The sequence below is a fragment of the Calliopsis andreniformis genome, unplaced genomic scaffold (assembly GCF_051401765.1).
Source record: "Calliopsis andreniformis isolate RMS-2024a unplaced genomic scaffold, iyCalAndr_principal scaffold0027, whole genome shotgun sequence".
NCBI lineage: Eukaryota > Metazoa > Arthropoda > Insecta > Hymenoptera > Andrenidae > Calliopsis > Calliopsis andreniformis.
In genome coordinates this window covers 3,834,251-3,978,429 of record NW_027480436.1, presented here as the reverse complement: position 1 = coordinate 3,978,429, position 144,179 = coordinate 3,834,251, and positions in this window count along the sequence as shown.

Sequence of the window (144,179 nt, the reverse complement as noted above, 5' to 3'; positions counted from 1 at the left end):
AATAGTTAGGGCCTTAGAAGTCAATGCCCGAAGCATAAAATGCAATAAAAATACAACAGTTTTTCCATCATATAACAGGAAGAATTGCAACCAGTTTGAAAGTGATGGTCATTTCTACGTTCCGGGCAACATAGGCTTCACTCTCGGGCGTTGCTCCACTAGATCGAATAGTTAGTACCTTAGAAGTCAACGCCAGATGCATAAAATACAATATAAATACAACAGTTTTTCCATCGTATAAAACGAATAATTGCAACCAGTATGAAACTTATGGTCATTTCTACTTTCCGAGCAACCTGGGCTTCACCCTAGGCCGTTGCTCCAACAGGTTGAATAGTTAGGGCCTTAGAAGTCAACGCCCGAACCATAAAATGCAAAAAAAATACAACAGTGTTTCCATCATATATCAGGAATAATTGCAACCACTTTGAATGTGTTGGCCAATTCTACGTTCCAGGCAACCTAGGCTTCACTCTCGGGCGTTGTTCCACCAGATCGAATAGTAAGGGCCTAAGAAGTCAACGCCAGAAGCATAAAATACAATATAAATATAACAGTTTTTCCATCGTATAAAACGAATAATAGCAACCAGTGTGAAAGTTATGGTCATTTCTACGTTCCGGGCAACCTAGGTTTCACTCTAGGGCGTTGCTCCACCAGATCAAACAGTTAGGGCCTTAGAAGCCAACGGCCGAAGCATTAAATACAAAATAAATAGAACAGTTTTTCCATAGTATAAAACGAATAATTGCTACCAGTGTAAAAGTTATGGTTATTTCTACGTTCCGGGCAACCTAGGCTTCACCCTAGGCCGTTGTTCCACCAGATTGAATAGTTAGGGCCTTAGAAGTCAATGCCCGAAGCTTAAAATGCAATAAAAATACAACAGTTTTTCCATCATGTAACAGGAAGGATTGCAACCAGTTTGAAAGTGATGGCCAATTCTACGTTCCGGGCAACCTAGGCATCACTCTATTGCGTTGCTCCACCAGATCGAATAGTTAGTGCCTTAGAAGTCAACGCCAGAAGCATAAAATACGATATAAATACAACAGCTTTTCCATCGTATAAAACGAATAATTGCAACCAGTATGAAACTTATGGTCATTTCTACTTTCCGAGCAAGCCAGGCTTCACCCTAGGTCGTTGCTCCAACAGATTGAATAGTTAGGGCCTTAGAAGTCAACGCCCGAAGCATAAAATGCAATAAAAATACAACAGTGTATCCATCATATAACAGGTATAATTGCAACCAGTTTCAAATTGATGGCCAATTCTACGTTCCGGGCAACCTAGGCATCACTCTATTGCGTTGCTCCACCAGATCGAATAGTTAGTTCCTTGGAAGTCAACGCCAGAATCATAAAATACAATATAAATACAACAGTTTTTCCATCGTATAAAACGAATGATTGCATCCAGTATGAAACTTCTGGTCATTTCTACTTTCCGAGCAAGCTAGGCTTCACCCTAGGTCGTTGCTCCAACAGATTGAATAGTTAGGGCCTTAGAAGTCAACGCCCGAAGCAAAAAATTGCAATAAAAATACAACAGTGTATCCATCATATAACAGTAATAATTGCAACCAGTTTGAAAGTGATGGCCAATTCTACGTTCCGGGCAACCTAGGCTTCACTCTAAGGCGTTGCTCCACCAGATCGAATCGCTAGTGCCTTAGAAGTCAACGCCAGAAGCATAAAATACAATATAAATCCAACAGTTTTTCCATCGTATAAAACGAATAATTGCAACCAGTATGAGACTTATGGTCATTTCTACTTTCCGAACAACCTAGGCTTCACCCTAGGGCGTTGCTCCAACGGACTGAATAGTTAGGGCCTTAGAAGTCAACGCCCGAACCATAAAATGCATAAAAAATACAACAGTGTTTCCACCATATATCAGGAATAACTGCAACCAGTTTGAAAGTGATGGCCAATTCTACGTTCCGGGCAACCTAGGCTTCACTCTAGGGCGTTGCTCCACCAGATCGAGTCGCTAGTGCGTTAGAAGTCAACGCCAGAAGCATAAAATACAATATAAATCCAACAGTTTTTCCATAGTATAAAACGAATAATTGCTACCAGTGTAAAAGTTATGGTTATTTCTACGTTCCGGGCAACCTAGGCTTCACCCTAGGCCGTTGTTCCACCAGATTGAATAGTTAGGGCCTTAGAAGTCAATGCCCGAAGCATAAAATGCAATAAAAATACCACAGCTTTTCCATCATATAACAGGAAGGATTGCAACCAGTTTGAAAGTGATGGTCATTTCTACGTTCCGGGCAACATAGGCTTCACTCTAGGGAGTTGCTCCACTAGATCGAATAGTTAGTACCTTAGAAGTCAACGCCAGATGTATAAAATACAAAAGAAATACAACAGTTTTTCCATCGTATAAAACGAATAATTGCAACCAGTATGAAACTTATGGACATTTCTACTTTCCGAGCAACCTAGGCTTCACCCTAGGGCGTTGCTCCAACAGATTGAATAGTTAGGGCCTTAGAAGTCAACGCCCGAACCATAAAATGCAAAAAAAATACAACAGTGTTTCCATCATATATAAGGAATAATTGCAATCAGTTTGAAAGTGATGGCCAATTCTACGTTCCGGGCAACCTAGGCTTCACTCTAGGGCGTTGCTCCACCAGATCGAATAGTTAGTGACTTGGAAGTCAACGCCAGAAGCATAAAATACAATATAAATACAACAGTTTTTCCATCGTATAAGACGAATAATTGCAACCAGTAAGAAACTTATGGACATTTCTACTTTCCGAGCAACCTAGGCTTCACCCTAGGGCGTTGCTTGAACAGATTGAATAGTTAGGGCCTTAGAAGTCAACGCCCGAACCATAAAATGCAAAAAAAATACAACAGTGTTTCCATCATATATAAGGAATAATTGCAACCAGTTTGAAAGTGATGGCCAATTCTACGTTCCGGGCAACCTAGGTTTTACTCTAGGGCGTTGCTCCACCAGATCAAACAGTTAGGGCCTTAGAAGCCAACGCCCGAAGCATTAAATACAAAATAAATAGAACAGTTTTTCCATAGTATAAAACGAATAATTGCTACCAGTGTAAAAGTTATGGTTATTTCTACGTTCCGGGCAACCTAGGCTTCACCCTAGGCCGTTGTTCCACCAGATTGAATAGTTAGGGCCTTAGAAGTCAATGCCCGAAGCATAAAATGCAATAAAAATACAACAGTTTTTCCATCATATAACAGGAAGAATTGCAACCAGTTTGAAAGTGATGGTCATTTCTACGTTCCGGGCAACATAGGCTTCACTCTAGGGCGTTGCTCCACTAGATCGAATAGTTAGTACCTTAGAAGTCAACGCCAGATGCATAAAATACAATATAAATACAACAGTTTTTCCATCGTATAAAACGAATAATTGCAACCAGCATGAAACTTATGGTCATTTCTACTTTCCGAGCAACCTGGGCTTCACCCTAGGCCGTTGCTCCAACAGGTTGAATAGTTAGGGCCTTAGAAGTCAACGCCCGAACCATAAAATGCAAAAAAAATACAACAGTGTTTCCATCATATATCAGGAATAATTGCAACCACTTTGAATGTGTTGGCCAATTCTACGTTCCAGGCAACCTAGGCTTCACTCTCGGGCGTTGTTCCACCAGATCGAATAGTAAGGGCCTAAGAAGTCAACGACAGAAGCATAAAATACAATATAAATATAACAGTTTTTCCATCGTATAAAACGAATAATAGCAACCAGTGTGAAAGTTATGGTCATTTCTACGTTCCGGGCAACCTAGGTTTCACTCTAGGGCGTTGCTCCACCAGATCAAACAGTTAGGGCCTTAGAAGCCAACGGCCGAAGCATTAAATACAAAATAAATGGAACAGTTTTTCCATAGTATAAAACGAATAATTGCTACCAGTGTAAAAGTTATGGTTATTTCTACGTTCCGGGCAACCTAGGCTTCACCCTAGGCCGTTGTTCCACCAGATTGAATAGTTAGGGCCTTAGAAGTCAATGCCCGAAGCTTAAAATGCAATAAAAATACAACAGTTTTTCCATCATGTAACAGGAAGGATTGCAACCAGTTTGAAAGTGATGGCCAATTCTACGTTCCGGGCAACCTAGGCATCACTCTATTGCGTTGCTCCACCAGATCGAATAGTTAGTGCCTTAGAAGTCAACGCCAGAAGCATAAAATACGATATAAATACAACAGTTTTTCCATCGTATAAAATGAATAATTGCAAACAGTGTGAAATATATGTACATTTCTACGTTCCGGGCAACCTCGGGTTCACTATATGGCGTTCTTCCACAACATAGAATAGCTACGGCCTCAGAAGTCAACGCCTGAAGTATAAAATACGCTATAAATACAACAGCTTTTCCGTCGTATAAAACGAATAATTGCACCCAGTATGAAACTTATGGTCATTTCTACTTTCCGAGCAACCTAGGCTTCACCCTAGGGCGTAGCTCCAACAGATTGAATAGTTAGGGCCTTAGAAGTCAACGCCCGAACCATAAAATGCAAAAAAAATACAACAGTGTTTCCATCATATATCAGGAATAATTGCAACCAGTTTGAAAGTTATGGTCATTTCTACGTTCCGCGCAACCTGGGCTTTACCCTAGGGCGTTGTTCCGCCAGATGGACTAGCTAGGGACTTAGAATTCGGCGCCATAAGAATAAAATACAATATAAGTACAACAGCTTTTCCATCGTACAAAATGAATAATAGCAAACAGTGTGAAAGAAATTGTCATTTCTACGTTCCGGGCAACCTAGGTTTCACTCTAGGGCGTTGCTCCACCAGGTCGAACAGTTAGGCCCTAAGAAGTCAACGCCAGAAGCACAAAATACGATATAAATAAAACAGCTTTTACATCGTATAAAACGAATAATAGCAACAAGTGCGAATGATATGGTCATTTAAACGTTCCGAGCAAGCTAGGCGTCACTCTAGGGCGTTGCTCCACCAGATCGTATAGCTAGGGACTTAGAATTCATCGCTAACAGCATAAAATACAATTAAAATACAACAGTTTTTCTATCGTATAACAGGAATAATTGCAACCAGTGTGAATGTAATGGTCATTTCTACGTTTAGGGCAACCTAGGTTTCACTCTAGGGCGTTGCTCCACCAGGTCGAATAGTTAGGCCCTAAGAAGTCAACGCCAGAAGCACAAAACACGATATAAATAAAACAGCTTTTACATCGTATAAAACGAATAATAGCAACCAGTGTGAAAGTTATGGTCATTTCTACGTTCCGGGCAACCTAGGCGTCACTCTATGGTGTTGCTCCACCGCATCTAATAGCTACGGCCTTAGAAGTCAACGCCAGAGGCATAAAATACAATATAAATACAACAGCTTTTCCATCGTACAAAATGAATAATACCAAACAGTGTGAAAGTAATTGTCATTTCTACGTTCCGGGCAACCTAGACATCACTCTAGGTCGCTGCTCCACCAGATCAAATAGCTAGCGACTTAGAATTAAACGCCAGAAGCATAGAATACAATAAAAATACAACAGTTTTTCCATCGTATAGAACGAATAATTGCAACCAGTATGAAACTTATGGTCATTTCTACTTTCCGAGCAAGCTAGCCTTCACCCTAGGGCGTTGGTCCAACAGATTGAATAGTTAGGGCCTTAGAAGTCAACGCCCGAAGCATAAAATGCAATAAAAATACAACAGTGTATCCATCATATAACAGGAATAATTGCAACCAGTTTGAAAGTGATGGTCGTTTCTACGTTCCGGGCAACATAGGCTTCACTCTAGGGCGTTGATCCACCAGATCGAATAGTTAGTGCCTTAGAAGTCAACGCCAGAAGCATAAAATACAATATAAATACAACAGTTTTTCCATCGTATAAAACGAATAATTGCAACCAGTATGAAACTTACGGTCATTTCTACTTTCCGAGCAACCTAGGCTTCACCCTAGGGCGCTGCTCCAACGGATTGAATAGTTAGGGCGTTAGAAGTCAACGCCCGAAGCATAAAATGCAATAAAAATACAACAGTGTATCCATCATATAACAGGAATAATTGCAAGCAGTTTGAAAGAGATGGCCAATTCTACGTTCCGGGCAACCTAGGCTTCACTCTAGGGCGTTGTTCCACCAGATCGAATAGTTAGTGCCTTAGAAGTCAACGCCAGAAGCATAAAATACAATATAAATACAACAGTTTTTCCATCGTATAAAACGAATAATTGCAACCAGTATGAAACTTATGGTCATTTCTACTTTCCGAGCAACCTAGGCTTCACCCTAGGGCGTTGCTCCAACAGATTGAATAGTTAGGGCCTTTGAAGTCAACGCCCGAACCATAAAATGCAAAAAAAATACAACAGCGTTTCCATCATATATCAGGAATAATTGCAACCAGTTTGAAAGTGATGGCCAATTCCACGTTCCGGGCAAACTAGGTTTCACTCCAGGGCGTTGCTCCACCAGACCGAATAGTTACGGCCTAAGAAGTCAACGCCAGAAGCATAAAATACGATATAAATACAACAGCTTTTCCATCGTATAAAACGAATAATTGTAATCAGTCTGAGACTTATGGTCATTTCTACTTTCCGAGCAACCTAGGCTTCACCCTAGGCCGCTGCTCCAACAGATTGAATAGTTAGGGCCTTAGAAGTCAACGCCCGAAGCATAAAATGCAATGAAAATACAACAGTGTATCCATCATATAACAGGAATAATTGCAAGCAGTTTGAAAGTGATGGCCAATTCTACGTTCCGGGCAACCTAGGCTTCACTCTAGGGCGTTGTTCCACCAGATCGAATTGTTAGTGCCTTAGAAGTCAACGCCAGAAGCATAAAATACAATATAAATACAACAGTTTTTCCATCGTATAAAACGAATAATTGCACCCAGTATGAAACTTATGGTCATTTCTACTTTCCGAGCAACCTAGGCTTCACCCTAGGGCGTTGCTCCAACGGATTGAATAGTGAGGGCCTTAGAAGTCAACGCCCGAACCTTAAAATGCAAAAAAAATACAACAGTGTTTCCATCATATATCTGGAATAATTGCAACCAGTTTGAAAGTGATGGCCAATTCTACGTTCCGGGGAACCTAGGTTTCACTCCAGGGCGTTGCTCCACCATACCGAATAGTTACGGCCTAAAAAGTCAACGCCAGAAGCATAATACACGATATAAATACAACAGCTTGTCCATCGTATAAAACGAATAATTGCAACCAGTATGAAACTTATGGTCATTTCTGCTTTGCGAGCAAGCTAGTCTTCACCCTAGGTCGTTGCTCCAACAGATTGAATAGTTAGGGCCTTAGAAGTCAACGCCCGAAGCATAAAATGCAATAAAAATACAACAGTGTATCCATCATATAACAGGTATAATTGCAACCAGTTTCAAATTGATGGCCAATTCTACGTTCCGGGCAACCTAGGCATCACTCTATTGCGTTGCTCCACCAGATCGAATAGTTAGTTCCTTGGAAGTCAACGCCAGAATCATAAAATACAATATAAATACAACAGTTTTTCCATCGTATAAAACGAATGATTGCATCCAGTATGAAACTTATGGTCATTTCTACTTTCCGAGCAAGCTAGGCTTCACCCTAGGTCGTTGCTCCAACAGATTGAATAGTTAGGGCCTTAGAAGTCAACGCCCGAAGCAAAAAATTGCAATAAAAATACAACAGTGTATCCATCATATAACAGTAATAATTGCAACCAGTTTGAAAGTGATGGCCAATTCTACGTTCCGGGCAACCTAGGCTTCACTCTAAGGCGTTGCTCCACCAGATCGAATCGCTAGTGCCTTAGAAGTCAACGCCAGAAGCATAAAATACAATATAAATCCAACAGTTTTTCCATCGTATAAAACGAATAATTGCAACCAGTATGAGACTTATGGTCATTTCTACTTTCCGAACAACCTAGGCTTCACCCTAGGGCGTTGCTCCAACGGACTGAATAGTTAGGGCCTTAGAAGTCAACGCCCGAACCATAAAATGCATAAAAAATACAACAGTGTTTCCACCATATATCAGGAATAATTGCAACCAGTTTGAAAGTGATGGCCAATTCTACGTTCCGGGCAACCTAGGCTTCACTCTAGGGCGTTGCTCCACCAGATCGAGTCGCTAGTGCCTTAGAAGTCAACGCCAGAAGCATAAAATACAATATAAATCCAACAGTTTTTCCATAGTATAAAACGAATAATTGCTACCAGTGTAAAAGTTATGGTTATTTCTACGTTCCGGGCAACCTAGGCTTCACCCTAGGCCGTTGTTCCACCAGATTGAATAGTTAGGGCCTTAGAAGTCAATGCCCGAAGCATAAAATGCAATAAAAATACCACAGTTTTTCCATCATATAACAGGAAGGATTGCAACCAGTTTGAAAGTGATGGTCATTTCTACGTTCCGGGCAACATAGGCTTCACTCTAGGGAGTTGCTCCACTAGATCGAATAGTTAGTACCTTAGAAGTCAACGCCAGATGTATAAAATACAAAAGAAATACAACAGTTTTTCCATCGTATAAAACGAATAATTGCAACCAGTATGAAACTTATGGACATTTCTACTTTCCGAGCAACCTAGGCTTCACCCTAGGGCGTTGCTCCAACAGATTGAATAGTTAGGGCCTTAGAAGTCAACGCCCGAACCATAAAATGCAAAAAAAATACAACAGTGTTTCCATCATATATAAGGAATAATTGCAACCAGTTTGAAAGTGATGGCCAATTCTACGTTCCGGGCAACCTAGGCTTCACTCTAGGGCGTTGCTCCACCAGATCGAATAGTTAGTGACTTGGAAGTCAACGCCAGAAGCATAAAATACAATATAAATACAACAGTTTTTCCATCGTATAAGACGAATAATTGCAACCAGTAAGAAACTTATGGACATTTCTACCTTCCGAGCAACCTAGGTTTCACCCTAGGGCGTTGCTTGAGCAGATTGAATAGTTAGGGGCTTAGAAGTCAACGCCCGAACCATAAAATGCAAAAAAAATACAACAGTGTTTCCATCATATATAAGGAATAATTGCAACCAGTTTGAAAGTGATGGCCAATTCTACGTTCCGGGCAACCTAGGTTTCACTCTAGGGCGTTGCTCCACCAGATCAAACAGTTAGGGCCTTAGAAGCCAACGCCCGAAGCATTAAATACAAAATAAATAGAACAGTTTTTCCATAGTATAAAACGAATAATTGCTACCAGTGTAAAAGTTATGGTTATTTCTACGTTCCGGGCAACCTAGGCTTCACCCTAGGCCGTTGTTCCACCAGATTGAATAGTTAGGGCCTTAGAAGTCAATGCCCGAAGCATAAAATGCAATAAAAATACAACAGTTTTTCCATCATATAACAGGAAGAATTGCAACCAGTTTGAAAGTGATGGTCATTTCTACGTTCCGGGCAACATAGGCTTCACTCTAGGGCGTTGCTCCACTAGATCGAATAGTTAGTACCTTAGAAGTCAACGCCAGATGCATAAAATACAATATAAATACAACAGTTTTTCCATCGTATAAAACGAATAATTGCAACCAGTATGAAACTTATGGTCATTTCTACTTTCCGAGCAACCTGGGCTTCACCCTAGGCCGTTGCTCCAACAGGTTGAATAGTTAGGGCCTTAGAAGTCAACGCCCGAACCATAAAATGCAAAAAAAATACAACAGTGTTTCCATCATATATCAGGAATAATTGCAACCACTTTGAATGTGTTGGCCAATTCTACGTTCCAGGCAACCTAGGCTTCACTCTCGGGCGTTGTTCCACCAGATCGAATAGTAAGGGCCTAAGAAGTCAACGCCAGAAGCATAAAATACAATATAAATATAACAGTTTTTCCATCGTATAAAACGAATAATAGCAACCAGTGTGAAAGTTATGGTCATTTCTACGTTCCGGGCAACCTAGGTTTCACTCTAGGGCGTTGCTCCACCAGATCAAACAGTTAGGGCCTTAGAAGCCAACGGCCGAAGCATTAAATACAAAATAAATAGAACAGTTTTTCCATAGTATAAAACGAATAATTGCTACCAGTGTAAAAGTTATGGTTATTTCTACGTTCCGGGCAACCTAGGCTTCACCCTAGGCCGTTGTTCCACCAGATTGAATAGTTAGGGCCTTAGAAGTCAATGCCCGAAGCTTAAAATGCAATAAAAATACAACAGTTTTTCCATCATGTAACAGGAAGGATTGCAACCAGTTTGAAAGTGATGGCCAATTCTACGTTCCGGGCAACCTAGGCATCACTCTATTGCGTTGCTCCACCAGATCGAATAGTTAGTGCCTTAGAAGTCAACGCCAGAAGCATAAAATACGATATAAATACAACAGCTTTTCCATCGTATAAAACGAATAATTGCAACCAGTATGAAACTTATGGTCATTTCTACTTTCCGAGCAAGCCAGGCTTCACCCTAGGTCGTTGCTCCAACAGATTGAATAGTTAGGGCCTTAGAAGTCAGCGCCCGAAGCATAAAATGCAATAAGAATACAACAGTGTATCCATCATATAACAGGTATAATTGCAACCAGTTTCAAATTGATGGCCAATTCTACGTTCCGGGCAACCTAGGCATCACTCTATTGCGTTGCTCCACCAGATCGAATAGTTAGTTCCTTGGAAGTCAACGCCAGAATCATAAAATACAATATAAATACAACAGTTTTTCCATCGTATAAAACGAATGATTGCATCCAGTATGAAACTTATGGTCATTTCTACTTTCCGAGCAAGCTAGGCTTCACCCTAGGTCGTTGCTCCAACAGATTGAATAGTTAGGGCCTTAGAAGTCAACGCCCGAAGCAAAAAATTGCAATAAAAATACAACAGTGTATCCATCATATAACAGTAATAATTGCAACCAGTTTGAAAGTGATGGCCAATTCTACGTTCCGGGCAACCTAGGCTTCACTCTAAGGCGTTGCTCCACCAGATCGAATCGCTAGTGCCTTAGAAGTCAACGCCAGAAGCATAAAATACAATATAAATCCAACAGTTTTTCCATCGTATAAAACGAATAATTGCAACCAGTATGAGACTTATGGTCATTTCTACTTTCCGAACAACCTAGGCTTCACCCTAGGGCGTTGCTCCAACGGACTGAATAGTTAGGGCCTTAGAAGTCAACGCCCGAACCATAAAATGCATAAAAAATACAACAGTGTTTCCACCATATATCAGGAATAACTGCAACCAGTTTGAAAGTGATGGCCAATTCTACGTTCCGGGCAACCTAGGCTTCACTCTAGGGCGTTGCTCCACCAGATCGAGTCGCTAGTGCGTTAGAAGTCAACGCCAGAAGCATAAAATACAATATAAATCCAACAGTTTTTCCATAGTATAAAACGAATAATTGCTACCAGTGTAAAAGTTATGGTTATTTCTACGTTCCGGGCAACCTAGGCTTCACCCTAGGCCGTTGTTCCACCAGATTGAATAGTTAGAGCCTTAGAAGTCAATGCCCGAAGCATAAAATGCAATAAAAATACCACAGCTTTTCCATCATATAACAGGAAGGATTGCAACCAGTTTGAAAGTGATGGTCATTTCTACGTTCCGGGCAACATAGGCTTCACTCTAGGGAGTTGCTCCACTAGATCGAATAGTTAGTACCTTAGAAGTCAACGCCAGATGTATAAAATACAAAAGAAATACAACAGTTTTTCCATCGTATAAAACGAATAATTGCAACCAGTATGAAACTTATGGACATTTCTACTTTCCGAGCAACCTAGGCTTCACCCTAGGGCGTTGCTCCAACAGATTGAATAGTTAGGGCCTTAGAAGTCAACGCCCGAACCATAAAATGCAAAAAAAATACAACAGTGTTTCCATCATATATAAGGAATAATTGCAATCAGTTTGAAAGTGATGGCCAATTCTACGTTCCGGGCAACCTAGGCTTCACTCTAGGGCGTTGCTCCACCAGATCGAATAGTTAGTGACTTGGAAGTCAACGCCAGAAGCATAAAATACAATATAAATACAACAGTTTTTCCATCGTATAAGACGAATAATTGCAACCAGTAAGAAACTTATGGACATTTCTACTTTCCGAGCAACCTAGGCTTCACCCTAGGGCGTTGCTTGAACAGATTGAATAGTTAGGGCCTTAGAAGTCAACGCCCGAACCATAAAATGCAAAAAAAATACAACAGTGTTTCCATCATATATAAGGAATAATTGCAACCAGTTTGAAAGTGATGGCCAATTCTACGTTCCGGGCAACCTAGGTTTTACTCTAGGGCGTTGCTCCACCAGATCAAACAGTTAGGGCCTTAGAAGCCAACGCCCGAAGCATTAAATACAAAATAAATAGAACAGTTTTTCCATAGTATAAAACGAATAATTGCTACCAGTGTAAAAGTTATGGTTATTTCTACGTTCCGGGCAACCTAGGCTTCACCCTAGGCCGTTGTTCCACCAGATTGAATAGTTAGGGCCTTAGAAGTCAATGCCCGAAGCATAAAATGCAATAAAAATACAACAGTTTTTCCATCATATAACAGGAAGAATTGCAACCAGTTTGAAAGTGATGGTCATTTCTACGTTCCGGGCAACATAGGCTTCACTCTAGGGCGTTGCTCCACTAGATCGAATAGTTAGTACCTTAGAAGTCAACGCCAGATGCATAAAATACAATATAAATACAACAGTTTTTCCATCGTATAAAACGAATAATTGCAACCAGCATGAAGCTTATGGTCATTTCTACTTTCCGAGCAACCTGGGCTTCACCCTAGGCCGTTGCTCCAACAGGTTGAATAGTTAGGGCCTTAGAAGTCAACGCCCGAACCATAAAATGCAAAAAAAATACAACAGTGTTTCCATCATATATCAGGAATAATTGCAACCACTTTCAATGTGTTGGCCAATTCTACGTTCCAGGCAACCTAGACTTCACTCTCGGGCGTTGTTCCACCAGATCGAATAGTAAGGGCCTAAGAAGTCAACGACAGAAGCATAAAATACAATATAAATATAACAGTTTTTCCATCGTATAAAACGAATAATAGCAACCAGTGTGAAAGTTATGGTCATTTCTACGTTCCGGGCAACCTAGGTTTCACTCTAGGGCGTTGCTCCACCAGATCAAACAGTTAGGGCCTTAGAAGCCAACGGCCGAAGCATTAAATACAAAATAAATGGAACAGTTTTTCCATAGTATAAAACGAATAATTGCTACCAGTGTAAAAGTTATGGTTATTTCTACGTTCCGGGCAACCTAGGCTTCACCCTAGGCCGTTGTTCCACCAGATTGAATAGTTAGGGCCTTAGAAGTCAATGCCCGAAGCTTAAAATGCAATAAAAATACAACAGTTTTTCCATCATGTAACAGGAAGGATTGCAACCAGTTTGAAAGTGATGGCCAATTCTACGTTCCGGGCAACCTAGGCATCACTCTATTGCGTTGCTCCACCAGATCGAATAGTTAGTGCCTTAGAAGTCAACGCCAGAAGCATAAAATACGATATAAATACAACAGTTTTTCCATCGTATAAAATGAATAATTGCAAACAGTGTGAAATATATGTACATTTCTACGTTCCGGGCAACCTCGGGTTCACTATATGGCGTTCTTCCACAACATAGAATAGCTACGGCCTCAGAAGTCAACGCCTGAAGTATAAAATACGCTATAAATACAACAGCTTTTCCATCGTATAAAACGAATAATTGCACCCAGTATGAAACTTATGGTCATTTCTACTTTCCGAGCAACCTAGGCTTCACCCTAGGGCGTTGCTCCAACGGATTGAATAGTGAGGGCCTTAGAAGTCAACGCCCGAACCTTAAAATGCAAAAAAAATACAACAGTGTTTCCATCATATATCTGGAATAATTGCAACCAGTTTGAAAGTGATGGCCAATTCTACGTTCCGGGCAACCTAGGTTTCACTCCAGGGCGTTGCTCCACCATACCGAATAGTTACGGCCTAAAAAGTCAACGCCAGAAGCATAATATACGATATAAATGCAACAGCTTGTCCATCGTATAAAACGAATAATTGCAACCAGTATGAAACTTATGGTCATTTCTACTTTCCGAGCAAGCTAGGCTTCACCCTAGGTCGTTGCTCCAACAGATTGAATAGTTAGGGCCTTAGAAGTCAACGCCCGAAGCATAAAATGCAATAAAAATACAACAGTGTATCCATCATATAACAGGTATAATTGCAACCAGTTTCAAATTGATGGCCAATTCTACGTTCCGGGCAACCTAGGCATCACTCTATTGCGTTGGTCCACCAGATCGAATAGTTAGTGCCTTGGAAGTCAACGCCAGAAGCATAAAATACAATATAAATACAACAGTTTTTCCATCGTATAAAACGAATAATTGCATCCAGTATGAAACTTATGGTTATTTCTACTTTCCGAGCAAGCTAGGCTTCACCCTAGGGCGTTGCTCCAACAGATTGAATAGTTAGGGCCTTAGAAGTCAACGCCCGAAGCAAAAAATTGCAATAAAAATACAACAGTGTATCCACCATATAACAGTAATAATTGCAACCAGTTTGAAAGTGATGGCCAATTCTACGTTCCGGGCAACCTAGGCTTCACTCTAGGGCGTTGCTCCACCAGATCGAATAGTTAGTGACTTGGAAGTCAACGCCAGAAGCATAAAATACAATATAAATACAACAGTTTTTCCATCGTATAGAACGAATAATTGCAACCAGTAAGAAACTTATGGACATTTCTACTTTCCGAGCAACCTAGGCTTCACCCTAGGGCGTTGCTCGAACAGATTGAATAGTTAGGGCCTTAGAAGTCAACGCCCGAACCATAAAATGCAAAAAAAATACAACAGTGTTTCCATCATATATAAGGAATAATTGCAACCAGTTTGAAAGTGATGGCCAATTCTACGTTCCGGGCAACCTAGGTTTCACTCCAGGGCGTTGCTCCACCAGACCGAATAGTTACGGCCTAAGAAGTCAACGCCAGAAGCATAAAATACGATATAAATACAACAGCTTTTCCATCGTATAAAACGAATAATTGCAACCAGTATGAAACTTATGGTCATTTCTACTTTCCGAGCAAGCTAGGCATCACCCTAGGTCGTTGCTCCAACAGATTGAATAGTTAGGGCCTTAGAAGTCAACGCCCGAAGCATAAAATGCAATAAAAATACAACAGTGTATCCATCATATAACAGGTATAATTGCAACCAGTTTCAAATTGATGGCCAATTCTACGTTCCGGGCAACCTAGGCATCACTCTATTGCGTTGCTCCACCAGATCGAATAGTTAGTTCCTTGGAAGTCAACGCCAGAATCATAAAATACAATATAAATACAACAGTTTTTCCATCGTATAAAACGAATGATTGCATCCAGTATAAAACTTATGGTCATTTCTACTTTCCGAGCAAGCTAGGCTTCACCCTAGGGCGTTGCTCCAACAGATTGAATAGTTAGGGCCTTAGAAGTCAACGCCCGAAGCAAAAAATTGCAATAAAAATACAACAGTGTATCCATCATATAACAGTAATAATTGCAACCAGTTTGAAAGTGATGGCAAATTCTACGTTCCGGGCAACCTAGGCTTCACTCTAAGGCGTTGCTCCACCAGATCGAATCGCTAGTGCCTTAGAAGTCAACGCCAGAAGCATAAAATACAATATAAATCCAACAGTTTTTCCATCGTATAAAACGAATAATTGCAACCAGTATGAGACTTATGGTCATTTCTACTTTCCGAACAACCAAGGCTTCACCCTAGGGCGTGGCTCCAACGGATTGAATATTTAGGGCCTTAGAAGTCAACGCCCGAACCATAAAATGCAAAAAAAATACAACAGTGTTTCCATCATATATAAGGAATAATTGCAACCAGTTTGAAAGTGATGGCCAATTCTACGTTCCGGGCAACCTAGGTTTCACTCCAGGGCGTTGCTCCACCAGACCGAATAGTTACGGCCTAAGAAGTCAACGCCAGAAGCATAAAATACGATATAAATACAACAGCTTTTCCATCGTATAAAACGAATAATTGCAACCAGTATGAAACTTATGGTCATTTCTACTTTCCGAGCAAGATAGGCATCACCCTAGGTCGTTGCTCCAACAGATTGAATAGTTAGGGCCTTAGAAGTCAACGCCCGAAGCATAAAATGCAATAAAAATACAACAGTGTATCCATCATATAACAGGTATAATTGCAACCAGTTTCAAATTGATGGCCAATTCTACGTTCCGGGCAACCTAGGCATCACTCTATTGCGTTGCTCCACCAGATCGAATAGTTAGTTCCTTGGAAGTCAACGCCAGAATCATAAAATACAATATAAATACAACAGTTTTTCCATCGTATAAAACGAATGATTGCATCCAGTATAAAACTTGTGGTCATTTCTACTTTCCGAGCAAGCTAGGCTTCACCCTAGGGCGTTGCTCCAACAGATTGAATAGTTAGGGCCTTAGAAGTCAACGCCCGAAGCAAAAAATTGCAATAAAAATACAACAGTGTATCCATCATATAACAGTAATAATTGCAACCAGTTTGAAAGTGATGGCAAATTCTACGTTCCGGGCAACCTAGGCTTCACCCTAAGGCGTTGCTCCACCAGATCGAATCGCTAGTGCCTTAGAAGTCAACGCCAGAAGCATAAAATACAATATAAATCCAACAGTTTTTCCATCGTATAAAACGAATAATTGCAACCAGTATGAGACTTATGGTCATTTCTACTTTCCGAACAACCAAGGCTTCACCCTAGGGCGTGGCTCCAACGGATTGAATATTTAGGGCCTCAGAAGTCAACGCCCGAACCATAAGTTGCATAAAAAATACAACAGTGTTTCCATCATATATCAGGAATAATTGCAACCAGTTTGAAAGTGATGGCCAATTCTACGTTCCGGGCAACCTAGGCTTCACTCTAGGGCGTTGCTCCACCAGATCGAATCGCTAGTGCCTTAGAAGGCAACGCCAGAAGCATAAAATACAATATAAATCCAACAGTTTTTCCATCGTATAAAACGAATAATAGCAACCAGTGTGAAAGTTATGGTCATTTCTACGTTCCGGGCAACCTAGGTTTCACTCTAGGGCGTTGCTCCACCAGATCAAACAGTTAGGGCCTTAGAAGCCAACGCCCGAAGCATTAAATACAAAATAAATAGAACAGTCTTTCCATCGTATAAAACGAATAATTGCAACCAGTATGAAACTTATGGTCATTTCTACTTTCCGAGCAACCTGGGCTTCACCCTAGGCCGTTGCTCCAACAGATTGAATAGTTAGGGCCTTAGAAGTCAACGCCCGAACCATAAAATGCAAAAAAAATACAACAGTGTTTCCATCATATATCAGGAATAATTGCAACCACTTTGAATGTGATGGCCAATTCTACGTTCCAGGCAACCTAGGCTTCACTCTAGGGCGTTATTCCACCAGATCGAATAGTAAGGGCCTAAGAAGTCAACGCCAGAAGCATAAAATACAATATAAATATAACAGTTTTTCCATCGTATAAAACGAATAATAGCGACCAGTGTGAAAGTTATGGTTATTTCTACGTTCCGGGCAACCTAGGCTTCACCCTAGGCCGTTGTTCCACCGGATTGAATAGTTAGGGCCTTAGAATTCAATGCCCGAAGCATAAAATGCAATAAAAATATACCAGTTTTTCCATCATATAACAGGAATAATTGCAACCAGTTTAAAAGTGATGGTCATTTCTACGTTCCGGGCAACATAGGCTTCACTCTAGGGCGTTGCTCCACTAGATCGAATAGTTAGTACCTTAGAAGTCAACGCCAGATGTATAAAATACAATATAAATACAACAGTTTTTCCATCGTATAAAACGAATAATTGCAACCAGTATGAAACGTATGGTTATTTCTACTTTCCGAGCAAGCTAGGCTTCACCCTAGGGCGTTGCTCCAACAGATTGAATAGTTAGGGCCTTAGAAGTCAACGCCCGAAGCAAAAAATTGCAATAAAAATACAACAGTGTATCCACCATATAACAGTAATAATTGCAACCAGTTTGAAAGTGATGGCCAATTCTACGTTCCGGGCAACCTAGGCTTCACTCTAGGGCGTTGCTCCACCAGATCGAATAGTTAGTGACTTGGAAGTCAACGCCAGAAGCATAAAATACAATATAAATACAACAGTTTTTCCATCGTATAGAACGAATAATTGCAACCAGTAAGAAACTTATGAACATTTCTATTTTCTGAGCAACCTAGGCTTCACCCTAGGGCGTTGCTCGAACAGATTGAATAGTTAGGGCCTTAGAAGTCAACGCCCGAAGCATAAAATGCAGTAAAAATACAACAGTGTATCCATCATATAACAGGTATAATTGCAACCAGTTTCAAATTGATGGCCAATTCTACGTTCCGGGCAACCTAGGCATCACTCTATTGCGTTGCTCCACCAGATCGAATAGTTAATTCCTTGGAAGTCAACGCCAGAATCATAAAATACAATATAAATACAACAGTTTTTCCATCGTATAAAACGAATGATTGCATCCAGTATGAAACTTATGGTCATTTCTACTTTCCGAGCAAGCTAGGCTTCACCCTAGGGCGTTGCTCCAACAGATTGAATAGTTAGGGCCTTAGAAGTCAACGCCCGAAGCAAAAAATTGCAATAAAAATACAACAGTGTATCCATCATATAACAGTAATAATTGCAACCAGTTTGAAAGTGATGGCAAATTCTACGTTCCGGGCAACCTAGGCTTCACTCTAAGGCGTTGCTCCACCAGATCGAATCGCTAGTGCCTTAGAAGTCAACGCCAGAAGCATAAAATACAATATAAATCCAACAGTTTTTCCATCGTATAAAACGAATAATTGCAACCAGTATGAGACTTATGGTCATTTCTACTTTCCGAACAACCAAGGCTTCACCCTAGGGCGTTGCTCCAACGGATTGAATATTTAGGGCCTTAGAAGTCAACGCCCGAACCATAAATTGCATAAAAAATACAACAGTGTTTCCATCATATATCAGGAATAATTGCAACCAGTTTGAAAGTGATGGCCAATTCTACGTTCCGGGCAACCTAGGCTTCACTCTAGGGCGTTGCTCCACCAGATCGAATCGCTAGTGCCTTAGAAGTCAACGCCAGAAGCATAAAATACAATATAAATCCAACAGTTTTTCCATCGTATAAAACGAATAATAGCAACCAGTGTGAAAGTTATGGTCATTTCTACGTTCCGGGCAACCTAGGTTTCACTCTAGGGCGTTGCTCCACCAGATCAAACAGTTAGGGCCTTAGAAGCCAACGCCCGAAGCATTAAATACAAAATAAATAGAACAGTCTTTCCATCGTATAAAACGAATAATTGCAACCAGTATGAAACTTATGGTCATTTCTACTTTCCGAGCAACCTGGGCTTCACCCTAGGCCGTTGCTCCAACAGATTGAATAGTTAGGGCCTTAGAAGTCAACGCCCGAACCATAAAATGCAAAAAAAATACAACAGTGTTTCCATCATATATCAGGAATAATTGCAACCACTTTGAATGTGATGGCCAATTCTACGTTCCAGGCAACCTAGGCTTCACTCTAGGGCGTTATTCCACCAGATCGAATAGTAAGGGCCTAAGAAGTCAACGCCAGAAGCATAAAATACAATATAAATATAACAGTTTTTCCATCGTATAAAACGAATAATAGCGACCAGTGTGAAAGTTATGGTTATTTCTACGTTCCGGGCAACCTAGGCTTCACCCTAGGCCGTTGTTCCACCGGATTGAATAGTTAGGGCCTTAGAATTCAATGCCCGAAGCGTAAAATGCAATAAAAATATACCAGTTTTTCCATCATATAACAGGAATAATTGCAACCAGTTTAAAAGTGATGGTCATTTCTACGTTCCGGGCAACATAGGCTTCACTCTAGGGCGTTGCTCCACTAGATCGAATAGTTAGTACCTTAGAAGTCAACGCCAGATGTATAAAATACAATATAAATACAACAGTTTTTCCATCGTATAAAACGAATAATTGCAACCAGTATGAAACGAATGGTCATTTCTACTTTCCGAGCAACCTAGGCTCCACCCTAGGGCGTTACTCCAACGGATTGAATAGCTAGGGCCTTAGAAGTCAACGCCCGAACCATAAAATGCAAAAAAAATACAGCACTGTTTCCATCATATAACAGGTATAATTGCAACCAGTTTGAAATTGATGGCCAATTCTACGTTCCGGGCAACCTAGGCATCACTCTATGGCGTTGCTCCACCAGATCGAATAGTTAGTGCCTTAGAAGTCAACGCCAGAAGCATAAAATACATTATAAATACAACAGTTTTTCCATCGTATAAAACGAATAATTGCAACCAGTATGAAACTTATGGACATTTCTACTTTCCGAGCAACCTAGGCTTCACCCTAGGGCGTTGCTCCAACAGATTGAATAGTTAGGGCCTTAGAAGTCAACGCCCGAACAATAGAATGCAAAAAAAATACAACAGTGTTTCCATCATATATAAGGAATAATTGCAACCAGTTTGAAAGTGATGGCCAATTCTACGTTCCGGGCAACCTAGGCTTCACTCTAGGGCGTTGCTCCACCAGATCGAATAGTTAGTGACTTGGAAGTCAACGCCAGAAGCATAAAATACAATATAAATACAACAGTTTTTTCATCGTATAAAACGAATAATTGCAACCAGTATGAAACTTATGGTCATTTCTACTTTCCGAGCAACCTAGGCTTCACCCTAGGGCGTTGCCCCAACATATTGAATAGTTAGGGCCTTAGAAGTCAACGCACGAACCATAAAATGCAAAAAAAATACAGCAGTGTTTCCATCATATAGCAGGTGTAATTGCAACCAGTTTGAAATTGATGGCCAATTCTACGTTCCGGGCAACCTAGGCATCACTCTATTGCGTCGCTCCACCAGATCGAATAGTTAGTGCCTTAGAAGTCAACGCCAGAAGCATAAAATACAATATAAATACAACAGTTTTTCCATCGTATAAAACGAATAATTGCAACCACTATGAAACTTATGGTCATTTCTACTTTCCGAACAACCTAGGCTTCGCCCTAGGGCGTTGCTCCAACGGATTTAATAGTTAGGGCCTTAGAAGTCAACGCCCGATCCATAAAGTGCAAAAAAAATACAGCAGTGTTTCCATCATATAACAGGTATAATTGCAACCAGTTTGAAATTGATGGCCAATTCTACGTTCCGGGCAACCTAGGCATCACTCTATTGCGTTGCTCCACCAGATCGAATAGTTAGCGCCTTAGAAGTCAACGCCAGAAGCATAAAATACAATATAAATACAACAGTTCTTCCATCGTATAATACGAGTAATTGCAACCAGTATGAAACTTATGGATATTTCTACTTTCCGAGCAACCTAGGCTTCACCCTAGGGCGTAGCTCCAACAGATTGAATAGTTAGGGCCTTAGAAGTCAACGCCCGAACCATAAAATGCAAAAAAAATACAACAGTGTTTCCATCATATATCAGGAATAATTGCAACCAGTTTGAAAGTTATGGTCATTTCTACGTTCCGCGCAACCTGGGCTTTACCCTAGGGCGTTGTTCCGCCAGATGGACTAGCTAGGGACTTAGAATTCGGCGCCATAAGAATAAAATACAATATAAGTACAACAGCTTTTCCATCGTACAAAATGAATAATAGCAAACAGTGTGAAAGAAATTGTCATTTCTACGTTCCGGGCAACCTAGGTTTCACTCTAGGGCGTTGCTCCACCAGGTCGAACAGTTAGGCCCTAAGAAGTCAACGCCAGAAGCACAAAATACGATATAAATAAAACAGCTTTTACATCGTATAAAACGAATAATAGCAACAAGTGCGAATGATATGGTCATTTAAACGTTCCGAGCAAGCTAGGCGTCACTCTAGGGCGTTGCTCCACCAGATCGTATAGCTAGGGACTTAGAATTCATCGCTAACAGCATAAAATACAATTAAAATACAACAGTTTTTCTATCGTATAACAGGAATAATTGCAACCAGTGTGAATGTAATGGTCATTTCTACGTTTAGGGCAACCTAGGTTTCACTCTAGGGCGTTGCTCCACCAGGTCGAATAGTTAGGCCCTAAGAAGTCAACGCCAGAAGCACAAAACACGATATAAATAAAACAGCTTTTACATCGTATAAAACGAATAATAGCAACCAGTGTGAAAGTTATGGTCATTTCTACGTTCCGGGCAACCTAGGCGTCACTCTATGGTGTTGCTCCATCGCATCTAATAGCTACGGCCTTAGAAGTCAACGCCAGAGGCATAAAATACAATATAAATACAACAGCTTTTCCATCGTACAAAATGAATAATACCAAACAGTGTGAAAGTAATTGTCATTTCTACGTTCCGGGCAACCTAGACATCACTCTAGGTCGCTGCTCCACCATATCAAATAGCTAGCGACTTAGAATTAAACGCCAGAAGCATAGAATACAATAAAAATACAACAGTTTTTCCATCGTATAGAACGAATAATTGCAACCAGTATGAAACTTATGGTCATTTCTACTTTCCGAGCAAGCTAGCCTTCACCCTAGGGCGTTGGTCCAACAGATTGAATAGTTAGGGCCTTAGAAGTCAACGCCCGAAGCATAAAATGCAATAAAAATACAACAGTGTATCCATCATATAACAGGAATAATTGCAACCAGTTTGAAAGTGATGGTCGTTTCTACGTTCCGGGCAACATAGGCTTCACTCTAGGGCGTTGATCCACCAGATCGAATAGTTAGTGCCTTAGAAGTCAACGCCAGAAGCATAAAATACAATATAAATACAACAGTTTTTCCATCGTATAAAACGAATAATTGCAACCAGTATGAAACTTACGGTCATTTCTACTTTCCGAGCAACCTAGGCTTCACCCTAGGGCGCTGCTCCAACGGATTGAATAGTTAGGGCGTTAGAAGTCAACGCCCGAAGCATAAAATGCAATAAAAATACAACAGTGTATCCATCATATAACAGGAATAATTGCAAGCAGTTTGAAAGAGATGGCCAATTCTACGTTCCGGGCAACCTAGGCTTCACTCTAGGGCGTTGTTCCACCAGATCGAATAGTTAGTGCCTTAGAAGTCAACGCCAGAAGCATAAAATACAATATAAATACAACAGTTTTTCCATCGTATAAAACGAATAATTGCAACCAGTATGAAACTTATGGTCATTTCTACTTTCCGAGCAACCTAGGCTTCACCCTAGGGCGTTGCTCCAACAGATTGAATAGTTAGGGCCTTTGAAGTCAACGCCCGAACCATAAAATGCAAAAAAAATACAACAGCGTTTCCATCATATATCAGGAATAATTGCAACCAGTTTGAAAGTGATGGCCAATTCCACGTTCCGGGCAAACTAGGTTTCACTCCAGGGCGTTGCTCCACCAGACCGAATAGTTACGGCCTAAGAAGTCAACGCCAGAAGCATAAAATACGATATAAATACAACAGCTTTTCCATCGTATAAAACGAATAATTGTAATCAGTCTGAGACTTATGGTCATTTCTACTTTCCGAGCAACCTAGGCTTCACCCTAGGCCGCTGCTCCAACAGATTGAATAGTTAGGGCCTTAGAAGTCAACGCCCGAAGCATAAAATGCAATGAAAATACAACAGTGTATCCATCATATAACAGGAATAATTGCAAGCAGTTTGAAAGTGATGGCCAATTCTACGTTCCGGGCAACCTAGGCTTCACTCTAGGGCGTTGTTCCACCAGATCGAATTGTTAGTGCCTTAGAAGTCAACGCCAGAAGCATAAAATACAATATAAATACAACAGTTTTTCCATCGTATAAAACGAATAATTGCACCCAGTATGAAACTTATGGTCATTTCTACTTTCCGAGCAACCTAGGCTTCACCCTAGGGCGTTGCTCCAACGGATTGAATAGTGAGGGCCTTAGAAGTCAACGCCCGAACCTTAAAATGCAAAAAAAATACAACAGTGTTTCCATCATATATCTGGAATAATTGCAACCAGTTTGAAAGTGATGGCCAATTCTACGTTCCGGGGAACCTAGGTTTCACTCCAGGGCGTTGCTCCACCATACCGAATAGTTACGGCCTAAAAAGTCAACGCCAGAAGCATAATACACGATATAAATACAACTGCTTGTCCATCGTATAAAACGAATAATTGCAACCAGTATGAAACTTATGGTCATTTCTGCTTTGCGAGCAAGCTAGTCTTCACCCTAGGTCGTTGCTCCAACAGATTGAATGGTTAGGGCCTTAGAAGTCAACGCCCGAAGCATAAAATGCAATAAAAATACAACAGTGTATCCATCATATAACAGGTATAATTGCAACCAGTTTCAAATTGATGGCCAATTCTACGTTCCGGGCAACCTAGGCATCACTCTATTGCGTTGCTCCACCAGATCGAATAGTTAGTGCCTTGGAAGTCAACGCCAGAAGCATAAAATACAATATAAATACAACAGTTTTTCCATCGTATAAAACGAATAATTGCATCCAGTATGAAACATATGGTCATTTCTACTTTCCGAGCAAGCTAGGCTTCACCCTAGGGCGTTGCTCCAACAGATTGAATAGTTAGGGCCTTAGAAGTCAACGCCCGAAGCAAAAAATTGCAATAAAAATACAACAGTGTATCCATCATATAACAGTAATAATTGCAACCAGTTTGAAAGTGATGGCCAATTCTACGTTCCGGGCAACCTAGGCTTCACTCTAGGGCGTTGCTCCACCAGATCGAATAGTTAGTGACTTGGAAGTCAACGCCAGAAGCATAAAATACAATATAAATACAACAGTTTTTCCATCGTATAGAACGAATAATTGCAACCAGTAAGAAACTTATGGACATTTCTACTTTCCGAGCAACCTAGGCTTCACCCTAGGGCGTTGCTCGAACAGATTGAATAGTTAAGGCCTTAGAAGTCAACGCCCGAACCATAAAATGCAAAAAAAATACAACAGTGTTTCCATCACATATAAGGAATAATTGCAACCAGTTTGAAAGTGATGGCCAATTCTACGTTCCGGGCAACCTAGGTTTCACTCCAGGGCGTTGCTCCACCAGACCCAATAGTTACGGCCTAAGAAGTCAACGCCAGAAGCATAAAATACGATATAAATACAACAGCTTTTCCATCGTATAAAACGAATAATTGCAACCAGTATGAAACTTATGGTCATTTCTACTTTCCGAGCAAGCTAGGCTTCACCCTAGGTCGTTGCTCCAACAGATTGAATAGTTAGGGCCTTAGAAGTCAACGCCCGAAGCATAAAATGCAATAAAAATACAACAGTGTATCCATCATATAACAGGTATAATTGCAACCAGTTTCAAATTGATGGCCAATTCTACGTTCCGGGCAACCTAGGCATCACTCTATTGCGTTGCTCCACCAGATCGAATAGTTAGTTCCTTGGAAGTCAACGCCAGAATCATAAAATACAATATAAATACAACAGTTTTTCCATCGTATAAAACGAATGATTGCATCCAGTATGAAACTTATGGTCATTTCTACTTTCCGAGCAAGCTAGGCTTCACCCTAGGTCGTTGCTCCAACAGATTGAATAGTTAGGGCCTTAGAAGTCAACGCCCGAAGCAAAAAATTGCAATAAAAATACAACAGTGTATCCATCATATAACAGTAATAATTGCAACCAGTTTGAAAGTGATGGCAAATTCTAGGTTCCGGGCAACCTAGGCTTCACTCTAAGGCGTTGCTCCACCAGATCGAATCGCTAGTGCCTTAGAAGTCAACGCCAGAAGCATAAAATACAATATAAATCCAACAGTTTTTCCATCGTATAAAACGAATAATTGCAACCAGTATGAGACTTATGGTCATTTCTACTTTCCGAACAACCAAGGCTTCACCCTAGGGCGTTGCTCCAACGGATTGAATATTTAGGGCCTTAGAAGTCAACGCCCGAACCATAAATTGCATAAAAAATACAACAGTGTTTCCATCATATATCAGGAATAATTGCAACCAGTTTGAAAGTGATGGCCAATTCTACGTTCCGGGCAACCTAGGCTTCACTCTAGGGCGTTGCTCCACCAGATCGAATCGCTAGTGCCTTAGAAGTCAACGCCAGAAGCATAAAATACATTATAAATACAACAGTTTTTCCATCGTATAAAACGAATAATTGCAACCAGTATGAAACTTATGGACATTTCTACTTTCCGAGCAACCTAGGCTTCACCCTAGGGCGTTGCTCCAACAGATTGAATAGTTAGGGCCTTAGAAGTCAACGCCCGAACAATAGAATGCAAAAAAAATACAAAAGTGTTTCCATCATATATAAGGAATAATTGCAACCAGTTTGAAAGTGATGGCCAATTCTACGTTCCGGGCAACCTAGGCTTCACTCTAGGGCGTTGCTCCACCAGATCGAATAGTTAGTGACTTGGAAGTCAACGCCAGAAGCATAAAATACAATATAAATACAACAGTTTTTTCATCGTATAAAACGAATAATTGCAACCAGTTTGAAACTTATGGTCATTTCTACTTTCCGAGCAACCTAGGCTTCACCCTAGGGCGTTGCCCCAACATATTGAATAGTTAGGGCCTTAGAAGTCAACGCACGAACCATAAAATGCAAAAAAAATACAGCAGTGTTTCCATCATATAGCAGGTGTAATTGCAACCAGTTTGAAATTGATGGCCAATTCTACGTTCCGGGCAACCTAGGCATCACTCTATTGCGTCGCTCCACCAGATCGAATAGTTAGTGCCTTAGAAGTCAACGCCAGAAGCATAAAATACAATATAAATACAACAGTTTTTCCATCGTATAAAACGAATAATTGCAACCACTATGAAACTTATGGTCATTTCTACTTTCCGAACAACCTAGGCTTCGCCCTAGGGCGTTGCTCCAACGGATTTAATAGTTAGGGCCTTAGAAGTCAACGCCCGATCCATAAAGTGCAAAAAAAATACAGCAGTGTTTCCATCATATAACAGGTATAATTGCAACCAGTTTGAAATTGATGGCCAATTCTACGTTCCGGGCAACCTAGGCATCACTCTATTGCGTTGCTCCACCAGATCGAATAGTTAGCGCCTTAGAAGTCAACGCCAGAAGCATAAAATACAATATAAATACAACAGTTCTTCCATCGTATAATACGAGTAATTGCAACCAGTATGAAACTTATGGATATTTCTACTTTCCGAGCAACCTAGGCTTCACCCTAGGGCGTAGCTCCAACAGATTGAATAGTTAGGGCCTTAGAAGTCAACGCCCGAACCATAAAATGCAAAAAAAATACAACAGTGTTTCCATCATATATCAGGAATAATTGCAACCAGTTTGAAAGTTATGGTCATTTCTACGTTCCGCGCAACCTGGGCTTTACCCTAGGGCGTTGTTCCGCCAGATGGACTAGCTAGGGACTTAGAATTCGGCGCCATAAGAATAAAATACAATATAAGTACAACAGCTTTTCCATCGTACAAAATGAATAATAGCAAACAGTGTGAAAGAAATTGTCATTTCTACGTTCCGGGCAACCTAGGTTTCACTCTAGGGCGTTGCTCCACCAGGTCGAACAGTTAGGCCCTAAGAAGTCAACGCCAGAAGCACAAAATACGATATAAATAAAACAGCTTTTACATCGTATAAAACGAATAATAGCAACAAGTGCGAATGATATGGTCATTTAAACGTTCCGAGCAAGCTAGGCGTCACTCTAGGGCGTTGCTTCACCAGATCGTATAGCTAGGGACTTAGAATTCATCGCTAACAGCATAAAATACAATTAAAATACAACAGTTTTTCTATCGTATAACAGGAATAATTGCAACCAGTGTGAATGTAATGGTCATTTCTACGTTTAGGGCAACCTAGGTTTCACTCTAGGGCGTTGCTCCACCAGGTCGAATAGTTAGGCCCTAAGAAGTCAACGCCAGAAGCACAAAACACGATATAAATAAAACAGCTTTTACATCGTATAAAACGAATAATAGCAACCAGTGTGAAAGTTATGGTCATTTCTACGTTCCGGGCAACCTAGGCGTCACTCTATGGTGTTGCTCCACCGCATCTAATAGCTACGGCCTTAGAAGTCAACGCCAGAGGCATAAAATACAATATAAATACAACAGCTTTTCCATCGTACAAAATGAATAATACCAAACAGTGTGAAAGTAATTGTCATTTCTACGTTCCGGGCAACCTAGACATCACTCTAGGTCGCTGCTCCACCAGATCAAATAGCTAGCGACTTAGAATTAAACGCCAGAAGCATAGAATACAATAAAAATACAACAGTTTTTCCATCGTATAAAACGAATAATTGCAACCAGTATGAAACTTACGGTCATTTCTACTTTCCGAGCAACCTAGGCTTCACCCTAGGGCGCTGCTCCAACGGATTGAATAGTTAGGGCGTTAGAAGTCAACGCCCGAAGCATAAAATGCAATAAAAATACAACAGTGTATCCATCATATAACAGGAATAATTGCAAGCAGTTTGAAAGAGATGGCCAATTCTACGTTCCGGGCAACCTAGGCTTCACTCTAGGGCGTTGTTCCACCAGATCGAATAGTTAGTGCCTTAGAAGTCAACGCCAGAAGCATAAAATACAATATAAATACAACAGTTTTTCCATCGTATAAAACGAATAATTGCAACCAGTATGAAACTTATGGTCATTTCTACTTTCCGAGCAACCTAGGCTTCACCCTAGGGCGTTGCTCCAACAGATTGAATAGTTAGGGCCTTTGAAGTCAACGCCCGAACCATAAAATGCAAAAAAAATACAACAGCGTTTCCATCATATATCAGGAATAATTGCAACCAGTTTGAAAGTGATGGCCAATTCCACGTTCCGGGCAAACTAGGTTTCACTCCAGGGCGTTGCTCCACCAGACCGAATAGTTACGGCCTAAGAAGTCAACGCCAGAAGCATAAAATACAATATAAATACAACAGTTTTTCCATCGTATAAAACGAATAATTGTAATCAGTCTGAGACTTATGGTCATTTCTACTTTCCGAGCAACCTAGGCTTCACCCTAGGCCGCTGCTCCAACAGATTGAATAGTTAGGGCCTTAGAAGTCAACGCCCGAAGCATAAAATGCAATGAAAATACAACAGTGTATCCATCATATAACAGGAATAATTGCAAGCAGTTTGAAAGTGATGGCCAATTCTACGTTCCGGGCAACCTAGGCTTCACTCTAGGGCGTTGTTCCACCAGATCGAATTGTTAGTGCCTTAGAAGTCAACGCCAGAAGCATAAAATACAATATAAATACAACAGTTTTTCCATCGTATAAAACGAATAATTGCACCCAGTATGAAACTTATGGTCATTTCTACTTTCCGAGCAACCTAGGCTTCACCCTAGGGCGTTGCTCCAACGGATTGAATAGTGAGGGCCTTAGAAGTCAACGCCCGAACCTTAAAATGCAAAAAAAATACAACAGTGTTTCCATCATATATCTGGAATAATTGCAACCAGTTTGAAAGTGATGGCCAATTCTACGTTCCGGGGAACCTAGGTTTCACTCCAGGGCGTTGCTCCACCATACCGAATAGTTACGGCCTAAAAAGTCAACGCCAGAAGCATAATACACGATATAAATACAACAGCTTGTCCATCGTATAAAACGAATAATTGCAACCAGTATGAAACTTATGGTCATTTCTGCTTTGCGAGCAAGCTAGTCTTCACCCTAGGTCGTTGCTCCAACAGATTGAATAGTTAGGGCCTTAGAAGTCAACGCCCGAAGCATAAAATGCAATAAAAATACAACAGTGTATCCATCATATAACAGGTATAATTGCAACCAGTTTCAAATTGATGGCCAATTCTACGTTCCGGGCAACCTAGGCATCACTCTATTGCGTTGCTCCACCAGATCGAATAGTTAGTGCCTTGGAAGTCAACGCCAGAAGCATAAAATACAATATAAATACAACAGTTTTTCCATCGTATAAAACGAATAATTGCATCCAGTATGAAACATATGGTCATTTCTACTTTCCGAGCAAGCTAGGCTTCACCCTAGGGCGTTGCTCCAACAGATTGAATAGTTAGGGCCTTAGAAGTCAACGCCCGAAGCAAAAAATTGCAATAAAAATACAACAGTGTATCCATCATATAACAGTAATAATTGCAACCAGTTTGAAAGTGATGGCCAATTCTACGTTCCGGGCAACCTAGGCTTCACTCTAGGGCGTTGCTCCACCAGATCGAATAGTTAGTGACTTGGAAGTCAACGCCAGAAGCATAAAATACAATATAAATACAACAGTTTTTCCATCGTATAGAACGAATAATTGCAACCAGTAAGAAACTTATGGGCATTTCTACTTTCCGAGCAACCTAGGCTTCACCCTAGGGCGTTGCTCGAACAGATTGAATAGTTAAGGCCTTAGAAGTCAACGCCCGAACCATAAAATGCAAAAAAAATACAACAGTGTTTCCATCACATATAAGGAATAATTGCAACCAGTTTGAAAGTGATGGCCAATTCTACGTTCCGGGCAACCTAGGTTTCACTCCAGGGCGTTGCTCCACCAGACCCAATAGTTACGGCCTAAGAAGTCAACGCCAGAAGCATAAAATACGATATAAATACAACAGCTTTTCCATCGTATAAAACGAATAATTGCAACCAGTATGAAACTTATGGTCATTTCTACTTTCCGAGCAAGCTAGGCTTCACCCTAGGTCGTTGCTCCAACAGATTGAATAGTTAGGGCCTTAGAAGTCAACGCCCGAAGCATAAAATGCAATAAAAATACAACAGTGTATCCATCATATAACAGGTATAATTGCAACCAGTTTCAAATTGATGGCCAATTCTACGTTCCGGGCAACCTAGGCATCACTCTATTGCGTTGCTCCACCAGATCGAATAGTTAGTTCCTTGGAAGTCAACGCCAGAATCATAAAATACAATATAAATACAACAGTTTTTCCATCGTATAAAACGAATGATTGCATCCAGTATGAAACTTATGGTCATTTCTACTTTCCGAGCAAGCTAGGCTTCACCCTAGGTCGTTGCTCCAACAGATTGAATAGTTAGGGCCTTAGAAGTCAACGCCCGAAGCAAAAAATTGCAATAAAAATACAACAGTGTATCCATCATATAACAGTAATAATTGCAACCAGTTTGAAAGTGATGGCCAATTCTACGTTCCGGGCAACCTAGGCTTCACTCTAAGGCGTTGCTCCACCAGATCGAATCGCTAGTGCCTTAGAAGTCAACGCCAGAAGCATAAAATACAATATAAATCCAACAGTTTTTCCATCGTATAAAACGAATAATTGCAACCAGTATGAGACTTATGGTCATTTCTACTTTCCGAACAACCTAGGCTTCACCCTAGGGCGTTGCTCCAACGGACTGAATAGTTAGGGCCTTAGAAGTCAACGCCCGAACCATAAAATGCATAAAAAATACAACAGTGTTTCCACCATATATCAGGAATAATTGCAACCAGTTTGAAAGTGATGGCCAATTCTACGTTCCGGGCAACCTAGGCTTCACTCTAGGGCGTTGCTCCACCAGATCGAGTCGCTAGTGCCTTAGAAGTCAACGCCAGAAGCATAAAATACAATATAAATCCAACAGTTTTTCCATAGTATAAAACGAATAATTGCTACCAGTGTAAAAGTTATGGTTATTTCTACGTTCCGGGCAACCTAGGCTTCACCCTAGGCCGTTGTTCCACCAGATTGAATAGTTAGGGCCTTAGAAGTCAATGCCCGAAGCATAAAATGCAATAAAAATACCACAGTTTTTCCATCATATAACAGGAAGGATTGCAACCAGTTTGAAAGTGATGGTCATTTCTACGTTCCGGGCAACATAGGCTTCACTCTAGGGAGTTGCTCCACTAGATCGAATAGTTAGTACCTTAGAAGTCAACGCCAGATGTATAAAATACAAAAGAAATACAACAGTTTTTCCATCGTATAAAACGAATAATTGCAACCAGTATGAAACTTATGGACATTTCTACTTTCCGAGCAACCTAGGCTTCACCCTAGGGCGTTGCTCCAACAGATTGAATAGTTAGGGCCTTAGAAGTCAACGCCCGAACCATAAAATGCAAAAAAAATACAACAGTGTTTCCATCATATATAAGGAATAATTGCAACCAGTTTGAAAGTGATGGCCAATTCTTAGTTCCGGGCAACCTAGGCTTCACTCTAGGGCGTTGCTCCACCAGATCGAATAGTTAGTGACTTGGAAGTCAACGCCAGAAGCATAAAATACAATATAAATACAACAGTTTTTCCATCGTATAAGACGAATAATTGCAACCAGTAAGAAACTTATGGACATTTCTACTTTCCGAGCAACCTAGGCTTCACCCTAGGGCGTTGCTTGAACAGATTGAATAGTTAGGGCCTTAGAAGTCAACGCCCGAACCATAAAATGCAAAAAAAATACAACAGTGTTTCCATCATATATAAGGAATAATTGCAACCAGTTTGAAAGTGATGGCCAATTCTACGTTCCGGGCAACCTAGGTTTTACTCTAGGGCGTTGCTCCACCAGATCAAACAGTTAGGGCCTTAGAAGCCAACGCCCGAAGCATTAAATACAAAATAAATAGAACAGTTTTTCCATAGTATAAAACGAATAATTGCTACCAGTGTAAAAGTTATGGTTATTTCTACGTTCCGGGCAACCTAGGCTTCACCCTAGGCCGTTGTTCCACCAGATTGAATAGTTAGGGCCTTAGAAGTCAATGCCCGAAGCATAAAATGCAATAAAAATACAACAGTTTTTCCATCATATAACAGGAAGAATTGCAACCAGTTTGAAAGTGATGGTCATTTCTACGTTCCGGGCAACATAGGCTTCACTCTAGGGCGTTGCTCCACTAGATCGAATAGTTAGTACCTTAGAAGTCAACGCCAGATGCATAAAATACAATATAAATACAACAGTTTTTCCATCGTATAAAACGAATAATTGCAACCAGTATGAAACTTATGGTCATTTCTACTTTCCGAGCAACCTGGGCTTCACCCTAGGCCGTTGCTCCAACAGGTTGAATAGTTAGGGCCTTAGAAGTCAACGCCCGAACCATAAAATGCAAAAAAAATACAACAGTGTTTCCATCATATATCAGGAATAATTGCAACCACTTTGAATGTGTTGGCCAATTCTACGTTCCAGGCAACCTAGGCTTCACTCTCGGGCGTTGTTCCACCAGATCGAATAGTAAGGGCCTAAGAAGTCAACGACAGAAGCATAAAATACAATATAAATATAACAGTTTTTCCATCGTATAAAACGAATAATAGCAACCAGTGTGAAAGTTATGGTCATTTCTACGTTCCGGGCAACCTAGGTTTCACTCTAGGGCGTTGCTCCACCAGATCAAACAGTTAGGGCCTTAGAAGCCAACGGCCGAAGCATTAAATACAAAATAAATGGAACAGTTTTTCCATGGTATAAAACGAATAATTGCTACCAGTGTAAAAGTTATGGTTATTTCTACGTTCCGGGCAACCTAGGCTTCACCCTAGGCCGTTGTTCCACCAGATTGAATAGTTAGGGCCTTAGAAGTCAATGCCCGAAGCTTAAAATGCAATAAAAATACAACAGTTTTTCCATCATGTAACAGGAAGGATTGCAACCAGTTTGAAAGTGATGGCCAATTCTACGTTCCGGGCAACCTAGGCATCACTCTATTGCGTTGCTCCACCAGATCGAATAGTTAGTGCCTTAGAAGTCAACGCCAGAAGCATAAAATACGATATAAATACAACAGTTTTTCCATCGTATAAAATGAATAATTGCAAACAGTGTGAAATATATGTACATTTCTACGTTCCGGGCAACCTCGGGTTCACTATATGGCGTTCTTCCACAACATAGAATAGCTACGGCCTCAGAAGTCAACGCCTGAAGTATAAAATACGCTATAAATACAACAGCTTTTCCATCGTATAAAACGAATAATTGCACCCAGTATGAAACTTATGGTCATTTCTACTTTCCGAGCAACCTAGGCTTCACCCTAGGGCGTTGCTCCAACGGATTGAATAGTGAGGGCCTTAGAAGTCAACGCCCGAACCTTAAAATGCAAAAAAAATACAACAGTGTTTCCATCATATATCTGGAATAATTGCAACCAGTTTGAAAGTGATGGCCAATTCTACGTTCCGGGCAACCTAGGTTTCACTCCAGGGCGTTGCTCCACCATACCGAATAGTTACGGCCTAAAAAGTCAACGCCAGAAGCATAATATACGATATAAATGCAACAGCTTGTCCATCGTATAAAACGAATAATTGCAACCAGTATGAAACTTATGGTCATTTCTACTTTCCGAGCAAGCTAGGCTTCACCCTAGGTCGTTGCTCCAACAGATTGAATAGTTAGGGCCTTAGAAGTCAACGCCCGAAGCATAAAATGCAATAAAAATACAACAGTGTATCCATCATATAACAGGTATAATTGCAACCAGTTTCAAATTGATGGCCAATTCTACGTTCCGGGCAACCTAGGCATCACTCTATTGCGTTGGTCCACCAGATCGAATAGTTAGTGCCTTGGAAGTCAACGCCAGAAGCATAAAATACAATATAAATACAACAGTTTTTCCATCGTATAAAACGAATAATTGCATCCAGTATGAAACTTATGGTTATTTCTACTTTCCGAGCAAGCTAGGCTTCACCCTAGGGCGTTGCTCCAACAGATTGAATAGTTAGGGCCTTAGAAGTCAACGCCCGAAGCAAAAAATTGCAATAAAAATACAACAGTGTATCCACCATATAACAGTAATAATTGCAACCAGTTTGAAAGTGATGGCCAATTCTACGTTCCGGGCAACCTAGGCTTCACTCTAGGGCGTTGCTCCACCAGATCGAATAGTTAGTGACTTGGAAGTCAACGCCAGAAGCATAAAATACAATATAAATACAACAGTTTTTCCATCGTATAGAACGAATAATTGCAACCAGTAAGAAACTTATGGACATTTCTACTTTCCGAGCAACCTAGGCTTCACCCTAGGGCGTTGCTCCAACAGATTGAATAGTTAGGGCCTTAGAAGTCAACGCCCGAACCATAAAATGCAAAAAAAATACAACAGTGTTTCCATCATATATAAGGAATAATTGCAACCAGTTTGAAAGTGATGGCCAATTCTACGTTCCGGGCAACCTAGGTTTCACTCCAGGGCGTTGCTCCACCAGACCGAATAGTTACGGCCTAAGAAGTCAACGCCAGAAGCATAAAATACGATATAAATACAACAGCTTTTCCATCGTATAAAACGAATAATTGCAACCAGTATGAAACTTATGGTCATTTCTACTTTCCGAGCAAGCTAGGCATCACCCTAGGTCGTTGCTCCAACAGATTGAATAGTTAGGGCCTTAGAAGTCAACGCCCGAAGCATAAAATGCAATAAAAATACAACAGTGTATCCATCATATAACAGGTATAATTGCAACCAGTTTCAAATTGATGGCCAATTCTACGTTCCGGGCAACCTAGGCATCACTCTATTGCGTTGCTCCACCAGATCGAATAGTTAGTTCCTTGGAAGACAACGCCAGAATCATAAAATACAATATAAATACAACAGTTTTTCCATCGTATAAAACGAATGATTGCATCCAGTATGAAACTTATGGTCATTTCTACTTTCCGAGCAAGCTAGGCTTCACCCTAGGGCGTTGCTCCAACAGATTGAATAGTTAGGGCCTTAGAAGTCAACGCCCGAAGCAAAAAATTGCAATAAAAATACAACAGTGTATCCATCATATAACAGTAATAATTGCAACCAGTTTGAAAGTGATGGCAAATTCTACGTTCCGGGCAACCTAGGCTTCACTCTAAGGCGTTGCTCCACCAGATCGAATCGCTAGTGCCTTAGAAGTCAACGCCAGAAGCATAAAATACAATATAAATCCAACAGTTTTTCCATCGTATAAAACGAATAATTGCAACCAGTATGAGACTTATGGTCATTTCTACTTTCCGAACAACCAAGGCTTCACCCTAGGGCGTTGCTCCAACGGATTGAATATTTAGGGCCTTAGAAGTCAACGCCCGAACCATAAATTGCATAAAAAATACAACAGTGTTTCCATCATATATCAGGAATAATTGCAACCAGTTTGAAAGTGATGGCCAATTCTACGTTCCGGGCAACCTAGGCTTCACTCTAGGGCGTTGCTCCACCAGATCGAATCGCTAGTGCCTTAGAAGTCAACGCCAGAAGCATAAAATACAATATAAATCCAACAGTTTTTCCATCGTATAAAACGAATAATAGCAACCAGTGTGAAAGTTATGGTCATTTCTACGTTCCGGGCAACCTAGGTTTCACTCTAGGGCGTTGCTCCACCAGATCAAACAGTTAGGGCCTTAGAAGCCAACGCCCGAAGCATTAAATACAAAATAAATAGAACAGTCTTTCCATCGTATAAAACGAATAATTGCAACCAGTATGAAACTTATGGTCATTTCTACTTTCCGAGCAACCTGGGCTTCACCCTAGGCCGTTGCTCCAACAGATTGAATAGTTAGGGCCTTAGAAGTCAACGCCCGAACCATAAAATGCAAAAAAAATACAACAGTGTTTCCATCATATATCAGGAATAATTGCAACCACTTTGAATGTGATGGCCAATTCTACGTTCCAGGCAACCTAGGCTTCACTCTAGGGCGTTATTCCACCAGATCGAATAGTAAGGGCCTAAGAAGTCAACGCCAGAAGCATAAAATACAATATAAATATAACAGTTTTTCCATCGTATAAAACGAATAATAGCGACCAGTGTGAAAGTTATGGTTATTTCTACGTTCCGGGCAACCTAGGCTTCACCCTAGGCCGTTGTTCCACCGGATTGAATAGTTAGGGCCTTAGAATTCAATGCCCGAAGCATAAAATGCAATAAAAATATACCAGTTTTTCCATCATATAACAGGAATAATTGCAACCAGTTTAAAAGTGATGGTCATTTCTACGTTCCGGGCAACATAGGCTTCACTCTAGGGCGTTGCTCCACTAGATCGAATAGTTAGTACCTTAGAAGTCAACGCCAGATGTATAAAATACAATATAAATACAACAGTTTTTCCATCGTATAAAACGAATAATTGCAACCAGTATGAAACGTATGGTTATTTCTACTTTCCGAGCAAGCTAGGCTTCACCCTAGGGCGTTGCTCCAACAGATTGAATAGTTAGGGCCTTAGAAGTCAACGCCCGAAGCAAAAAATTGCAATAAAAATACAACAGTGTATCCACCATATAACAGTAATAATTGCAACCAGTTTGAAAGTGATGGCCAATTCTACGTTCCGGGCAACCTAGGCTTCACTCTAGGGCGTTGCTCCACCAGATCGAATAGTTAGTGACTTGGAAGTCAACGCCAGAAGCGTAAAATACAATATAAATACAACAGTTTTTCCATCGTACAGAACGAATAATTGCCACCAGTAAGAAACTTATGAACATTTCTATTTTCTGAGCAACCTAGGCTTCACCCTAGGGCGTTGCTCGAACAGATTGAATAGTTAGGGCCTTAGAAGTCAACGCCCGAACCATAAAATGCAAAAAAAATATAACAGTGTTTCCATCATATATAAGGAATAATTGCAACCAGTTTGAAAGTGATGGCCAATTCTACGTTCCGGGCAACCTAGGTTTCACTCCAGGGCGTTGCTCCACCAGACCGAATAGTTACGGCCTAAGAAGTCAACGCCAGAAGCATAAAATACGATATAAATACAACAGCTTTTCCATCGTATAAAACGAATAATTGCAACCAGTATGAAACTTATGGTCATTTCTACTTTCCGAGCAAGCTAGGCATCACCCTAGGTCGTTGCTCCAACAGATTGAATAGTTAGGGCCTTAGAAGTCAACGCCCGAAGCATAAAATGCAGTAAAAATACAACAGTGTATCCATCATATATCAGGAATAATTGCAACCACTTTGAATGTGATGGCCAATTCTACGTTCCAGGCAACCTAGGCTTCACTCTAGGGCGTTATTCCACCAGATCGAATAGTAAGGGCCTAAGAAGTCAACGCCAGAAGCATAAAATACAATATAAATATTACAGTTTTTCCATCGTATAAAACGAATAATAGCGACCAGTGTGAAAGTTATGGTTATTTCTACGTTCCGGGCAACCTATGCTTCACCCTAGGCCGTTGTTCCACCGGATTGAACAGTTAGGGCCTTAGAATTCAATGCCCGAAGCATAAAATGCAATAAAAATATACCAGTTTTTCCATCATATAACAGGAATAATTGCAACCAGTTTAAAAGTGATGGTCATTTCTACGTTCCGGGCAACATAGGCTTCACTCTAGGGCGTTGCTCCACTAGATCGAATAGTTAGTACCTTAGAAGTCAACGCCAGATGTATAAAATACAATATAAATACAACAGTTTTTCCATCGTATAAAACGAATAATTGCAACCAGTATGAAACGTATGGTTATTTCTACTTTCCGAGCAAGCTAGGCTTCACCCTAGGGCGTTGCTCCAACAGATTGAATAGTTAGGGCCTTAGAAGTCAACGCCCGAAGCAAAAAATTGCAATAAAAATACAACAGTGTATCCACCATATAACAGTAATAATTGCAACCAGTTTGAAAGTGATGGCCTATTCTACGTTCCGGGCAATCTAGGCTTCACTCTAGGGCGTTGCTCCACCAGATCGAATAGTTAGTGACTTGGAAGTCAACGCCAGAAGCATAAAATACAATATAAATACAACAGTTTTTCCATCGTATAGAACGAATAATTGCAACCAGTAAGAAACTTATGATCATTTCTATTTTCTGAGCAACCTAGGCTTCACCCTAGGGCGTTGCTCGAACAGATTGAATAGTTAGGGCCTTAGAAGTCAACGCCCGAACCATAAAATGCAAAAAAAATACAACAGTGTTTCCATCATATATAAGGAATAATTGCAACCAGTTTGAAAGTGATGGCCAATTCTACGTTCCGGGCAACCTAGGTTTCACTCCAGGGCGTTGCTCCACCAGACCGAATAGTTACGGCCTAAGAAGTCAACGCCAGAAGCATAAAATACGATATAAATACAACAGCTTTTCCATCGTATAAAACGAATAATTGCAACCAGTATGAAACTTATGGTCATTTCTACTTTCCGAGCAAGCTAGGCATCACCCTAGGTCGTTGCTCCAACAGATTGAATAGTTAGGGCCTTAGAAGTCAACGCCCGAAGCATAAAATGCAGTAAAAATACAACAGTGTATCCATCATATAACAGGTATAATTGCAACCAGTTTCAAATTGATGGCCAATTCTACGTTCCGGGCAACCTAGGCATCACTCTATTGCGTTGCTCCACCAGATCGAAAAGTTAGTTCCTTGGAAGTCAACGCCAGAATCATAAAATACAATATAAATACAACAGTTTTTCCATCGTATAAAACGAATGATTGCATCCAGTATGAAACTTATGGTCATTTCTACTTTCCGAGCAAGCTAGGCTTCACCCTAGGGCGTTGCTCCAACAGATTGAATAGTTAGGGCCTTAGAAGTCAACGCCCGAAGCAAAAAATTGCAATAAAAATACAACAGTGTATCCATCATATAACAGTAATAATTGCAACCAGTTTGAAAGTGATGGCAAATTCTACGTTCCGGGCAACCTAGGCTTCACTCTAAGGCGTTGCTCCACCAGATCGAATCGCTAGTGCCTTAGAAGTCAACGCCAGAAGCATAAAATACAATATAAATCCAACAGTTTTTCCATCGTATAAAACGAATAATTGCAACCAGTATGAGACTTATGGTCATTTCTACTTTCCGAACAACCAAGGCTTCACCCTAGGGCGTTGCTCCAACGGATTGAATATTTAGGGCCTTAGAAGTCAACGCCCGAACCATAAATTGCATAAAAAATACAACAGTGTTTCCATCATATATCAGGAATAATTGCAACCAGTTTGAAAGTGATGGCCAATTCTACGTTCCGGGCAACCTAGGCTTCACTCTAGGGCGTTGCTCCACCAGATCGAATCGCTAGTGCCTTAGAGGTCAACGCCAGAAGCATAAAATACAATATAAATCCAACAGTTTTTCCATCGTATAAAACGAATAATAGCAACCAGTGTGAAAGTTATGGTCATTTCTACGTTCCGGGCAACCTAGGTTTCACTCTAGGGCGTTGCTCCACCAGATCAAACAGTTAGGGCCTTAGAAGCCAACGCCCGAAGCATTAAATACAAAATAAATAGAACAGTCTTTCCATCGTATAAAACGAATAATTGCAACCAGTATGAAACTTATGGTCATTTCTACTTTCCGAGCAACCTGGGCTTCACCCTAGGCCGTTGCTGCAACAGATTGAATAGTTAGGGCCTTAGAAGTCAACGCCCGAACCATAAAATGCAAAAAAAATACAACAGTGTTTCCATCATATATCAGGAATAATTGCAACCACTTTGAATGTGATGGCCAATTCTACGTTCCAGGCAACCTAGGCTTCACTCTAGGGCGTTATTCCACCAGATCGAATAGTAAGGGCCTAAGAAGTCAACGCCAGAAGCATAAAATACAATATAAATATAACAGTTTTTCCATCGTATAAAACGAATAATAGCGACCAGTGTGAAAGTTATGGTTATTTCTACGTTCCGGGCAACCTAGGCTTCACCCTAGGCCGTTGTTCCACCGGATTGAATAGTTAGGGCCTTAGAATTCAATGCCCGAAGCGTAAAATGCAATAAAAATATACCAGTTTTTCCATCATATAACAGGAATAATTGCAACCAGTTTAAAAGTGATGGTCATTTCTACGTTCCGGGCAACATAGGCTTCACTCTAGGGCGTTGCTCCACTAGATCGAATAGTTAGTACCTTAGAAGTCAACGCCAGATGTATAAAATACAATATAAATACAACAGTTTTTCCATCGTATAAAACGAATAATTGCAACCAGTATGAAACGTATGGTCATTTCTACTTTCCGAGCAACCTAGGCTCCACCCTAGGGCGTTACTCCAACGGATTGAATAGTTAGGGCCTTAGAAGTCAACGCCCGAACCATAAAATGCAAAAAAAATACAGCACTGTTTCCATCATATAACAGGTATAATTGCAACCAGTTTGAAATTGATGGCCAATTCTACGTTCCGGGCAACCTAGGCATCACTCTATGGCGTTGCTCCACCAGATCGAATAGTTAGTGCCTTAGAAGTCAACGCCAGAAGCATAAAATACATTATAAATACAACAGTTTTTCCATAGTATAAAACGAATAATTGCAACCAGTATGAAACTTATGGACATTTCTACTTTCCGAGCAACCTAGGCTTCACCCTAGGTCGTTGCTCCAACAGATTGAATAGTTAGGGCCTTAGAAGTCAACGCCCGAACAATAGAATGCAAAAAAAATACAACAGTGTTTCCATCATATATAAGGAATAATTGCAACCAGTTTGAAAGTGATGGCCAATTCTACGTTCCGGGCAACCTAGGCTTCACTCTAGGGCGTTGCTCCACCAGATCGAATAGCTGGTGACTTGGAAGTCAACGCCAGAAGCATAAAATACAATATAAATACAACAGTTTTTCCATCGTATAAAACGAATAATTGCAACCTGTAAGAAACTTATGGACATTTCTACTTTCCGAGCAACCTAGGCTTCACCCTAGGGCGTTGCTCCAACAGATTGAATAGTTAGGGCCTTAGAAGTCAACGCCCGAACCATAAAATGCAAAAAAAATACAACAGTGTTTCCATCATATATAAGGAATAATTGCAACCAGTTTGAAAGTGATGGCCAATTCTACGTTCCGGGCAACCTAGCCTTCACTCTAGGGCGTTGCTCCACCAGATCGAATAGTTAGTGACTTGGAAGTCAACGCCAGAAGCATAAAATACAATATAAATACAACAGTTTTTCCATCGTATAAAACGAATAATTGCAACCAGTAAGAAACTTATGGACATTTCTACTTTCCGAGCAACCTAGGCTTCACCCTAGGGCGTTGCTCCAACAGATTGAATAGTTAGGGCCTTAGAAGTCAACGCCCGAACCATAAAATGCAAAAAAAATACAACAGTGTTTCCATCATATATAAGGAATAATTGCAACCAGTTTGAAAGTGATGGCCAATTCTACGTTCCGGGCAACCTAGGTTTCACTCCAGGGCGTTGCTCCACCAGACCGAATAGTTAGTGCCTTAGAAGTCAACGCCAGAAGCATAAAATACAATATAAATACAACAGTTTTTCCATCGTATAAAACGAATAATTGCAACCAGTATGAAACTTATGGTCATTTCTACTTTCCGAGCAACCTGGGCTTCACCCTAGGCCGTTGCTCCAACAGATTGAATTGTTAGGGCCTTAGAAGTCAACGCCCGAACCATAAAATGCAAAAAAAGTACCACAGTGTTTCCATAATATATCAGGAATAATTGCAACCACTTTGAACGTGATGGCCAATTCTACGTTCCAGGCAACCTAGGCTTCACTCTAGGGCGTTGTTCCACCAGATCGAATAGAAAGGGCCTAAGAAGTCAACGCCAGAAGCATAAAATACAATATAAATATAACAGTTTTTCCATAGTATAAAACGAATAATTGCTACCAGTGTAAAAGTTATGGTTATTTCTACGTTCCGGGCAACCTAGGCTTCACCCTAGGCCGTTGTTCCACCAGATTGAATAGTTAGGGCCTTAGAAGTCAATGCCCGAAGCATAAAATGCAATAAAAATACAACAGTTTTCCCATCATATAACAGGAAGAATTGCAACCAGTTTGAAAGTGATGGTCATTTCTACGTTCCGGGCAACCTAGGCTTCACTCTAGGGCGTTGCTCCACCAGATCGAATAGTTAGTGACTTGGAAGTCAACGCCAGAAGCATAAAATACAATATAAATACAACAGTTTTTCCATCGTATAAAACGAATAATTGCAACCAGTAAGAAACTTATGGACATTTCTACTTTCCGAGCAACCTAGGCTTCACCCTAGGGCGTTGCTCGAACAGATTGAAAAGTTAGGGCCTTAGAGGTCAACGCCCGAACCATAAAATGCAAAAAAAATACAACAGTGTTTCCATCATATATAAGGAATAATTGCAACCAGTTTGAAAGTGATGGCCACTTCTACGTTCCGGGCAACCTAGGTTTCACTCCAGGGCGTTGCTCCACCAGACCGAATAGTTACGGCCTAAGAAGTCAACGCCAGAAGCATAAAATACGATATAAATACAACAGCTTTTCCATCGTATAAAACGAATAATTGCAACCAGTATGAAACTTATGGTCATTTCTACTTTCCGAGCAACCTAGGCTTCACCCTAGGGCGTTGCTCCAATAGATTGAATAGTTAGGGCCTTAGAAGTCAACGCCCGAACCTTAAAATGCAAAAAAAATACAACAGTGTTTCCATCATATATCTGGAATAATTGCAACCAGTTTGAATGTGATGGCCAATTCTACGTTCCGGGCAACCTAGGTTTCACTCCAGGGCGTTGCTCCACCAGACCGAATAGTTACGGCCTAAAAAGTCAACGCCAGAAGCATAAAATACGATATAAATACAACTGCTTGTCCATCGTATAAAACGAATAATTGCAACCAGTATGAAACATATGGTCATTTCTACTTTCCGAGCAAGCTAGGCTTCACCCTAGGTCGTTGCTCCAACTGATTGAATAGTTAGGGCCTTAGAAGTCAACGCCCGAAGCATAAGATGCAATAAAAATACAACAGTGTATCCATCATATAACAGGAATAATTGCAACCAGTTTGAAAGTGATGGCCAATTCTACGTTCCGGGCAACCTAGGTTTCACTCCAGGGCGTTGCTCCACCAGACCGAATAGTTAGTGCCTTAGAAGTCAACGCCAGAAGCATAAAATACAATATAAATACAACAGTTTTTCCATCGTATAAAACGAATAATTGCAACCAGTATGAAACTTATGGTCATTTCTACTTTCCGAGCAACCTGGGCTTCACCCTAGGCCGTTGCTCCAACAGATTGAATTGTTAGGGCCTTAGAAGCCAACGCCCGAGCCATAAAATGCAAAAAAAGTACCACAGTGTTTCCATAATATATCAGGAATAATTGCAATCACTTTGAACGTGATGGCCAATTCTACGTTCCAGGCAACCTAGGCTTCACTCTAGGGCGTTGTTCCACCAGATCGAATAGTAAGGGCCTAAGAAGTCAACGCCAGAAGCATAAAATACAATATAAATATAACAGTTTTTCCATAGTATAAAACGAATAATTGCTACCAGTGTAAAAGTTATGGTTATTTCTACGTTTCGGGCAACCTAGGCTTCACCCTAGGCCGTTGTTCCACCAGATTGAATAGTTAGGGCCTTAGAAGTCAATGCCCGAAGCATAAAATGGAATAAAAATACAACAGTTTTTCCATCATATAACAGGAAGAATTGCAACCAGTTTGAAAGTGATGGTCATTTCTACGTTCCGGGCAACATAGGCTTCACTCTAGGGAGTTGCTCCACTAGATCGAATAGTTAGTACCTTAGAAGTCAACGCCAGATGTATAAAATACAAAAGAAATACAACAGTTTTTCCATCGTATAAAACGAATAATTGCAACCAGTATGAAACTTATGGACATTTCTACTTTCCGAGCAACCTAGGCTTCACCCTAGGGCGTTGCTCCAACAGATTGAATAGTTAGGGCCTTAGAAGTCAACGCCCGAACCATAAAATGCAAAAAAAATACAACAGTGTTTCCATTATATATAAGGAATAATTGCAACCAGTTTGAAAGTGATGGCCAATTCTACGTTCCGGGCAACATAGGCTTCACTCTAGGGCGTTGCTCCACCAGATCGAATAGTTAGTGACTTGGAAGTCAACGCCAGAAGCATAAAATACAATATAAATACAACAGTTTTTCCATCGTATAAAACGAATAATTGCAACCAGTAAGAAACTTATGGACATTTCTACTTTCCGAGCAACCTAGGCTTCACCCTAGGGCGTTGCTCGAACAGATTGAATAGTTAGGGCCTTAGAGGTCAACGCCCGAACCATAAAATGCAAAAAAAATACAACAGTGTTTCCATCATATATAAGGAATAATTGCAACCAGTTTGAAAGTGATGGCCAATTCTACGTTCCGGGCAACCTAGGTTTCACTCCAGGGCGTTGCTCCACCAGACCGAATAGTTACGGCCTAAGAAGTCAACGCCAGAAGCATAAAATACGATATAAATACAACAGCTTTTCCATCGTATAAAACGAATAATTGCAACCAGTATGAAACTTATGGTCATTTCTACTTTCCGAGCAACCTAGGCTTCACCCTAGGGCGTTGCTCCAATAGATTGAATAGTTAGGGCCTTAGAAGTCAACGCCCGAACCTTAAAATGCAAAAAAAATACAACAGTGTTTCCATCATATATCTGGAATAATTGCAACCAGTTTGAATGTGATGGCCAATTCTACGTTCCGGGCAGCCTAGGTTTCACTCCAGGGCGTTGCTCCACCAGACCGAATAGTTACGGCCTAAAAAGTCAACGCCAGAAGCATAAAATACGATATAAATACAACAGCTTGTCCATCGTATAAAACGAATAATTGCAACCAGTATGAAACATATGGTCATTTCTACTTTCCGAGCAAGCTAGGCTTCACCCTAGGTCGTTGCTCCAACTGATTGAATAGTTAGGGCCTTAGAAGTCAACGCCCGAAGCATAAGATGCAATAAAAATACAACAGTGTATCCATCATATATAAGGAATAATTGCAACCAGTTTGAAAGTGATGGCCACTTCTACGTTCCGGGCAACCTAGGTTTCACTCCAGGGCGTTGCTCCACCAGACCGAATAGTTACGGCCTAAGAAGTCAACGCCAGAAGCATAAAATACGATATAAATACAACAGCTTTTCCATCGTATAAAACGAATAATTGCAACCAGTATGAAACATATGGTCATTTCTACTTTCCGAGCAAGCTAGGCTTCACCCTAGGTCGTTGCTCCAACTGATTGAATAGTTAGGGCCTTAGAAGTCAACGCCCGAACCATAAAATGCAAAAAAAATACAACAGTGTTTCCATTATATATAAGGAATAATTGCAACCAGTTTGAAAGTGATGGCCAATTCTACGTTCCGGGCAACCTAGGCTTCACTCTAGGGCGTTGCTCCACCAGATCGAATAGTTAGTGACTTGGAAGTCAACGCCAGAAGCATAAAATACAATATAAATACAACAGTTTTTCCATCGTATAAAACGAATAATTGCAACCAGTAAGAAACTTATGGACATTTCTACTTTCCGAGCAACCTAGGCTTCACCCTAGGGCGTTGCTCGAACAGATTGAATAGTTAGGGCCTTAGAGGTCAACGCCCGAACCATAAAATGCAAAAAAAATACAACAGTGTTTCCATCATATATAAGGAATAATTGCAACCAGTTTGAAAGTGATGGCCAATTCTGCGTTCCGGGCAACCTAGGTTTCACTCCAGGGCGTTGCTCCACCAGACCGAATAGTTACGGCCTAAGAAGTCAACGCCAGAAGCATAAAATACGATATAAATACAACAGCTTTTCCATCGTATAAAACGAATAATTGCAACCAGTATGAAACTTATGGTCATTTCTACTTTCCGAGAACCTAGGCTTCACCCTAGGGCGTTGCTCCAATAGATTGAATAGTTAGGGCCTTAGAAGTCAACGCCCGAACCTTAAAATGCAAAAAAAATACAACAGTGTTTCCATCATATATCTGGAATAATTGCAACCAGTTTTGAATGTGATGGCCAATTCTACGTTCCGGGCAGCCTAGGTTTCACTCCAGGGCGTTGCTCCACCAGACCGAATAGTTACGGCCTAAAAAGTCAACGCCAGAAGCATAAAATACGATATAAATACAACAGCTTGTCCATCGTATAAAACGAATAATTGCAACCAGTATGAAACATATGGTCATTTCTACTTTCCGAGCAAGCTAGGCTTCACCCTAGGTCGTTGCTCCAACTGATTGAATAGTTAGGGCCTTAGAAGTCAACGCCCGAAGCATAAGATGCAATAAAAATACAACAGTGTATCCATCATATAACAGGAATAATTGCAACCAGTTTGAAAGTGATGGCCAGTTCTACGTTCCGGGCAACCTAGGCTTCACTCTAGGGCGTTGCTCCAACAGATCGAATAGTTAGTGCCTTAGAAGTCAACGCCAGAAGCATAAATTACAATATAAATACAACAGTTTTTCCATCGTATAAAACAAATAATTGCAACCAGTATGAAACTTATGGTCATTTCTACTTTCCGAGCAACCTGGGCTTCACCCTAGGCCGTTGCTCCAACAGATTGAATAGTTAGGGACATAGAAGTCAACGCCCGAACCATAAAATGCAAAAAAAGTACCACAGTGTTTCCATCATATATCAGGAATAATTGCAACCACTTTGAATGTGATGGCCAATTCTACGTTCCAGGCAACCTAGGCTTCACTCTCGGGCGTTGTTCCACCAGATCGAATAGTAAGGGCCTAAGAAGTCAACGCCCGAAGCATAAAATGTAATAAAAATACAACAGTTTTTCCATCATATAACAGGAAGGATTGCAACCAGTTTGAAAGTGATGGTCATTTCTACGTTCCGGGCAACATAGGCATCACTCTATTGCGTTGCTCCACCAGATCGAATAGTTAGTGCCTTAGAAGTCAACGCCAGAAGCATAAAATACGATATAAATACAACAGTTTTTCCATTGTATGAAACGAATAATTACAACCAGTATGAATCTTATGGACATTTCTACTTTCCGAGCAACCTGGGCTTCACCCTAGGGCGTTGCTGCAACAGATTGAACAGTTAGGGCCTTAGAAGTCAACGCCCGAACCCTAAAATGCAAAAAAAATACAACAGTGTTTCCATCATATATCAGGAATAATTGCAACCACTTTGAATGTGATGGCCAATTCTACGTTCCAGGCAACCTAGGCTTCACTCTCGGGCGTTGTTCCACCAGATCGAATAGTAAGGGCCTAAGAAGTCAACGCCAGAAGCATAAAATACAATATAAATATAACAGTTTTTCCATCGTATAACAGGAAGGATTGCAACCAGTTTGAAAGTTATGGTCATTTCTACGTTCCGGGCAACCTAGGTTTCACTCTAGGGCGTTGCTCCACCAGATCAAACAGTTAGGGCCTTAGAAGCCAACGCCCGAAGCATTAAATACAAAATAAATAGAACAGTTTTTCCATAGTATAAAACGAATAATTGCTACCAGTGTAAAAGTTATGGTTATTTCTACGTTCCGGGCAACCTAGGCTTCACCCTAGGCCGTTGTTCCACCAGATTGAATAGTTAGGGCCTTAGAAGTCAATGCCCGAAGCATAAAATACGATATAAATACAACAGCTTTTACATCGTATAAAACGAATAATTGCAACCAGTGTGAGAGTTCTGGTCATTTCCACGTTCCGGGCAACCTAGGCTTCACTCCAGGGTGTTGCTCCACCAGATCGAATAGCTAGGGCCTTAGAAGTCAACGCCAGGAGCATAAGATACAATAAAAATACAACAGTCTTTTCATCGTATTACAGGAATAATTGCAATAAGCGTGAAAGTAATGATCATTTCGGCGTTTCGGGCGTCCTAGACTTAACTCTGAGGCATTGCTCCTCCAGATCGAATAGTTGGGGCCTAAGAAGTCAATGCCAGAAGCATAAAATACAATATAAATACAACAGCTTTGGCATCGAATAAATTAATAATTGCAAACAGTGTGAAAGATATGGTCATTTCTACGTTCCGGGCAACCTAGGCTTCACTCCAGGTCGTTGGTCCACCTGATCAAATAGCTAGCGACTTAGAATTAAGCGCCAGAAGCATAGAATACAATAGAAATACAACAATTTTTCCATCGTATAACAGGAATAATTGCAACCAGTGTGAATGTAATGGTCATTTCTACGTTCAGGGCAACCTAGGTTTCACTCTAAGGCGTTGCTCCACCAGGTCGAATAGTTAGGCCCTAAGAAGTCAACGCCAGAAGCATAAAATACGATATAAATAAAACAGCTTTTACATCGTATAAAACGAATAATAGCAACCAGTGTGAAATTTATGGTCATTTCAACGTTATGAGCAAGCTAGGCGTCACTCCAGGGCGTTGCTCCACCAGATCGAATAGCTAGGGACTTAGAATTCATCGCCAAAAGCATAAAATACAATTAAAATACAACAGTTTTTCCATCGTATAACAGGAATAATTGCAACCAGTGTGAAAGGAATGGTCATTTCTACGTTCCGGGCAACGTAGGTTTCACTCTAGCGTGTTGAACCACCAGAGGGAATGGTTAGGGCCTAGGAAGTCAGCGCCAGAAGCATAAAATGCAATATAAATACAACAGCTTTTCAATCGTATAAAACGAATAATTGCAACCAGTGTGAAAGTTATGGACATTTCTACATTCCGGCGAACCTAGGCTTCACCCTAGGGCGTTGCTCCACCAGATCGGATAGTTAGGGCCTTAGAAGTCAACGCCAGAAGCTTAAAATACAATATAAATATAACAGTTTTTCCATCGTATAAAACGAATGATAGCAACCATTGTGAAAGTTATGGTCATTTCTACGTTCCGGGCAACCTAGGCGTCACTCTAGGTCGTTGCTCCACCGCATCTAATAGCTACGGCCTTAGAAGTCAACGCCAGAGGCATAAAATACAATATAAATACAACAGCTTTTCCATTGTACAAATTGAATAATACCAAACAGTGTGAAAGTAATTGTCATTTCTACGTTCCGGGCAACCTAGGCATCACTCTAGGTCGCTGCTCCACCAGATCAAATAGCTAGCGACTTAGAATTAAACGTCAGAAGCATAGAATACAATAAAAATACAACAGTTTTTCCATCGTATAACAGGAATAATTGCAACCAGTGAGAATGTAATGGTCATTTCTACGTTCCGGGCAACCTAGGTTTCACTCTAGGGCGTTGCTCCACCAGGTCGAATAGTTAGGGCCTAAGAAGTCAACGCCAGAAGCATAAAATACGATATAAATACAACAGCTTTTACATCGTATAAAACGAATAATTGCAACCAGTGTGAGAGTTCTGGTCATTTCCACGTTCCGGGCAACCTAGGCTTCACTCCAGGGTGTTGCTCCACTAGATCGAATAGTTAGGGCCTTAGAAGTCAACGCCAGGAGCATAAGATACAATAAAAATACAACAGTCTTTTCATCGTATTACAGGAATAATTGCAATAAGCGTGAAAGTAATGATCATTTCGGCGTTTCGGGAGTCCTAGACTTATGGTTATTTCTACGTTCCGGGCAACCTAGGCTTCACCCTAGGGCGTTGTTCCACCGGATTGAATAGTTAGGGCCTTAGAATTCAATGCCCGAAGCATAAAATCCAATAAAAATATACCAGTTTTTCCATCATATAACAGGAATAATTGCAACCAGTTTAAAAGTGATGGTCATTTCTACGTTCCGGGCAACATAGGCTTCACTCTAGGGCGTTGCTCCACTAGATCGAATAGTTAGTACCTTAGAAGTCAACGCCAGATGTATAAAATACAATATAAATACAACAGTTTTTCCATCGTATAAAACGAATAATTGCAACCAGTATGAAACGTATGGTCATTTCTACTTTCCGAGCAACCTAGGCTCCACCCTAGGGCGTTACTCCAACGGATTGAATAGTTAGGGCCTTAGAAGTCAACGCCCGAACCATAAAATGCAAAAAAAATACAGCACTGTTTCCATCATATAACAGGTATAATTGCAACCAGTTTGAAAGTGATGGCCAATTCTACGATCCGGGCAACCTAGGTTTCACTCCAGGGCGTTGCTCCACCAGACCGAATAGTTAGTGCCTTAGAAGTCAACGCCAGAAGCATAAAATACAATATAAATACAACAGTTTTTCCATCGTATAAAACGAATAATTGCAACCAGTATGAAACTTATGGTCATTTCTACTTTCCGAGCAACCTGGGCTTCACCCTAGGCCGTTGCTCCAACAGATTGAATTGTTAGGGCCTTAGAAGTCAACGCCCGAACCATAAAATGCAAAAAAAGTACCACAGTGTTTCCATAATATATCAGGAATAATTGCAACCACTTTGAACGTGATGGCCAATTCTACGTTCCAGGCAACCTAGGCCTCACTCTAGGGCGTTGTTCCACCAGATCGAATAGAAAGGGCCTATGAAGTCAACGCCAGAAGCATAAAATACAATATAAATATAACAGTTTTTCCATAGTATAAAACGAATAATTGCTACCAGTGTAAAAGTTATGGTTATTTCTACGTTCCGGGCAACCTAGGCTTCACCCTAGGCCGTTGTTCCACCAGATTGAATTGTTAGGGCCTTAGAAGTCAATGCCCGAAGCATAAAATGCAATAAAAATACAACAGCTTTTCCATCGTATAAAACGAATAATTGCAACCAGTATGAAACATATGGTCATTTCTACTTTCCGAGCAAGCTAGGCTTCACCCTAGGGCGTTGGTCCAACAGATTGAATAGTTAGGGCCTTAGAAGTCAACGCCCGAAGCATAAAATGCAATAAAAGTACTACAGTGTTTCCATCATATATAAGTAATAATTGCAACCAGTTTGAAAGTGATGGCCAATTCTACGTTCCGGGCAACCTAGGCTTCACTCTAGGGCGTTGCTCCACCAGATCGAATAGTTAGTGACTTGGAAGTCAACGCCAGAAGCATAAAATACAATATAAATACAACAGTTTTTCCATCGTATAAAACGAATAATTGCAACCAGTAAGAAACTTATGGACATTTCTACTTTCCGAGCAACCTAGGCTTCACCCTAGGGCGTTGCTCGAACAGATTGAATAGTTAGGGCCTTAGAGGTCAACGCCCGAACCATAAAATGCAAAAAAAATACAACAGTGTTTCCATCATATATAAGGAATAATTGCAACCAGTTTGAAAGTGATGGCCAATTCTACGTTCCGGGCAACCTAGGTTTCACTCCAGGGCGTTGCTCCACCAGACCGAATAGTTACGGCCTAAGAAGTCAACGCCAGAAGCATAAAATACGATATAAATACAACAGCTTTTCCATCGTATAAAACGAATAATTGCAACCAGTATGAAACTTATGGTCATTTCTACTTTCCGAGCAACCTAGGCTTCACCCTAGGGCGTTGCTCCAATAGATTGAATAGTTAGGGCCTTAGAAGTCAACGCCCGAACCTTAAAATGCAAAAAAAATACAACAGTGTTTCCATCATATATCTGGAATAATTGCAACCAGTTTGAATGTGATGGCCAATTCTACGTTCCGGGCAACCTAGGTTTCACTCCAGGGCGTTGCCCCACCAGACCGAATAGTTACGGCCTAAAAAGTCAACGCCAGAAGCATAAAATACGATATAAATACAACAGCTTGTCCATCGTATAAAACGAATAATTGCAACCAGTGTGAAACATATGGTCATTTCTACTTTCCGAGCAAGCTAGGCTTCACCCTAGGCCGTTGCTCCAACTGATTGAATAGTTAGGGCCTTAGAAGTCAACGCCCGAAGCATAAGATGCAATAAAAATACAACAGTGTATCCATCATATAACAGGAATAATTGCAACCAGTTTGAAAGTGATGGCCAATTCTACGTTCCGGGCAACCTAGGTTTCACTCCAGGGCGTTGCTCCACCAGACCGAATAGTTAGTGCCTTCGAAGTCAACGCCAGAAGCATAAAATACAATATAAATACAACAGTTTTTCCATCGTATAAAACGAATAATTGCAACCAGTATGAAACTTATGGTCATTTCTACTTTCCGAGCAACCTGGGCTTCACCCTAGGCCGTTGCTCCAACAGATTGAATTGTTAGGGCCTTAGAAGTCAACGCCCGAACCATAAAATGCAAAAAAAGTACCACAGTGTTTCCATAATATATCAGGAATAATTGCAACCACTTTGAACGTGATGGCCAATTCTACGTTCCAGGCAACCTAGGCTTCACTCTAGGGCGTTGTTCCACCAGATCGAATAGTAAGGGCCTAAGAAGTCAACGCCAGAAGCATAAAATACAATATAAATATAACAGTTTTTCCATAGTATAAAACGAATAATTGCTACCAGTGTAAAAGTTATGGTTATTTCTACGTTTCGGGCAACCTAGGCTTCACCCTAGGCCGTTGTTCCACCAGATTGAATAGTTAGGGCCTTAGAAGTCAATGCCCGAAGCATAAAATGGAATAAAAATACAACAGTTTTTCCATCATATAACAGGAAGAATTGCAACCAGTTTGAAAGTGATGGTCATTTCTACGTTCCGGGCAACCTAGGTTTCACTCTAGGGCGTTGCTCCACCAGGTCGAATAGTTAGGGCCTAAGAAGTCAACGCCAGAAGCATAAAATACGATATAAATACAACAGCTTTTACATCGTATAAAACGAATAATTGCAACCAGTGTGAGAGTTCTGGTCATTTCCACGTTCCGGGCAACCTAGGCTTCACTCCAGGGTGTTGCTCCACTAGATCGAATAGTTAGGGCCTTAGAATTCAATGCCCGAAGCATAAAATCCAATAAAAATATACCAGTTTTTCCATCATATAACAGGAATAATTGCAACCAGTTTTCAAAGTGATGGTCATTTCTACGTTCCGGGCAACATAGGCTTCACTCTAGGGCGTTGCTCCACTAGATCGAATAGTTAGTACCTTAGAAGTCAACGCCAGATGTATAAAATACAATATAAATACAACAGTTTTTCCATCGTATAAAACGAATAATTGCAACCAGTATGAAACGTATGGTCATTTCTACTTTCCGAGCAACCTAGGCTCCACCCTAGGGCGTTACTCCAACGGATTGAATAGTTAGGGCCTTAGAAGTCAACGCCCGAACCATAAAATGCAAAAAAAATACAGCACTGTTTCCATCATATAACAGGTATAATTGCAACCAGTTTGAAATTGATGGCCAATTCTACGTTCCGGGCAACCTAGGCATCACTCTATGGCGTTGCTCCACCAGATCGAATAGTTAGTGCCTTAGAAGTCAACGCCAGAAGCATAAAATACATTATAAATACAACAGTTTTTCCATCGTATAAAACGAATAATTGCAACCAGTATGAAACTTATGGACATTTCTACTTTCCGAGCAACCTAGGCTTCACCCTAGGGCGTTGCTCCAACAGATTGAATAGTTAGGGCCTTAGAAGTCAACGCCCGAACAATAAAATGCAAAAAAAATACAACAGTGTTTCCATCATATATAAGGAATAATTGCAACCAGTTTGAAAGTGATGGCCGATTCTACGTTCCGGGCAACCTAGCCTTCACTCTAGGGCGTTGCTCCACCAGATCGAATAGTTAGTGACTTGGAAGTCAACGCCAGAAGCATAAAATACAATATAAATACAACAGTGTTTCCATCGTATAAAACGAATAATTGCAACCAGTAAGAAACTTATGGACATTTCTACTTTCCGAGCAACCTAGGCTTCACCCTAGGGCGTTGCTCCAACAGATTGAATGGTTAGGGCCTTAGAAGTCAACGCCCGAACCATAAAATGCAAAAAAAATACAACAGTGTTTCCATCATATATAAGGAATAATTGCAACCAGTTTGAAAGTGATGGCCAATTCTACGTTCCGGGCAACCTAGGTTTCACTCCAGGGCGTTGCTCCACCAGACCGAATAGTTAGTGCCTTAGAAGTCAACGCCAGAAGCATAAAATACAATATAAATACAACAGTTTTTCCATCGTATAAAACGAATAATTGCAACCAGTATGAAACTTATGGTCATTTCTACTTTCCGAGCAACCTAGGCTTCACCCTAGGGCGTTGCTCCAATAGATTGAATAGTTAGGGCCTTAGAAGTCAACGCCCGAACCTTAAAATGCAAAAAAAATACAACAGTGTTCCCATCATATATCTGGAATAATTGCAACCAGTTTGAATGTGATGGCCAATTCTACGTTCCGGGCTACCTAGGTTTCACTCCAGGGCGTTGCTCCACCAGACCGAATAGTTACGGCCTAAAAAGTCAACGCCAGAAGCATAAAATACGATATAAATACAACAGCTTGTCCATCGTATAAAACGAATAATTGCAACCAGTATGAAACATATGGTCATTTCTACTTTCCGAGCAAGCTAGGCTTCACCCTAGGTCGTTGCTCCAACTGATTGAATAGTTAGGGCCTTAGAAGTCAACGCCCGAAGCATAAGATGCAATAAAAATACAACAGTGTATCCATCATATAACAGGAATAATTGCAACCAGTTTGAAAGTGATGGCCAATTCTACGTTCCGGGCAACCTAGGCTTCACTCTAGGGCGTTGCTCCAACAGATCGAATAGTTAGTGCCTTAGAAGTCAACGCCAGAAGCATAAAATACAATATAAATACAACAGTTTTTCCATCGTATAAAACAAATAATTGCAACCAGTATGAAACTTATGGTCATTTCTACTTTCCGAGCAACCTGGGCTTCACCCTAGGCCGTTGCTCCAACAGATTGAATAGTTAGGGCCTTAGAAGTCAACGCCCGAACCATAAAATGCAAAAAAAGTACCACAGTGTTTCCATCATATATCAGGAATAATTGCAAGCACTTTGAATGTGATGGCCAATTCTACGTTCCAGGCTACCTAGGCTTCACTCTCGGGCGTTGTTCCACCAGATCGAATAGTAAGGGCCTAAGAAGTCAACGCCCGAAGCATAAAATGTAATAAAAATACAACAGTTTTTCCATCATATAACAGGAAGGATTGCAACCAGTTTGAAAGTGATGGTCATTTCTACGTTCCGGGCAACATAGGCATCACTCTATTGCGTTGCTCCACCAGATCGAATAGTTAGTGCCTTAGAAGTCAACGCCAGAAGCATAAAATACGATATAAATACAACAGTTTTTCCATTGTATGAAACGAATAATTACAACCAGTATGAATCTTATGGACATTTCTACTTTCCGAGCAACCTGGGCTTCACCCTAGGGCGTTGCTCCAACAGATTGAACAGTTAGGGCCTTAGAAGTCAACGCCCGAACCATAAAATGCAAAAAAAATACAACAGTGTTTCCATCATATATCAGGAATAATTGCAACCACTTTGAATGTGATGGCCAATTCTACCTTCCAGGCAACCTAGGCTTCACTCTCGGGCGTTGTTCCACCAGATCGAATAGTAAGGGCCTAAGAAGTCAACGCCAGAAGCATAAAATACAATAAAAATATAACAGTTTTTCCATCGTTAAAAACGAATAATAGCAACCAGTGTGAAAGTTAAGGTCATTTCTACGTTCCGGGCAACCTAGGTTTCACTCTAGGGCGTTGCTCCACCAGATCAAACAGTTAGGGCCTTAGAAGCCAACGCCCGAAGCATTAAATACAAAATAAATAGAACAGTTTTTCCATAGTATAAAACGAATAATTGCTACCAGTGTAAAAGTTATGGTTATTTCTACGTTCCGGGCAACCTAGGCTTCACCCTAGGCCGTTGTTCCACCAGATTGAATAGTTAGGGCCTTAGAAGTCAATGCCCGAAGCATAAAATACGATATAAATACAACAGCTTTTACATCGTATAAAACGAATAATTGCAACCAGTGTGAGAGTTCTGGTCATTTCCACGTTCCGGGCAACCTAGGCTTCACTCCAGGGTGTTGCTCCACCAGATCGAATAGCTAGGGCCTTAGAAGTCAACGCCAGGAGCATAAGATACAATAAAAATACAACAGTCTTTTCATCGTATTACAGGAATAATTGCAATAAGCGTGAAAGTAATGATCATTTCGGCGTTTCGGGCGTCCTAGACTTAACTCTGAGGCATTGCTCCTCCAGATCGAATAGTTGGGGCCTAAGAAGTCAATGCCAGAAGCATAAAATACAATATAAATACAACAGCTTTGGCATCGAATAAATTAATAATTGCAAACAGTGTGAAAGATATGGTCATTTCTACGTTCCGGGCAACCTAGGCTTCATTCTAGGGCGTTGCTCCACCAGATCGAAAAGTTAGGTCCTTCGAAGTAAACGCCAGAAGCATAAAATACGATATAAATACGACAGCGTTTCCATCGTATAAAACGAATAACTGCAAGCAGTTTGAAAGTGATGGTCATTTCTCCTTTCCGGGCAACCTCAGCTTCACTCTAGGGCGTCGCTCCACTAGGTCGAACAGCTAGGGCCTTCGAAGTCAGCGCCAGAAGCATAAAATACAATATAAATACAACAGCTTTTCCATCGTATAAAACGAATAATAGCAACCAGTGTGAAAGTAATGGTCATTTCTACGTTCCGAGCACCCTAGGCGTCACTCTAGGGCGTTGCTCCACCACACCTAATAGCTACGGCCTTAGAAGTCAACGCCAGAGGCATAAAATACAATATAAATACAACAGCGTTTCCATCGTACAAAATGAATAATAGCAAACAGTGTGAAAGTAATTGTCATTTCTACGTTCCGGGCAACCTAGGCTTCACTCTAGGTCGTTGGTCCACCTGATCAAATAGCTAGCGACTTAGAATTAAGCGCCAGAAGCATAGAATACAATAGAAATACAACAATTTTTCCACCGTATAACAGGAATAATTGCAACGAGTGTGAATGTAATGGTCATTTCTACGTTCACGGCAACCTAGGTTTCACTCTAGGGCGTTGCTCCACCAGGTCGAATAGTTAGGGCCTAAGAAGTCAACGCCAGAAGCATAAAATACGATATAAATACAACAGCTTTTACATCGTATAAAACGAATAATTGCAACCAGTGTGAGAGTTCTGGTCATTTCCACGTTCCGGGCAACCTAGGCTTCACTCCAGGGTGTTGCTCCACTAGATCGAATAGTTAGGGCCTTAGAAGTCAACGCCAGGAGCATAAGATACAATAAAAATACAACAGTCTTTTCATCGTATTACAGGAATAATTGCCATAAGCGTGAAAGTAATGATCATTTCGGCGTTTCGGGCGTCCTAGACTTAACTCTGAGGCATTGCTCCTCCAGATCGAATAGTTGGGTCCTAAGAAGTCAATGCCAGAAGCATAAAATACAATATAAATACAACAGATTTGGCATCGAATAAATTAATAATTGCAAACAGTGTGAAAGATATGGTCATTTCTACGTTCCGGGCAACCTAGGCTTCATTCTAGGGCGTTGCTCCACCAGAACGAATAGTTAGGTCCTTACAAGTAAACGCCAGAAGCATAAAATACGCTATAAATACGACAGCGTTTCCATCGTATAAAACGGATAATTGCAAGCAGTTTGAAAGTGATGGTCATTTCTCCTTTCCGGGCAACCTCAGCTTCACTCTAGGGCGTTGCTCCACTAGGTCGAACAGCTAGGGCCTTAGAAGTCAACGCCAGAAGCATAAAATACAATATAAATACAACAGCTTTTCCATCGTATAAAACGAATAATAGCAACCAGTGTGAAAGTAATGGTCGTTTCTACGTTCCGAGCACCCTAGGCGTCACTCTAGGGCGTTGCTCCACCACACCTAATAGCTACAGCCTTAGAAGTCAACGCCAGAGGCATAAAATACAATATAAATACAACAGCGTTTACATCGTATAAAACGAATAATTGCAAGCAGTGTGAAAGTTATGGCCATTTCTACATTCCGAGCAACCTAGGCTTCACTCTAGGGCGTTGCTCCACCAGATCGAATAGTTAGGTCCTTAGAAGTAAACGCCAGAAGCATAAAATACGATATAAATACAACAGCATTTCCATCGTATAAAAGGATTAATTGCAACCAGTTAGAAAGTGATGGACATTTCTCCTTTCCGGGCAACCTGCGCTTCATTCTAGGGCGTTGCTCCACTAGATCGAACAGCTAGGGCCTTAGAAGTCAACGCCAGAAGCATAAAATACAATATAAATACAACAGTTTTTTCATCGTATAAAACGAATAATTGCAACCAGTATGAAACTTATGGTCATTTCTACTTTCCGAGCAACCTAGGCTTCACCCTAGGGCGTTGCCCCAACATATTGAATAGTTAGGGCCTTAGAAGTCAACGCACGAACCATAAAATGCAAAAAAAATACAGCAGTGTTTCCATCATATAACAGGTGTAATTGCAACCAGTTTGAAATTGATGGCCAATTCTACGTTCCGGGCAACCTAGGCTTCACTCTAGGGCGTTGCTCCACCAGATCGGATCGCTAGTGCCTTAGAAGACAACGCCAGAAGCATAAAATACAATATAAATCCAACAGTTTTTCCATCGTATAAAACGAATAATAGCAACCAGTGTGAAAGTTATGGTCATTTCTACGTTCCGGGCAACCTAGGTTTCACTCTAGGGCGTTGCTCCACCAGATCAAACAGTTAGGGCCTTAGAAGCCAACGCCCGAAGCATTAAATACAAAATAAATAGAACAGTCTTTCCATCGTATAAAACGAATAATTGCAACCAGTATGAAACTTATGGTCATTTCTACTTTCCGAGCAACCTGGGCTTCACCCTAGGCCGTTGCTCCAACAGATTGAATAGTTATGGCCTTAGAAGTCAACGCCCGAACCATAAAATGCAAAAAAAATACAACAGTGTTTCCATCATATATCAGGAATAATTGCAACCACTTTGAATGTGATGGCCAATTCTACGTTCCAGGCAACCTAGGCTTCACTCTAGGGCGTTATTCCACCAGATCGAATAGTAAGGGCCTAAGAAGTCAACGCCAGAAGCATAAAATACAATATAAATATAACAGTTTTTCCATCGTATAAAACGAATAATAGCAACCAGTGTGAAAGTTATGGTTATTTCTACGTTCCGGGGAACCTAGGCTTCACCCTAGGCCGTTGTTCCACCGGATTGAATAGTTAGGGCCTTAGAATTCAATGCCCGAAGCATAAAATGCAATAAAAATACACCAGTTTTTCCATCATATAACAGGAATAATTGCAACCAGTTTGAAAGTGATGGTCATTTCTACGTTCCGGGCAACATAGGCTTCACTCTAGGGCGTTGCTCCACTAGATCGAATAGTTAGTACCTTAGAAGTCAACGCCAGATGTATAAAATACAATATAAATACAACAGTTTTTCCATCGTATAAAACGAATAATTGCAACCAGTATGAAACGTATGGTCATTTCTACTTTCCGAGCAACCTAGGCTCCACCCTAGGTCGTTACTCCAACGGATTGAATAGTTAGGGCCTTAGAAGTCAACGCCCGGACCATAAAATGCAAAAAAAATACAGCACTGTTTCCATCATATAACAGGTATAATTGCAACCAGTTTGAAATTGATGGCCAATTCTACGTTCCGGGCAACCTAGGCATCACTCTATGGCGTTGCTCCACCAGATCGAATAGTTAGTGCCTTAGAAGTCAACGCCAGAAGCATAAAATACATTATAAATACAACAGTTTTTCCATCGTATAAAACGAATAATTGCAACCAGTATGAAACTTATGGACATTTCTACTTTCCGAGCAACCTAAGCTTCACCCTAGGGCGTTACTCCAACAGATTGAATAGTTAGGGCCTTAGAAGTCAACGCCCGAACCATAAAATGCAAAAAAAATACAACAGTGTTTCCATCATATATAAGGAATAATTGCAACCAGTTTGAAAGTGATGGCCAATTCTACGTTCCGGGCAACCTAGGCTTCACTCTAGGGCGTTGCTCCACCAGATCGAATAGTTAGTGACTTGGAAGTCAATGCCAGAAGCATAAAATACAATATAAATACAACAGTTTTTCCATCGTATAAAACGAATAATTGCAACCTGTAAGAAACTTACGGACATTTCTACTTTCCGAGCAACCTAGGCTTCACCCTAGGGCGTTGCTCCAACAGATTGAATAGTTAGGGCCTTAGAAGTCAACGCCCGAACCATAAAATGCAAAAAAAATACAACAGTGTTTCCATCATATATAAGGAATAATTGCAACCAGTTTGAAAGTGATGGCCAATTCTACGTTCCGGGCAACCTAGGTTTCAGTCCAGGGCGTTGCTCCACCAGACCGAATAGTTACGGCCTAAGAAGTCAACGCCAGAAGCATAAAATACGATATAAATACAACAGCTTTTCCATCGTATAAAACGAATAATTGCAACCAGTATGAAACTTATGGTCATTTCTACTTTCCGTGCAACCTAGGCTTCACCCTAGGCCGTTGTTCCACCAGATTGAATAGCTAGGGCCTTAGAAGTCAATGCCCGAAGCATAAAATGCAATAAAAATACAACAGTTTTTCCATCATATAACAGGAAGAATTGCAACCAGTTTGAAAGTGATGGTCATTTCTACGTTCCGGGCAACATAGGCTTCACTCTAGGGCGTTGCTCCACTAGATCGAATAGTTAGTACCTTAGAAGTCAACGCTAGATGCATAAAATACAATATAAATACAACAGTTTTTCCATCGTATAAAACGAATAATTGCAACCAGTATGAAACTTATGGTCATTTCTACTTTCCGAGCAACCTGGGCTTCACCCTAGGCCGTTGCTCCAACAGGTTGAATAGTTAGGGCCTTAGAAGTCAACGCCCGAACCATAAAATGCAAAAAAAATAAAGCAGTGTTTCCATCATGTAACAGGTATAATTGCAACCAGTTTGAAATTGATGGCCAATTCTATGTTCCGGGCAACCTAGGCATCACTCTATTGCGTTGCTCCACCAGATCGAATAGTTAGTGCCTTAGAAGTCAACGCCAGAAGCATAAAATACGATATAAATACAACAGTTTTTCCATCGTATAAAATGAATAATTGCAACCGTTATGAATCTTATGGACATTTCTACTTTCCGAGCAACCTGGGCTTCACCCTAGGGCGTTGCTCCAACAGATTGAACAGTTAGGGCCTTAGAAGTCAACGCCCGAACCATAAAATGCAAAAAAAATACAACAGTGTTTCCATCATATATCAGGAATAATTGCAACCACTTTGAATGTGATGGCCAATTCTACGTTCCAGGCAACCTAGGCTTCACTCTCGGGCGTTGTTCCACCAGATCGAATAGTAAGGGCCTAAGAAGTGAACGCCAGAAGCATAAAATACAATATAAATATAACAGTTTTTCCATCGTATAAAACGAATAATAGCAACCAGTGTGAAAGTTATGGTCATTTCTACGTTCCGGGCAACCTAGGTTTCACTCTAGGGCGTTGCTCCACCAGATCAAACAGTTAGGACCTTAGAAGTCAACGCCCGAACCATAAAATGCAAAAAAAATACAACAGTGTTTCCATCATATAACAGGAATAATTGCAACCAGTTTGAAAGTGATGGCCAATCCTACGTTCCGGGCAACCTAGGCTTCGCTCTAGGGCGTTGCTCCACCAGATCGAATAGATAGTGCCTTAGAAGTCAACGCCAGAAGCATAAAATACAATATAAATACAACACTTTTTCCATCGTATAAAACGAATAATTGCAACCAGTATGAAACTTATGGTCATTTCTACTTTCCGAGCAACCTAGGCTTCACCCTAGGGCGTTGCTCCAACAGATTGAATAGTTAGGGCCTTTGAAGTCAACGCCCGAACCATAAAATGCAAAAAAAATACAACAGCGTTTCCATCATATATCAGGAATAATTGCAACCAGTTTGAAAGTGATGGCCAATTCCACGTTCCGGGCAAACTAGGTTTCACTCCAGGGCGTTGCTCCACCAGACCGAATAGTTACGGCCTAAGAAGTCAACGCCAGAAGCATAAAATACGATATAAATACAACAGCTTGTCCATCGTATAAAACGAATAATTGCAACCAGTATGAAACATATGGTCATTTCTACTTTCCGAGCAAGCTAGGCTTCACCCTAGGTCGTTGCTCCAACAGATTGAATAGTTAGGGCCTTAGAAGTCAACGCCCGAAGCATAAGATGCAATAAAAATACAACAGTGTATCCATCATATAACAGGAATAATTGCAACCAGTTTGAAAGTGATGGCCAATTCTACGTTCCGGGCAACCTAGGTTTCACTCCAGGGCGTTGCTCCACCAGACCGAATAGTTACGGCCTAAGAAGTCAACGCCAGAAGCATAAAATACGATATAAATACAACAGCTTTTCCATCGTATAAAACGAATAATTGCAACCAGTATGAGACTTATGGTCATTTCTACTTTCCGAACAACCTAGGCTTCACCCTAGGGCGTTGCTCCAACGGATTGAATAGTTAGGGCCTTAGAAGTCAACGCCCGAACCATAAAATGCATAAAAAATACAACAGTTTTTCCATCATATAACAGGAAGGATTGCAACCAGTTTGAAAGTGATGGTCATTTCTACGTTCCGGGCAACATAGGCATCACTCTATTGCGTTGCTCCACCAGATCGAATAGTTAGTGCCTTAGAAGTCAACGCCAGAAGCATAAAATACGATATAAATACAACAGTTTTTCTATCGTATGAAACGAATAATTACAACCAGTATGAATCTTATGGACATTTCTACTTTCCGAGCAACCTGGGCTTCACCCTAGGGCGTTGCTCCAACAGATTGAACAGTTAGGGTCTTAGAAGTCAACGGCCGAACCATAAAATGCAAAAAAAATACAACAGTGTTTCCATCATATATAAGGAATAATTGCAACCAGTTTGAAAGTGATGGCCAATTCTACGTTCCGGGCAACCTAGGTTTCACTCCAGGGCGTTGCTCCACCAGACCGAATAGTTACGGCCTAAGAAGTCAACGCCAGAAGCATAAAATACGATATAAATACAACAGCTTTTCCATCGTATAAAACGAATAATTGCAGCCAGTATGAGACTTATGGTCATTTCTACTTTCCGAACAACCTAGGCTTCACCCTAGGGCGTTGCTCCAACGGATTGAATAGTTAGGGCCTTAGAAGTCAACGCCCGAACCATAAAATGCATAAAAAATACAACAGTGTTTCCATCATATATCAGGAATAATTGCAACCAGTTTGAAAGTGATGGCCAATTCTACGTTCCGGGCAACCTAGGCTTCACTCTAGGGCGTTGCTCCACCAGATCGGATCGCTAGTGCCTTAGAAGACAACGCCAGAAGCATAAAATACAATATAAATCCAACAGTTTTTCCATCGTATAAAACGAATAATAGCAACCAGTGTGAAAGTTATGGTCATTTCTACGTTCCGGGCAACCTAGGTTTCACTCTAGGGCGTTGCTCCACCAGATCAAACAGTTAGGGCCTTAGAAGCCAACGCCCGAAGCATTAAATACAAAATAAATAGAACAGTCTTTCCATCGTATAAAACGAATAATTGCAACCAGTATGAAACTTATGGTCATTTCTACTTTCCGAGCAACCTGGGCTTCACCCTAGGCCGTTGCTCCAACAGATTGAATAGTTATGGCCTTAGAAGTCAACGCCCGAACCATAAAATGCAAAAAAAATACAACAGTGTTTCCATCATATATCAGGAATAATTGCAACCACTTTGAATGTGATGGCCAATTCTACGTTCCAGGCAACCTAGGCTTCACTCTAGGGCGTTATTCCACCAGATCGAATAGTAAGGGCCTAAGAAGTCAACGCCAGAAGCATAAAATACAATATAAATATAACAGTTTTTCCATCGTATAAAACGAATAATAGCAACCAGTGTGAAAGTTATGGTTATTTCTACGTTCCGGGGAACCTAGGCTTCACCCTAGGCCGTTGTTCCACCGGATTGAATAGTTAGGGCCTTAGAATTCAATGCCCGAAGCATAAAATGCAATAAAAATACACCAGTTTTTCCATCATATAACAGGAAGAATTGCAACCAGTTTGAAAGTGATGGTCATTTCTACGTTCCGGGCAACATAGGCTTCACTCTAGGGCGTTGCTCCACTAGATCGAATAGTTAGTACCTTAGAAGTCAACGCTAGATGCATAAAATACAATATAAATACAACAGTTTTTCCATCGTATAAAACGAATAATTGCAACCAGTATGAAACTTATGGTCATTTCTACTTTCCGAGCAACCTGGGCTTCACCCTAGGCCGTTGCTCCAACAGGTTGAATAGTTAGGGCCTTAGAAGTCAACGACCGAACCATAAAATGCAAAAAAAATAAAGCAGTGTTTCCATCATGTAACAGGTATAATTGCAACCAGTTTGAAATTGATGGCCAATTCTACGTTCCGGGCAACCTAGGCATCACTCTATTGCGTTGCTCCACCAGATCGAATAGTTAGTGCCTTAGAAGTCAACGCCAGAAGCATAAAATACGATATAAATACAACAGTTTTTCCATCGTATAAAATGAATAATTGCAACCGTTATGAATCTTATGGACATTTCTACTTTCCGAGCAACCTGGGCTTCACCCTAGGGCGTTGCTCCAACAGATTGAACAGTTAGGGCCTTAGAAGTCAACGCCCGAACCATAAAATGCAAAAAAAATACAACAGTGTTTCCATCATATATCAGGAATAATTGCAACCACTTTGAATGTGATGGCCAATTCTACGTTCCAGGCAACCTAGGCTTCACTCTCGGGCGTTGTTCCACCAGATCGAATAGTAAGGGCCTAAGAAGTGAACGCCAGAAGCATAAAATACAATATAAATATAACAGTTTTTCCATCGTATAAAACGAATAATAGCAACCAGTGTGAAAGTTATGGTCATTTCTACGTTCCGGGCAACCTAGGTTTCACTCTAGGGCGTTGCTCCACCAGATCAAACAGTTAGGGCCTTAGAAGCCAACGGCCGAAGCATTAAATACAAAATAAATAGAACAGTTTTTCCATAGTATAAAACGAATAATTGCTACCAGTGTAAAAGTTATGGTTATTTCTACGTTCCGGGCAACCTAGGCTTCACCCTAGGCCGTTGTTCCACCAGATTGAATAGTTAGGGCCTTAGAAGTCAATGCCCGAAGCATAAAATGCAATAAAAATACAACAGTTTTTCCATCATATAACAGGAAGGATTGCCACCAGTTTGAAAGTGATGGTCATTTCTACGTTCCGGGCAACATAGGCTTCACCCTAGGCCGTTGTTCCACCAGATTGAATAGTTAGGGCCTTAGAAGTCAATGCCCGAAGCATAAAATGCAATAAAAATACAACAGTTTTTCCATCATATAACAGGAAGGATTGCCACCAGTTTGAAAGTGATGGTCATTTCTACGTTCCGGGCAACATAGGCTTCACTCTAGGGCGGTGCTCCACTAGATCGAATAGTTAGTACCTTAGAAGTCAACGCCAGATGCATAAAATACAATATAAATACAACAGTTTTTCCATCGTATAAAACGAATAATTGCAACCAGCATGAAACTTATGGTCATTTCTACTTTCCGAGCAACCTAGGCTTCACCCTAGGGCGTTGCTCCAACGGATTGAATAGTTAGGGCCTTAGAAGTCAACGACCGAACCATAAAATGCAAAAAAAATAAAGCAGTGTTTCCATCATGTAACAGGTATAATTGCAACCAGTTTGAAATTGATGGCCAATTCTACGTTCCGGGCAACCTAGGCATCACTCTATTGCGTTGCTCCACCAGATCGAATAGTTAGTGCCTTAGAAGTCAACGCCAGAAGCATAAAATACGATATAAATACAACAGTTTTTCCATCGTATAAAACGAATAATTGCAACCAGTATGAATCTTATGGACATTTCTACTTTCCGAGCAACCTGGGCTTCACCCTAGGGCGTTGCTCCAACAGATTGAACAGTTAGGGCCTTAGAAGTCAACGCCCGAACCATAAAATGCAAAAAAAATACAACAGTGTTTCCATCATATATCAGGAATAATTGCAACCACTTTGAATGTGATGGCCAATTCTACGTTCCAGGCAACCTAGGCTTCACTCTCGGGCGTTGTTCCACCAGATCGAATAGTAAGGGCCTAAGAAGTCAACGCCAGAAGCATAAAATGCAATATAAATATAACAGTTTTTCCATCGTATAAAACGAATAATAGCAACCAGTGTGAAAGTTATGGTCATTTCTACGTTCCGGGCAACCTAGGTTTCACTCTAGGGCGTTGCTCCACCAGATCAAACAGTTAGGGCCTTAGAAGCCAACGCCCGAAGCATTAAATACAAAATAAATAGAACAGTTTTTCCACAGTATAAAACGAATAATTGCTACCAGTGTAAAAGTTATGGCTATTTCTACGTTCCGGGCAACCTAGGCTTCACCCTAGGCCGTTGTTCCACCAGATTGAATAGTTAGGGCCTTAGAAGTCAATGTCCGAAGCATAAAATGCAATAAAAATACAACAGTTTTTCCATCATATAACAGGAAGAATTGCAACCAGTTTGAAAGTGATGGTCATTTCTACGTTCCGGGCAACATAGGCTTCACTCTAGGGCGTTGCTCCACTAGATCGAATAGTTAATGCCTTAGAAGTCAACGCCAGAAGCATAAAATACGATATAAATACAACAGTTTTTCCATCGTATAAAACGAATAATTGCAACCAGTATGAATCTTATGGAAATTTCTACTTTCCGAGCAACCTGGGCTTCACCCTAGGGCGTTGCTCCAACAGATTGAACAGTTAGGGCCTTAGAAGTCAACGCCCGAACCATAAAATGCAAAAAAAATACAACAGTGTTTCCATCATATATCAGGAATAATTGCAACCACTTTGAATGTGATGGCCAATTCTACGTTCCAGGCAGCCTAGGCTTCACTCTCGGGCGTTGTTCCACCAGATCGAATAGTAAGGGCCTAAGAAGTCAACGCCAGAAGCATAAAATACAATATAAATATAACAGTTTTTCCATCGTATAAAACGAATAATAGCAACCAGAGTGAAAGTTATGGTCATTTCTACGTTCCGGGCAACCTAGGTTTCACTCTAGGGCGTTGCTCCACCAGATCAAACAGTTAGGGCCTTAGAAGCCAACGCCCGAAGCATTAAATACAAAATAAATAGAACAGTTTTTCCATAGTATAAAACGAATAATTGCTACCAGTGTAAAAGTTATGGTTATTTCTACGTTCCGGGCAACCTAGGCTTCAGCCTAGGCCGTTGTTCCACCAGATTGAATAGTTAGGGCCTTAGAAGTCAATGCCCGAAGCATAAAATGCAATAAAAATACAACAGTATTTCCATCATGTAACAGGAAGAATTGCAACCAGTTTGAAAGTGATGGTCATTTCTACGTTCCGGGCAACATAGGCTTCACTCTAGGGCGTTGCTCCACTAGATCGAATAGTTAGTACCTTAGAAGTCAACGCCAGATGCATAAAATACAATATAAATACAACAGTTTTTCCATCGTATAAAACTAATAATTGCAACCAATATGAAACTTATGGTCATTTCTACTTTCCGAGCAACCTAGGCTTCACCCTAGGGCGTTGCTCCAACGGATTGAGTAGTTAGGGCCTTAGAAGTCAACGACCGAACCATAAAATGCAAAAAAAATAAAGCAGTGTTTCCATCATGTAACAGGTATAATTGCAACCAGTTTGAAATTGATGGCCAATTCTACGTTCCGGGCAACGTAGGCATCACTCTATTGCGTTGCTCCACCAGATCGAATAGTTAGTGCCTTAGAAGTCAACGCCAGAAGCATAAAATACGATATAAATACAACAGTTTTTCCATCGTATAAAACGAATAATTGCAACCAGTATGAATCTTATGAACATTTCTACTTTCCGAGCAACCTGGGCTTCACCCTAGGGCGTTGCTCCAACAGATTGAACAGTTAGGGCCTTAGAAGTCAACTCCCGAACCATAAAATGCAAAAAAAATTCAACTGTGTTTCCATCATATATCAGGAATAATTGCAACCACTTTGAATGTGATGGCCAATTCTACGTTCCAGGCAACCTAGGCTTCACTCTCGGGCGTTGTTCCACCAGATCGAATAGTAAGGGCCTAAGAAGTCAACGCCAGAAGCATAAAATACAATATAAATATAACAGATTTTCCATCGTATAAAACGAATAATAGCAACCAGTGTGAAAGTTATGGTCATTTCTACGTTCCGGGCAACCTAGGTTTCACTCTAGGGCGTTGCTCCACCAGATCAAACAGTTAGGGCCTAAGAAGCCAACGCCCGAAGCATTAAATACAAAATAATTAGAACAGTTTTTCCATAGTATAAAACGAATAATTGCTACCAGTGTAAAAGTTATGGTTATTTCTACGTTCCGGGCAACCTAGGCTTCAGCCTAGGCCGTTGTTCCACCAGATTGAATAGTTAGGGCCTTAGAAGTCAATGCCCGAAGCATAAAATGCAATAAAAATACAACAGTATTTCCATCATGTAACAGGAAGAATTGCAACCAGTTTGAAAGTGATGGTCATTTCTACGTTCCGGGCAACATAGGCTTCACTCTAGGGCGTTGCTCCACTAGATCGAATAGTTAGTACCTTAGAAGTCAACGCCAGATGCATAAAATACAATATAAATACAACAGTTTTTCCATCGTATAAAACTAATAATTGCAACCAATATGAAACTTATGGTCATTTCTACTTTCCGAGCAACCTAGGCTTCACCCTAGGGCGTTGCTCCAACGGATTGAGTAGTTAGGGCCTTAGAAGTCAACGACCGAACCATAAAATGCAAAAAAAATAAAGCAGTGTTTCCATCATGTAACAGGTATAGTTGCAACCAGTTTGAAATTGATGGCCAATTCTACGTTCCGGGCAACGTAGGCATCACTCTATTGCGTTGCTCCACCAGATCGAATAGTTAGTGCCTTAGAAGTCAACGCCAGAAGCATAAAATACGATATAAATACAACAGTTTTTCCATCGTATAAAACGAATAATTGCAACCAGTATGAATCTTATGAACATTTCTACTTTCCCAGCAACCTGGGCTTCACCCTAGGGCGTTGCTCCAACAGATTGAACAGTTAGGGCCTTAGAAGTCAACTCCCGAACCATAAAATGCAAAAAAAATTCAACTGTGTTTCCATCATATATCAGGAATAATTGCAACCACTTTGAATGTGATGGCCAATTCTACGTTCCAGGCAACCTAGGCTTCACTCTCGGGCGTTGTTCCACCAGATCGAATAGTAAGGGCCTAAGAAGTCAACGCCAGAAGCATAAAATACAATATAAATATAACAGATTTTCCATCGTATAAAACGAATAATAGCAACCAGTGTGAAAGTTATGGTCATTTCTACGTTCCGGGCAACCTAGGTTTCACTCTAGGGCGTTGCTCCACCAGATCAAACAGTTAGGGCCTTAGAAGCCAACGCCCGAAGCATTAAATACAAAATAATTAGAACAGTTTTTCCATAGTATAAAACGAATAATTGCTACCAGTGTAAAAGTTATGGTTATTTCTACGTTCCGGGCAACCTAGGCTTCACCCTAGGCCGTTGTTCCACCAGATTGAATAGTTAGGGCCTTAGAAGTCAATGCCCGAAGCATAAAATGCAATAAAAATACAACAGTTTTTCCATCATATAACAGGAAGAATTGCAACCAGTTTGAAAGTGATGGTCATTTCTACGTTCCGGGCAACATAGGCTTCACTCTAGGGCGTTGCTCCACTAGATCGAATAGTTAGTACCTTAGAAGTCAACGCCAGATGCATAAAATACAATATAAATACAACAGTTTTTCCATCGTATAAAACGAATAATTGCAACCAGTATGAAACTTATGGACATTTCTACTTTCCGAGCAACCTAGGCTTCACACTAGGGCGTTGCTCCAACAGATTGAATAGTTAGGGCCTTAGAAGTCAACGCCCGAACCATAAAATGCAAAAAAAATACAACAGTGTTTCCATCATATATCAGGAATAATTGCAACCAGTTTGAAAGTGATGGCCAATTCTACGTGCCGGGCAACCTAGGCTTCACTCTAGGGCGTTGCTCCACCAGATCGAATAGTTAGTGCCTTAGAAGTCAACGCCAGAAGCATAAAATACAATATAAATACAACAGTTTTTCCATCGTATAAAACGAATAAATGCAACCAGTATGAAACTTATGGTCATTTCTACTTTCCGAGTAACCTAGGCTTCACCCTAGGGCGTTGCTCCAACAGATTGAATAGTTAGGGCCTTAGAAGTCAACGCCCGAAGCATAAAATGCAAAAAAAATACAGCAGTGTTTCCATCATATATCAGGAATAATTGCAACCAGTTTGAAAGTGATAGCCAATTCTACGTTCCGGGCAACCTAGGCTTCACTCTAGGGCGTTGCTCCACCAGATCGAATAGTTAGTGCCTTAGAAGTCAACGCCAGAAGCATAAAATACAATATAAATACAAGAGTTTTTCCATCGTATAAAACGAATAATTGCAACCAGTATGAAACTTATGCTCATTTCAACTTTCCCAGCAACCTAGGCTTCACCCTAGGGCGTTGCTCCAACAGATTGAATGGTTAGGGCCTTAGAAGTCAATGCCCGAAGCATAAAATGCAACAAAAATACAACAGTTTTTCCATCATATAACAGGAATAATTGCAACCAGTTTGAAACTTATGGCCATTTCTACTTTCCGAGCAAGCTAGGCTTCACCCTAGGGCGTTGCTCCAACAGATTGAATAGTTAGGGCCTTAGAAGTCAATGCCCGAAGCATAAAATGCAACAAAAATACAACAGTTTTTCCATCATATAACAGGAATAATTGCAACCAGTTTGAAAGTGATGGTCATTTCTACGTTCCGGGCAACCTAGGTTTCACTCTAGGGCGTTGCTCCACCAGATCAAACAGTTAGGGCCTTAGAAGTCAACGCCAGAAGCATAAAATACAATATAAATACAAGAGTTTTTCCATCGTATAAAACGAATAATTGCAACCAGTATGAATCTTATGAACATTTCTACTTTCCGAGCAACCTGGGCTTCACCCTAGGGCGTTGCTCCAACAGATTGAACAGTTAGGGCCTTAGAAGTCAACTCCCGAACCATAAAATGCAAAAAAAATTCAACTGTGTTTCCATCATATATCAGGAATAATTGCAACCACATTGAATGTGATGGCCAATTCTACGTTCCAGGCAACCTAGGCTTCACTCTCGGGCGTTGTTCCACCAGATCGAATAGTAAGGGCCTAAGAAGTCAACGCCAGAAGCATAAAATACAATATAAATATAACAGATTTTCCATCGTATAAAACGAATAATAGCAACCAGTGTGAAAGTTATGGTCATTTCTACGTTCCGGGCAACCTAGGTTTCACTCTAGGGCGTTGCTCCACCAGATCAAACAGTTAGGGCCTTAGAAGCCAACGCCCGAAGCATTAAATACAAAATAATTAGAACAGTTTTTCCATAGTATAAAACGAATAATTGCTACCAGTGTAAAAGTTATGGTTATTTCTACGTTCCGGGCAACCTAGGCTTCAGCCTAGGCCGTTGTTCCACCAGATTGAATAGTTAGGGCCTTAGAAGTCAATGCCCGAAGCATAAAATGCAATAAAAATACAACAGTATTTCCATCATGTAACAGGAAGAATTGCAACCAGTTTGAAAGTGATGGTCATTTCTACGTTCCGGGCAACATAGGCTTCACTCTAGGGCGTTGCTCCACTAGATCGAATAGTTAGTACCTTAGAAGTCAACGCCAGATGCATAAAATACAATATAAATACAACAGTTTTTCCATCGTATAAAACTAATAATTGCAACCAATATGAAACTTATGGTCATTTCTACTTTCCGAGCAACCTAGGCTTCACCCTAGGGCGTTGCTCCAACGGATTGAGTAGTTAGGGCCTTAGAAGTCAACGACCGAACCATAAAATGCAAAAAAAATAAAGCAGTGTTTCCATCATGTAACAGGTATAATTGCAACCAGTTTGAAATTGATGGCCAATTCTACGTTCCGGGCAACGTAGGCATCACTCTATTGCGTTGCTCCACCAGATCGAATAGTTAGTGCCTTAGAAGTCAACGCCAGAAGCATAAAATACGATATAAATACAACAGTTTTTCCATCGTATAAAACGAATAATTGCAACCAGTATGAATCTTATGAACATTTCTACTTTCCGAGCAACCTGGGCTTCACCCTAGGGCGTTGCTCCAACAGATTGAACAGTTAGGGCCTTAGAAGTCATCTCCCGAACCATAAAATGCAAAAAAAATTCAACTGTGTTTCCATCATATATCAGGAATAATTGCAACCACTTTGAATGTGATGGCCAATTCTACGTTCCAGGCAACCTAGGCTTCACTCTCGGGCGTTGTTCCACCAGATCGAATAGTAAGGGCCTAAGAAGTCAACGCCAGAAGCATAAAATACAATATAAATATAACAGATTTTCCATCGTATAAAACGAATAATAGCAACCAGTGTGAAAGTTATGGTCATTTCTACGTTCCGGGCAACCTAGGTTTCACTCTAGGGCGTTGCTCCACCAGATCAAACAGTTAGGGCCTTAGAAGCCAACGCCCGAAGCATTAAATACAAAATAATTAGAACAGTTTTTCCATAGTATAAAACGAATAATTGCTACCAGTGTAAAAGTTATGGTTATTTCTACGTTCCGGGCAACCTAGGCTTCACCCTAGGCCGTTGTTCCACCAGATTGAATAGTTAGGGCCTTAGAAGTCAATGCCCGAAGCATAAAATGCAATAAAAATACAACAGTTTTTCCATCATATAACAGGAAGAATTGCAACCAGTTTGAAAGTGATGGTCATTTCTACGTTCCGGGCAACATAGGCTTCACTCTAGGGCGTTGCTCCACTAGATCGAATAGTTAGTACCTTAGAAGTCAACGCCAGATGCATAAAATACAATATAAATACAACAGTTTTTCCATCGTATAAAACGAATAATTGCAACCAGTATGAAACTTATGGACATTTCTACTTTCCGAGCAACCTAGGCTTCACACTAGGGCGTTGCTCCAACAGATTGAATAGTTAGGGCCTTAGAAGTCAACGCCCGAACCATAAAATGCAAAAAAAATACAACAGTGTTTCCATCATATATCAGGAATAATTGCAACCAGTTTGAAAGTGATGGCCAATTCTACGTGCCGGGCAACCTAGGCTTCACTCTAGGGCGTTGCTCCACCAGATCGAATAGTTAGTGCCTTAGAAGTCAACGCCAGAAGCATAAAATACAATATAAATACAACAGTTTTTCCATCGTATAAAACGAATAAATGCAACCAGTATGAAACTTATGGTCATTTCTACTTTCCGAGCAACCTAGGCTTCACCCTAGGGCGTTGCTCCAACAGATTGAATAGTTAGGGCCTTAGAAGTCAACGCCCGAAGCATAAAATGCAAAAAAAATACAGCAGTGTTTCCATCATATATCAGGAATAATTGCAACCAGTTTGAAAGTGATAGCCAATTCTACGTTCCGGGCAACCTAGGCTTCACTCTAGGGCGTTGCTCCACCAGATCGAATAGTTAGTGCCTTAGAAGTCAACGCCAGAAGCATAAAATACAATATAAATACAAGAGTTTTTCCATCGTATAAAACGAATAATTGCAACCAGTATGAAACTTATGCTCATTTCAACTTTCCCAGCAACCTAGGCTTCACCCTAGGGCGTTGCTCCAACAGATTGAATGGTTAGGGCCTTAGAAGTCAATGCCCGAAGCATAAAATGCAACAAAAATACAACAGTTTTTCCATCATATAACAGGAATAATTGCAACCAGTTTGAAACTTATGGCCATTTCTACTTTCCGAGCAAGCTAGGCTTCACCCTAGGGCGTTGCTCCAACAGATTGAATAGTTAGGGCCTTAGAAGTCAATGCCCGAAGCATAAAATGCAACAAAAATACAACAGTTTTTCCATCATATAACAGGAATAATTGCAACCAGTTTGAAAGTGATGGTCATTTCTACGTTCCGGGCAACCTAGGTTTCACTCTAGGGCGTTGCTCCACCAGATCAAACAGTTAGGGCCTTAGAAGTCAACGCCAGAAGCATAAAATACAATATAAATACAAGAGTTTTTCCATCGTATAAAACGAATAATTGCAACCAGTATGAAACTTATGCTCATTTCTACTTTCCCAGCAAGCTAGGCTTCACCCTAGGGCGTTGCTCCAACAGATTGAATGGTTAGGGCCTTAGAAGTCAACGCCCGAACCATTAAATGCAAAAAAAATACAACAGTGTTTCCATCATATATCAGGAGTAATTGCAACCAGTTTGAGAGTGATGGCCATTTCTACTTTCCGGGCAACCTAGGCTTCACCCTAGGGCGTCGCTCCACCAGATCGAATAGTTAGTGCCTTAGAAGTCAAGGTCAGAAGCATAAAATACAATATAAATACAACAGTTTTTCCATCGTATAAAACGAATAATTGCAACCAGTTTGAAAGTGTTGGCCAATTCTAACTTCCGGATAACATAGGCTTCACTCAAGGGCGTTGCTCCACCAGATCCAATAATTAGTGCCTTAGAAGTCAACGCCAGAAGCATAAAATACCATATAAATACAACAGTTTTTCCATCGTATAAAACGAATAATTGCAACCAGTATCAAACTTATGGTCATTTCTATTTTTCGAGCAAGATAGGCTTCACCCTAGGGCGTTGCTCCAACAGATTGAATAGTTAGGGCCTTAGAAGTCAACGCCCGAAGCATAAAATGCAATAAAAATACAACAGTGTATTCATCATATAACAGGAATAATTGCAACCAGTTTGAAAGTGATGGCCAATTCTACGTTCCGGGCAACCTAGGCTTCACTCTAGGGCGTTGCTCCACCAGATCGAATGGTTAGTACCTTATAAGCCAACGCCAGAAGCATAAAATACAATATAAATACAACAGTTTTTCCATCGTATAAAACGAATAATTGCAACCAGAATGCAACTTATGGTCATTTCTACTTTCCGAGCAACCTAGGCTTCACCCTAGGGCGTTGCTCCAACAGATTGAATAGTTAGGGCCTTAGAAGTCAACGCCCGAACCATAAAATGGAAAAAAAAATACCACAGTGTTTCCATCATATAACAGGAATAATTGCAACCAGTTTGAAAGTGATGGTCAATTCTACGTTCCGGGCAACCTAGGCTTCACTCTATTGCGTTGCTCCACAAGATCGAATAGTTAGTGCCTTAGAAGTCAACGCCAGAAGCATAAAATGCAAAATAAATATAACAGTTTTTCCATCGTATAAAACGAATAATAGCAACCAGTGTGAAAGTTATGGTCATTTCTACGTTCCGGGCAACCTAGGTTTCACTCTAGGGCGTTGCTCCACCAGATCAAACAGTTAGGGCCTTAGAAGCCAACGCCCGAAGCATTAAATACAAAATAAATAGAACAGTTTTTCCATAGTATAAAACGAATAATTGCTACCAGTGTAAAAGTTATGGTTATTGCTACGTTCCGGGTAACCTAGGCTTCACCCTAGGCCGTTGTTCGACCAGATTGAATAGTTAGGGCCTTAGAAGTCAATGCCCGAAGCATAAAATGCAATAAAAATACAACAGTTTTTCCATCATATAGCAGGAAGAATTGCAACCAGTTTGAAAGTGATGGTCATTTCTACGTTCCGGGCAACATAGGATTCACTCTAGGGCGTTGCTCCACTAGATCGAATAGTTAGTACCTTAGAAGTCAACGCCAGATGCATAAAATACAATATAAATACAACAGTTTTTCCATCGTATAAAACGAATAATTGCAACCAGTATGAAACTTATGGACATTTCTACTTTCCGAGCAACCTAGGCTTCACCCTAGGGCGTTGCTCCAACAGATTGAACAGTTAGGGCCTTAGAAGTCAACGCCCGAACCATAAAATGCAAAAAAAATACAACAGTGTTTCCATCATATATCAGGAATAATTGCAACCAGTTTGAAAGTGATGGCCAATTCTACGTTCCGGGCAACCTAGGCTTCACTCTAGGGCGTTGCTCCACCAGATCGAATAGTTAGTGCCTTAGAAGTCAACGCCAGAAGCATAAAATACAATATAAATACAACAGTTTTTCCATCGTATAAAATGAATAATTGCAACCAGTATGAATCTTATGGACATTTCTACTTTCCGAGCAACCTTGGCTTCACCCTAGGGCGTTGCTCCAACAGATTGAACAGTTAGGGCCTTAGAAGTTAACGCCCGAACCATAAAATGCAAAAAAAATACAACAGTGTTTCCATCATATATCAGGAATAATTGCAACCACTTTGAATGTGATGGCCAATTCTACGTTCCAGGCAACCTAGGCTTCACTCTCGGTCGTTGTTCCACCAGATCGAATAGTAAGGGCCTAAGAAGTGAACGCCAGAAGCATAAAATACAATATAAATATAACAGTTTTTCCATCGTATAAAACGAATAATAGCAACCAGTGTGAAAGTTATGGTCATTTCTACGTTCCGGGCAACCTAGGTTTCACTCTAGGGCGTTGCTCCACCAGATCAAACAGTTAGGGCCTTAGAAGCCAACGGCCGAATTATTAAATACAAAATATATAGAACAGTTTTTCCATAGTATAAAACGAATAATTGCTACCAGTGTAAAAGTTATGGTCATTTCTACGTTCCGGGCAACCTAGGCTTCACTCTAGGGCGTTGCTCCACTAGATCGAATAGTTAGTACCTTAGAAGTCAACGCCAGATGAATAAAATACAATATAAATACAACAGTTTTTCCATCGTATAAAACGAATAATTGCAACCAGTATGAAGGTTAACGTCATTTCTACTTTCCGGGCAACCTAGGCTTCTCCCTAGGGCGTCGCTCCACCAGATCGAATAGTTAGAGCCTTAGAAGTCAAGGTCAGAAGCATAAAATACAATATAAATACAACAGTTTTTCCATCGTATAAAACGAATAATTGCAACCAGTTTGAAAGTGATGGCCAATTCTAACTTCCGGACAACATAGGCTTCACTCTAGGGCGTTGCTCCACCAGATCCAATAGTTAGTGCCTTAGAAGTCAACGCCAGGAGCATAAAATACCATATTAATACAACAGTTTTTCCATCGTATAAAACGAATAATTGCAACCAGTATGTAACTTATGGTCATTTCTACTTTCCGAGCAAGCTAGGCTTCACCCTAGGCCGTTGTTCCACCTGATTGAATAGTTAGGGCCTTAGAAGTCAATGCCCGAAGCATAAAATGCAATAAAAATACAACAGTTTTTCCATCATATAACAGGAAGAATTGCAACCAGTTTGAAAGTGATGGTCATTTCTACGTTCCGGGCAACATAGGCTTCACTCTAGGGCGTTGCTCCACTAGATCGAATAGTTAGTACCTTAGAAGTCAACGCCAGATGCATAAAATACAATATAAATACAACAGTTTTTCCATCGTATAAAACGAATAATTGCAACCAGTATGAAACTTATGGTCATTTCTACTTTCCTAGCAACCTAGGCTTCACCCTATGGCGTTGCTCCAACGGATTGAATAGTTAGGGCCTTAGAAGTCAACGACCGAACCATAAAATGCAAAAAAAATACAACAGTGCTTCCATCATATATCAGGAATAATTGCAACCAGTTTGAAAGTGATGGTCAATTCTACGTTCCGGGCAACCTAGGCTTCACTCTATTGCGTTGCTCCACAAGATCGAATAGTTAGTGCCTTAGAAGTCAACGCCAGAAGCATAAAATACAAAATAAATACAACAGTTTTTCCATCGTATAAAACGAATAATTGCAACCAGTATGAAACTTATGGACATTTCTACTTTCCGAGCAACCTAGGCTTCACCCTAGGGCGTTGCTCCAACAGATTGAATAGTTAGGGCCTTAGAAGTCAACGCCTGAACCATAAAATGCAACAAAAATACAACAGTTTTTCCAGCATATAACAGGAATAATTGCAACCAGTTTGAAAGTGATGGTCATTTCTACTTTCCGGGCAACCTAGGCTTCACCCTAGGGCGTCGCTCCACCAGATCGAATAGTTAGTGCCTTAGAAGTCAAGGTCAGAAGCATAAAATACAACATAAATACAACAGTTTTTCCATCGTATAAAACGAATAATTGCAACCAGTTTGAAAGTGATGGCCAATTCTAACTTCCGGACAACATAGGCTTCACTCAAGGGCGTTGCTCCACCAGATCCAATAGTTAGTGCCTTAGAAGTCAACGCCAGAAGCATAAAATACCATATAAATACAACAGTTTTTCCATCGTATAAAACGAATAATTGCAACCAGTCTGAAACTTATGGTCATTTCTATTTTCCGAGCAAGATAGGCTTCACCCTAGGGCGTTGCTCCAACAGATTGAATAGTTAGGGCCTTAGAAGTCAACGCCCGAAGCATAAAATGCAATAAAAATACAACAGTGTATTCATCATATAACAGGAATAATTGCAACCAGTTTGAAAGTGATGGCCAGTTCTACGTTCCGGGCAACCTAGGCTTCACTCTAGGGCGTTGCTCCACCAGATCGAATGGTTAGTACCTTATAAGCCAACGCCAGAAGCATAAAATACAATATAAATACAACAGTTTTTCCATCGTATAAAACGAATAATTGCAACCAGAATGAAACTTATGGTCATTTCTACTTTCCGAGCAACCTAGGCTTCACCCTAGGGCGTTGCTCCAACAGATTGAATAGTTAGGGCCTTAGAAGTCAACGCCCGAACCATAAAATGGAAAAAAAATACCACAGTGTTTCCATCATATAACAGGAATAATTGCAACCAGTTTGAAAGTGATGGCCAATTCTACGTTCCGGGCAACCTAGGCTTCACTCTATTGCGTTGCTCCACCAGATCGAATAGTTAGTGCCTTAGAAGTCAAGGCCAGAAGCATAAAATACAGTATAAATACAACAGCTTCTCCATCGTATAAAACGAATAATTGCAACCAGTATGAAACTTATGGACATTTGTACTTTCCGAGCAACGTAGGCTTCACCCTAGGCCGTTGCTCCAACAGATTGAATAGTTAGGGCCTTAGAAGTCAACGCCCGAACCATAAAATGCAAAAAAAATACCAGTGTTTCCATCATATAACAGGAATAATTGCAACCAGTTTGAAAGTGATGGTCATTTCTACGTTCCGGGCAACATAGGCTTCACTCTAGGGCGTTGCTCCACTAGATCAAATAGTTAGTACCTTAGAAGTCAACGCCAGATGCATAAAATACAATATAAATACAACAGTTTTTCCATCGTATAAAACGAATAATTGCAACCAGTATGAAACTTATGGACATTTCTACTTTCCGAGCAGCCTAGGCTTCACCCTAGGGCGTTGCTCCAACAGATTGAACAGTTAGGGCCTTAGAAGTCAACGCCCGAACCATAAAATGCAAAAAAAATACAACAGTGTTTCCATCATATATCAGGAATAATTGCAACCAGTTTGAAAGTGATGGCCAATTCTACGTTCCGGGCAACCTAGGCATCACTCTAGGGCGTTGCTCCACCAGATCGAATAGTTAGTGCCTTAGAAGTCAACGCCAGAAGCATAAAATACAATATAAATACAACAGTTTTTCCATCGTATAAAATGAATAATTGCAACCAGTATGAATCTTATGGACATTTCTACTTTCCGAGCAACCTGGGCTTCACCCTAGGGCGTTGCTCCAACAGATTGAACAGTTAGGGCCTTAGAAGTCAACGCCCGAACCATAAAATGCAAAAAAAATACAACAGTGTTTCCATCATATATCAGGAATAATTGCAACCACTTTGAATGTGATGGCTAATTCTACGTTCCAGGCAACCTAGGCTTCACTCTCGGGCGTTGTTCCACCAGATCGAATAGTAAGGGCCTAAGAAGTGAACGCCAGAAGCATAAAATACAATATAAATACAACAGTTTTTCCATCGTATAAAACGAATAATTGGAACCAGTATGAAACTTATGGTCATTTCTACTTTCCGAGCAACCTAGGCTTCACCCTAGGGCGTTGCTCCAACAGATTGAATAGTTAGAGCCTTAGAAGTCAACGCCCGAACCATAAAATGCAAAAAAAATACCACAGTGTTTCCATCATATAACAGGAATAATTGCAACTAGATTGAAAGTGATGGCCAATTCTACGTTCCGAGCAACCTAGGCTTCACTATATTGCGTTGCTCCACCAGATCGAATAGTTAGTGCCTTAGAAGTCAACGCCAGAAGCATAAAATACAGTATAAATACAACAGTTTTTCCATCGTATAAAACGAATAATTGCAACCAGTATGAAACTTATGGACATTTCTACTTTCCGAGCAATCTAGGCTTCACCCTAGGGCGTTGTTCCAACAGATTGAATAGTTAGGGCCTTAGAAGTCAACGCCCGAACCATAAAATGCAAAAAAAATACCACAGTGTTTCCATCATATAACAGGAATAATTGCAACCAGTTTGAAAGTGATGGCCAATTCTACGTTCCGGGCAACCTAAGCTTCACTCTGTTGCGTTGCTCCACCAGATCGAATAGTTAGAGCCTTAGAAGTCAACGCCAGAAGCATAAAACACAATATAAATACAACAGTTTTTCCATCGTATAAAACGAATAATTGTAACCAGTATGAAACTTATGGACATTTCTACTTTCAGAGTAACCTAGGCTTCACCCTAGGGCGTTGCTCCAACAGATTGAATAGTTAGGGCCTTAGAAGTCAACGCCCGAACCATAAAACGCAAAAAAAATACAACAGTGTTTCCATCATATAACAGGAATAATTGCAACCAGTTTGAAAGTGGTGGCCAATTCTACGTTCCGGGCAACCTAGGCTTCACTCTATGGCGTGGCTCCACCAGATCGAGTAGTTAGTGCCTTAGAAGTCAACGCCAGAAGCATAAAATACAATATAAATACAACAGTTTTTCCATCGTATAAAACGAATAATTGCAACCAGTATGAAACTTATGGTCATTTCAACTTTCCGAGCAACCTAGGCTTCACCCTAGAGCGTTGCTCCAACGGATTGAATAGTTAGGGCCTTAGAAGTCAACGCCCGAACCATAAAATCCAAAAAAAATACAACAGTGTTTCCATAATATATCAGGAATAATTGCAACCAGTTTGAAAGTGATGGCCAATTCTACGTTCCGGACAACCTAGGTTTCACTCCAGGGCGTTGCTCCACCAGACCGAATATTTACGGCCTAAGAAGTTAACGCCAGAAGCATAAAATACGATATAAATACAACAGCTTTTCCATCGTATAAAACGAATAATTGCAACCAGTATGACACTTATGGACATTTCTACTTTCCGAGCAACCTAGGCTTCAGCCTAGGGCGTTGCTCCAACAGACAGAATAGTTAGGACCTTAGAAGTCAACGCCCTAACCATAAAATGCAAAAAAAATACAACAGTGTTTCCATCATATAACAGGAATAATTGCAACCAGTTTGAAAGTGATGGCCAATTCTACGTTCCGGGCAACCTAGGCTTCGCTATAGGGCGTTACTCCACCAGATCGAATAGATAGTGCCTTAGAAGTCAACGCCAGAAGCATAAAATACGATATAAACACAACAGTTTTTCCATCGTATAAAACGAATAATTGCAACCAGTATGAAACTTATGTTCATTTCAACTTTCCGAGCAACCTAGGCTTCACCCTAGGGCGTTGCTCCAACAGATTGAATAGTTAGGGCCTTAGAAGTCAACGCTCGAACCATAAAATGCAAAAATAATACAACAGTGTTTCCACCATATATCAGGAATAATTGCAACCAGTTTGAAAGTGATGGCCAATTCTACGTTCCGGGCAACCTAGGTTTCACTCCAGGGCGTTGCTCCACCAGACCGAATAGTTACGGTCTAAGAAGTCAACGCCAGAAGCATAAAGTACGATATAAATACAACAGCTTTTCCATCGTATAAAACGAATAATTGCAATCAGTGTGAAACTTATGGTCATTTCTACTTTCCGAGCAAGCTGGGCTTCACCCTAGGGCGTTGCTCCAACAGATTGAATAGTTAGGGCCTTAGAAGTCAACGACCGAAGCATAAAATGCAATAAGAATACAACAGTGTATCCATCATATAACAGGAATAGTTGCAACCAGTTTGAAAGTGATGGCCAATTCTACGTTCCGGGCAACCTAGGCTTCACTCTAGGGCGTTGCTGCACCAGAGCGAATAGTTAGTGCCTTAGAAGTCAACGCCAGAAGCATAAAATACAATATAAATACAACAGTTTTTCCATCGTATAAAACGTATATTGCAACCAGTATGAAACTTATGGTCATTTCTACTTTCCGAGCAACCTAGGCTTCACCCTAGGGCGTTGCTCCAACAGATTGAATAGTTAGGGCCTTAGAAGTCAACGCCCGAACCATAAAATGCAAAAAAAATACAACAGTGTTTCCATCATATAACAGGAATAATTGCAACCAGTTTGAAAGTGATGGCCAATTCTACGTTCCGGGCAACCTAGGCTTCACTCTAGGGCGTTGCTGCACCAGAGCGAATAGTTAGTGCCTTAGAAGTCAACGCCAGAAGCATAAAATACAATATAAATACAACAGCTTTCCATCGTATAAAACGAATAATTGCAACCAGTATGAAACTTATGGTCATTTCAACTTTCCGAGCAACCTAGGCTTCACCCTAGGGCGTTGCTCCAACGGATTGAATAGTTAGGGCCTTAGAAGTCGACCCGAACCATAAAATGCAAAAAAAATACAGCAGTTTTTCCATCATATAACAGGTATAATTGCAACCAGTTTGAAATTGATGGCCAATTCTACGTTCCGGGCTACCTAGGCATCACTCTATTGCGTTGCTCCACCAGATCGAATAGTTAGTGCCTTAGAAGTCAACGCCAGAAGCGTAAAATACAATATAAATACAACAGTTTTTCCATCGTATAAAACGAATAATTGCAACCAGTATGAAACTTATGGACATTTCTACTTTCCGAGCAACCTAGGCTTCACCCTAGGGCGTTGCTCCAACAGATTGAGTAGTTAGTGCCTTAGAAGTCAACGCCCGAAACATAAAATGCAAAAAAAATACAACAGTGTTTGCATCATATATCAGGAATAATTGCAACCAGTTTGAAAGTGAAGGTCAATTCTACGTTTCGGGCAACCTAGGCTTCACTCTATTGCGTTGCTCCACCAGATCGAATAGTTAGTGCCTTAGAAGTCAACGCCAGAAGCATAAAATACAATATAAATACAACAGTTTTTCCATCGTATAAAACGAATAATTGCAACCAGTATGAAACTTATGGTCATTTCAACTTTCCGAGCAACCTAGGCTTCACCCTAGGGCGTTGCTCCAACGGATTGAATAGTTAGGGCCTTAGAAGTCAACGCCCGAACCATAAAATGCAAAAAAAATACAGCAGCTTTTCCATCATATAACAGGTATAATTGCAACCAGTTTGAAATTGATGGCCAATTCTACGTTCCGGTCTACCTAGGCATCACTCTATTGCGTTGCTCCACCAGATCGAATAGTTAGTGCCTTAGAAGTCAGCGCCAGAAGCATAAAATACAATATAAATACAACAGTTTTTCCATCGTATAAAACGAATAATTGCAACCAGTATGAAACTTATGGACATTTCTACTTTCCGAGCAACCTAGGCTTCACCCTAGGGCGTTGCTCCAACAGATTGAATAGTTAGGGCCTTAGAAGTCAACGCCCGAACCATAAAATGCAAAAAAAAATACAACAGTGTTTCCACCATATTTCATGAATAATTGCAACCAGTATGAAAGTGATGGCCAATTCTACGTTCCGGGCAACCTAGGCTTCACTCCAGGGCGTTGCTCCACCTGATCGAATAGTTAGTGCCTTAGAAGTCAACGCCAGAAGCATAAAATACAATATAAATACAACAGTTTTTCCATCGTATAAAACGAATAATTGCAACCAGTATGAAACTTATGGTCATTTCTACTTTCCGAGCAACCTAGGCTTCACCCTAGGGCGTTGCTCCAACAAATTGAATAGTTAGGACCTTAGAAGTCAACGCCCTAACCATAAAATGCAAAAAAAATACAACAGTGTTTCCATCATATAACAGGAATAATTGCAACCAGTTTGAAAGTGATGGCCAATTCTACGTTCCGGGCAACCTAGGCTTCGCTCTAGGGCGTTGCTCCACCAGATCGAATAGATAGTGCCTTAGAAGTCAACGCCCGAAGCATAAAATGCAATAAGAATACAACAGTGTATCCATCATATAACAGGAATAATTGCAACCAGTTTGAAAGTAATGGCCAATTCTACGTTCCGGGCAACCTAGGCTTCACTCTAGGGCGTTGCTCCAACAGATTGAATAGTTAGGGCCTTAGAAGTCAACGCCCGAACCATAAAATGCAAAAAAAAATACAACAGTGTTTCCACCATATTTCATGAATAATTGCAACCAGTATGAAAGTGATGGCCAATTCTACGTTCCGGGCAACCTAGGTATCACTCCAGGCCGTTGCTCCACCAGACCGAATAGTTACGACCTAAGAAGTCAACGCCAGAAGCATAAAACACGATATAAATACAACAGCTTTCAATCGTATAAAACGAATAATTGCAACCAGTATGAAACATATGGTCATTTCTACTTTCCGAGCAACCTAGGCTTCACCCTAGGGCGTTGCTCCAACAGATTGAATAGTTAGGGCCTTAGAAGTCAACGCCCGAAACATAAAATGCAAAAAAAATACAACAGTGTATCCATCACATAACAGGAATAATTGCAACCAGTTTGAAAGCGATGGCCAATTCTACGTTCCGGGCAACCTAGGCTTCACTCCAGAGCGTTGCTCCACCTGATCGAATAGTTAGTGCCTTAGAAGTCAACGCCAGAAGCATAAAATACGATATAAATACAACAGCTTTTCCATCGTATAAAACGAATAATTGCAACCAGTATGAAACATATGGTCATTTCTACTTTCCGAGCAAGCTAGGCTTCACCATAGGGCGTTGGTCCAACAGATTGAATAGTTAGGGCCTTAGAAGTCAACGCCCGAAGCATGAAATGCAATAAAAATACAACAGTGTATCCATCACATAACAGGAATAATTGCAACCAGTTTGAAAGCGATGGCCAATTCTACGTTCCGGGCAACCTAGGCTTCACTCCAGGGCGTTGCTCCACCTGATCGAATAGTTAGTGCCTTAGAAGTCAACGCCAGAAGCATAAAATACAATATAAATACAACAGTTTTTCCATCGTATAAAACGAATAATTGGAACCAGTATGACACTTATGGTCATTTCTACTTTCCGAGCAACCTACGCTTCACCCTAGGGCGTTGCTCCAACAGATTGAATAGTGAGGACCTTAGAAGTCAACGCCCTAACCATAAAATGCAAAAAAAATACAACAGTGTTTCCATCATATAACAGGAATAATTGCAACCAGTTTGAAAGTGATGGCCAATTCTACGTTCCGGGCAACCTAGGCTTCATTCCAGGGCGTTGCTCCACCTGATCGAATAGTTAGTGCCTTAGAAGTCATCGCCAGAAGCATAAAATACAATATAAATACAACAGTTCTTCCACCGTATAAAACGAATAATTGCAACCAGTATGAAACTTATGGTCATTTCTACTTTCCGAGCAACCTAGGCTTCACCCTAGGGCGTTGCTCCAACAGATTGAATAGTTAGTGCCTTAGAAGTCAACGCCCGAAACATAAAATGCAAAAAAAATACAACAGTGTTTGCATCATATATCAGGAATAATTGCAACCAGTTTGAAAGTGAAGGTCAATTCTACGTTTCGGGCAACCTAGGCTTCACTCTATTGCGTTGCTCCACCAGATCGAATAGTTAGTGCCTTAGAAGTCAACGCCAGAAGCATAAAATACAATATAAATACAACAGTTTTTCCATCGTATAAAACGAATAATTGCAACCAGTATGAAACTTATGGTCATTTCAACTTTCCGAGCAACCTAGGCTTCACCCTAGGGCGTTGCTCCAACGGATTGAATAGTTAGGGCCTTAGAAGTCAACGCCCGAACCATAAAATGCAAAAAAAATACAGCAGCTTTTCCATCATATAACAGGTATAATTGCAACCAGTTTGAAATTGATGGCCAATTCTACGTTCCGGGCTACCTAGGCATCACTCTATTGCGTTGCTCCACCAGATCGAATAGTTAGTGCCTTAGAAGTCAGCGCCAGAAGCATAAAATACAATATAAATACAACAGTTTTTCCATCGTATAAAACGAATAATTGCAACCAGTATGAAACTTATGGACATTTCTACTTTCCGAGCAACCTAGGCTTCACCCTAGGGCGTTGCTCCAACAGATTGAATAGTTAGGGCCTTAGAAGTCAACGCCCGAACCATAAAATGCAAAAAAAAATACAACAGTGTTTCCACCATATTTCATGAATAATTGCAACCAGTATGAAAGTGATGGCCAATTCTACGTTCCGGGCAACCTAGGTTTCACACCAGGCCGTTGCTCCACCAGACCCAATAGTTACGACCTAAGAAGTCAACGCCAGAAGCATAAAATACGATATAAATACAACAGCTTTTCCATCGTATAAAACGAATAATTGTAACCAGTATGAAACTTATGGTCATTTCTACTTTCCGAGCAAGCTGGGCTTCACCCTAGGGCGTTGGTCCAACAGATTGAATAGTTAGGGCCTTAGAAGTCAACGCCCGAAGCATAAAATGCAATAAAAATACAACAGTGTATCCATCACATAACAGGAATAATTGCAACCAGTTTGAAAGCGATGGCCAATTCTACGTTCCGGGCAACCTAGGCTTCACTCCAGGGCGTTGCTCCACCTGATCGAATAGTTAGTGCCTTAGAAGTCAACGCCAGAAGCATAAAATACAATATAAATACAACAGTTTTTCCATCGTATAAAACGAATAATTGCAACCAGTATGAAACTTATGGTCATTTCAACTTTCCGAGCAACCTAGGCTTCACCCTAGGGCGTTGCTCCAACGGATTGAATAGTTAGGGCCTTAGAAGTCAACGCCCGAACCATAAAATGCAAAAAAAATACAGCAGCTTTTCCATCATATAACAGGTATAATTGCAACCAGTTTGAAATTGATGGCCAATTCTACGTTCCGGTCTACCTAGGCATCACTCTATTGCGTTGCTCCACCAGATCGAATAGTTAGTGCCTTAGAAGTCAGCGCCAGAAGCATAAAATACAATATAAATACAACAGTTTTTCCATCGTATAAAACGAATAATTGCAACCAGTATGAAACTTATGGACATTTCTACTTTCCGAGCAACCTAGGCTTCACCCTAGGGCGTTGCTCCAACAGATTGAATAGTTAGGGCCTTAGAAGTCAACGCCCGAACCATAAAATGCAAAAAAAAATACAACAGTGTTTCCACCATATTTCATGAATAATTGCAACCAGTATGAAAGTGATGGCCAATTCTACGTTCCGGGCAACCTAGGCTTCACTCCAGGGCGTTGCTCCACCTGATCGAATAGTTAGTGCCTTAGAAGTCAACGCCAGAAGCATAAAATACAATATAAATACAACAGTTTTTCCATCGTATAAAACGAATAATTGCAACCAGTATGAAACTTATGGTCATTTCTACTTTCCGAGCAACCTAGGCTTCACCCTAGGGCGTTGCTCCAACAAATTGAATAGTTAGGACCTTAGAAGTCAACGCCCTAACCACAAAATGCAAAAAAAATACAACAGTGTTTCCATCATATAACAGGAATAATTGCAACCAGTTTGAAAGTGATGGCCAATTCTACGTTCCGGGCAACCTAGGCTTCGCTCTAGGGCGTTGCTCCACCAGATCGAATAGATAGTGCCTTAGAAGTCAACGCCCGAAGCATAAAATGCAATAAGAATACAACAGTGTATCCATCATATAACAGGAATAATTGCAACCAGTTTGAAAGTAATGGCCAATTCTACGTTCCGGGCAACCTAGGCTTCACTCTAGGGCGTTGCTCCAACAGATTGAATAGTTAGGGCCTTAGAAGTCAACGCCCGAACCATAAAATGCAAAAAAAAATACAACAGTGTTTCCACCATATTTCATGAATAATTGCAACCAGTATGAAAGTGATGGCCAATTCTACGTTCCGGGCAACCTAGGTATCACTCCAGGCCGTTGCTCCACCAGACCGAATAGTTACGACCTAAGAAGTCAACGCCAGAAGCATAAAACACGATATAAATACAACAGCTTTCAATCGTATAAAACGAATAATTGCAACCAGTATGAAACATATGGTCATTTCTACTTTCCGAGCAACCTAGGCTTCACCCTAGGGCGTTGCTCCAACAGATTGAATAGTTAGGGCCTTAGAAGTCAACGCCCGAAACATAAAATGCAAAAAAAATACAACAGTGTATCCATCACATAACAGGAATAATTGCAACCAGTTTGAAAGCGATGGCCAATTCTACGTTCCGGGCAACCTAGGCTTCACTCCAGAGCGTTGCTCCACCTGATCGAATAGTTAGTGCCTTAGAAGTCAACGCCAGAAGCATAAAATACGATATAAATACAACAGCTTTTCCATCGTATAAAACGAATAATTGCAACCAGTATGAAACATATGGTCATTTCTACTTTCCGAGCAAGCTAGGCTTCACCATAGGGCGTTGGTCCAACAGATTGAATAGTTAGGGCCTTAGAAGTCAACGCCCGAAGCATAAAATGCAATAAAAATACAACAGTGTATCCATCACATAACAGGAATAATTGCAACCAGTTTGAAAGCGATGGCCAATTCTACGTTCCGGGCAACCTAGGCTTCACTCCAGGGCGTTGCTCCACCTGATCGAATAGTTAGTGCCTTAGAAGTCAACGCCAGAAGCATAAAATACAATATAAATACAACAGTTTTTCCATCGTATAAAACGAATAATTGGAACCAGTATGACACTTATGGTCATTTCTACTTTCCGAGCAACCTACGCTTCACCCTAGGGCGTTGCTCCAACAGATTGAATAGTGAGGACCTTAGAAGTCAACGCCCTAACCATAAAATGCAAAAAAAATACAACAGTGTTTCCATCATATAACAGGAATAATTGCAACCAGTTTGAAAGTGATGGCCAATTCTACGTTCCGGGCAACCTAGGCTTCATTCCAGGGCGTTGCTCCACCTGATCGAATAGTTAGTGCCTTAGAAGTCAACGCCAGAAGCATAAAATACAATATAAATACAACAGTTCTTCCACCGTATAAAACGAATAATTGCATCCAGTATGAAACTTATGGTCATTTCTACTTTCCGAGCAACCTAGGCTTCACCCTAGGGCGTTGCTCCAACAGATTGAATAGTTAGTGCCTTAGAAGTCAACGCCCGAAACATAAAATGCAAAAAAAATACAACAGTGTTTGCATCATATATCAGGAATAATTGCAACCAGTTTGAAAGTGAAGGTCAATTCTACGTTTCGGGCAACCTAGGCTTCACTCTATTGCGTTGCTCCACCAGATCGAATAGTTAGTGCCTTAGAAGTCAACGCCAGAAGCATAAAATACAATATAAATACAACAGTTTTTCCATCGTATAAAACGAATAATTGCAACCAGTATGAAACTTATGGTCATTTCAACTTTCCGAGCAACCTAGGCTTCACCCTAGGGCGTTGCTCCAACGGATTGAATAGTTAGGGCCTTAGAAGTCAACGCCCGAACCATAAAATGCAAAAAAAATACAGCAGCTTTTCCATCATATAACAGGTATAATTGCAACCAGTTTGAAATTGATGGCCAATTCTACGTTCCGGGCTACCTAGGCATCACTCTATTGCGTTGCTCCACCAGATCGAATAGTTAGTGCCTTAGAAGTCAGCGCCAGAAGCATAAAATACAATATAAATACAACAGTTTTTCCATCGTATAAAACGAATAATTGCAACCAGTATGAAACTTATGGACATTTCTACTTTCCGAGCAACCTAGGCTTCACCCTAGGGCGTTGCTCCAACAGATTGAATAGTTAGGGCCTTAGAAGTCAACGCCCGAACCATAAAATGCAAAAAAAAATACAACAGTGTTTCCACCATATTTCATGAATAATTGCAACCAGTATGAAAGTGATGGCCAATTCTACGTTCCGGGCAACCTAGGTTTCACACCAGGCCGTTGCTCCACCAGACCCAATAGTTACGACCTAAGAAGTCAACGCCGGAAGCATAAAATACGATATAAATACAACAGCTTTTCCATCGTATAAAACGAATAATTGCAACCAGTATGAAACTTATGGTCATTTCTACTTTCCGAGCAAGCTGGGCTTCACCCTAGGGCGTTGGTCCAACAGATTGAATAGTTAGGGCCTTAGAAGTCAACGCCCGAAGCATAAAATGCAATAAAAATACAACAGTGTATCCATCACATAACAGGAATAATTGCAACCAGTTTGAAAGCGATGGCCAATTCTACGTTCCGGGCAACCTAGGCTTCACTCCAGAGCGTTGCTCCACCTGATCGAATAGTTAGTGCCTTAGAAGTCAACGCCAGAAGCATAAAATACAATATAAATACAACAGTTTTTCCATCGTATAAAACGAATAATTGCAACCAGTATGAAACTTATGGTCATTTCTACTTTCCGAGCAACCTAGGCTTCACCCTAGGGCGTTGCTCCAACAAATTGAATAGTTAGGACCTTAGAAGTCAACGCCCTAACCATAAAATGCAAAAAAAATACAACAGTGTTTCCATCATATAACAGGAATAATTGCAACCAGTTTGAAAGTGATGGCCAATTCTACGTTCCGGGCAACCTAGGCTTCGCTCTAGGGCGTTGCTCCACCAGATCGAATAGATAGTGCCTTAGAAGTCAACGCCCGAAGCATAAAATGCAATAAGAATACAACAGTGTATCCATCATATAACAGGAATAATTGCAACCAGTTTGAAAGTGACGGCCAATTCTACGTTCCGGGCAACCTAATCTTCACTCTAGGGCGTTGCTCCAACAGATTGAATAGTTAGGGCCTTAGAATTCAACGCCCGAACCATAAAATGCAAAAAAAATACAACAGTGTTTCCATCATATAACAGGAATAATTGCAACCAGTTTGAAAGTGAAGCCCAATTCTACGTTCCGGGCAACCTAGGCTTCACTCTATTGCGTTGCTCCACCAGATCGAATAGTTAGTGCCTTAGAAGTCAACGCCAGAAGCATAAAATACAGTATAAATACAACAGCTTTCCATCGTATAAAACGAATAATTGCAACCAGTATGAAACTTATGGACATTTCTACTTTCTGAGCAACCTAGGCTTCACCCTAGGGCGTTGCTCCAACAGATTGAATAGTTAGGGCCTTAGAAGTCAACGCCCGAACCATAAAACGCAAAAAAAATACAACAGTGTTTCCATCATATAACAGGAATAATTGCAACCAGTTTGAAAGTGGTGGCCAATTCTACGTTCCGGGCAACCTAGGCTTCACTCTATGGCGTGGCTCCACCAGATCGAATAGTTAGTGCCTTAGAAGTCAACGCCAGAAGCATAAAATACAATATAAATGCAACAGTTTTTCCATCGTATAAAACGAATAATTGCAACCAGTATGAAACTTATGGTCATTTCAACTTTCCGAGCAACCTAGGCTTCACCCTAGGGCGTTGGTCCAACAGATTGAATAGTTAGGGCCTTAGAAGTCAACGCCCGAAGCATAAAATGCATTAAAAATACAACAGTGTATCCATCACATAACAGGAATAATTGCAACCAGTTTGAAAGCGATGGCCAGTTCTACGTTCCGGGCAACATAGGCTTCACTCCAGGGCGTTGCTCCACCTGATCGAATAGTTAGTGCCTTAGAAGTCAACGCCAGAAGCATAAAATACAATATAAATACAACAGTTTTTCCATCGTATAAAACGAATAATTGCAACCAGTATGAAACTTATGGTCATTTCTACTTTCCGAGCAACCTAGGCTTCACCCTAGGGCGTTGCTCCAACAAATTGAATAGTTAGGACCTTAGAAGTCAACGCCCTAACCATAAAATGCAAAAAAAATACAACAGTGTTTCCATCATATAACAGGAATAATTGCAACCAGTTTGAAAGTGATGGCCAATTCTACGTTCCGGGCAACCTAGGCTTCGCTCTAGGGCGTTGCTCCACCAGATCGAATAGATAGTGCCTTAGAAGTCAACGCCCGAAGCATAAAATGCAATAAGAATACAACAGTGTATCCATCATATAACAGGAATAATTGCAACCAGTTTGAAAGTGACGGCCAATTCTACGTTCCGGGCAACCTAATCTTCACTCTAGGGCGTTGCTCCAACAGATTGAATAGTTTGGGCCTTAGAAGTCAACGCCCGAACCATAAAATGCAAAAAAAATACAACAGTGTTTCCATCATATAACAGGAATAATTGCAACCAGTTTGAAAGTGAAGGCCAATTCTACGTTCCGGGCAACCTAGGCTTCACTCTATTGCGTTGCTCCACCAGATCGAATAGTTAGTGCCTTAGAAGTCAACGCCAGAAGCATAAAATACAATATAAATACAACAGCTTTCCATCGTATAAAACGAATAATTGCAACCAGTATGAAACTTACGGACATTTCTACTTTCTGAGAAACCTAGGCTTCACCCTAGGGCGTTGCTCCAACAGATTGAATAGTTAGGGCCTTAGAAGTCAACGCCCGAACCATAAAACGCAAAAAAAATACAACAGTGTTTCCATCATATAACAGGAATAATTGCAACCAGTTTGAAAGTGGTGGCCAATTCTACGTTCCGGGCAACCTAGGCTTCACTCTATGGCGTGGCTCCACCAGATCGAATAGTTAGTGCCTTAGAAGTCAACGCCAGAAGCATAAAATACAATATAAATGCACCAGTTTTTCCATCGTATAAAACGAATAATTGCAACCAGTATGAAACTTATGGTCATTTCAACTTTCCGAGCAACCTAGGCTTCACCCTAGAGCGTTGCTCCAACGGATTGAATAGTTAGGGCCTTAGAAGTTAACGCCCGAACCATAAAATGCAAAAAAAATACAACAGTGTTTCCATCATATATCAGGAATAATTGCAACCAGTATGAAAGTGATGGCCAGTTCTACGTTCCGGGCAACCTAGGTTTCACACCAGGGCGTTGCTCCACCAGACCGAATAGTTACGGCCTAAGAAGTCAACGCCAGAAGCATAAAATACGATATAAGTACAACAGCTTTTCCATCATATAAAACGAATAATTGCAACCAGTATGAAACTTATGGTCATTTCTACTTTCCGAGCAAGCTAGGCTTCACTCTACGGCGTTGGTCCAACAGATTGAATAGTTAGGGCCTTAGAAGTCTACGCCCGAAGCATAAAATGCAATAAAAATACAACAGTGTTTCCATCATATAACAGGAATAATTGCAACCAGTTTGAAAGTGATGGGCAATTCTACGTTCCGGGCAACCTAGGCTTCACTCTAGGGCGTTGCTCCACCAGATCGAATAGTTAGTGCCTTAGAAGTCAACGCCAAAAGCATAAAATACCATATAAATACAACAGTTTTTCCATCGTATAAAACGTATATTGCAACCAGTATGAAACTTATGGTCATTTCTACTTTCCGAGCAACCTAGGCTTCACCCTAGGGCGTTGCTCCAACAGATTGAATAGCTAGGGCCTTAGAAGTCAACGCCCGAACCATAAAATGCAAAAAAAATGCAACAGTGTTTCCATCATATAACAGGAATAATTGCAACCAGTTTGAAAGTGAAGGCCAATTCTACGTTCCGGACAACATAGGCTTCACTCTATTGCGTTGCTCCACCAGATCGAATAGTTAGTGCCTTAGAAGTCAACGCCAGAAGCATAAAATACAATATAAATACAACAGTTTTTCCACCGTATAAAACGAATAATTGCAACCAGTATGAAACTTATGGTCATTTCTACTTTCCGAGCAACCTAGGCTTCACCCTAGGGCGTTGCTCCAACAGATTGAATAGTTAGGGCCTTAGAAGTCAACGCCCGAACCATAAAATGCAAAAAAAATACAGCAGCTTTTCCATCATATAACAGGTATAATTGCAACCAGTTTGAAATTGATGGCCAATTCTACGTTCCGGGCTACCTAGGCATCACTCTATTGCGTTGCTCCACCAGATCGAATAGTTAGTGCCTTAGAAGTCAGCGCCAGAAGCATAAAATACAATATAAATACAACAGTTTTTCCATCGTATAAAACGAATAATTGCAACCAGTATGAAACTTATGGACATTTCTACTTTCCGAGCAACCTAGGCTTCACCCTAGGGCGTTGCTCCAACAGATTGAATAGTTAGGGCCTTAGAAGTCAACGCCCGAACCATAAAATGCAAAAAAAAATACAACAGTGTTTCCACCATATTTCATGAATAATTGCAACCAGTATGAAAGTGATGGCCAATTCTACGTTCCGGGCAACCTAGGTTTCACACCAGGCCGTTGCTCCACCAGACCGAATAGTTACGACCTAAGAAGTCAACGCCAGAAGCATAAAATACGATATAAATACAACAGCTTTTCCATCGTATAAAACGAATAATTGCAACCAGTATGAAACTTATGGTCATTTCTACTTTCCGAGCAAGCTAGGCTTCACCCTAGGGCGTTGGTCCAACAGATTGAATAGTTAGGGCCTTAGAAGTCAACGCCCGAAGCATAAAATGCAATAAAAATACAACAGTGTATCCATCACATAACAGGAATAATTGCAACCAGTTTGAAAGCGATGGCCAATTCTACGTTCCGGGCAACCTAGGCTTCACTCCAGGGCGTTGCTCCACCTGATCGAATAGTTAGTGCCTTAGAAGTCAACGCCAGAAGCATAAAATACAATATAAATACAACAGTTTTTCCATCGTATAAAACGAATAATTGCAACCAGTATGAAACTTATGGTCATTTCTACTTTCCGAGCAACCTAGGCTTCACCCTAGGGCGTTGCTCCAACAAATTGAATAGTTAGGACCTTAGAAGTCAACGCCCGAAGCATAAAATGCAATAAAAATACAACAGTGTATCCATCACATAACAGGAATAATTGCAACCAGTTTGAAAGCGATGGCCAGTTCTACGTTCCGGGCAACATAGGCTTCACTCCAGGGCGTTGCTCCACCTGATCGAATAGTTAGTGCCTTAGAAGTCAACGCCAGAAGCATAAAATACAATATAAATACAACAGTTTTTCCATCGTATAAAACGAATAATTGCAACCAGTATGAAACTTATGGTCATTTCTACTTTCCGAGCAACCTAGGCTTCACCCTAGGGCGTTGCTCCAACAAATTGAATAGTTAGGACCTTAGAAGTCAACGCCCTAACCATAAAATGCAAAAAAAATACAACAGTGTTTCCATCATATAACAGGAATAATTGCAACCAGTTTGAAAGTGATGGCCAATTCTACGTTCCGGGCAACCTAGGCTTCGCTCTAGGGCGTTGCTCCACCAGATCGAATAGATAGTGCCTTAGAAGTCAACGACCGAAGCATAAAATGCAATAAGAATACAACAGTGTATCCATCATATAACAGGAATAATTGCAACCAGTTTGAAAGTGACGGCCAATTCTACGTTCCGGGCAACCTAATCTTCACTCTAGGGCGTTGATCCAACAGATCGAATAGTTAGTGCCTTAGAAGTCAACGCCAGAAGCATAAAATACAATATAAATACAACAGCTTTCCATCGTATAAAACGAATAATTGCAACCAGTATGAAACTTACGGACATTTCTACTTTCTGAGAAACCTAGGCTTCACCCTAGGGCGTTGCTCCAACAGATTGAATAGTTAGGGCCTTAGAAGTCAACGCCCGAACCATAAAACGCAAAAAAAATACAACAGTGTTTCCATCATATAACAGGAATAATTGCAACCAGTTTGAAAGTGGTGGCCAATTCTACGTTCCGGGAAACCTAGGCTTCACTCTATGGCGTGGCTCCACCAGATCGAATAGTTAGTGCCTTAGAAGTCAACGCCAGAAGCATAAAATACAATATAAATGCACCAGTTTTTCCATCGTATAAAACGAATAATTGCAACCAGTATGAAACTTATGGTCATTTCAACTTTCCGAGCAACCTAGGCTTCACCCTAGAGCGTTGCTCCAACGGATTGAATAGTTAGGGCCTTAGAAGTTAACGCCCGAACCATAAAATGCAAAAAAAATACAACAGTGTTTCCATCATATATCAGGAATAATTGCAACCAGTATGAAAGTGATGGCCAGTTCTACGTTCCGGGCAACCTAGGTTTCACACCAGGGCGTTGCTCCACCAGACCGAATAGTTACGGCCTAAGAAGTCAACGCCAGAAGCATAAAATACGATATAAATACAACAGCTTTTCCATCATATAAAACGAATAATTGCAACCAGTATGAAACTTATGGTCATTTCTACTTTCCGAGCAAGCTAGGCTTCACTCTACGGCGTTGGTCCAACAGATTGAATAGTTAGGGCCTTAGAAGTCTACGCCCGAAGCATAAAATGCAATAAAAATACAACAGTGTTTCCATCATATAACAGGAATAATTGCAACCAGTTTGAAAGTGATGGGCAATTCTACGTTCCGGGCAACCTAGGCTTCACTCTAGGGCGTTGCTCCACCAGATCGAATAGTTAGTGCCTTAGAAGTCAACGCCAAAAGCATAAAATACCATATAAATACAACAGTTTTTCCATCGTATAAAACGTATATTGCAACCAGTATGAAACTTATGGTCATTTCTACTTTCCGAGCAACCTAGGCTTCACCCTAGGGCGTTGCTCCAACAGATTGAATAGCTAGGGCCTTAGAAGTCAACGCCCGAACCATAAAATGCAAAAAAAATGCAACAGTGTTTCCATCATATAACAGGAATAATTGCAACCAGTTTGAAAGTGAAGGCCAATTCTACGTTCCGGACAACATAGGCTTCACTCTATTGCGTTGCTCCACCAGATCGAATAGTTAGTGCCTTAGAAGTCAACGCCAGAAGCATAAAATACAATATAAATACAACAGTTTTTCCACCGTATAAAACGAATAATTGCAACCAGTATGAAACTTATGGTCATTTCTACTTTCCGAGCAACCTAGGCTTCACCCTAGGGCGTTGCTCCAACAGATTGAATAGTTAGGGCCTTAGAAGTCAACGCCCGAACCATAAAATGCAAAAAAAATACAGCAGCTTTTCCATCATATAACAGGTATAATTGCAACCAGTTTGAAATTGATGGCCAATTCTACGTTCCGGGCTACCTAGGCATCACTCTATTGCGTTGCTCCACCAGATCGAATAGTTAGTGCCTTAGAAGTCAGCGCCAGAAGCATAAAATACAATATAAATACAACAGTTTTTCCATCGTATAAAACGAATAATTGCAACCAGTATGAAACTTATGGACATTTCTACTTTCCGAGCAACCTAGGCTTCACCCTAGGGCGTTGCTCCAACAGATTGAATAGTTAGGGCCTTAGAAGTCAACGCCCGAACCATAAAATGCAAAAAAAAATACAACAGTGTTTCCACCATATTTCATGAATAATTGCAACCAGTATGAAAGTGATGGCCAATTCTACGTTCCGGGCAACCTAGGTTTCACACCAGGCCGTTGCTCCACCAGACCGAATAGTTACGACCTAAGAAGTCAACGCCAGAAGCATAAAATACGATATAAATACAACAGCTTTTCCATCGTATAAAACGAATAATTGCAACCAGTATGAAACTTATGGTCATTTCTACTTTCCGAGCAAGCTAGGCTTCACCCTAGGGCGTTGGTCCAACAGATTGAATAGTTAGGGCCTTAGAAGTCAACGCCCGAAGCATAAAATGCAATAAAAATACAACAGTGTATCCATCACATAACAGGAATAATTGCAACCAGTTTGAAAGCGATGGCCAATTCTACGTTCCGGGCAACCTAGGCTTCACTCCAGGGCGTTGCTCCACCTGATCGAATAGTTAGTGCCTTAGAAGTCAACGCCAGAAGCATAAAATACAATATAAATACAACAGTTTTTCCATCGTATAAAACGAATAATTGCAACCAGTATGAAACTTATGGTCATTTCTACTTTCCGAGCAACCTAGGCTTCACCCTAGGGCGTTGCTCCAACAAATTGAATAGTTAGGACCTTAGAAGTCAACGCCCTAACCATAAAATGCAAAAAAAATACAACAGTGTTTCCATCATATAACAGGAATAATTGCAACCAGTTTGAAAGTGATGGCCAATTCTACGTTCCGGGCAACCTAGGCTTCGCTCTAGGGCGTTGCTCCACCAGATCGAATAGATAGTGCCTTAGAAGTCAACGCCCGAAGCATAAAATGCAATAAGAATACAACAGTGTATCCATCATATAACAGGAATAATTGCAACCAGTTTGAAAGTGACGGCCAATTCTACGTTCCGGGCAACCTAATCTTCACTCTAGGGCGTTGCTCCAACAGATTGAATAGTTAGGGCCTTAGAATTCAACGCCCGAACCATAAAATGCAAAAAAAATACAACAGTGTTTCCATCATATAACAGGAATAATTGCAACCAGTTTGAAAGTGAAGCCCAATTCTACGTTCCGGGCAACCTAGGCTTCACTCTATTGCGTTGCTCCACCAGATCGAATAGTTAGTGCCTTAGAAGTCAACGCCAGAAGCATAAAATACAGTATAAATACAACAGCTTTCTATCGTATAAAACGAATAATTGCAACCAGTATGAAACTTATGGACATTTCTACTTTCTGAGCAACCTAGGCTTCACCCTAGGGCGTTGCTCCAACAGATTGAATAGTTAGGGCCTTAGAAGTCAACGCCCGAACCATAAAACGCAAAAAAAATACAACAGTGTTTCCATCATATAACAGGAATAATTGCAACCAGTTTGAAAGTGGTGGCCAATTCTACGTTCCGGGCAACCTAGGCTTCACTCTATGGCGTGGCTCCACCAGATCGAATAGTTAGTGCCTTAGAAGTCAACGCCAGAAGCATAAAATACAATATAAATGCAACAGTTTTTCCATCGTATAAAACGAATAATTGCAACCAGTATGAAACTTATGGTCATTTCAACGTTCCGAGCAACCTAGGCTTCACCCTAGGGCGTTGGTCCAACAGATTGAATAGTTAGGGCCTTAGAAGTCAACGCCCGAAGCATAAAATGCAATAAAAATACAACAGTGTATCCATCACATAACAGGAATAATTGCAACCAGTTTGAAAGCGATGGCCAGTTCTACGTTCCGGGCAACATAGGCTTCACTCCAGGGCGTTGCTCCACCTGATCGAATAGTTAGTGCCTTAGAAGTCAACGCCAGAAGCATAAAATACAATATAAATACAACAGTTTTTCCATCGTATAAAACGAATAATTGCAACCAGTATGAAACTTATGGTCATTTCTACTTTCCGAGCAACCTAGGCTTCACCCTAGGGCGTTGCTCCAACAAATTGAATAGTTAGGACCTTAGAAGTCAACGCCCTAACCATAAAATGCAAAAAAAATACAACAGTGTTTCCATCATATAACAGGAATAATTGCAACCAGTTTGAAAGTGATGGCCAATTCTACGTTCCGGGCAACCTAGGTTTCACACCAGGGCGTTGCTCCACCAGACCGAATAGTTACGGCCTAAGAAGTCAACGCCAGAAGCATAAAATACGATATAAATACAACAGCTTTTCCATCATATAAAACGAATAATTGCAACCAGTATGAAACTTATGGTCATTTCTACTTTCCGAGCAAGCTAGGCTTCACTCTACGGCGTTGGTCCAACAGATTGAATAGTTAGGGCCTTAGAAGTCTACGCCCGAAGCATAAAATGCAATAAAAATACAACAGTGTTTCCATCATATAACAGGAATAATTGCAACCAGTTTGAAAGTGATGGGCAATTCTACGTTCCGGGCAACCTAGGCTTCACTCTAGGGCGTTGCTCCACCAGATCGAATAGTTAGTGCCTTAGAAGTCAACGCCAAAAGCATAAAATACCATATAAATACAACAGTTTTTCCATCGTATAAAACGAATAATTGCAACCAGTATGAAACTTATGGTCATTTCAACTTTCCGAGCAACCTAGGCTTCACCCTAGAGCGTTGCTCCAACGGATTGAATAGTTAGGGCCTTAGAAGTTAACGCCCGAACCATAAAATGCAAAAAAAATACAACAGTGTTTCCATCATATATCAGGAATAATTGCAACCAGTATGAAAGTGATGGCCAGTTCTACGTTCCGGGCAACCTAGGTTTCACACCAGGGCGTTGCTCCACCAGACCGAATAGTTACGGCCTAAGAAGTCAACGCCAGAAGCATAAAATACGATATAAATACAACAGCTTTTCCATCATATAAAACGAATAATTGCAACCAGTATGAAACTTATGGTCATTTCTACTTTCCGAGCAAGCTAGGCTTCACTCTACGGCGTTGGTCCAACAGATTGAATAGTTAGGGCCTTAGAAGTCTACGCCCGAAGCATAAAATGCAATAAAAATACAACAGTGTTTCCATCATATAACAGGAATAATTGCAACCAGTTTGAAAGTGATGGCCAATTCTACGTTCCGGGCAACCTAGGCTTCGCTCTAGGGCGTTGCTCCACCAGATCGAATAGATAGTGCCTTAGAAGTCAACGCCCGAAGCATAAAATGCAATAAGAATACAACAGTGTATCCATCATATAACAGGAATAATTGCAACCAGTTTGAAAGTGACGGCCAATTCTACGTTCCGGGCAACCTAATCTTCACTCTAGGGCGTTGCTCCAACAGATTGAATAGTTAGGGCCTTAGAATTCAACGCCCGAACCATAAAATGCAAAAAAAATACAACAGTGTTTCCATCATATAACAGGAATAATTGCAACCAGTTTGAAAGTGAAGCCCAATTCTACGTTCCGGGCAACCTAGGCTTCACTCTATTGCGTTGCTCCACCAGATCGAATAGTTAGTGCCTTAGAAGTCAACGCCAGAAGCATAAAATACAGTATAAATACAACAGCTTTCTATCGTATAAAACGAATAATTGCAACCAGTATGAAACTTATGGACATTTCTACTTTCTGAGCAACCTAGGCTTCACCCTAGGGCGTTGCTCCAACAGATTGAATAGTTAGGGCCTTAGAAGTCAACGCCCGAACCATAAAACGCAAAAAAAATACAACAGTGTTTCCATCATATAACAGGAATAATTGCAACCAGTTTGAAAGTGGTGGCCAATTCTACGTTCCGGGCAACCTAGGCTTCACTCTATGGCGTGGCTCCACCAGATCGAATAGTTAGTGCCTTAGAAGTCAACGCCAGAAGCATAAAATACAATATAAATGCAACAGTTTTTCCATCGTATAAAACGAATAATTGCAACCAGTATGAAACTTATGGTCATTTCAACGTTCCGAGCAACCTAGGCTTCACCCTAGGGCGTTGGTCCAACAGATTGAATAGTTAGGGCCTTAGAAGTCAACGCCCGAAGCATAAAATGCAATAAAAATACAACAGTGTATCCATCACATAACAGGAATAATTGCAACCAGTTTGAAAGCGATGGCCAGTTCTACGTTCCGGGCAACATAGGCTTCACTCCAGGGCGTTGCTCCACCTGATCGAATAGTTAGTGCCTTAGAAGTCAACGCCAGAAGCATAAAATACAATATAAATACAACAGTTTTTCCATCGTATAAAACGAATAATTGCAACCAGTATGAAACTTATGGTCATTTCTACTTTCCGAGCAACCTAGGCTTCACCCTAGGGCGTTGCTCCAACAAATTGAATAGTTAGGACCTTAGAAGTCAACGCCCTAACCATAAAATGCAAAAAAAATACAACAGTGTTTCCATCATATAACAGGAATAATTGCAACCAGTTTGAAAGTGATGGCCAATTCTACGTTCCGGGCAACCTAGGCTTCGCTCTAGGGCGTTGCTCCACCAGATCGAATAGATAGTGCCTTAGAAGTCAACGCCCGAAGCATAAAATGCAATAAGAATACAACAGTGTATCCATCATATAACAGGAATAATTGCAACCAGTTTGAAAGTGACGGCCAATTCTACGTTCCGGGCAACCTAATCTTCACTCTAGGGCGTTGCTCCAACAGATTGAATAGTTAGGGCCTTAGAAGTCAACGCCCGAACCATAAAATGCAAAAAAAATACAACAGTGTTTCCATCATATAACAGGAATAATTGCAACCAGTTTGAAAGTGAAGGCCAATTCTACGTTCCGGGCAACCTAGGCTTCACTCTATTGCGTTGCTCCACCAGATCGAATAGTTAGTGCCTTAGAAGTCAACGCCAGAAGCATAAAATACAATATAAATACAACAGCTTTCCATCGTATAAAACGAATAATTGCAACCAGTATGAAACTTACGGACATTTCTACTTTCTGAGAAACCTAGGCTTCACCCTAGGGCGTTGCTCCAACAGATTGAATAGTTAGGGCCTTAGAAGTCAACGCCCGAACCATAAAACGCAAAAAAAATACAACAGTGTTTCCATCATATAACAGGAATAATTGCAACCAGTTTGAAAGTGGTGGCCAATTCTACGTTCCGGGCAACCTAGGCTTCACTCTATGGCGTGGCTCCACCAGATCGAATAGTTAGTGCCTTAGAAGTCAACGCCAGAAGCATAAAATACAATATAAATGCACCAGTTTTTCCATCGTATAAAACGAATAATTGCAACCAGTATGAAACTTATGGTCATTTCAACTTTCCGAGCAACCTAGGCTTCACCCTAGAGCGTTGCTCCAACGGATTGAATAGTTAGGGCCTTAGAAGTTAACGCCCGAACCATAAAATGCAAAAAAAATACAACAGTGTTTCCATCATATATCAGGAATAATTGCAACCAGTATGAAAGTGATGGCCAGTTCTACGTTCCGGGCAACCTAGGTTTCACACCAGGGCGTTGCTCCACCAGACCGAATAGTTACGGCCTAAGAAGTCAACGCCAGAAGCATAAAATACGATATAAATACAACAGCTTTTCCATCATATAAAACGAATAATTGCAACCAGTATGAAACTTATGGTCATTTCTACTTTCCGAGCAAGCTAGGCTTCACTCTACGGCGTTGGTCCAACAGATTGAATAGTTAGGGCCTTAGAAGTCTACGCCCGAAGCATAAAATGCAATAAAAATACAACAGTGTTTCCATCATATAACAGGAATAATTGCAACCAGTTTGAAAGTGATGGGCAATTCTACGTTCCGGGCAACCTAGGCTTCACTCTAGGGCGTTGCTCCACCAGATCGAATAGTTAGTGCCTTAGAAGTCAACGCCAAAAGCATAAAATACCATATAAATACAACAGTTTTTCCATCGTATAAAACGTATATTGCAACCAGTATGAAACTTATGGTCATTTCTACTTTCCGAGCAACCTAGGCTTCACCCTAGGGCGTTGCTCCAACAGATTGAATAGCTAGGGCCTTAGAAGTCAACGCCCGAACCATAAAATGCAAAAAAAATGCAACAGTGTTTCCATCATATAACAGGAATAATTGCAACCAGTTTGAAAGTGAAGGCCAATTCTACGTTCCGGGCAACATAGGCTTCACTCTATTGCGTTGCTCCACCAGATCGAATAGTTAGTGCCTTAGAAGTCAACGCCAGAAGCATAAAATACAATATAAATACAACAGTTTTTCCACCGTATAAAACGAATAATTGCAACCAGTATGAAACTTATGGTCATTTCTACTTTCCGAGCAACCTAGGCTTCACCCTAGGGCGTTGCTCCAACAGATTGAATAGTTAGGGCCTTAGAAGTCAACGCCCGAAACATAAAATGCAAAAAAAATACAACAGCGTTTGCATCATATATCAGGAATAATTGCAACCAGTTTGAAAGTGAAGGCCAATTCTACGTTTCGGGCAACCTAGGCTTCACTCTATTGCGTTGCTCCACCTGATCGAATAGTTAGTGCCTTAGAAGTCAACGCCAGAAGCATAAAATACAATATAAATACAACAGTTTTTCCATCGTATAAAACGAATAATTGCAACCAGTATGAAACTTATGGTCATTTCTACTTTCCGAGCAACCTAGGCTTCACCCTAGGGCGTTGCTCCAACAGATTGAATAGTTAGGGCCTTAGAAGTCAACGCCCGAAACATAAAATGCAAAAAAAATACAACAGCGTTTGCATCATATATCAGGAATAATTGCAACCAGTTTGAAAGTGAAGGCCAATTCTACGTTTCGGGCAACCTAGGCTTCACTCTATTGCGTTGCTCCACCTGATCGAATAGTTAGTACCTTAGAAGTCAACGCCAGAAGCATAAAATACAATATAAATACAACAGTTTTTCCATCGTATAAAACGAATAATTGCAACCAGTATGAAACTTATGGTCATTTCAACTTTCCGAGCAACCTAGGCTTCACCCTAGGGCGTTGCTCCAACGGATTGAATAGTTAGGGCCTTAGAAGTCAACGCCCGAACCATAAAATGCAAAAAAAATACAGCAGCTTTTCCATCATATAACAGGTATAATTGCAACCAGTTTGAAATTGATGGCCAATTCTACGTTCCGGGCTACCTAGGCATCACTCTATTGCGTTGCTCCACCAGATCGAATAGTTAGTGCCTTAGAAGTCAGCGCCAGAAGCATAAAATACAATATAAATACAACAGTTTTTCCATCGTATAAAACGAATAATTGCAACCAGTATGAAACTTATGGACATTTCAACTTTCCGAGCAACCTAGGCTTCACCCTAGGGCGTTGCTCCAACAGATTGAATAGTTAGGGCCTTAGAAGTCAACGCCCGAACCATAAAATGCAAAAAAAAATACAACAGTGTTTCCACCATATTTCATGAATAATTGCAACCAGTTTGAAAGTGGTGGCCAATTCTACGTTCCGGGCAACCTAGGTTTCACACCAGGGCGTTGCTCCACCAGACCGAATAGTTACGGCCTAAGAAGTCAACGCCAGAAGCATAAAATACAATATAAATGCAACAGTTTTTCCATCGTATAAAACGAATAATTGCAACCAGTATGAAACTTATGGTCATTTCAACTTTCCGAGCAACCTAGGCTTCACCCTAGGGCGTTGGTCCAACAGATTGAATAGTTAGGGCCTTAGAAGTCAACGCCCGAAGCATAAAATGCAATAAAAATACAACAGTGTATCCATCACATAACAGGAATAATTGCAACCAGTTTGAAAGCGATGGCCAGTTCTACGTTCCGGGCAACATAGGCTTCACTCCAGGGCGTTGCTCCACCTGATCGAATAGTTAGTGCCTTAGAAGTCAACGCCAGAAGCATAAAATACAATATAAATACAACAGTTTTTCCATCGTATAAAGCGAATAATTGCAACCAGTATGAAACTTATGGTCATTTCTACTTTCCGAGCAACCTAGGCTTCACCCTAGGGCGTTGCTCCAACAAATTGAATAGTTAGGACCTTAGAAGTCAACGCCCTAACCATAAAATGCAAAAAAAATACAACAGTGTTTCCATCATATAACAGGAATAATTGCAACCAGTTTGAAAGTGATGGCCAATTCTACGTTCCGGGCAACCTAGGCTTCGCTCTAGGGCGTTGCTCCACCAGATCGAATAGATAGTGCCTTAGAAGTCAACGCCCGAAGCATAAAATGCAATAAGAATACAACAGTGTATCCATCATATAACAGGAATAATTGCAACCAGTTTGAAAGTGACGGCCAATTCTACGTTCCGGGCAACCTAATCTACACTCTAGGGCGTTGCTCCAACAGATTGAATAGTTAGGGCCTTAGAATTCAACGCCCGAACCATAAAATGCAAAAAAAATACAACAGTGTTTCCATCATATAACAGGAATAATTGCAACCAGTTTGAAAGTGAAGCCCAATTCTACGTTCCGGGCAACCTAGGCTTCACTCTATTGCGTTGCTCCACCAGATCGAATAGTTAGTGCCTTAGAAGTCAACGCCAGAAGCATAAAATACAGTATAAATACAACAGCTTTCCATCGTATAAAACGAATAATTGCAACCAGTATGAAACTTATGGACATTTCTACTTTCTGAGCAACCGAGGCTTCACCCTAGGGCGTTGCTCCAACAGATTGAATAGTTAGGGCCTTAGAAGTCAACGCCCGAACCATAAAACGCAAAAAAAATACAACAGTGTTTCCATCATATAACAGGAATAATTGCAACCAGTTTGAAAGTGGTGGCCAATTCTACGTTCCGGGCAACCTAGGCTTCACTCTATGGCGTGGCTCCACCAGATCGAATAGTTAGTGCCTTAGAAGTCAACGCCAGAAGCATAAAATACAATATAAATGCAACAGTTTTTCCATCGTATAAAACGAATAATTGCAACCAGTATGAAACTTATGGTCATTTCAACTTTCCGAGCAACCTAGGCTTCACCCTAGGGCGTTGGTCCAACAGATTGAATAGTTAGGGCCTTAGAAGTCAACGCCCGAAGCATAAAATGCAATAAAAATACAACAGTGTATCCATCACATAACAGGAATAATTGCAACCAGTTTGAAAGCGATGGCCAGTTCTACGTTCCGGGCAACATAGGCTTCACTCCAGGGCGTTGCTCCACCTGATCGAATAGTTAGTGCCTTAGAAGTCAACGCCAGAAGCATAAAATACAATATAAATACAACAGTTTTTCCATCGTATAAAACGAATAATTGCAACCAGTATGAAACTTATGGTCATTTCTACTTTCCGAGCAACCTAGGCTTCACCCTAGGGCGTTGCTCCAACAAATTGAATAGTTAGGACCTTAGAAGTCAACGCCCTAACCATAAAATGCAAAAAAAATACAACAGTGTTTCCATCATATAACAGGAATAATTGCAACCAGTTTGAAAGTGATGGCCAATTCTACGTTCCGGGCAACCTAGGCTTCGCTCTAGGGCGTTGCTCCACCAGATCGAATAGATAGTGCCTTAGAAGTCAACGCCCGAAGCATAAAATGCAATAAGAATACAACAGTGTATCCATCATATAACAGGAATAATTGCAACCAGTTTGAAAGTGACGGCCAATTCTACGTTCCGGGCAACCTAATCTTCACTCTAGGGCGTTGCTCCAACAGATTGAATAGTTAGGGCCTTAGAAGTCAACGCCCGAACCATAAAATGCAAAAAAAATACAACAGTGTTTCCATCATATAACAGGAATAATTGCAACCAGTTTGAAAGTGAAGGCCAATTCTACGTTCCGGGCAACCTAGGCTTCACTCTATTGCGTTGCTCCACCAGATCGAATAGTTAGTGCCTTAGAAGTCAACGCCAGAAGCATAAAATACAATATAAATACAACAGCTTTCCATCGTATAAAACGAATAATTGCAACCAGTATGAAACTTACGGACATTTCTACTTTCTGAGAAACCTAGGCTTCACCCTAGGGCGTTGCTCCAACAGATTGAATAGTTAGGGCCTTAGAAGTCAACGCCCGAACCATAAAACGCAAAAAAAATACAACAGTGTTTCCATCATATAACAGGAATAATTGCAACCAGTTTGAAAGTGGTGGCCAATTCTACGTTCCGGGCAACCTAGGCTTCACTCTATGGCGTGGCTCCACCAGATCGAATAGTTAGTGCCTTAGAAGTCAACGCCAGAAGCATAAAATACAATATAAATGCACCAGTTTTTCCATCGTATAAAACGAATAATTGCAACCAGTATGAAACTTATGGTCATTTCAACTTTCCTAGCAACCTAGGCTTCACCCTAGAGCGTTGCTCCAACGGATTGAATAGTTAGGGCCTTAGAAGTTAACGCCCGAACCATAAAATGCAAAAAAAATACAACAGTGTTTCCATCATATATCAGGAATAATTGCAACCAGTATGAAAGTGATGGCCAGTTCTACGTTCCGGGCAACCTAGGTTTCACACCAGGGCGTTGCTCCACCAGACCGAATAGTTACGGCCTAAGAAGTCAACGCCAGAAGCATAAAATACGATATAAATACAACAGCTTTTCCATCATATAAAACGAATAATTGCAACCAGTATGAAACTTATGGTCATTTCTACTTTCCGAGCAAGCTAGGCTTCACTCTACGGCGTTGGTCCAACAGATTGAATAGTTAGGGCCTTAGAAGTCTACGCCCGAAGCATAAAATGCAATAAAAATACAACAGTGTTTCCATCATATAACAGGAATAATTGCAACCAGTTTGAAAGTGATGGGCAATTCTACGTTCCGGGCAACCTAGGCTTCACTCTAGGGCGTTGCTCCACCAGATCGAATAGTTAGTGCCTTAGAAGTCAACGCCAAAAGCATAAAATACCATATAAATACAACAGTTTTTCCATCGTATAAAACGTATATTGCAACCAGTATGAAACTTATGGTCATTTCTACTTTCCGAGCAACCTAGGCTTCACCCTAGGGCGTTGCTCCAACAGATTGAATAGCTAGGGCCTTAGAAGTCAACGCCCGAACCATAAAATGCAAAAAAAATGCAACAGTGTTTCCATCATATAACAGGAATAATTGCAACCAGTTTGAAAGTGAAGGCCAATTCTACGTTCCGGGCAACATAGGCTTCACTCTATTGCGTTGCTCCACCAGATCGAATAGTTAGTGCCTTAGAAGTCAACGCCAGAAGCATAAAATACAATATAAATACAACAGTTTTTCCACCGTATAAAACGAATAATTGCAACCAGTATGAAACTTATGGTCATTTCTACTTTCCGAGCAACCTAGGCTTCACCCTAGGGCGTTGCTCCAACAGATTGAATAGTTAGGGCCTTAGAAGTCAACGCCCGAAACATAAAATGCAAAAAAAATACAACAGCGTTTGCATCATATATCAGGAATAATTGCAACCAGTTTGAAAGTGAAGGCCAATTCTACGTTTCGGGCAACCTAGGCTTCACTCTATTGCGTTGCTCCACCTGATCGAATAGTTAGTGCCTTAGAAGTCAACGCCACAAGCATAAAATACAATATAAATACAACAGTTTTTCCATCGTATAAAACGAATAATTGCAACCAGTATGAAACTTATGGTCATTTCAACTTTCCGAGCAACCTAGGCTTCACCCTAGGGCGTTGCTCCAACGGATTGAATAGTTAGGGCCTTAGAAGTCAACGCCCGAACCATAAAATGCAAAAAAAATACAGCAGCTTTTCCATCATATAACAGGTATAATTGCAACCAGTTTGAAATTGATGGCCAATTCTACGTTCCGGGCTACCTAGGCATCACTCTATTGCGTTGCTCCACCAGATCGAATAGTTAGTGCCTTAGAAGTCAGCGCCAGAAGCATAAAATACAATATAAATACAACAGTTTTTCCATCGTATAAAACGAATAATTGCAACCAGTATGAAACTTATGGACATTTCAACTTTCCGAGCAACCTAGGCTTCACCCTAGGGCGTTGCTCCAACAGATTGAATAGTTAGGGCCTTAGAAGTCAACGCCCGAACCATAAAATGCAAAAAAAAATACAACAGTGTTTCCACCATATTTCATGAATAATTGCAACCAGTATGAAAGTGATGGCCAGTTCTACGTTCCGGGCAACCTAGGTTTCACACCAGGGCGTTGCTCCACCAGACCGAATAGTTACGGCCTAAGAAGTCAACGCCAGAAGCATAAAATACGATATAAATACAACAGCTTTTCCATCATATAAAACGAATAATTGCAACCAGTATGAAACTTATGGTCATTTCTACTTTCCGAGCAAGCTAGGCTTCACTCTACGGCGTTGGTCCAACAGATTGAATAGTTAGGGCCTTAGAAGTCTACGCCCGAAGCATAAAATGCAATAAAAATACAACAGTGTTTCCATCATATAACAGGAATAATTGCAACCAGTTTGAAAGTGATGGGCAATTCTACGTTCCGGGCAACCTAGGCTTCACTCTAGGGCGTTGCTCCACCAGATCGAATAGTTAGTGCCTTAGAAGTCAACGACAAAAGCATAAAATACCATATAAATACAACAGTTTTTCCATCGTATAAAACGTATATTGCAACCAGTATGAAACTTATGGTCATTTCTACTTTCCGAGCAACCTAGGCTTCACCCTAGGGCGTTGCTCCAACAGATTGAATAGCTAGGGCCTTAGAAGTCAACGCCCGAACCATAAAATGCAAAAAAAATGCAACAGTGTTTCCATCATATAACAGGAATAATTGCAACCAGTTTGAAAGTGAAGGCCAATTCTACGTTCCGGGCAACATAGGCTTCACTCTATTGCGTTGCTCCACCAGATCGAATAGTTAGTGCCTTAGAAGTCAACGCCAGAAGCATAAAATACAATATAAATACAACAGTTTTTCCACCGTATAAAACGAATAATTGCAACCAGTATGAAACTTATGGTCATTTCTACTTTCCGAGCAACCTAGGCTTCACCCTAGGGCGTTGCTCCAACAGATTGAATAGTTAGGGCCTTAGAAGTCAACGCCCGAAACATAAAATGCAAAAAAAAAAAAACAGCGTTTGCATCATATATCAGGAATAATTGCAACCAGTTTGAAAGTGAAGGCCAATTCTACGTTTCGGGCAACCTAGGCTTCACTCTATTGCGTTGCTCCACCTGATCGAATAGTTAGTGCCTTAGAAGTCAACGCCAGAAGCATAAAATACAATATAAATACAACAGTTTTTCCATCGTATAAAACGAATAATTGCAACCAGTATGAAACTTATGGTCATTTCTACTTTCCGAGCAACCTAGGCTTCACCCTAGGGCGTTGCTCCAACAGATTGAATAGTTAGGGCCTTAGAAGTCAACGCCCGAAACATAAAATGCAAAAAAAATACAACAGCGTTTGCATCATATATCAGGAATAATTGCAACCAGTTTGAAAGTGAAGGCCAATTCTACGTTTCGGGCAACCTAGGCTTCACTCTATTGCGTTGCTCCACCTGATCGAATAGTTAGTGCCTTAGAAGTCAACGCCAGAAGCATAAAATACAATATAAATACAACAGTTTTTCCATCGTATAAAACGAATAATTGCAACCAGTATGAAACTTATGGTCATTTCAACTTTCCGAGCAACCTAGGCTTCACCCTAGGGCGTTGCTCCAACGGATTGAATAGTTAGGGCCTTAGAAGTCAACGCCCGAACCATAAAATGCAAAAAAAATACAGCAGCTTTTCCATCATATAACAGGTATAATTGCAACCAGTTTGAAATTGATGGCCAATTCTACGTTCCGGGCTACCTAGGCATCACTCTATTGCGTTGCTCCACCAGATCGAATAGTTAGTGCCTTAGAAGTCAGCGCCAGAAGCATAAAATACAATATAAATACAACAGTTTTTCCATCGTATAAAACGAATAATTGCAACCAGTATGAAACTTATGGACATTTCAACTTTCCGAGCAACCTAGGCTTCACCCTAGGGCGTTGCTCCAACAGATTGAATAGTTAGGGCCTTAGAAGTCAACGCCCGAACCATAAAATGCAAAAAAAAATACAACAGTGTTTCCACCATATTTCATGAATAATTGCAACCAGTATGAAAGTGATGGCCAATTCTACGTTCCGGGCAACCTAGGTTTCACACCAGGCCGTTGCTCCACCAGACCGAATAGTTACGACCTAAGAAGTCAACGCCAGAAGCATAAAATACGATATAAATACAACAGCTTTTCCATCGTATAAAACGAATAATTGCAACCAGTATGAAACTTATGGTCATTTCTACTTTCCGATTAAGCTAGGCTTCACCCTAGGGCGTTGGTCCAACAGATTGAATAGTTAGGGCCTTAGAAGTCAACGCCCGAAGCATAAAATGCAATAAAAATACAACAGTGTATCCATCACATAACAGGAATAATTGCAACCAGTTTGAAAGCGATGGCCAATTCTACGTTCCGGGCAACCTAGGCTGCACTCCAGGGCGTTGCTCCACCTGATCGAATAGTTAGTGCCTTAGAAGTCAACGCCAGAAGCATAAAATACAATATAAATACAACAGTTTTTCCATCGTATAAAACGAATAATTGCAACCAGTATGAAACTTATGGTCATTTCTACTTTCCGAGCAACCTAGGCTTCACCCTAGGGCGTTGCTCCAACAAATCGAATAGTTTGGACCTTAGAAGTCAACGCCCTAACCATAAAATGCAAAAAAAATACAACAGTGTTTCCATCATATAACAGGAATAATTGCAACCAGTTTGAAAGTGATGGCCAATTCTACGTTCCGGGCAACCTAGGCTTCGCTCTAGGGCGTTGCTCCACCAGATCGAATAGATAGTGCCTTAGAAGTCAACGCCCGAAGCATAAAATGCAATAAGAATACAACAGTGTATCCATCATATAACAGGAATAATTGCAACCAGTTTGAAAGTGACGGCCAATTCTACTTTCCGGGCAACCTAATCTTCACTCTAGGGCGTTGCTCCAACAGATTGAATAGTTAGGGCCTTAGAAGTCAACGCCCGAACCATAAAATGCAAAAAAAATACAACAGTGTTTCCATCATATAACAGGAATAATTGCAACCAGTTTGAAAGTGAAGGCCAATTCTACGTTCCGGGCAACCTAGGCTTCACTCTATTGCGTTGCTCCACCAGATCGAATAGTTAGTGCCTTAGAAGTCAACGCCAGAAGCATAAAATACAATATAAATACAACAGCTTTCCATCGTATAAAACGAATAATTGCAACCAGTATAAAACTTATGGACATTTCTACATTCTGAGCAACCTAGGCTTCACCCTAGGGCGTTGCTCCAACAGATTGAATAGTTAGGGCCTTAGAAGTCAACGCCCGAACCATAAAACGCAAAAAAAATACAACAGTGTTTCCATCATATAACAGGAATAATTGCAACCAGTTTGAAAGTGGTTGCCAATTCTGCGTTCCGGGCAACCTAGGCTTCACTCTATGGCGTGGCTCCACCAGATCGAATAGTTAGTGCCTTAGAAGTCAACGCCAGAAGCATAAAATACAATATAAATGCAACAGTTTTTCCATCGTATAAAACGAATAATTGCAACCAGTATGAAACTTATGGTCATTTCAACTTTCCGAGCAACCTAGGCTTCACCCTAGAGCGTTGCTCCAACGGATTGAATAGTTAGGGCCTTAGAAGTTAACGCCCGAACCATAAAATGCAAAAAAAATACAACAGTGTTTCCATCATATATCAGGAATAATTGCAACCAGTATGAAAGTGATGGCCAATTCTACGTTCCTGGCAACCTAGGTTTCACACCAGGGCGTTGCTCCACCAGACCGAATAGTTACGGCCTAAGAAGTCAACGCCAGAAGCATAAAATACGATATAAATACAACAGTTTTTCCATCGTATAAAACGAATAATTGCAACCAGTATGAAACTTATGGTCATTTCTACTTTCCGAGCAAGCTAGGCTTCACTCTAGGGCGTTGGTCCAACAGATTGAATAGTTAGGGCCTTAGAAGTCTACGCCCGAAGCATAAAATGCAATAAAAATACAACAGTGTTTCCATCATATAACAGGAATAATTGCAACCAGTTTGAAAGTGATGGGCAATTCTACGTTCCGGGCAACCTAGGCTTCACTCTAGGGCGTTGCTTCATCAGATCGAATAGTTAGTGCCTTAGAAGTCAACGCCAAAAGCATAAAATACCATATAAATACAACAGTTTTTCCATCGTATAAAACGTATATTGCAACCAGTATGAAACTTATGGTCATTTCTACTTTCCGAGCAACCTAGGCTTCACCCTAGGGCGTTGCTCCAACAGATTGAATAGCTAGGGCCTTAGAAGTCAACGCCCGAACCATAAAATGCAAAAAAAATGCAACAGTGTTTCCATCATATAACAGGAATAATTGCAACCAGTTTGAAAGTGAAGGCCAATTCTACGTTCCGGGCAACATAGGCTTCACTCTATTGCGTTGCTCCACCAGATCGAATAGTTAGTGCCTTAGAAGTCAACGCCAGAAGCATAAAATACAATATAAATACAACAGCTTTCAATCGTATAAAACGAATAATTGCAACCAGTATGAAACTTATGGACATTTCTACTTTCTGAGCAACCTAGGCTTCACCCTAGGGCGTTGCCCCAACTGACTGAATAGTTAGGGCCTTAGAAGTCAACGCCCGAACCATAAAACGCAAAAAAAAAAACAATAGTGTTTCCATCATATAACAGGAATAATTGCAACCAGTTTGAAAGTGATGGCCTATTCTACGTTCCGGGCAACCTAGGCTTCACTCTATGGCGTGGCTCCACCAGATCGAATAGTTAGTGCCTTAGAAGTCAACGCCAGAAGCATAAAATACAATATAAATACAACAGTTCTTCCATCGTATAAACCGAATAATTGCAACCAGTATGAAACTTATGGTCATTTCAACTTTCCGAGCAACCTAGGCTTCACCCTAGGGCGTTGCTCCAACGGATTGAATAGTTAGGGCCTTAGAAGTCAACGCCCGAACCATAAAATGCAAATAAAATACAGCAGTGTTTCCATCATATAACAGGTATAATTGCAACCAGTTTTAAATTGATGGCCAATTCTACGTTCCGGGCTACCTAGGCATCACTCTATTGCGTTGCTCCACCAGATCGAATAGTTAGTGCCTTAGAAGTCAACGCCAGAAGCATAAAATACAATATAAATACAACAGTTTTTCCATCGTATAAAACGAATAATTGCAACCAGTATGAAACTTATTGACATTTCTACTTTCCGAGCAACCTAGGCTTCACCCTAGGGCGTTGCTCCAACAGATTGAATAGTTAGGGCCTTAGAAGTTAACGCCCGAACCATAAAATGCAAGAAAAATACAACAGTGTTTCCATCATATATCAGGAATAATTGCAACCAGTATGAAAGTGATGGCCAATTCTACGTTCCGTGCAACCTAGGTTTCACACCAGGGCGTTGCTCCACCAGACCGAATAGTTACGGCCTAAGAAGTCAACGCCAGAAGCATAAAATACGATATAAATACAACAGCTTTTCCATCGTATATAACGAATAATTGCAACCAGTATGAAACTTATGGTCATTTCTACTTTCCGAGCAAGCTAGGCTTCACTCTAGGGCGTTGGTCCAACAGATTGAATAGTTAGGGCCTTAGAAGTCTACGCCCGAAGCATAAAATGCAATAAAAATACAACAGTGTTTCCATCATATAACAGGAATAATTGCAACCAGTTTGAAAGTGATGGCCAATTCTACGTTCCGGGCAACCTAGGCTTCACTCTAGGGCGTTGCTCCACCAGATCGAATAGTTAGTGCCTTAGAAGTCAACGCCAAAAGCATAAAATACCATATAAATACAACAGTTTTTCCATCGTATAAAACGTATATTGCAACCAGTATGAAACTTATGGTCATTTCTACTTTCCGAGCAACCTAGGCTTCACCCTAGGGCGTTGCTCCACCAGATTGAACAGCTAGGGCCTTAGAAGTCAACGCCCGAACCATAAAATGCAAAAAAAATGCAACAGTGTTTCCATCATATAACAGGAATAATTGCCACCAGTTTGAAAGTGAAGGCCAATTCTACGTTCGGGGCAACATAGGCTTCACTCTATTGCGTTGCTCCACCAGATTGAATAGTTAGTGCCTTAGAAGTCAACGCCAGAAGCATAAAATACAATATAAATACAACAGCTTTCAATCGTATAAAACGAATAATTGCAACCAGTATGAAACTTATGGACATTTCTACTTTCTGAGCAACCTAGGCTTCACCCTAGGGCGTTGCCCCAACAGACTGAATAGTTAGGGCCTTCGAAGTCAACGCCCGAACCATAAAACGCAAAAAAAAACAATAGTGTTTCCATCATATAACAGGAATAATTGCAACCAGTTTGAAAGTGATGGCCTATTCTACGTTCCGGGCAACCTATGCTTCACTCTATGGCGTGGCTCCACCAGATCGAATAGTTGGTGCCTTAGAAGTCAACGCCAGAAGCATAAAATACAATATAAATACAACAGTTCTTCCATCGTATAAACCGAATAATTGCAACCAGTGTGAAACTTATGGTCATTTCAACTTTCCGAGCAACCTAGGCTTCACCCTAGGGCGTTCTTCCAACGGATTGAATAGTTAGGGCCTTAGAAGTCAACGCCCGAACCATAAAATGCAAAAAAAATACAGCAGTGTTTCCATCATATAACAGGTATAATTGCAACCAGTTTGAAATTGTTGGCCAATTCTACGTTCCGGGCAACCTAGGCATCACTCTATTGCGTTGCTCCACCAGATCGAATAGTTAGTGCCTTAGATGTCAACGCCAGAAGCATAAAATACAATATAAATACAACAGTTTTTCCATCGTATAAAACGAATAATTGCAACCAGTATGAAACTTATGGACATTTCTACTTTCCGAGCAACCTAGGCTTCACCCTAGGGCGTTGCTCCAACAGATTGAATAGTTAGGGCCTTAGAAGTCAACGCCCGAACCATAAATTGCAAAAAAAATACAACAGTGTTTCCATCATATATCAGGAATAATTGCAACCAGTATGAAAGTGATGGCCAATTCTACGTTCCGGGCAACCTAGGTTTCACTCCAGGGCGTTGCTCCACCAGACCGAATAGTTACGGCCTAAGAAATCAACGCCAGAAGCATAAAATACGATATAAATACAACTGCTTTTCCATCGTATAAAACGAATAATTGCAACCAGTATGAAACTTATGGTCATTTCTAGTTTCCGAGCAAGGTAGGCTTCACCCTAGGGCGTTGGTCCAACAGATTGAATAGTCAGGGGATTAGAAGTCTACGCCCGAAGCATAAAATGCAATAAAAGTACTACAGTGTTTCCATCACATATCAGGAATAATTGCAACCAGTTTGAAAGTGATGGCTAATTCTACGTTCCGGACAACCTACGTTTCACTCCAGGGCGTTGCTCCACCAGACCGAATATTTACGGCCTAAGAAGTCAACGCCAGAAGCATAAAATACGATATAAATACAACAGCTTTTCCATCGTATAAAACGAATAATTGCAACCAGTATGAAACATATGGTCATTTCTACTTTCCGAGCAAGATAGGCTTCACCCTAGGGCGTTGGTCCAACAGATTGAATAGTTAGGGCCTTAGAAGTCAACGCCCGAAGCATAAAATGCAATAAAAATACAACAGTGTATCCATCATATAACAGGTATAATTGCAACCAGTTTAAAAGCGATGGCCAATTCTACGTTCCGGGCAACCTAGGCTTCACTGTAGGGCGTTGCTCCACCAGATCGAAAAGTTAGTGCCTTAGAAGTCAACGCCCGAAGCATAAAATGCAATAAAAATACAACAGTGTATCCATCATATAACAGGAATAATTGCAACCAGTTTGAAAGCGATGGCCAATTCTACGTTCCGGCCAACCTAGGCTTCATTCCAGGGCGTTGCTCCACCTGATCGAATAGTTAGTGCCTTAGAAGTCAACGCCAGAAGCATAAAATATAATATAAATACAACAGCTTTCAATCGTATAAAACGAATAATTGCAACCAGTATGAAACTTATGGACATTTCTACTTTCTGAGCAACCTAGGCTTCACCCTAGGGCGTTGCCCCAACAGACTGAATAGTTAGAGCCTTAGAAGTCAACGCCCGAACCATAAAACGCAAAAAAAAAACAATAGTGTTTCCATCATATAACAGGAATAATTGCAACCAGTTTGAAAGTGATGGCCTATTCTACGTTCCGGGCAACCTAGGCTTCACTCTATGGCGTGGCTCCACCAGATCGAATAGTTAGTGCCTTAGAAGTCAACGCCAGAAGCATAAAATACAATATAAATACAACAGTTCTTCCATCGTATAAACCGAATAATTGCAACCAGTATGAAACTTATGGTCATTTCAACTTTCCGAGCAACCTAGGCTTCACCCTAGGGCGTTGCTCCAACGGATTGAATAGTTAGGGCCTTAGAAGTCAACGCCCGAACCATAAAATGCAAAAAAAATACAGCAGTGTTTCCATCATATAACAGGTATAATTGCAACCAGTTTTAAATCGATGGCCAATTCTACGTTCCGGGCTACCTAGGCATCACTCTATTGCGTTGCTCCACCAGATCGAATAGTTAGTGCCTTAGAAGTCAACGCCAGAAGCATAAAATACAATATAAATACAACAGTTTTTCCATCGTATAAAACGAATAATTGCAACCAGTATGAAACTTATGGACATTTCTACTTTCCGAGCAACCTAGGCTTCACCCTAGGGCGTTGCTCCAACAGATTGAATAGTTAGGGCCTTAGAAGTCAACGCCCGAACCATAAAATGCAAAAAAAAATACAACAGTGTTTCCACCATATTTCATGAATAATTGCAACCAGTATGAAAGTGATGGCCAATTCTACGTTCCGGGCAACCTAGGTATCACTCCAGGCCGTTGCTCCACCAGACCGAATAGTTACGACCTAAGAAGTCAACGCCAGAAGCATAAAATACGATATAAATACAACAGCTTTTCCATCGTATAAAACGAATAATTGCAACCAGTGTGAAACATATGGTCATTTCTACTATCCGAGCAAGCTAGGCTTCACCCTAGGGCGTTGGTCCAACAGATTGAATAGTTAGGGCCTTAGAAGTCAACGCCCGAAGCATAAAATGCAATAAAAATACAACAGTGTATCCATCACATAACAGGAATAATTGCAACCAGTTTGAAAGCGATGGCCAATTCTACGTTCCGGGCAACCTAGGCTTCACTCCAGGGCGTTGCTCCACCTGATCGAATAATTAGTGCCTTAGAAGTCAACGCCAGAAGCATAAAATACAATATAAATGCAACAGTTTTTCCATCGTATAAAACGAATAATTGGAACCAGTATGAAACTTATGGTCATTTCTACTTTCCGAGCAACCTACATTTCACCCTAGGGCGTTGCTCCAACAGATTGAATAGTTAGGACCTTAGAAGTCAACGCCCGAAGCATAAAATGCAAAAAAAATACAACAGAGTTTCCATCATATATCAGGAATAATTGCAACCAGTTTGAAAGTGAAGGCCAATTCTACGTTTCGGGCAACCTAGGCTTCACTCTATTGCGTTGCTCCACCAGATCGAATAGTTAGTGCCTTAGAAGTCAACGCCAGAAGCATAAAATACAATATATATACAACAGTTTTTCCATCGTATAAAACGAATAATTGCAACCAGTATGAAACTTATGGTCATTTCAACTTTCCGAGCAACCTAGGCTTCACCCTAGGGCGTTGCTCGAACGGATTGAATAGTTAGGGCCTTAGAAGTCAACGCCCGAACCATAAAATGCAAAAAAAATACAGCAGTTTTTCCATCATATAACAGGTATAATTGCAACCAGTTTGAAATTGATGGCCAATTCTACGTTCCGGGCTACCTAGGCATCACTCTATTGCGTTGCTCCACCAGATCGAATAGTTAGTGCCTTAGAAGTCAACGCCAGAAGCATAAAATACAATATAAATACAACAGTTTTTCCATCGTATAAAACGAATAATTGCAACCAGTATGAAACTTATGGACATTTCTACTTTCCGAGCAACCTAGGCTTCACCCTAGGGCGTTGCTCCAACAGATTGAATAGTTAGGGCCTTAGAAGTCAACGCCCGAACCATAAAATGCAAAAAAAAATACAACAGTGTTTCCACCATATTTCATGAATAATTATAACCAGTATGAAAGTGATGGCCAATTCTACGTTCCGGGCAACCTAGGTATCACTCCAGGCCGTTGCTCCACCAGACCGAATAGTTACGACCTAAGAAGTCAACGCCAGAAGCATAAAATACGATATAAATACAACAGCTTTTCCATCGTATAAAACGAATAATTGCAACCAGTATGAAACTTATGGTCATTTCTACTTTCCGAGCAAGCTAGGCTTCACCCTAGGGCGTTGGTCCAACAGATTGAATAGTTAGGGCCTTAGAAGTCAACGCCCGAAGCATAAAATTCAATAAAAATACAACAGTGTATCCATCACATAACAGGAATAATTGCAACCAGTTTGAAAGCGATGGCCAATTCTACGTTCCGGGCAACCTAGGCTTCACTCTATTGCGTTGCTCCACCAGATCGAATAGTTAGTGCCTTAGAAGTCAACGCCAGAAGCATAAAATACAATATAAATACAACAGTTTTTCCATCGTATAAAACGAATAGTTGCAACCAGTATGAAACTTATGGTCATTTCAACTTTCCGAGCAACCTAGGCTTCACCCTAGGGCGTTGCTCCAACGGATTGAATAGTTAGGGCCTTAGAAGTCAACGCCCGAACCATAAATTGCAAAAAAAATACAACAGTGTTTCCATCATATATCAGGAATAATTGCAACCAGTATGAAAGTGATGGCCAATTCTACGTTCCGGGCAACCTAGGTTTCACTACAGGGCATTGCTCCACCAGACCGAATAGTTACGGCCTAAGAAGTCAACGCCAGAAGCATAAAATACGATATAAATACAACAGCTTTTCCATCGTATAAAACGAATAATTGCAACCAGTATGAAGCATATGGTCATTTCTACTTTCCGAGCAAGATAGGCTTCACCCTAGGGCGTTGGTCCAACAGATTGAATAGTTAGGGCCTCAGAAGTCAACGGCCGAAGCATAAAATGCAATAAAAATACAACAGTGTATCCATCATATAACAGGTATAATTGCAACCAGTTTCAAAGCGATGGCCAATTCTACGTTCCGGCCAACCTAGGCTTCATTCCAGGGCGTTGCTCCACCCGATCGAATAGTTAGTGCCTTAGAAGTCAACGCCAGAAGCATAAAATACAATATAAATACAACAGCTTTCAATCGTATAAAACGAATAATTGCAACCAGTATGAAACTTATGGACATTTCTACTTTCTGAGCAACCTAGGCTTCACCCTAGGGCGTTGCCCCAACAGACTGAATAGTTAGGGCCTTAGAAGTCAACGCCCGAACCATAAAACGCAAAAAAAAAAACAATAGTGTTTCCATCATATAACAGGAATAATTGCAACCAGTTTGAAAGTGATGGCCTATTCTACGTTCCGGGCAACCTAGGCTTCACTCTATGGCGTGGCTCCACCAGATCGAATAGTTAGTGCCTTAGAAGTCAACGCCAGAAGCATAAAATACAATATAAATACAACAGTTCTTCCATCGTATAAACCGAATAATTGCAACCAGTATGAAACTTATGGTCATTTCAACTGTCCGAGCAACCTAGGCTTCTCCCTAGGGCGTTGCTCCAACGGATTGAATAGTTAGGGCCTTAGAAGTCAACGCCCGAACCATAAAATGCAAAAAAAATACAGCAGTGTTTCCACCATATTTCATGAATAATTGCAACCAGTATGAAAGTGATGGCCAATTCTACGTTCCGGGCAACCTAGGTATCACTCCAGGCCGTTGCTCCACCGGACCGAATAGTTACGACCTAAGAAGTCAACGCCAGAAGCATAAAATACGATATAAATACAACAGCTTTTCCATCGTATAAAACGAGTAATTGCAACCAGTATGAAACATATGGTCATTTCTACTTTCCGAGCAAGCTAGGCATCACCCTAGGGCGTTGGTCCAACAGATTGAATAGTTAGGGCCTTAGAAGTCAACGCCCGAAGCATAAAATGCAATAAAAATACAACAGTGTATCCATCACATAACAGGAATAATTGCAACCAGTTTGAAAGCGATGGCCAATTCTACGTTCCGGGCAACCTAGGCTTCACTCCAGGGCGTTGCTCCACCTGATCGAATAGTTAGTGCCTTAGAAGTCAACGCCAGAAGCATAAAATACAATATAAATACAACAGTTTTTCCATCGTATAAAACGAATAATTGGAACCAGTATGAAACTTATGGTCATTTCTACTTTCCGAGCAACCTAGGCTTCACCCTAGGGCGTTGCTCCAACAAATTGAATAGTTAGGACATTAGAAGTCAACGCCCTAACCATAAAATGCAAAAAAAATACAACAGTGTTTCCATCATATAACAGGAGTAATTGCAACCAGTTTGAAAGTGATGGCCAATTCTACGTTCCGGGCAACCTAGGCTTCGCTCTAGGGCGTTGCTCCACAAGATCGAATAGATAGTGCCTTAGAAGTCAACGCCAGAAGCATAAAATACGATATAAATGCAACAGTTTTTCCATCATATAAAACGAATAATTGCAACCAGTATGAAACTTATGTTCATTTCTACTTTCCGAGCAACCTAGGCTTCACCCTAGGGCGTTGCTCCAACAGATTGAATAGTTAGGGCCTTAGAAGTCAACGCCCGAACCATAAAATGCAAAAAAAATACAACAGTGATTCCATCATATATCAGGAATAATTGCAACCACTTTGAAAGTGATGGCCAATTCTACGTTCCGGGCAACCTAGGTTTCACTCCAGGGCGTTGCTCCACCAGACCGAATAGTTACGGCCTAAGAAGTCAACACCAGAAGCATAAAATACGATATAAATACAACAGCTTTTCCATCGTATAAAACGAATAATTGCAACCAGTATGAAACTTATGGTCATTTCTACTTTCCGAGCAACCTAGGCTTCACCCTAGGGCGTTGCTCCAACAGATTGAATAGTTAGGGCCTTAGAAGTCAACGCCCGAAGCATAAAATGCAATAAGAATACAACAGTGTATCCATCATATAACAGGATTAATTGCAACCAGTTTGAAAGCGATGGCCAATTCTACGTTCCGGGCAACCTAGGCTTCACTCCAGGGCGTTGTTCCACCTGATCGAATAGTTAGTGCCTTAGAAGTCAACGCCAGAAGCATAAAATACAATATAAATACAACAGTTTTTCCATCGTATAAAACGAATAATTGCAACCAGTATGAAACTTATGTTCATTTCTACTTTCCGAGCAACCTAGGCTTCACCCTAGGGCGTTCCTCCAACAGATTGAATAGTTAGGGCCTTAGAAGTCAACGCCCGAACCATAAAATGCAAAAAAAATACAACAGTGTTTCCATCATATATCAGGAATAATTGCAACCAGTTTGAAAGTGATGGCCAATTCTACGTTCCGGGCAACCTAGGTTTCACTCCAGGGCGTTGCTCCACCAGACCGAATAGTTACGGACTAAGAAGTCAACACCAGAAGCATAAAATACGATATAAATACAACAGCTTTTCCATCGTATAAAACGAATAATTGCAACCAGTATGAAACTTATGGTCATTTCTACTTTCCGAGCAAGCTAGGCTTCACCCTAGGGCGTTGCTCCAACAGATTGAATAGTTAGGGCCTTAGAAGTCAACGACCGAAGCATAAAATGCAATAACAATACAACAGTGTATCCATCATATAACAGGAATAATTGCAACCAGTTTGAAAGTGATGGCCAATTCTACGTTCCGGGCAACCTAGGCTTCACTCTAGGGCGTTGCTCCAACAGGTTGTATAGTTAGGGCCTTAGAAGTCAACGCCCGAACCATAAAATGCAAAAAAAATACAACAGTGTTTCCATCATATAACATGAATAATTGCAACCAGTTTGAAAGTGAAGGCCAATTCTACGTTCCGGGCAACCTAGGCTTCATTCTATTGCGTTGCTCCACCAGATCGAATAGTTAGTGCCTTAGAAGTCAACGCCAGAAGCATAAAATACAATATAAATACAACAGCTTTCCATCGTATAAAACGAATAATTGCAACCAGTATGAAACTTATGGACATTTCTACTTTCTGAGCAACCTAGGCTTCACCCTAGGGCGTTGCTCCAACAGATTGAATAGTTAGGGCCTTAGAAGTCAACGCCCGAACCATAAAACGCAAAAAAAATACAACAGTGTTTCCATCATATAACAGGAATAATTGCAACCAGTTTGAAAGTGGTGGCCAATTCTACGTTCCGGGCAACCTAGGCTTCACTCTATGGCGTGGCTCCACCAGATCGAATAGTTAGTGCCTTAGAAGTCAACGCCAGAAGCATAAAATACGTAATAAATACAACAGCTTTTCCATCGTATAAAACGAATAATTGCAACCAGTATAAAACTTATGGTCATTTCTACTTTCCGAGCAAGCTGGGCTTCACCCTAGGGCGTTGCTCCAACAGATTGAATAGTTAGGGCCTTAGAAGTCAACGCCCGAACCATAAAATGCAAAAAAAATACAGCAGTGTTTCCATCATATAACAGGTATAATTGCAACCAGTTTGAAAGTGATGGGCTATTCTACGTTCCGGGCAACCTAGGCTTCACTCTATGGCGTGGCTCCACCAGATCGAATAGTTAGTGCCTTAGAAGTCAACGCCAGAAGCATAAAATACAATATAAATACAACAGTTCTTCCATCGTATAAACCGAATAATTGCAACCAGTATGAAACTTATGGCCATTTCAACTGTCCGAGCAACCTAGGCTTCTCCCTAGGGCGTTGCTCCAACGGATTGAATAGTTAGGGCCTTAGAAGTCAACGCCCGAACCATAAAATGCAAAAAAAATACAGCAGTGTTTCCACCATATTTCATGAATAATTGCAACCAGTATGAAAGTGATGGCCAATTCTACGTTCCGGGCAACCTAGGTATCACTCCAGGCCGTTGCTCTACCGGACCGAATAGTTACGACCTAAGAAGTCAACGCCAGAAGCATAAAATACGATATAAATACAACAGCTTTTCCATCGTATAAAACGAGTAATTGCAACCAGTATGAAACATATGGTCATTTCTATTTTCCGAGCAAGCTAGGCATCACCCTAGGGCGTTGGTCCAACAGATTGAATAGTTAGGGCCTTAGAAGTCAACGCCCGAAGCATAAAATGCAATAAAAATACAACAGTGTATCCATCACATAACAGGAATAATTGCAACCAGTTTGAAAGCGATGGCCAATTCTACGTTCCGGGCAACCTAGGCTTCACTCCAGGGCGTTGCTCCACCTGATCGAATAGTTAGTGCCTTAGAAGTCAACGCCAGAAGCATAAAATACAATATAAATACAACAGTTTTTCCATCGTATAAAACGAATAATTGGAACCAGTATGAAACTTATGGTCATTTCTACTTTCCGAGCAACCTAGGCCTCACCCTAGGGCGTTGCTCCAACAAATTGAATAGTTAGGACCTTAGAAGTCAACGCCCTAACCATAAAATGCAAAAAAAATACAACAGTGTTTCCATCATATAACAGGAGTAATTGCAACCAGTTTGAAAGTGATGGCCAATTCTACGTTCCGGGCAACCTAGGCTTCGCTCTAGGGCGTTGCTCCACCAGATCGAATAGATAGTGCCTTAGAAGTCAACGCCAGAAGCATAAAATACGATATAAATGCAACAGTTTTTCCATCATATAAAACGAATAATTGCAACCAGTATGAAACTTATGTTCATTTCTACTTTCCGAGCAACCTAGGCTTCACCCTAGGGCGTTGCTCCAACAGATTGAATAGTTAGGGCCTTAGAAGTCAACGCCCGAACCATAAAATGCAAAAAAAATACAACAGTGATTCCATCATATATCAGGAATAATTGCAACCAGTTTGAAAGTGATGGCCAATTCTACGTTCCGGGCAACCTAGGTTTCACTCCAGGGCGTTGCTCCACCAGACCGAATAGTTACGGCCTAAGAAGTCAACACCAGAAGCATAAAATACGATATAAATACAACAGCTTTTCCATCGTATAAAACGAATAATTGCAACCAGTATGAAACTTATGGTCATTTCTACTTTCCGAGCAACCTAGGCTTCACCCTAGGGCGTTGCTCCAACAGATTGAATAGTTAGGGCCTTAGAAGTCAACGCCCGAAGCATAAAATGCAATAAGAATACAACAGTGTATCCATCATATAACAGGATTAATTGCAACCAGTTTGAAAGCGATGGCCAATTCTACGTTCCGGGCAACCTAGGCTTCACTCCAGGGCGTTGTTCCACCTGATCGAATAGTTAGTGCCTTAGAAGTCAACGCCAGAAGCATAAAATACAATATAAATACAACAGTTTTTCCATCGTATAAAACGAATAATTGCAACCAGTATGAAACTTATGTTCATTTCTACTTTCCGAGCAACCTAGGCTTCACCCTAGGGCGTTCCTCCAATAGATTGAATAGTTAGGGCCTTAGAAGTCAACGCCCGAACCATAAAATGCAAAAAAAATACAACAGTGTTTCCATCAAATATCAGGAATAATTGCAACCAGTTTGAAAGTGATGGCCAATTCTACGTTCCGGGCAACCTAGGCTTCGCTCTAGGGCGTTGCTCCAACAGGTTGTATAGTTAGGGCCTTAGAAGTCAACGCCCGAACCATAAAATGCAGAAAAAATACAACAGTGTTTCCATCATATAACATGAATAATTGCAACCAGTTTGAAAGTGAAGGCCAATTCTACGTTCCGGGCAACCTAGGCTTCACTCTATTGCGTTGCTCCACCAGATCGAATAGTTAGTGCCTTAGAAGTCAACGCCAGAAGCATAAAATACAATATAAATACAACAGCTTTCCATCGTATAAAACGAATAATTGCAACCACTATGAAACTTATGGACATTTCTACTTTCTGAGCAACCTAGGCTTCACCCTAGGGCGTTGCTCCAACAGATTGAATAGTTAGGGCCTTAGAAGTCAACGCCCGAACCATAAAACGCAAAAAAAATACAACAGTCTTTCCATCATATAACAGGAATAATTGCAACCAGTTTGAAAGTGGTGGCCAATTCTACGTTCCGGGCAACCTAGGCTTCACTCTATGGCGTGGCTCCACCAGATCGAATAGTTAGTGCCTTAGAAGTCAACGCCAGAAGCATAAAATACGATATAAATACAACAGCTTTTCCATCGTATAAAACGAATAATTGCAACCAGTATGAAACTTATGGTCATTTCTACTTTCCGAGCAACCTAGGCTTCACCCTAGGGCGTTGCTCCAACAGATTGAATAGTTAGGGCCTTAGAAGTCAACGCCCGAACCATAAAATGCAAAAAAAATACAGCAGTGTTTCCATCATATAACAGGTATAATTGCAACCAGTTTGAAATTGATGGCCAATTCTACGTTCCGGGCTACCCAGGCATCACTCTATTGCGTTGCTCCACCAGATCGAATAGTTAGTGCCTTAGAAGTCAACGCCAGAAGCATAAAACACAATATAAATACAACAGTTTTTCCATCGTATAAAACGAATAATTGCAACCAGTATGAAACTTATGGACATTTCTACTTTCCGAGCAACCTAGGCTTCACCCTAGGGCGTTGCTCCAACAGATTGAACAGTTAGGGCCTTAGAAGTCAACGCCCGAACCATAAAATGCAAAAAAAAATACAACAGTGTTTCCACCATATATCATGAATAATTGCAACCAGTATGAAAGTGATGGCCAATTCTACGTTCCGGGCAACCTAGGTATCACTCCCGGCCGTTGCTCCACCAGACCGAATAGTTACGACCTAAGAAGTCAACGCCAGAAGCATAAAATACGATATAAATACAATAGCTTTTCCATCGTATAAAACGAATAATTGCAACCAGTATGAAACTTATGGTCATTTCTACTTTCCGAGCAAGCTAGGCTTCACCCTAGGGCGTTGGTCCAACAGATTGAATAGTTAGGGCCTTAGAAGTCAACGCCCGAAGCATAAAGTGCAATAAAAATACAACAGTGTATCCATCATATAACAGGAATAATTGCAACCAGTTTGAAAGCGATGGCCAATTCTACGTTCCGGGCAACCTAGGCTTCACTGTAGGGCGTTGCTCCACCAGATCGAATAGTTAGTTCCTTAGAAGTCAACGCCCTAATCATAAAATGCAATAAAAATACAACAGTGTATCCATCATATAACAGGAGTAATTGCAACCAGTTTGAAAGCGATGGCCAATTCTACGTTCCGGGCAACCTAGGCTTCACTCCAGGGCGTTGCTCCACCTGATCGAATAGTTAGTGCCTTAGAAGTCAACGCCAGAAGCATAGAATACAATATAAATACAACAGTTTTTCCATCGTATAAAACGAATAATTGCAACCAGTATGAAACTTATGGTCATTTCTACTTTGCGAGCAACCTAGGCTTCACCCTAGGGCGTTGCTCCACCAGATTGAATAGTTAGGACCTTAGAAGTCAACGCCGTAACCATAAAATGCAAAAAAAATACAACAGTGTTTCCATCATATATCAGGAATAATTGCAACCAGTTTGAAAGTGATGGCCAATTCTACGTTCCGGGCAACCTAGGTTTCACTCCAGGGCGTTGCTCCACCAGACCGAATAGTTACGGCCTAAGAAGTCAACGCCAGAAGCATAAAATACGATATAAATACAACAGCTTTCCATCGTATAAAACGAATAATTGCAACCAGTATGAAACTTATGGACATTTCTACTTTCTGAGCAACCTAGGCTTCACCCTAGGGCGTTGCTCCAACAGATTGAATAGTTAGGGCCTTAGAGGTCAACGCCCGAACCATAAAACGCAAAAAAAATACAACAGTGTTTCCATCATATAACAGGAATAATTGCAACCAGTTTGAAAGTGATGGCCAATTCTACATTCCGGGCAACCTAGGCTTCACTCTATGGCGTGGCTCCACCAGATCGAATAGATGGTGCCTTAGAAGTCAACGCCAGAAGCATAAAATACAATATAAATACAACAGTTTTTCCATCGTATAAAACGAATAATTGCAACCAGTATGTAACTTATGGTCATTTCAACTTTCCGAGCAACCTAGGCTTCACCCTAGAGCGTTGCTCCAACGGATTGAATAGTTAGGGCCTTAGAAGTCAACGCCCGAAGCATAAAATGCAATAAAAATACAACAGTTTTTCCATCGTATAAAAGGATTAATTGCAACCAGTTTGAAAGTGATGGTCATTTCTACTTTCCGGGCAACCTAGGCTACACCCTAGGGCGTTGCTCCAACAGATTGAATAGTTAGGGCATTAGAAGTCAATGTCCGAAGCATAAAATGCAATAAAAATACAACAGTTTTTCCATCATATAACAGGAATGATTGCAACCAGTTTGAAAGTGATGATCATTTCTACGTTCCGGGCAACCTAGGCTTCACTCTGGGGCGTTGCTCCGCCAGATCTAATAGTTAGTGTCTTAGAAGTCAACGCCCGAGGCATAAAATAGAATATAAATACAACAGCCGTTACACCGCATAAAACGAATAATTGCAAACTGTGTGAAGGTTATGGTCATATCTACGTTCCGGGCAACCTAGGCTTCCACTCTATGGCGTTCTTCCACCACATCCAATAGCTGCGGCCTCAGAAGTCAACGCCTGAAGCATAAAATACAATAAAAATACAACAGTCTTTCCATCCTATAACAGGAATAATTGCAACCCTTGTGAAAGTGATGTTCATTTGTACGTTCCAGGCAACCTAGGCATCACTCTAGGGCGTTGTTCCACCAGATCGAATTGTTAGGGCCTAAGAAGTCAACGCCAGAAGCATAAGATACAATATAAATATAACAGTTTTTCCATCCTATCGAACGAATAATAGCAACCAGTGTGAAAGTTATGGTCATTTCTACGTTCCGAGCAACCTAAGCTTCACGCCTAGGGCGTTGCTCCACCAGATCAAACAGTTAGGGCCTTAGAAGTCAACGCCCGAAGCATAAAATACAAAATAAATAGAACAGTTTTGCCATTGTATAAAACGAATAATTGCAACCAGTGTAAAAGTTATGGTCATTTCTACGTTCCGGGCAACCTAGGCTTCACCCTGGGGCGTCGTTCCACCAGATCGAGTAGTTAGGGCCTAAGAAGTGAACGCCAGAAACATAAAATACAATATAAATACAACAGTTTTTCCATCGTATAAAACGAATAGTTGCAACCAGTATGAAAGTTAACGTCATTTCTACTTTCCGAGCAACCTAGGCTTCACCCTAGGGCGTTGCTCCAACAGATTGGATAGTTAGGACCTTAGAAGTCAACGCCCTAACCATAAAATGCAAAAAAAATACAACAGTGTTTCCATCATATAACAGGAATAATTGCAATCAGTTTGAAAGTGATGGCCAATTCTACGTTCCGGGCAACCTAGGCTTCGCCCTAGGGCGTTGCTCCACCATATCGAATAGATAGTGCCTTAGAAGTCAACACCAGAAGCATAAAATACGATATAAATTCAACAGCTTTTCCATCGTATAAAACGAATAATTGCAACCAGTATGAAACTTATGGTCATTTCTACTTTCCGAGCAAGCTAGGCTTCACCCTAGGGCGTTGCTCCAACAGATTGAATAGTTAGGGCCTTAGAAGTCAACGACCGAAGCATAAAATGCAATAAGAATACAACAGTGTATCCATCATATAACAGGAATAATTGCAACCAGTTTGAAAGTGATGGCCAATTCTACGTTCCGGGCAACCTAGGCTTCACTCTAGGGCGTTGCTCCAACAGGTTGTATAGTTAGGGCCTTAGAAGTCAACGCCCGAACCATAAAATGCAAAAAAAATACAACAGTGTTTCCATCATATAACAGGAATAATTGCAACCAGTTTGAAAGTGAAGGCCAATTCTACGTTCCGGGCAACCTAGGCTTCACTCTATTGCGTTGCTCCACCAGATCGAATAGTTAGTGCCTTAGAAGTCAACGCTAGAAGCATAAAATACAATATAAATACAACAGCTTTCCATCGTATAAAACGAATAATTGCAACCAGTATGAAACTTATGGACATTTCTACTTTCTGAGCAACCTAGGCTTCACCCTAGGGCGTTGCTCCAACAGATTGAATAGTTAGGGCCTTAGAAGTCAACGCCCGAACCATAAAACGCCAAAAAAATACAACAGTGTTTCCATCATATAACAGGAATAATTGCAACCAGTTTGAAAGTGGTGGCCAATTCTACGTTCCGGGCAACCTAGGTTTCACTCCAGGGCGTTGCTGCACCAGACCGAATAGTTACGGCCTAAGAAGTCAACGCCAGAAGCATAAAATGCAATAAAAATACAACAGTTTTTCCATCATATAACAGGAATAATTGCAACCAGTTTGACAGTGATGATCATTTCTACGTTCCGGGCAACCTAGGCTTCACTCTGGGGCGTTGATCCGCCAGATCTAATAGTTAGTGCCTTAGAAGTCAACGCCCGAAGCATAAAATACGATATAAATACAACAGCTTTTCCATCGTATTAAATGAATAATTGCAAACAGTGTGAAAGTAGTGGTCATTTCTACGTTCCGAGCATCCTAGGCTTCACTCTAGGGCGGTGCTCCACCATATCGAATAGCTACGGGCTTAGAAGCCTACGCCTGAAGCATAAAATACAATACAAATACAACAGCCTTTTCATCGTATAACAGGAATAATTTCAACAAGCGTGAAAGTAATGATCATTTCGGCGTTTCGGGCATCCTAGACTTAACTCCGAGGCATTGCTCCACCAGATCGAATAGTTAGGGCCTAAGAAGTAAACGCCAGAAGCATAAAATACAATATAAATACAACAGTTTTTCCATCGTATAAAACAAATAATTGCAACCAGTATGAGACTTATGGTAATTTCCACTTTCCGAGCAACCTAGGGTGCACCCTAAGGCGTTGCTCCAACAGATTCAATATTTAGGGCCTTAGAAGTCAACGCCAGAAGCATAAAATACAAAATAAATAGAACAGTTTTTCCATCGTAGAAAACGAACAATTGCAACCTGTGTGAAGGTTATGGTCATATCTACGTTCCGGGCAACCTAGGCTTCACTGTAGGGTGTTGCTCCACCAGATCGAATAGGTAGGGCCATAGAAGTCTCCGCCCGAAGCATAAAATGCAATATAAATACAACAGTTTTTCCACCGTATAAAAGGATTAATTGCAACCAGTTTGAAAGTGATGATCATTTCGGCGTTTCGGGCATCCTAGACTTAACTCCGAGGCATTGCTCCACCAGATCGAATAGTTAGGGCCTAAGAAGTAAACGCCAGAAGCATAAAATACAATATAAATACAACAGTTTTTCCATCGTATAAAACAAATAATTGCAACCAGTATGAGACTTATGGTCATTTCCACTTTCCGAGCAACCTAGGCTGCACCCTAAGGCGTTGCTCCAACAGGTACAATAGTTAGGGCCGTAGAAGTCAACGCCCGAACCATAAAATGCAAAAAAAATACAACAGTGTTACCATCATATAACAGGAATAATTGCAACCAGTTTGAAAGTGATGGCCAATTCTACGTTCCGGGCAACCTAGGCTTCACTCTGTTTCGTTGCTCCACCAGATCGAATAGTTAGTGCCTTAGAAGTCAGCGCCAGAAGCATAAAATACAATATAAATACAACAGTTTTTCCATCGTATAAAACGAATAATTGCAACCAGTATGAGACTTATGGTCATTTCTACGTTCCGAGCAACGTAGGCTTCACCCTAGGGCGTTGATCCAACAGATTCAATATTTAGGGCCTTAGAAGTCAACGCCAGAAGCATAAAATACAAAATAAATAGAACAGTTTTTCCATCGTATAAAACGAATAATAGCAACCAGTGTGAAAGTTATGATCATTTCTACGTTCCGGCAACCTAGGCTTCACCCCAGGGCGTTGTTCCACCAGATCGAATAGTTAGGGGCTAAGAAGTGAACGCCAGCAGCATAAAATACAATATAAATACAATAGTTCTTCCATCATATAAAACGAATAATTGCAACCAGTATGAAAGTTATGTTCATTTCTACGTTCCGGGCAACCTAGGCTTCACTCTATGGCGTTCTTCCACCACATCCAATAGCTGCGGCCTCAGAAGTCAACGCCTGAAGCATAAAATACAATAAAAATACAACAGTCTGTCCATCCTATAACAGGAATAATTGCAACCCTTGTGAAAGTGATGTTCATTTGTACGTTCCAGGCAACCTAGGCATCACTCTAGGGCGTTGTCCCACCAGATCGAATTGTTAGGTCCTAAGAAGTCAACGCCAGAAGCATAAGATACAATATAAATATAACAGTTTTTCCATCGTATAGAACGAATAATAGCAACCAGTGTGAAAGTTATGGTCATTTCTACGTTCCGAGCAACCTAAGCTTCACGCCTAGGGCGTTGCTCCACCAGATCAAACAGTTAGGGCCTTAGAAGTCAACGCCCGAAGCATAAAATACAAAATAAATAGAACAGTTTTGCCATTGTATAAAACGAATAATTGCAACCAGTGTAAAAGTTATGGTCATTTCTACGTTCCGGGCAACCTAGGCTTCACCCTGGGGCGTCGTTCCACCAGATCGAGTAGTTAGGGCCTAAGAAGTGAACGCCAGAAACATAAAATACAATATAAATACAACAGTTTTTCCATCGTATAAAACGAATAGTTGCAACCAGTATGAAAGTTAACGTCATTTCTACGTTCCGGGCAACCTAGGCTTCACTCTAGGGTGTTGCTCCACCAGATCGAATAGTTACGGCCTAAGAAGTCAACACCAGAAGCATAAAATACGATATAAATACAACTGCTTTTCCATCGCATAAAACGAATAATTGCAACCAGTATGAAACTTATGGTCATTTCTACTTTCCGAGCAAGCTAGGCTTCACCATAGGGCGTTGCTCCAACAGATTGAATAGTTAGGGCCTTAGAAGTCAACGCCCGAAGCATAAAATGCATTAAGAATACAACAGTGTATCCATCATATAACAGGAATAATTGCAACCAGATTGAAAGCAATCGCCAATTCTACGTTCCGGGCAACCTAGGCTTCGCTCCAGGGCGTTGTTCCACCTGATCGAATAGTTAGTGCCTTAGAAGTCAACGCCAGAAGCATAAAATACAATATAAATACAACAGTTTTTCCATCGTATAAAACGAATAATTGCAACCAGTATGAAACTTATGGTCATTTCTACTTTCCGAGCAACCTAGGCTTCACCCTAGGGCGTTGCTCCAACAGATTGGATAGTTAGGACCTTAGAAGTCAACGCCCTAACCATAAAATGCAAAAAAAATACAACAGTGTTTCCATCATATAACAGGAATAATTGCAATCAGTTTGAAAGTGATGGCCAATTCTACGTTCCGGGCAACCTAGGCTTCGCCCTAGGGCGTTGCTCCACCATATCGAATAGATAGTGCCTTAGAAGTCAACACCAGAAGCATAAAATACGATATAAATTCAACAGCTTTTCCATCGTATAAAACGAATAATTGCAACCAGTATGAAACTTATGGTCATTTCTACTTTCCGAGCAAGCTAGGCTTCACCCTAGGGCGTTGCTCCAACAGATTGAATAGTTAGGGCCTTAGAAGTCAACGACCGAAGCATAAAATGCAATAAGAATACAACAGTGTATCCATCATATAACAGGAATAATTGCAACCAGTTTGAAAGTGATGGCCAATTCTACGTTCCGGGCAACCTAGGCTTCACTCTAGGGCGTTGCTCCAACAGGTTGTATAGTTAGGGCCTTAGAAGTCAACGCCCGAACCATAAAATGCAAAAAAAATACAACAGTGTTTCCATCATATAACAGGAATAATTGCAACCAGTTTGAAAGTGAAGGCCAATTCTACGTTCCGGGCAACCTAGGCTTCACTCTATTGCGTTGCTCCACCAGATCGAATAGTTAGTGCCTTAGAAGTCAACGCTAGAAGCATAAAATACAATATAAATACAACAGCTTTCCATCGTATAAAACGAATAATTGCAACCAGTATGAAACTTATGGACATTTCTACTTTCTGAGCAACCTAGGCTTCACCCTAGGGCGTTGCTCCAACAGATTGAATAGTTAGGGCCTTAGAAGTCAACGCCCGAACCATAAAACGCCAAAAAAATACAACAGTGTTTCCATCATATAACAGGAATAATTGCAACCAGTTTGAAAGTGGTGGCCAATTCTACGTTCCGGGCAACCTAGGTTTCACTCCAGGGCGTTGCTGCACCAGACCGAATAGTTACGGCCTAAGAAGTCAACGCCAGAAGCATAAAATGCAATAAAAATACAACAGTTTTTCCATCATATAACAGGAATAATTGCAACCAGTTTGACAGTGATGATCATTTCTACGTTCCGGGCAACCTAGGCTTCACTCTGGGGCGTTGATCCGCCAGATCTAATAGTTAGTGCCTTAGAAGTCAACGCCTGAAGCATAAAATACGATATAAATACAACAGCTTTTCCATCGTATTAAATGAATAATTGCAAACAGTGTGAAAGTAGTGGTCATTTCTACGTTCCGAGCATCCTAGGCTTCACTCTAGGGCGGTGCTCCACCATATCGAATAGCTACGGGCTTAGAAGCCTACGCCTGAAGCATAAAATACAATGCAAATACAACAGCCTTTTCATCGTATAACAGGAATAATTTCAACAAGCGTGAAAGTAATGATCATTTCGGCGTTTCGGGCATCCTAGACTTAACTCCGAGGCATTGCTCCACCAGATCGAATAGTTAGGGCCTAAGAAGTAAACGCCAGAAGCATAAAATACAATATAAATACAACAGTTTTTCCATCGTATAAAACAAATAATTGCAACCAGTATGAGACTTATGGTAATTTCCACTTTCCGAGCAACCTAGGGTGCACCCTAAGGCGTTGCTCCAACAGATTCAATATTTAGGGCCTTAGAAGTCAACGCCAGAAGCATAAAATACAAAATAAATAGAACAGTTTTTCCATCGTAGAAAACGAACAATTGCAACCTGTGTGAAGGTTATGGTCATATCTACGTTCCGGGCAACCTAGGCTTCACTGTAGGGTGTTGCTCCACCAGATCGAATAGGTAGGGCCATAGAAGTCTCCGCCCGAAGCATAAAATGCAATATAAATACAACAGTTTTTCCACCGTATAAAAGGATTAATTGCAACCAGTTTGAAAGTGATGATCATTTCTACGTTCCGGGCAACCTCGGCTTCACTCTAGGGCGTTGCTCCACCAGATCGAACACTTAGGGCCTAAGAAGTCTACGCCAGAAGCATAAAATACGATATAAATGCAACAGTTTTTCCATCGTATAAAACGAATAATTGCAACCAGTATGAAACTTATGTTCATTTCTACTTTCCGAGCCACCTAGGCTTCACTCTAGGGCGTTGCTCCAACAGATTGAATAGTTAGGGCCTTAGAAGTCAACGCCCGAACCATAAAATGCAAAAAAAATACAACAGTGTTTCCATCATATATCAGGAATAATTGCAACCAGTTTGAAAGTGATGGCCAATTCTACGTTCCGGGCAACCTAGGTTTCACTCCAGGGCGTTGCTCCACCAGACCGAATAGTTGCGGCCTAAGAAGTCAACACCAGAAGCATAAAATACGATATAAATACAACAGCTTTTCCATCGTATAAAACGAATAATTGCAACCAGTATGAAACTTATGGTCATTTCTACTTTCCGAGCAAGCTAGGCTTCACCCTAGGGCGTTGCTCCAACAGATTGAATAGTTAGGGCCTTAGAAGTCAACGCCCGAAGCATAAAATGCAATAAGAATACAACAGAGTATCCATCATATAACAGGAATAATTGCAACCAGTTTGAAAGCGATGGCCAATTCTACGTTCCGGGCAACCTAGGCTTCGCCCTAGGGCGTTGCTCCACCATATCGAATAGATAGTGCCTTAGAAGTCAACGCCAGAAGCATAAAATACGATATAAATACAACAGTTTTTCCATCGTATAAAACGAATAATTGCAACCAGTATGAAACTTATGTTCATTTCAACTTTCCGAGCAACCTAGGCTTCACCCTAGGGCGTTGCTCCAACAGATTGAATAGTTAGGGCCCTAGAAGTCAATGCCCGAACCATAAAATGCAAAAAAAATACAACAGTGTTTCCATCATATATCAGGAATAATTGCAACCAGTTTGAAAGTGATGGCCAATTCTACGTTCCGGGCAACCTAGGTTTCACTCCAGGGCGTTGCTCCACCAGACCGAATAGTTACGGCCTAAGAAGTCAACACCAGAAGCATAAAATACGATATAAATACAACAGCTTTTCCATCGTATAAAACGAATAATTGCAACCAGTATGAAACTTATGGTCATTTCTACTTTCCGAGCAAGCTAGGCTTCACCCTAGGGCGTTGCTCCAACAGATTGAATAGTTAGGGCCTTAGAAGACAACGACCGAAGCATAAAATGCAATAAGAATACAACAGTGTATCCATCATATAACAGGAATAATTTCAACCAGTTTGAAAGTGATGGCCAATTCTACGTTCCGGGCAACCTAGGCTTCACTCTAGGGCGTTGCTCCAACAGGTTGTATAGTTAGGGCCTTAGAAGTCAACGCCCGAACCATAAAATGCAATAAAAATACAACAGTGTATCCATCATATAACAGGAATGATTGCAACCAGTTTGAAAGTGAAGGCCAATTCTACGTTCCGGGCAACCTAGGCTTCACTCTATTGCGTTGCTCCACCAGATCGAATAGTTAGTGCCTTAGAAGTCAACGCCAGAAGCATAAAATACAATATAAATACAACAGCTTTCCATCGTATAAAACGAATAATTGCAACCAGTATGAAACTTATGGAGATTTCTACTTTCTGAGCAACCTAGGCTTCACCCTAGGGCGTTGCTCCAACAGATTGAATAGTTAGGGCCTTAGAAGTCAACGCCCGAACCATAAAACGCAAAAAAAATACAACAGTGTTTCCATCATATAACAGGAATAATTGCAACCAGTTTGAAAGTGGTGGCCAATTCTACGTTCCGGGCAACCTAGGCTTCACTCTATGGCGTGGCTCCACCAGATCGAATAGTTAGTGCCTTAGAAGTCAACGCCAGAAGCATAAAATACAATATAAATACAACAGCTTTTCCATCGTATAAAACGAATAATTGCAACCAGTATGAAACTTATGGTCATTTCAACTTTCCGAGCAACCTAGGATTCACCCTAGAGCGTTGGTCCAACGGATTGAATAGTTAGGGCCTTAGAAGTCAACGCCCGAACCATAAAATGCAAAAAAAATACAACAGTGTTTCCATCATATATCAGGAATAATTGCAACCAGTATGAAAGTGATGGCCAATTCTACGTTCCGGGCAACCTAGGTATCACTCCCGGCCGTTGCTCCACCAGACCGAATAGTTACGACCTAAGAAGTCAACGCCAGAAGCATAAAATACGATATAAATACAACAGCTTTTCCATCGTATAAAACGAATAATTGCAACCAGTATGAAACTTATGGTCATTTCTACTTTCCGAGCAAGCTAGGCTTCACCCTAGGGCGTTGGTCCAACAGATTGAACAGTTAGGGCCTTAGAAGTCAACGCCCGAAGCATAAAATGCAATAAAAATACAACAGTGTATCCATCATATAACAGGAATAATTGCAACCAGTTTGAAAGCGATGGTCAAATCTACGTTCCGGGCAACCTAGGCTTCACTCCAGGGCGTTGCTCCACCTGATCGAATAGTTAGTGCCTTAGAAGTCAACGCCAGAAGCATAAAATACAATATAAATACAACAGTTTTTCCATCGTATAAAACTAATAATTGCAACCAGTATGAAACTTATGGTCATTTCTACTTTGCGAGCAACCTAGGCTTCACCCTAGGGCGTTGCTCTAACAGATTGAATAGTTAGGGCCTTAGACGTCAACGCCCGAACCATAAAATGCAAAAAAAATACAACAGTGTTTCCATCATATAACAGGAATAATTGCAACCAGTTTGAAAGTGAAGGCCAATTCTACGTTCCGGGCAACCTAGGCTTCACTCTATTGCGTTGTTCCACCAGATCGAATAGCTAGTGCCTTAGAAGTCAACGCCAGAAGCATAAAATACAATATAAATACAACAGCTTTCCATCGTATAAAACGAATAATTGCAACCAGTATGAAACTTATGGACATTTCTACTTTCTGAGCAACCTAGGCTTCACCCTAGGGCGTTGCTCCAACAGATTGAATAGTTAGGGCCTAAGAAGTCAACGCCCGAAGCATAAAATGCAATAAAAATACAACAGTGTTTCCATCGTATAAAACCAATAATTCCAACCAGTATGAAACTTATGGTCATTTCTACTTTCCGAGCAAGCTAGGATTCACCCTTGGGCCTTGCTCCAACAGACTGAATAGTTAGGACCTTAGAAGTGAACGCCCGGAACATAAAATGCAATAAAAATACAACAGTGTTTCCATCATATAACAGGAATAATTGCAACCAGTTTGAAAGTGATGGCCAATTCTACGTTCCGCGCAACCTAGGCTTCTCTCTAGGGCGTTGCTCCAACATATTGAATAGATAGGGCCTTAGAAGTCAACCCCAGAGGGTTAAAGTACAATATAAATACAACAGCGATTCCATCGTATAAAACGAATAATTGCAACCAGTGTGAAAGTTATGGTCATTTCTACATTCCGAGCAACCTAGGATTCACTCTAGGGCGTTGCTCCACCAGATCGATTAGTTAGGTCCTTAGAAGGAAACGCCAGAAGCATAAAATACGATATAAATACAACAGCGTTTCCATCGTATAAAACGAATAATTGCAACCAGTGTGAAAGTCATGGTCATTTCTACATTCCGAGCAACCTAGGATTCACTCTAGGGCGTTGCTCCACCAGATCGAATAGTTAGGTCCTTAGAAGTAAACGCCAGAAGCATAAAATGCGATATAAATACAACAGCGTTTCCATCGTATAAAACGAGTAATTGCAACCAGTGTGAAAGTTATGGTCATTTCTACATTTCGAGCAACCTAGGATTCACTCTAGGGCGTTGCTCCACCAGATCCAATAGTTAGGTCCTAACAAGAGAACGCCAGAGGCATAAAATGCAATCAAAATACAACAGTTTTTCCATCGTATGAAACAAATAATTGCAACCAGTATGAAGCATATTGTCATTTCTACTTTCCGAGCAACCTAGGCTTCACCCTAGGGCGTTGCTCCAACGGATTGAATATGTTAGGGCCTTAGAAGTCAACGCCCGAACCATAAAATGCAAAAAAAATACAACGGTGTTTCCATCATATAACAGGAATAATTGCAAGCAGTTTGAAAGTGATGGCCAATTCTACGTTCCGGGCAACCTAGGTTTCACTCCAGGGCGTTTCTCCACCAGACCGAATAGTTACGGCCTAAGAAGTCAGCGCCAGAAGCATAAAATACGATATAAATACAACAGCTTTTCCATCGTATAAAACAAATAATTGCAACCAGTGTGAAAGTAATGGTCATTTCTACGTTCCGAGCACCCTAGGCTTCACCCTAGGGCGTTGTTCCACCAGATGGAATAGTTAGGGCATAAGAAGTCAACGCCAGAAACATAAAATACAATACAAATACGACAGTTTTTCCATCGTATAAAATGAATAATTGCAAACATTGCGAAAGTAACGGTCATTTCTACGTTCCGGGCAACCTAGGCGTCACTCTAGTGCGTTGCTCCACCACATATAATAGCTACGGCCTTAGACGTCAACGACAGAAGCATAAAATGCAATAAAGATGCAACGGCTTTTCCATCGTATAAAACGAATAATTGCAACCAGTGTGAAAGTTATTGTCATTTCTACTTTCCGGGCAACCCAGGCTTCACCCTAGGGCGTTGCTCCAACAGATTGAATAGTTAGGGCCTTAGAAGTCAATGCCCGAAGCATAAAATTCAATAGAAATACAACAGTTTTTCCATCGTATAAAACGAATAATTGCAACCAGTATGAAAGTTAACGTCATTTCTACTTTCCGGGCAACCTAGGCTACACCCTAGGGCGTTGCTCCAACAGATTGAATAGTTAGGGCCTTAGAAGTCAATGCCCGAAGCATAAAATTCAATAGAAATACAACAGTTTTTCCATCATATAACAGGAATAATTGCAACCAGTTTGAAGGTGATGATCATTTCTACGTTCCGGGCAACCTAGGCTTCACTCTGGGGCGTTACTCCGCCAAATCGAACAGTTAATGCCTTAGAAGTCAACGCCAGAAGCATAAGATACAATATAAATACAACAGTTTATCCATCGTATAAAACGAATAATTGCAACCAGTAAGGAAGTGATGGTCATTTCTACGTTCTGGGCAACCTAGGCCTCACTCCAGGGCGTTGTTCCACCAGATTGAATAGTTAGGGCCTATGAAATCAACGGCAGAAGCATAAAATACAATATAAATATAACAGTATCTCTATCGTATAAAACGAATAATTTCAACCATTGTGAATGTTATGGTCTTTTCTACATTCCGAGCAACCTAGGCTTCACTCTGGGGCGTTGATCCACCAGATAGAATAGGTAGGGCCATAGAAGTCTACGCCCGAAGCATAAAATACTATAAATATACAAGAGTTTTTCCATCGTATATCAGGAATAATTGCAACCAGTGTGAAAGTGATGGTCATTTCTACGTTCCGGGCAACGTAGGCTTCACGCTAGGGCGTTGTTCCACCAGATCAAACAGCGAGGGCCTTGGAAGTCAACGCCCGAAGCATAAAATACAAAATAAATAGAACAGTTTTTCCATTGTATAAAACGAATAATTGCAACCAGTATGAAAGTTATGGTCATTTCTACTTTCCGAGCAACCTAGGCTTCACTCTAGGCCGTTGTTCCAACAGATGGAATAGTTAGGGCCTTAGAAGTCAACGCCCGAAGCATAAAATGCAATAAAAATACAACAGTGTTTCCATCATATAACAGGAATAATTGCAACCTGTTTGAAAGTGATGGCCAATTCTACGTTCCGCGCAACCTAGGCTTCACTCCAGGGCGTTGCTCCACCAGATCGAATAGTTACGGCCTAAGAAGTCAACGCCAGAAGCATAAAATACGATATAAATACAACAGCTTTTCCATCGTATAAAACGAATAATTGCAACCAGTGTGAAGGTAATGGTCATTTCTACGTTCCAAGCACCCTAGGCGTCACTCTAGGGCGTTGCCCCACCACATCTAATAGCTACGGCCTTAGAAGCCAACGCCAGAGGCATAAAATACAATATAAATACAACAGCCGTTACACCGTATAAAACGAATAATTGCAAACTGTGTGAAGGTTATGGTCATATCTACGTTCCGGGCAACCTACGCTTCACTGTAGGGCGTTGCTCCACCAGATCGAAGTGTTAGGGCCTAAGAAGTCAACGCCGGAAGCATAAAATACGATATAAATACAACAGCTTTTCCATCGTATAAAACGAATAATTGCAACCAGTGTGAAAGTAATGGTCATTTCTACGTTCCGAGCACCCTAGGCTTCACCCTAGGGCGTTGTCCCACCAGATGGAATAGTTAGGGCATAAGAAGTCAACGCCAGAAACATAAAATACAATACAAATACGACAGTTTTTCCATCGTATAAAATGAATAATTGCAAACATTGCGAAAGTAACGGTCATTTCTACGTTCCGGGCAACCTAGGCGTCACTCTAGTGCGTTGCTCCACCACATATAATAGCTACGGCCTTAGACGTCAACGACAGAAGCATAAAATGCAATAAAGATGCAACAGCTTTTCCATCGTATAAAACGAATAATTGCAACCAGTGTGAAAGTTATTGTCATTTCTACTTTCCGGGCAATCCAGGCTTCACCCTAGGGCGTTGCTCCAACAGATTGAATAGTTAGGGCCTTAGAAGTCAATGCCCGAAGCATAAAATTCAATAGAAATACAACAGTTTTTCCATCGTATAAAACGAATAATTGCAACCAGTATGAAAGTTAACGTCATTTCTACTTTCCGGGCAACCTAGGCTACACCCTAGGGCGTTGCTCCAACAGATTGAATAGTTAGGGCCTTAGAAGTCAATGCCCGAAGCATAAAATTCAATAGAAATACAACAGTTTTTCCATCATATAACAGGAATAATTGCAACCAGTTTGAAGGTGATGATCATTTCTACGTTCCGGGCAACCTAGGCTTCACTCTGGGGCGTTGCTCCGCCAGATCGAACAGTTAGTGCCTTAGAAGTCAACGCCAGAAGCATAAGATACAATATAAATACAACAGTTTATCCATCGTATAAAACGAATAATTGCAACCAGTATGGAAGTGATGGTCATTTCTACGTTCTGGGCAACCTAGGCCTCACTCCAGGGCGTTGTTCCACCAGATTGAATAGTTAGGGCCTATGAAATCAACGGCAGAAGCATAAAATACAATATAAATATAACAGTTTCTCTATCGTATAAAACGAATAATTTCAACCATTGTGAATGTTATGGTCTTTTCTACATTCCGAGCAACCTAGGCTTCACTCTGGGGCGTTGATCCACCAGATAGAATAGGTAGGGCCATAGAAGTCTACGCCCGAAGCATAAAATACAATAAATATACAAGAGTTTTTCCATCGTATATCAGAAATAATTGCAACCAGTGTGAAAGTGATGGTCATTTCTACGTTCCGGGCAACGTAGGCTTCACGCTAGGGCGTTGTTCCACCAGATCAAACAGCGAGGGCCTTGGAAGTCAACGCCCGAAGCATAAAATACAAAATAAATAGAACAGTTTTTCCATTGTATAAAACGAATAATTGCAACCAGTATGAAAGTTATGGTCATTTCTACTTACCGAGCAACCTAGGCTTCACTCTAGGCCGTTGTTCCAACAGATGGAATAGTTAGGGCCTTAGAAGTCAACGCCCGAAGCATAAAATGCAATAAAAATACAACA